At 42.2% G+C, this 121,896-nt stretch overlaps 3 protein-coding genes across 21 annotated transcripts in view; 1 reads left to right on the forward strand and 2 right to left on the reverse strand.

The window, feature by feature from the left end:
• Positions 1 to 23,845, forward strand: part of LOC120720860 (protein TANC1-like) — a 51,242-nt gene extending 27,397 nt beyond the window's left edge. The window contains exons 9-29 of the mRNA XM_040010686.1: positions 146 to 436; positions 1,214 to 1,341; positions 4,856 to 5,087; positions 5,842 to 6,008; positions 8,729 to 9,037; positions 11,971 to 12,171; positions 12,329 to 12,432; positions 13,155 to 13,263; positions 13,595 to 13,717; positions 13,810 to 14,046; positions 14,339 to 14,548; positions 14,758 to 14,839; positions 16,837 to 16,970; positions 17,048 to 17,171; positions 17,266 to 17,441; positions 17,849 to 17,978; positions 20,474 to 20,503; positions 20,604 to 20,695; positions 20,785 to 20,931; positions 21,962 to 22,062; positions 22,192 to 23,845. Coding sequence (XP_039866620.1) covers positions 146 to 436; positions 1,214 to 1,341; positions 4,856 to 5,087; positions 5,842 to 6,008; positions 8,729 to 9,037; positions 11,971 to 12,171; positions 12,329 to 12,432; positions 13,155 to 13,263; positions 13,595 to 13,717; positions 13,810 to 14,046; positions 14,339 to 14,548; positions 14,758 to 14,839; positions 16,837 to 16,970; positions 17,048 to 17,171; positions 17,266 to 17,441; positions 17,849 to 17,978; positions 20,474 to 20,503; positions 20,604 to 20,695; positions 20,785 to 20,931; positions 21,962 to 22,062; positions 22,192 to 23,545 — 4,481 coding nt within the window. The 3' untranslated portion in view covers positions 23,546 to 23,845. The remainder of the gene's footprint in view (positions 1 to 145; positions 437 to 1,213; positions 1,342 to 4,855; positions 5,088 to 5,841; positions 6,009 to 8,728; positions 9,038 to 11,970; positions 12,172 to 12,328; positions 12,433 to 13,154; positions 13,264 to 13,594; positions 13,718 to 13,809; positions 14,047 to 14,338; positions 14,549 to 14,757; positions 14,840 to 16,836; positions 16,971 to 17,047; positions 17,172 to 17,265; positions 17,442 to 17,848; positions 17,979 to 20,473; positions 20,504 to 20,603; positions 20,696 to 20,784; positions 20,932 to 21,961; positions 22,063 to 22,191) is intronic.
• Positions 23,846 to 24,203: 358 nt separating this feature from the next.
• On the reverse strand, positions 24,204 to 40,698 carry wdsub1 (WD repeat, sterile alpha motif and U-box domain containing 1). Of its 4 annotated transcripts, none has more exons than XM_040010724.1 (13): positions 40,586 to 40,698; positions 34,642 to 35,053; positions 33,977 to 34,164; positions 33,441 to 33,527; positions 32,820 to 32,913; positions 32,173 to 32,206; positions 32,011 to 32,051; positions 28,479 to 28,585; positions 28,333 to 28,350; positions 27,858 to 27,884; positions 27,388 to 27,567; positions 25,975 to 26,109; positions 24,204 to 25,888 (listed from the first exon to the last, which is right to left on the reverse strand). In XM_040010724.1, the coding sequence occupies exons 2-13, from the start codon at positions 35,037 to 35,039 to the stop codon at positions 25,737 to 25,739; spliced, it is 1,461 nt and encodes a 486-aa protein (XP_039866658.1). In that variant the 5' UTR covers positions 35,040 to 35,053; positions 40,586 to 40,698; the 3' UTR covers positions 24,204 to 25,736. The 4 variants fall into 4 exon arrangements, with proteins under 4 accessions (XP_039866658.1, XP_039866657.1, XP_039866659.1 ...); XM_040010723.1 differs by lacking the exon at positions 40,586 to 40,698 and adding an exon at positions 35,801 to 35,926; XM_040010725.1 differs by lacking the exon at positions 40,586 to 40,698 and adding an exon at positions 35,530 to 35,770.
• A 3,779-nt stretch (positions 40,699 to 44,477) lies between these two features.
• baz2ba (bromodomain adjacent to zinc finger domain, 2Ba) lies at positions 44,478 to 111,503 on the reverse strand. Of its 16 annotated transcripts, none has more exons than XM_040010678.1 (38): positions 111,261 to 111,503; positions 97,793 to 97,835; positions 73,698 to 73,877; positions 69,848 to 70,039; positions 69,585 to 69,746; positions 68,929 to 69,125; positions 68,614 to 68,826; positions 67,760 to 68,386; positions 64,874 to 65,627; positions 64,152 to 64,421; positions 63,558 to 63,618; positions 63,329 to 63,437; positions 62,369 to 62,470; positions 61,584 to 61,806; positions 60,990 to 61,082; positions 59,229 to 59,290; positions 58,888 to 58,953; positions 58,126 to 58,191; positions 57,864 to 57,908; positions 57,583 to 57,615; positions 55,616 to 55,681; positions 55,145 to 55,285; positions 54,597 to 54,851; positions 53,999 to 54,222; positions 52,529 to 52,603; positions 52,220 to 52,451; positions 52,065 to 52,127; positions 51,521 to 51,665; positions 50,367 to 51,190; positions 50,020 to 50,272; positions 49,724 to 49,879; positions 49,380 to 49,540; positions 49,052 to 49,275; positions 47,497 to 47,629; positions 47,255 to 47,401; positions 46,443 to 46,744; positions 45,579 to 45,722; positions 44,478 to 45,410 (listed from the first exon to the last, which is right to left on the reverse strand). In XM_040010678.1, the coding sequence occupies exons 3-38, from the start codon at positions 73,873 to 73,875 to the stop codon at positions 45,254 to 45,256; spliced, it is 7,155 nt and encodes a 2,384-aa protein (XP_039866612.1). In that variant the 5' UTR covers positions 73,876 to 73,877; positions 97,793 to 97,835; positions 111,261 to 111,503; the 3' UTR covers positions 44,478 to 45,253. The 16 variants fall into 16 exon arrangements, with proteins under 16 accessions (XP_039866612.1, XP_039866610.1, XP_039866603.1 ...); XM_040010676.1 differs by having other exon boundaries at positions 47,497 to 47,632; XM_040010669.1 differs by having other exon boundaries at positions 48,947 to 49,275.
• Between the last annotated feature and the right edge of the window lie 10,393 nt (positions 111,504 to 121,896).

The raw sequence follows: 121,896 nt of genomic DNA on the forward strand, positions 1-121,896 counted from the left end.
CACATTTAAATAAATCAGTGTATATATTTCCTATTTTCCCACTAAAACATAAAGAAATGAGTTGTGGCTCAAGACTTTTGCACAGTACTGTACATGGGGTGATGAGTTCTTACATACTTACTTCGATTGTTTTCTCTCTATCCAGGGCGATTGGTACCATTCAAACAAGCTGACATCATGCTAAAACCGCTTCTATTTGAAGTTCCCGGCATCACCACGGAAACACCTTTCGTTGGCCGGGATTGGCTCTTCACACGTCTGGAGGAGGTCCTTAGAAAAACACGCAGCTGTGAGGGACGCGGTGCTGTCATTGTGGGTAACGCAGGATCTGGCAAGACCGCCGTCATCTGGAGGCTAGTGACACTCAGCTGTCACGGCATGCGTACATCACTGGGAGGTCCCAGCATCCCTCACAGCCCCGGCTCCTCCCCTAAGTGTAAGAGTTTTCCTTTTTTTTAAAAAAAAAAAAATTCAGAGCACTGTAATTTGTTTTTGTATGCATCTGCAAGGACTGGCATAATTCATAGAGTATCCAGTACAGTCTAGTAAAAGTGCATTTTTTTTATTATATATATATATATGTATGAAATTTAAGGAAACATCACTTTTTGAGGAGTTGGTAACTAGGTCAAACACTCTTCTTTCAAGTTCTCCCCTGAGGTTTCTCTGCTGATTGCAGTTGTGTAAGGGGAGTGGGGTTGTTGTTTTCCTCCTTTCATGAGTGGCACGGCTCTTTTATCTGAGGAGAGGAAAAAAGAAAAAGATTTTGCACATAAATCCGCGTTACACACTGTGACATGCACATTGTTTTTGAATAAACTGTGTTACTCTGTGCGATATAAAAATGTCCATATATGCACCTTTTGACTGATTTCAGGCTTTTTCTGTTGTACAATAAGAAGCATTGTTAAAATTACAGGCTGAGAAAACAGCAGTGTAAAAACAAAAAAAAAGCAGTGTAGCATTCATTTTTCAGCACCGTTGCATTATTTATCCATATCTGCATCGTATGTTGTCATTTTAATTTAGCTTTAAGACAGCGTTAGTTAGCATGAGCTCAGAGAAATGCAGGCTTTGCTCAGTGCCAAAGTTTCCCGTCTATCTTATGCGCTAATGAATTGCAGCAGTTTAACTGTGTTTCTTTATAGGCTCGTGACATTTCTTTGCTTACACCTGAGAGTTTGTTGTTGTTGTTGCTCTGCATGGTGTGCAGGTGGGGATAGGCAGGGAAAAGCAGCCTCCAAGCAGCCGGCTGATTCCCATCCCAACCAGGGCAACGTTTCAGGCACAAGCGATAGCACACCGCCGAGGAAGGAGGCTGTCAGATCCCTGGCTGCCAGGGTAACTCAAAACACACACGAATGCACTTCTAGTACTTCTGTACGTGTGAAGATCCTCAGTTACAAATGTTCCCTCATAGTGCATATTCTAACCTGAAAACAATAGCTCCACACTCCAGGAATGTGCATTTTTGCTCTCTGGGGGAGTCGGATGACAAGATCGATGCCACTGTCAAACCATAAAGTCGCTGAAGCATAAAAGAGTGGGGAAAAAGGGGGAAATGCATAGTCCCAAAAACTGCCACCATCTCTCTCTGGTACCTTTGATCCACATGAAAATGTACACGTCACAGTTTGTTTCTTTACCAGATTCATGTGCTATACTGTACAGCCCTATGGCAGACCGCCAACCAGTCCTGGGTGTTGTAGTGCGACTGTGACAGCTTGAACAAGCTCCCGCCTCCCCACAGCGCTGAATAAGACTGGTTATTCATCGCATAATTGTGATTTTTATGTGTTAAAAAAAACACATATATATATATATATATATGTGTGTGTGTGTGTGTGTGTGTGTGTGTGTATAAATTAATTCAGCAAAATGAGCTCAAATGTGTCATATTCAGCAAACAGGTTTGAGACTTGTATCAGTCTTTTCGTCTACCTGCAAGAATACAGGTTCACATTGACACTTGAACCACGAAAACTACTGGCTTATTAACTTAAACCTAATTTTAATGTTGGAGGGACCTATAGTTTACCCAGTTTAAATGTGCACCGTTTTACTCCCCTAGTTCCCCTAATCTCACTGTCTCTATCCAGTAAAGGCAAAAAGCCAAAAAACCGTACATTTAAATAGTCATAAAATGAATTTCAACCCAAATGTTATCCACCAAACAAAACATTCTGATGTTCACTCCTGACAATGATAGGAGATTGCATACACATATAGCTGAAGAACACACTCATTTATAGCTATTTATCCTGTTGCTGAGCAGACTGCTGTGACTCACCTGCAGGAGAAAATTACATTTACATCTCAGGAATGCCTTTAGATATATATTATTTTGTCATGGTGCTTTTGGTAGCCCAGTTCTTTCTTGTTGTTGTTGTTTTGTTGTCACTAGATTTGTAAGTATGGTAATATAATGCAACATCTCAAACAGTCCTACGGAGAGCTATGACTGTAAAACAGCCCTTCATAAAAAAGATCGAAGCGATAAACACAGAAGCAGCATTGTTCCTCTTTTTTTTTTTTTTAAAGAGCTGCACATTTGTGACACAAAATTTTAATGTCAGACTGTTCCTCTCTGTTTTTTTGAACACGCGCAGAACATGCTGCTGACTGCATCACATAGATGACATGGAAGCTTCTAAATTTACTAACTTGGCCTCAATAAGAGTTTCCATGGGAACTAGTCAGACTACTTGTGATGGTGAAGATGTTTGCTCAAAAGTAAAATCATTGGTAGCATTATATGTGAACCACTCATAGCCTAGACTGGCACCTTAACAAGATTGCACATGTTTATGCTTCAGCAAAACAGTTACCATATAGCTGCTGATTTTTTAAGTCACCTTTGTTATTAGTGATAAAATTAATACTTCTTTTTTTTTTTTTTTTACAGTATTTAGTGTGTTTTAGAGAAACTATTTCATAACTCAGCCACCTTTAGGATTTCTGAATACATTTATGTGTGTTTATATTTAATTCTATTGTGTGCTTATAGTGTTTGATGCATTTTTAGCTGTACATACATTTGTTCTGAAATCACAAAGAAAAGACACTTGTTTTAATTTCAGATCATGACTCGTATTCATCACATTTAGTTTTATTTCTTTAGTTTCAAAATATTTAAGATTATTGTTTTCTGCATAGGAATTAACTTTTTATGATTGCAATTAACCAAAATGCAAGAAATGAATAAATAAATGCATAAGTAATAATCTTACTATACAGTAAGTATCTTACTATATCGATCTGGATGAAACTTGCTATATAAACTGCCTAGAGTACCAGGATTGTCAACATCTATATAGCTTTGACGATTTTTTTTTTTTATAACATTCACAATTTTTATAAATTATTTAAATTATGTGTAGCAGATGACATTGTGTGTACGTTGGTCTTTGTAAACACATTTTACGAAAGTATTTTTAGTGCAGTGGCACTGGGGATGTTGTCATGCACATAAGTGCAGTGACACTAATAGTGCCTGTAATTGATTACTTGGTCTCATACAGTGAAAATGTAGCTTGCAAAGAAGAAGAGCAATAAAATGTGTTTTTATTATTTATTTGTTTGTTTATGAACAGCTGTTTTTGCCATTTCACTACATACAATGATTTAATGAAGAGCAACAGAATAACATGATAAATTAACATACATGTCTTTGTTTTCATACATAAGCAAAGCGAACAAGTGTGAACTATACGATAATAACAATGTAGGTTACAGTTATATATAAATATATTTTTAAGTACAGATACAAAATGAATCCCTGCTGGCGTGTTCGTCTTTTCTTCAAAGTTTTCTGTGCATTGGATGTTTCTGGGCTGAGGAGCCTATGAGCCACAGGTGTATAGCCCCCAGCCAATAACAGCATGCAGGGTGTGAGGACATGGTGACCGGGTTAAATTGCTGTTTCCATGTCTTCTCTCTCTTGTTCTATTTATCTGTATGGGGGAAATATGCTCTTGCAAAAAATAACCACTTCTGCTCTCTGTTTCTCATTCAGCCAATTTTGAATACAGTGTATAACCAGTAACCCACAACTAATGCATATTACACAGATAGTGTACAGAAACTGACAAGATGCCTCAGAAGTGACAAAAATGGCCAGGAGAGCTTTTTGGAAAGTTTTTAATAGTGCAAAACTTTTGAGATCTGAAGTTTTTCTTTGGAGTAATGTTTTTGAAAGTTCTGGGAGAAAAGGCTGAGGTTTGCCAAATTACACAAGAACGGGACTGAGTATAGTCATTTTCAGTCATGACATTTTTGGTTCAGTAGAAGCATATCTGGATAAAAACAAACAAACAAAAACAAAAAAACAGTGGGACACAGTCAGTCATGGATTGGCCTTCCCAGAGCTCAGACCATAACACTCTAAAAGCAGTGTGAGATCATCTTGATAATCCAAAAGAGATCTTTGATTTCCCTCAGGAATACTCCAGAACTATTCCTGAAGACTACTTAAAGAAATGGCAAGAGAGAGCCTAAGATTTCCGGCAGTGTTTAAGAATAAAGGTGGTCATGCCAAATATTGACTTTCACGCTATCAGGGAATACTCCAGTTTCCCTGATAGCTGTATTTCCATATCTGCACATTTCAATAAATCAGTGCACCTATTTTTCATTTAGCAAGATATAAGAAAGAAATGAGGGGTGGCTGAAGACTTTTTTTTTTTTTTTACAGTACTTATTTTTTTATTAAAACAAGAACCAGCTTTCATCTACGGTTCCATCTCATGTTTTGGCTCTGTGCACTTCTACTTCAACTGCAGATATTGTTGTTGTGAGATAAACAGATACAGATTGCAGCATTTGTCACTTTTCACCTGCTTCTCCCTCCTTCCAGGTGGTCGCCTACCATTTCTGTCAGGCCGACAACACATACACGTGCCTGGTGCCGGAGTTTGTGCACAGTGTCGCCGCCCTGCTGGCCAGAGCGCCACAGCTCACTCCATACAGGGAGCTGCTAATACAAGAGCCTCACCTACAAAACACACTGAGCTTACGTTCCTGCGTTCAAGACCCCATTGCTGCCTTCCGAAAGGGTGTCCTAGAGCCCATAGCCAGCCTGCGCAAGGGTAATTACACACATACGCACACACTCTAAGATAAATGGGATTTAAACATTAAAAGACGTTTTAAAGATTAAAATAGCTTCCGTTTCAGGGTGGGCTGTTAATGACTCCATGATGGGCTCATTGATGATTTTTCCTAGTTAAGGTCAACGATTTGAAACACTGTAGAGTGTGTAACAGATTCTTGGTCATTTGCATAGGAAAGTAGGAGGATGTTATTTTGTCTTTGTAATTTGTGATTCCAAGGTCACAAAATACTTAGAAGAGCCTTTGAATGTTAGGGTTAGGCTTTCTCGTAATACAATCAATCAGACAGATGGATGTGTTATTATGGCCGGGCCCTCCATGCAGTCTGAGTAGAGAAGTGTTTTTCTTGTTTTCTTTTTTTATCTGCTCCATCTCTATAAACCAGGTTGGAAAAAAATGGAGAGCACTTGTGTGAATGTGATTGTACTAGACCTAAAAGCCTTGCAGATCTTTTTTTTTTTGACAGCTTAGGTGATGCAAAATATGATGGATATGTCCTGTTTCAAGCTAATAAACAACAATGGCCTCTGAACTCCTTTCAGTACAAAATAATCAGTATAGGCAGGTGGTAATTTTCTCAGCATATCCTGTGCTGCAAAACCAGGATGCACCAGTCTTCTTCATACGCAGCATAAATCTTTCTTAGAGTTTGTATGTTGTAGCCTTTGCAAAGTTAATGATATAGACACTGTTTCATTATTTACTCTCTCTTTTTTATGTGTGTAATCAGAACGGAGGCTACCTGAAGAAGACTACATCATTTTGGTTGACAGTCTAAATGAGGCTGAATTTCATAAGCCAGACTACGGGGACACCATAGCCACCTTCATCACCAAAATAATCCCCAAATTCCCCCACTGGCTTAAGTTGGTGGTCACAGTCAGGACAGGCCTCGTGGTGAGTGAGAATATTTATGTCTGAAACACGGCACATGTCACACATTTTCCAACTTATCTCAGGTGGGGTAGCTGTAGCTCAGGAGGTAGAGCAGGTCATCAGGCTGGGGTCTACCACACCAGGCAAAACCCCAGGTGTGCAAAGATGCCCCTGAGACAATCCAGCACATAACAACAGGGTACAAGATGCTAGCAGGCAGGGTATACATGGAATGCCATAACCAAGTCGCCGGCATAGTATACAGGAACATCTGTGGTGAGTATGGCCTGGAAAGTAAAAATGGGTTGCACGTCCTAGAGTGGTCGAGAATGACCGAGCTAAGACCCTGTGGGACTTCCAGATAAAGACGGAAAAACTGGTGATGGTTAACCAACCGGATATAGTAGCCATGGAAAAGCAGAGGAAGACGGTTGTAGTGATTGATGCAGCTATACCGAGTGAAAGCAACATCAGGAAGAAGCAAGATGAGTAGCTTGAGAAGAACCGAGGGCTGAGAGAGGAGCTCGAGAAGTTTGGAGGGTGAAGGCAACAGTGGTCCCAGCGCTCAGGACAGTGACCCCTAAACTGTGCAAGAGGCTCTAGAGATCCCAGGAACGACAGCCGAGATCTCTGTCCAAAAGAACGCAGTCCTAGGAACAACAAAGGTACTACGCAGAACCCTGAAGCTCCCACGCCTGTGGTAGAGGACACAAGCTTGAAGGACAAATAGTGGGGAAAAAGTGGGAAATTCTTTTTTAAACAAGAATATTCTCAGAGGTCTTAAATGTTTAGTGACTCACGACTTACTTCAAAACAATACTCTGGCAGTATTAAATGACCACAAGCCAAGAAAGTTTGGCAGGGCCTGGCTATCAGACATCTGTGTTTCTCTCCTTGGCCCCACCCGCTCAGTGATTAGGATGATATCATGCATATAAAAATAGTTTTTTAAGAGTATCACAGTTGGCTGAGATGAATAGGCAATATATCTATATGTATACATATATATTATATATATGTGTCAATTTTCTTATTCTATTTTTTTATTGCCTCGAGTTTGTGGAATAATATGTGTGTCTTTGGATAAAAGGGTCAAGAGAGACTGCAATTTACACAATTAATCCTGTTTCTAATAAGACTCTGAGATCATAAATAAAGTGAGAAGTACCATAATTTTCCCATAGTTTACTATACAAGTGGACCATTAGAAATAATGCAGCGTGAGGAACATCTGCTTTGGCTTCACTTTTCAAACCTGGAGGCTACATTCATTTTTTAAAAATATCCAATCTATGGTGATACCACTGGAACCAGTTTAATTAATATTTAAATGGGTGTACCTCACTATTCATCGAGCTTTAGCTGAAAAAAGGCTTCATCCTTCTTGATCACTCCGTGAGGACTTCTGATAACATGGATGAAAGTATATTTATAGACATTTACCAGATACTGTATAATTGCTAAATCTTACTGTGAAGTATCACAGCTGCTGTTTCTGAAAAACAGATGTTGCTTTTGAATAATTTAAAACTTATTTTCTAACACTTCAAATACAGTTCCATGTGTCTCGTTTGTAGCATGATGTTTTGTGTGTTTTACTTGTTACTGATCAGGCGAGAACTCTTTAACTTTAACTAGGCAGAAATCTCCTGACCTATGCAAATTGAACTATTTATATATCTGGCACTGTGAGTTATTTTCTGGGTGAACTAACTTTTTAGATTTCACCTTGGCTCACACTACGCAAATGACAGAGGTATTACCAAATCCTGCTTCTTTTGTGTTTGCTCCCTGTACACACTGTGTAGTTTGATGTTGTGCTTTCACTGCGTTTAGTATAGACAGTGTGACGTTTGGCACGGTCGGTCTCTCCCGTCTGATGTATTTTCTCAATCCGGTTGGTAATCCCACCAAACAGCGGACGCATCTGTCCAATGCCAAAGCCAAGCCTCCAAATGCTGCGAGGATTATGCCTTGAATGGATGGTAATACTACTGGGAGTCTGCTGGGAGTCTGGAGCTTGACAGCCAGCCAGTCGGTTGCATAATTGGATTAGTGTTTGGGAATACACAAAACACATTCGGGGTTATTTTCTTCATGATTCACTAAAAGTCAGTGAGCATTAAATATCAAAAGTTAAGGATGAGCAGTACCGCTGTTAATTCCGCTCCTGCGGTGTCCACGATTCCTACGTGGATCATGATTCTCCTCTCTTTTTTACCACTTCAACCATTTCACAGGAAGAGCTCGCTCTTGTATGACGACCTGAATATTTCGCAGTGAAGTGTTGTGAAGGGGTTAAGCGAAGCACTGTCCGCGATCACATGTCCGCTGCTTGTCGTTGAACCAAAATGTCAGTGATGGTTAATGAGGAACTGAGCTGCAATAACATGGATTTTTTTCTTCTTCTTTTTTTTTTTTTTCGATCAGTCATAGCTGGTTTTGGCCGGTGTTGAGCAGCTGAGGATGGCAAGCAAGGAGATGAAATGCGAATCTGAGAGATGCCTGTGAGCAATGTTGGAGCTTGAGTCATTGTCACAGTATTTACTGTACTGTATCCCATGGCTCTGCGTGAGTCAGAGGCAACAGCATCTGAGGAATGGGTCCTGATTTTGGTGCTTTAAATGTGTCCTTTGCTAATACACCTCAGACTGCAGCTCTTTAACTGTTGAATTGTGCCTTTGTGTGGTATCATTTTCTACAGCATATCAGCAGTAATTTAACTGTTTCTTCTCCTGCAGGATATCACCACCCTCCTTCCGTTCTCTGGTATTTCGCTGGACATCCTGCCAGACAGCAGCGATCTGGGAGCCGACCTGAGTGACTACATCCATCACCGGGTCAGCAGCAGCACCCAGATTGCCGCTAATGTCACCACGCCAACAGGTTCCGCCCCTGATCCTCTGCTCCTCAGCAAATTCAGCAGCCATCTGTCAACACGGAGCCACGGCTCCATCCTCTATCTTCAGCTGACCCTGGATCTGTTCCACAAAGGCCATCTGGCACTGAAGGGAGGAAACTACCTGGTCGTGCCTGTCTCCCTGTCAGAGGTCAGACATGCAGAGCATTGATTTGTAAAAATGCTGGTGCTGTAAGACATCTGTAAGACGTTTGAAACGTCTTACTGAAAGGTACCTGAAAGCTCTACTAATGTGAGAGTGCAGAACAGCAAAGCACTGGACAAGCATAAATAAAAGCGTGCGCCGAAGTAGTTCACATTAGCCTAAAGTAATGGATAAATCTCCCTGTAAATCAAATAGGAAATAAACATTAGCTGTTCTAAAAGTTCTGCTTTACAGCTTATCAGTGCATACACAGGGGAAGGGTTTGTGGTGAATACTCTCTTCCACATTATCTTTAGACTAATAGAAACTCTAATTTGATGGTGGCCGTCTTGCCAGTCTGTCGTGAAATCACTCGCTTCTCTCAGGGTGCAAAAAGCATTTCTTGTTGCTGGAAACCTAGCCAGCTAGCTGCCTGCAGGGAGAAATATCTCAGCAAGTCCTGTAGAGTGGAAGTGAAAGTGTCTTAGAGCTGCATACTTCTTAATGGTCTGTAGGGGCCGTCCCTTTTGTCAAAAAGACTTCCATTTGTATAAAAATCTGTCGACAAACAATCCTTGGTTCCTTTGCTCTGGGACTTGGGATGGGTATCATTTAGATTTTAGTGGTACTATTTCGGTACTTCGAATTAATAACAAAATTAAAAGGATATCAGATCAGAGATAATTTTCTCATGTATCATCTGTCCAGGATGCTCAAAAAACGGAAAATTACATTTGATGTATTCCATCCATCCAAAATAAATGAAGTCTATATTAGCGTATCCAGTATGCAAGAATTAAAAACCTCCACCTTGAACAGATGTTCAGCATTTTTTCTGACAACATTTACTGTGCTGTAATATTACTTTGACTGCAGCCTCCAAATCACTGAAGCTGAAATTGGGAATTAAGAGCAACAAATCAGATGATGTTTTGACCATCTCAGACTTAATTCACGCACCCATAGCAGTCAGTTATTTGAAACCCAGTGACCTGCGTTCATATTTTAGATGAGATACCCAGTCATTTAGATATTTATCTGTGTGCGTCAGACTGCTAGCATAACATACCTGAAGCAATGACAGACAAAATTTCTGCAGTACCAACAATAACATGACAGCTCAGTGATTATTCAGTCTTTAATAATTTAGCCCCAGGGCCAGTTTGGCACCTATGCCTATTAGTGACCATAGCAAACACTTTTCCAGGGGCACTGATGGAACAACAGGCAAGGCAGGCAACTGCTTGGGCGTCCTAAGCCGGTCTAACTTTAGTAGAGTAGGTCTTTGCATCTGGAGGGCATAGAACAGCCAAGACACATAATTACCATTGGTACAATAAGACCTCTTACATTTCATTATTATTATTATTTTTTAACTGTTGGTGTCATAAATAAGATAACAGTGATGTTCACTGGTTGGCGGTGTCTCCTGTGAATGTCTGCCTACAGCCCCAACAGACTCTAAAGTAGCCGCTGCACTTTCTTGATAATAGAGGGCTCAGTCTCTAGCATCAAGTCATCGTGAAGTTCATCATGTAAATTATGGTCAGAAATGAAGGTGAACCAGAGTCCACCTCTTTCCCTAACGACTTGTAAATGGCAAGTCATTAGCTAATGAACTAATGACTCAGCTCATTGGCCAATAACACGCATTGTATAGTCTGATTTCAACTGTAAAGGTGGTGATGGAGAAAAGCTCATCTCAAGCCTTTACAGCTACACTTCACTAACCAATGTTTGATGTCATTGCATCTACAGCCATCTTTCATATACAGTCTGTGGTCAGTCCGCTTTGCTAAATCCGCGTCAGGATTATTTGGGATCTTTAGAAAATGTTCTCCCCTTTAAAGGGCTCTAAAAAGTCTGACACTGTAGAATCAGCCAGCATCCGTCACTCCAGCTGGTGTAGTTTGTTAAATTATGCATGACAGAAAAGGTTGTGAACCACAGATGTGGAATAATGTGCGTGTCACTGAGTTATCAGTTCAATAAAGAGGTAATTTGCAATTTTTTAATCTTCCAGAGTTAAAAAGACATATTTTACCTGAAGTGCATTGTTGGAAATGTTCTCCTCCTCCACATTTGGGCGAGTTCACAGTCTAGCACTTAACAGTTATCAGTCATCCTGGTGAGCTGTCTGTCGTGAAATGGCATCTCGCTCCAGGCTGAAGTAATAATCACTCTTCATACAATCTACACACAATTAAGGTACACGGGCAACAACATTCAGGGATGTTTTTCAGGAGGAAGAGGAAACGGTACCCGCACGCTGCTCAAATCAATAAACGTGACAGAAGGCTGAAACTTCATAAAAAGTGCCAAAAATAGCTCTTGGTAAAAATTTTACATGACATTTTATTGTTACATAATCATTGGTGTAAAGTCAGGCAATGGATGACTTAGAAATGCAATTACACAAAGATTGGATGATGCCACAAAAAGGAAGCATAAATGTGAGGTAAGGATGTGTAGGCCAAGGTTGTGGACGGCAACAGTTATACACAGAAACAACTGGAGTGCCCGATGAATCTAATAACAACAACAATAATAATAATCATAAGCTCTTGAAATACACTGTACTTTTAGCTTATTTTACCTTTGACTCACACTTACATGTGTTTTTACCATCATGATGTTGCGTGCAATCCTCCGACCGGCTTATTAATAGGTGCAAGATGGCATCGAATCCAGTACTGCGAAATAGAAGCTGACATGCAGACTAGCTTTGCAGAAGATGTTTACGTTGGTCCTGATAATGTGATTAATATTTACCATAAACCCACCACACAAACATCAAAAGCACATCAAAGCGCTACCTGCCAGCTACATTTTGCCAAACAGTGTTGTTGTATATTTTTAAATTGTTTATTGTTTCATTATTTTAATGTAAAGTAAAGAAAATCCACTGCAAATGATTAACAGCATGTGCTGTCTGTTAGGTGTACCTGCTGATGTGTCGTGTGAGCTTTCCGGATAAAGAGCTCTTTGAGCGGGTGCTTCCGGTGCTAAATGTGGCACTGGCGTCTCTGCACCCACTGGCTGATGAGCAAATGTTCAGAGCACTGAACGCAGGCAGTGTCAAGGGGGAGCTGGAGTGGAAGGACTTCCAGCAGAGATTAGACAGCCTGGCTGGGTTCATGGTAAGATTGTTGATATGGTGGCGTGACGGCGTCCGTAATGAGTCAAACTTTTGTCTGGTTTGAATAATGTGTGAATAAAATCCAGTGACATCTAAGAAGATCTGGTTGGACGCTAAGGGAATCGTTTAAGAAATGTAACTATCACCTGTGTTCGTAGGTGAGACGCAGAGACGGCACACGGATGCTGTGTCATCCCTCCTTCAGAGAGTGGTTGGTTTGGCGAGCTGATGGAGAAAGCAGCGACTTTCTCTGTGACCCCAGGTGAGACTAAAATGGTCGCGCAGCAGAGGACTCTTAAGATTCATGTATAACAAATCAGTTTAAAATTTAAAAAATTCAGCTCATTAAACAAATGTTATTATTAGACAACCTGAGTAAATACAAAATGCTGTTTTTAAATTAGGCTTTTATCCAAACCTACCTGACCATATGTGAAAAAGTAATTTTCCCTGTTGTTAAATCATGGATTAATTACCCACATTTTGTAGAAAACGAAATTACATTTTATTAGCCACACCCAGGCCTGATTACTGGAAGACCTGTTGAATCAAGAAATCACTTAAATAGAACCTGTATGACAAAGCGAAGCAGGCTAAAAGATCTCAAAAAGCAACACGTTCATGTCACAATCTCACAAAACAGCTGAGAAACAAAATCCCTGATGTCTTATCAGTCTGGAAACGGTTTACAAAGTCGTTCTAAGACTTTAGGACTCCAGTGAACCACAGTGAGAGCCATTATCCACAAATGGAGAAAAACTGGAACAGTGCTGAATTTAAAATCATTAAAAAATTGCATTTTGTATTTCCTTGGGTTATTTTTGCCTATAATAAAATTTGTTTGATGATCTGAAACATGTAAGTCAGATAAATACGCAAAAAATAACAAATCAGGAAGCGGCAAATGCTTTCTCACGGCACCGTAGATTTATTTGATTAGAACTTTTGGTAATGTATCCTGTTTCTTATTTGTAAATCGCACAGGAGCGGCCACGCTCTCCTGGCATTCATGTTCTCCAGACAGGAGGGAAAGCTCAACAGGCAGCAGACTATGGAAATGGGGCACCACATCCTCAAGGCTCACATATTCAAGGTAATAGGAAATGTGATACTCTGTATATAACTTGTTAAGTAGGTTTATGAGCGTAGCTGAGGAATCCAAAAGCTTCACATAAATATGGTCCCATACTTTACCGTGTTTAGCTGCATGGAAACACATGAGTAAGAGTGAACCCAGGTTCCTACTGTCACCCACGCATATTAGCACTACTCATAAACATAAACATCAACAGTGAATATTGAACTGTTTTATGTGTGTGAGCTACACTCTGCTGCGTTATCCCGAGGAGCGATTCGAATTCTCCATCAGAAAAATGTTTTTAACCCTCGGCATCTCTCTGCCTGCGCCTCTGTCACACTTACAGGGTCTGAGTAAGAAGACAGGTGTGTCCTCCAGCGTTCTGCAGGCCATGTGGGTAAACTGCAGCACCGACAGTTTGTCTGCTGCACTGGCCTCCCTGCGAAACCTATATACACCTAATATCAAGGTGACACACTGCAGTGCTCTATATTTAAATGTTCTCTTTATATATATATTTTCATACAAACTGATAACTCGGAACTTCTTTTCATTTTGTAGGTGAGTCGTCTGTTAATGCTCGGTGGCGCTAGCGTGACCTGGTGTACGGAGGTGATAGGACATGCTCCCATCCTGGCTGTGCATGCCCACCTGGGTCATGTAGAGATGGTCGCTCTGCTGCTTGAAATGGGCGCTCCTGCAGATGGTACCACCGACAGCGGCATGACGCCCCTGTGTCTGGCTGCCGCCGCAGGACACGCCGACATCGTCAGCCTGCTCTGCAAGAAAGGGAGCAAGGTCAGTGTCACTTCTGTGCCGAGATGAAGACAGACAACTATGGGCTGGGAGGGCGTAACGGGCATAATTACCGTGAATAGATCAGATTTTAATCTGTGACAGAACACTCTGCCTCTCAGTATCTCTACATCACTGATGTCCAGAACCGCTCCAGTTTTACATTCACCACAGCTCCGGGATCTATTCTAGGAGAAGGATGACACACAGTATATTGGGCTGATCTAGGCCAGCGTATTACAGGCACTAGCCAGGGTCAGTGTTTTAAGTCCTTCTGCGTATCCCTCTGCGCCAGGTGAGCCATGCTGATAAGAGCGGCCAGTGCGCGCTGGTCCACGCCGGGCTGAAGGGCCATGTAGAAATCATCAACATCCTGCTGGGCCAGGATTGGGGAGAGGAGATTCCCACTGACCCACAGCAGCACCACAGCGGTGAGACTGTGACTGGAAAAACACAGGCGGCACAGCAGGCAGCTACAGCGGCAGCCGGCGTGGGGCACACACAGGTATGTATCAGATCAAGGTCCCGCTGACAGAAACATTTTTAAAATTGCTGAAATTCGTCTCTATGTGGAACGTGGTGCTTGTCCTTGGCTGATGCAGAGGATTCATTAGATGTGGTTTGTTATTTTCTGTTCAAGGTCTGCGGGTGCTTTGCTCTGTTTTGTGTGCAGCAAGCCAGCAATAGAAGACTGTAAATTGTGTTTTCCTGCAGGTGGTGAAAAGCTTGCTGGACTTGAAAGATGAACAGCTGGCGGTGCAGATGGACGCTCACGACTCACTCTGGGGAGAAACGGGTGCATTTCTGCTACCACTCAGATAAATTTAGCTTTCTCACCTCTTTCTGTCAGTCACTGTGGTTCTAGAGTCATGCTCAAGGGCTTCGGGTTGCATTTCATGCACATTTTAGCTCTGTGCAGGGGACACACAATAAACTTACCTGTATGTCAGGGGGGCTGCGGGAGCTCATCGTAACAATATCCATTAGCTGCTTTTAGTAGTATGATTTATTTTTTTTAAGATGCTCTGGTTGATATCAAAAAGCTGATTTGATTGTAAATCATATTTGTTTTTTGGCATAAATGTCGCATCACATTTATCGTCAGATTATCTTATGTCCAGTCGCATTCGTAAAATCTAAAAGCAGCTGCTATTCAATTGTAATACTTTTACCTCTGTCATGGATGTGATAGTGCAGCTTGCAGAATTCTGTTAAGTCCATTTCCTGAAAGCCTGTTTCTGTGCCTACAGTACCATTATGCTATAATTCTATTACACAGTCCCCTGCAGGACCGAAGCAGCAAAAAAAAGGAAGCACAAAGTACCCTTGTGAACATTCACCTTTGTGTGTGCACTGCTCTTGCTTTGTTTTATGTTTAGTGTTGGGATGATCAGATTAGAGTCCATTAGCAAAGGCAAAGTGGTCATTCGAGGTACATGTTAAAGTCTAATTACTGAACCAAGGATTTCCACTTGTTTGGGGAGTGAGTGATGCATATCACATTTTTCAAATCTTCTTTTTAAAGGGGACCCCCTATTCTACTTTCAAACTTTAACATTTTAGACACTAAAATGTTAAAGTCTAAACTTTATTTATCTTTGATGTGCCACGTGGGTGCAGTGGTCAGCACTGCCACTTTGCAGCAGGAAGGCTGTGGGTTAGAACTGGCCTTGGCGTGTGACAAAACCCCAACAATCATGAGCGAGTACTTTAGCGACCATGGGAAGGATAAACTCCCTTTTAACAGTAAGAAACCTCCGGTAGATCTAGTCTCCTCCAGCTTCCTTCCACAGCCCAAAATATGCTTAATGGACTAATCGGTGGTTCTGAATTAGCCATAGATATGGATGAGTGAGTGTGTGGTTGTCTGTCTCTCTGTGCTAGCACTGTGACCGACCACCAAAACTGCAAGATAGGCTTCAAGCCCCACACAAGAAAATGTATGGATCCAAATAAAGCTGTGTGCCTGAGAGGATCATATTAGGGATATCCCTGCTCCCCCAGTGAAATCATAGATAGCCTAGGTAGGCAAAAACTGAATCCTGAGCTTTCAGCCCATAATTTAAAATCTTTGCCATGTTTAACACAAGCATCCACCATTGTAACAGTGCAGAAAATAAAGCAAATCTTAATAGGTCCCCTTTAAGAAGAATATTTTCACCTGTTCACTTTAGTTTGTATTGAAAACAGCAGTTCCACTGATCCCGCTGCTCCATTGTGCAGCTCCACAAATTCGTCTTAAACAAAGGCAGCTGCACAGCGAGGGGGTTTGTTTTTTTCTTTGACTCATATGGCAATAACTCCTCCTTAAACACAGTGTTATATAATAGATTTGTCCACTGAAGCATGTGGACACATTAAACAGAATGTCATTTATCAAGGGTACTTGGAGAATATACCAGTACAGCATCAATACCGTGCCTCTGTCCCCAGCAGCTCAATTAGCTGAGGGACTCGCATACTGGGGAGGAAAAAATGGTCAGTGCCCACAGTTTGTCAGAATAACACTGGCTGATTAGGGTGGGGTGCAGATTGTTTGGTGTGTAAGTCATCATTAGAAATAACTGTATGCTGCTTGCTTTTTTTTATTACATTGTGTAACAGAAAGTGTGTTTCTCAGATATCTACATTTAAAAGCAGAAAAGTGTTAGAATCATACAGATTATGGAAATAACAGGCCTCTTTTTTTTTGTCTCCTTTCTGTTTCTCACTTCGGCTTCTACTTCTCTCCTAAATGTGTCAATTACATATTCTTCTCTTCGCCTCCTCATCTCTATGCCGACCCTCTGTCAGTGCTCAGTGCAGCAGCAGGGAGAGGGAGGCTCGAGATGTGCGCGTTCCTCCTGGAGCGGGGGGCAGGGCTCGAGGAAGCAAACCGCAGAGGAATGGTCCCTCTGCTTAGTGCTACCAAACATGGACACACACAGGTGAGGAGGTTCTTCTCCTTACCAGTTCTGTCTTCTGTTTTTTCAATTTTTAAAATTATTTATTCTCACTTTCCCAGGTTGCCGAGCTGCTACTGAAGCAAGGTGCAGACATCGACGCCACTGATAAGCAGGGACGCTCTGCGCTGATACTGGCCGCCTCTGAGGGCCACGCAAGCACGGTTGAACTCCTGCTGTCAAAGGGTGAGAGTAAGCACCTTTTACAGTGAGATCCAAGGTTGTTTGAAGTGTATATATATGAACTGGAGAGCAATACTTTTATTGTTTGTGGTCCCAGGTGCTTCTCTGTCCTCTGCTGATCAGGAGGGGCTGACTGCACTTAGCTGGGCCTGCATGAAGGGCCAGAAAGGTGCAGTGCAGGTTCTGATGGAGGCAGGAGCTGACCTGAACCATCCAGACAGACAGGGGCGGACTCCGCTTGACCTAGCTGCGCTTAACGGGGATGCAGATACAGTGGGTTTAATGGTTATTGACAATATTCTGCAAAACATGCAATTAAAAGATGATTAGCAACACGCAACACATAATTGCAATAAATTGTAGATAAATGTTGCAATTACTATAATAACCATAACAATCTTCCTGCGGCGCTCTGCACAAGACCTCAGATTTCCACAACAGTTCATGCAGCCAGCCTTCAATCCAAGCATTTTGGCTTTGATTTGTTCCGCTGATGAGCAGGAGAGTAATCAAAGACTTTGATAATCAACAGTTTTCCAAAGTCAGCAGCAGAGCGCCCGTCTGCTAATTTAGTGAGGCTTACTGCTCATAATCAATGAGACTATTTAAAAATCAGCATTTCATCGCTGAAGTAATTAATTTAAATATAAATATGTTAATATTGTTCAATGAATGTTCAGGTGCATTGCCTGGTGGAAAATGGAGCGGTGCTGGAGAGAGCTGACAACAGTTCCAGAGTTTCGGAGAGAGCGACTGGCTGCCAGAACCCGGCGCTGGTGGCGTCGCTGCTTAAGAAGGGATCCAAAATGGGTATGAACCTTTTTTTTGTTTAAACTTTAGCAGGCCTGCAGTAAAGGCCACATCTTAAAAAAAAAAAAAAAGGTTTTGAAACTTGTAGGTTTATCTGAGTGCAGTGGTTTACAAATTCACTTAAAGAGCAAATGATCCCTGGTTTGATTTCAGGAGGAGACACAAAGAAATGTTTAATAAGTGTGCAAAGTAAATGGTGTGCAAAATATAATTGTCAAGCTCATATGCAGCCCTGTATCATACGCAGATTTATTATATGAAAAGTAAAGCTGCACAAGTATTGCTTAAACTACACAAAGGTGATCATGTGATAGAAATGTGTGGAAAAAAATATTTTAACTTATTATTTAATTAGTTAAAATTCTAGTAGTAAGTAGTTTACTACTTTAGAGATTATATATTCAAATATATTTAAAGAACCTGAATCTAAATTAAATTTGCACATTTGAATTGATGCTTTTCAGAATCATGACTTGATATTATTGTATTATTATTATTGATTTGTTGATGCATATATCTCTTTATTGTTGCAGCTGTTGGTAGTTTAATTACTTATATGTTGCTCACTAGCTTAAACTGTAACAATGCAATTACTTTGTAAAATAATGGTAAATGGTAAATGATCTGTATTTGTATAGCGCTTTACTTGGTCCTAAGGACCCCAAAGCGCTTTACACTATACACAATCATCCACCCATTCACACACACATTCACACACTGGTGATGGCAAGCTACAGTGTAGCCACAGCCGCCCTGGGGCGCACTGACAGAGGCGAGGCTGCCGGACACTGGCGCCACCAGGCCCTCTGACCACCAACAGTAGGCAACGGGTGAAGTGTCTTGCCCATAATAAGCAAGTAAAGCTTAGTATGGAGTAAAAAACATAATGATTGGACTCAAAATGTAGTGGAGTAAAAGCAGTATAGCATAGAAATATTTCAATATAGTATAAGTACATTAAACCTGAGTAAAATCATAAACAATCATATTTCAGCGGGACTGGTGCAATCCCCTGCCCCCCTCTAGAAACGGCTCTGGTCCTGACCCCTTGTAAACAAGGGAGCAGCTGAAAGTAGCTTTATAGAGTAGTTGGAAAAAAGGAAGAAATCTCTTGAATTTAAAACTTGGTAGAACCTCCTTTAGCAGCAACAACCTCCACCAGGGGTTTCCTGCAGGGATTTATGATGAACCAAACCAGGCTATATTTTCCAAGAAGAGCAGACTTAAGCGTTTATAATTAACCACATTTTGCTTGCCTTTATTTTATTTAATCGCAGAGGTTCACTTACCTAGTATAGTCTATACTGTACATTTTTCGCACTGTGTGCAATGAAAACACGAAAAGCACAACTTTATATGTGTTTGCTTTGTTAGGAGCAAGGCAGTGAAGATGCATAGGTACCCGTAGCGTTCCAGACTTTACCCATTCATCGTCGTCTTTCTCTTCTCCTGTCACTGAAGTCTGCCACGCTGATTGATTACAGGCTCCTGATTCAGTTTCACGTCTGCGTCTCAAGCAGTCTTACACCTGTGAAGGGGTTTTGAACCAAAACAGAAAGTGGGGTTATCTGAGTAACGGCTTCAAATGCAAGTTGTTTCTTTTTCCTGTGGGATTAACCTTGCAGTCATGTCTTTAGTCTGTGACCCACACAGGCATGGATGAAACACCCAAACCTCACACCTTAAAGGTCAACACCGACCAGGCCTTCTTGCTGCCATGAAACTAAAGAATAAAATACATTTTTCTGCGTCTTTGAGGCATAAGCAATCAGGCAAAAAAAACCGAAAATACATTTAATAAGCACAAACAAATGTTGTGTTACTGTAATAAGAAGAGCATTTGGAGTAGAGAGAATATTGCACGATCATCAGGATCCCTTAAATCAGTTGTCTGAACCACATTTGTCTCAAGGCAATGTGGCGTGCCCTGACTTATTACTTTTTAGAGAAGAGCTACTTCATTCAAAAGGGAATTATTTATCAGTCCCACACATTATGAAAAAAATGTGAGATTTCCTTCCAAACAGTTATGAATGAAGTATTTGAGAACCAACAAGGCTGTGATAAGACACAAACACCCGACAGGATAGCAGTGGTTCAGAGGAAGAGGTAACTCCTCCTACATGGTCCTAACCTAGTCACCTAGTTGAGTTTTTTTTTTTTTAAAGCAATGTATGAAGACCAGGCCCCAGATCCCGTTGCCATGACAACTTTGCTCCCATCATTGCTCCTCTTCAATACTAATTATTGTACAACAATTTTTCTTCACTAATTGCGGCATGACGTCTAACATAGCATAAAGTTGAATCGACGCGTCTCAAGCTAAGCCCATCACTCAAAGTGCGCTCGTATTCGCCTTAAACCAATCAGTGGCTCTTTACGGCTTGATAGATCTTTGATTACTGCCACACACGAGCAGTTTTACATCCACTTGTCTAACTCCCTTCTCACCTCTCTCTCTCCATCCCTGGTTGCTCCCCGTTATCAAACAAAAGGCTACAGAACGGCTCCGCACGATCGATCAGGTACCCGACATATGTGACATATTTAACATATTTAACATCCAAAGAACAAGAGATAAGGTGAGGCAGGATAATACAAAAAGTTTTTGTACCCCTCCATCAGGTCATGCTACGTGGGCTATGGCTTCCTCCAAACCAGACATTCTCCTCATCCTGCTGCAGAAGCTGATGGAGGAAGGGAACTTACTTTACAAGGTACGGTATAGCAAATGTTACATGTTACATGTGGTGGGAAAACGATTAGTTGTCAGTAACCCCCTTTGAGTTTTTCTCTTCTTTCACAGAAGGGACGTATGAAAGAAGCAGGCCAGCGTTATCAGTATGCCCTAAGGAAACTACCACGTGAGGGGCAAGGAGAGGAGCTGAAAGGCTTGAAAGACCTGCGAGTCTCCCTCTATCTAAACCTTTCACGGTGCCGCAGGAAAACCAACGTAAGACTCACAGCTGTACCAAACCACTTCTGCACTATTTAACATCTGCAGGTTTGTTGGACACCTAGGGAATGTCAGTTAGGGCGGCCGAGGCAAGATACACGGTTTCTCAAGATGTATTATTTATCTGTATCAACATAAAAAGAACATGTCTCCGCTGGTATAGCGCAATGTAAAAATATAGCTGCTTTTCAGATCTAATTTCAGGCCTCCCTGGTAAACAGAATGTACTTGTAAGACCTGGAAGCAGGTGGTGACATAATGAATAACTGTGTGCCGTTAGTGCGGAGATAGATGTGTGTGTGTGTGTGGCCTGCAGCCAGGGCTGGAACCCACCCTGGTGATGACAGACGTCCTAACAGACTGTGTAAAAATGCCATCCTTAGGGTCAGTGTGGCCGATGAATAATGGAGCAGATAATGTGATGTGATAAGGTCACTCTCTCTGGCAGGCTAAGTCCACTCTCTTTCCTTCTCCGTGGCTCTGCAGGGGGTTTATTTACAGTGGCCGCACTAACGCGCTGGCTAAAATCCACATATTACAGCTGAACGCAGGCAGTAGGGGCCAGCAGGGAGACTACATGATACCGTCATTAAACATTCAACAGCGACGCTCACAATCTCACATTCAAGGCTGTCGTTTTGACCTCATTCTGAAGGACAGAATCACAGTGTGTTGGTGTCATTAAATATTCACCTGAGAGTGATGATGGGAGCAGTAAAAACCAGCAGGAAAGGCAAGCCGCTCTCCTTCTGCTCCTGGTCAATAAAAATGATTGCTGCGCGAGTTCTGTTTCATTAAACAGGCTTTGATCCTCAGCTCCATATAATGAAGCTGCAAACAAACAGTATTGTTCTTTTTTTATTACTGGAATGGCCTCAAATTATTTCTGCAGAGCCGGCACTCTCCAGGCTAGGCACTTAGAAACGCAGCTGATCATACAGTGGGGTTTATTTGTTGCTGCACGTCACAGCGTCACATTTAATTTGAAATACAAACAGCGCGTGTCACTAAATGCATTTTTCTGCAGGATTTTGGCATAGCTGAGGAGTTTGCAACAAAAGCCCTGGAACTGAAACCAAGGTCTTATGAAGCCTTTTACGCCAGAGCCCGGGCCAAGAGGAGTAGCAGGTACAACAATATTCAAGTATACTTCGAGCCGAATCCTTTTGCTTACATGGAAATTCTTGCGAGAAAAGGGCCGCGTCCTCTCTGTATTTTTAAAAAGTTCCTTTTGTTCGTTTTCTCGGTTCTCCCCAGGCAGTTTGCTGCAGCGCTGGCAGATCTCCACGAAGCAGCACGACTCTGCCCGTCCAACCGGGAGATCCGACGCCTGCTGGCACGAGTAGAGGAGGAATGTAAGCATCATCAGAAGCTTTCCAGCAACAACTCGGCACAGGGTTACAACAGGGACCCTCACACCCACCATCATCAAGCCACAGAGGAGGAAACGGACGTCTTTTCACAGGGAAGTCTGGAAAGGCACATCCCAGCAGAGCAGGCCAATGCGGAGAAGGAAGAAGAAAAGGAAGATGGCGAGGAGGTGAGCCTGCAGTGTGGGAAAAGTCCTGAATTTTGGCCTCTGAATCCATACGCTCCGAACAGGACTCTCCCCGGAGCTGTGGCCTTTGGATTAGGAGATCAGTCGCCGAGCTTTCATCAAGAGGAATATGTACAGAACCAGCTGTTTGTGGACATGCCCGAGCCAGTTCCTGCTGTTAACAGGCAACTCCAGAGCCAGGGCAGCAGGACTCATCACCAGTGCCACTCCCTCCAGTCAGGGAGCAGAATTGGGGGCAGGCCTCTGTCTCTGTGCGGCCCTTCTAGTCCTTTGCCAGGTAGACACATCTCCACCTCTCTGAGGCCTGCACCTGTTATGGGTATCGACATCGGCCCTGGATCCTGTGAACACTCTGGGCTCAGTCCTACTGAGCACTATCACCCTATGTCCCCCAACAGCTCCTCCCCACCTGGACCTCTGCAGATGTACCAGCCGCGCTCCTCCAGCTTCTCCAGGGGCTCTGACAGGCTCTCTACCCACTCTGTGGCTCTGGATGGCCTGGCGCTCGCTTTAGGTGCTGGTATGGAGGTTAGGCGGGAGGGTGGTGGAGCAGGAACAACAGGCTCAAGGGGCTCCAGCTCCAGTCAGGCCTCCAGTGGGAACCTGTCAGATGGGGGCAGGCAGCAGGCACCAGATGCCCCGTGCCCTATCAAGAGCAGCGGTAGCTTCAAGACAAAACCTGAGTTAAAGCCCCGGCCCTTTATGGGGGTCATGGACAAAGCAGTGCGAGTCAGCCAGCAGGCCTCTGGCCTGAGCCGGCAGGGAGGAGGGGTGGAGAGCTTCAGCATGTCCGTGATGGAGTTCCAAGGGCTGAACAATGAGTTCAAACACGCATCATTCCAGGAGCAGCACTCTGTGAGCCACAGCAACAGCCAGCAGCAGGGCCGTGAGTTTGGAGACCGGCTGCACCAGCGAGAGGGCAGAGGTACCACATCCTCCCAGCTACGCTTCCCCGAGGGGAGGCACAGGCAGGCGAGCCTGACGAGAGACAACCCAGCTCTGCACATGGCTCCCATAAAGCCCAAACGCTCTTTTATAGAATCCAACGTCTGAGCGTAGTTTCTCAAAGCACAGGAGCAGGCTGGTTTTTTTCAACAAGCTATGTCCCACATTAGGTAGCAAGGGAGACGGGCGTGAGAGCGGCTCCCTTCCCTGAGCCTGTTTTGTAGATTTATGCTGCTGCACTGCATTTACAATCTAGAACCAGTGTTCAACTCAGGCTACTACGCTTTTGCTTACATGTATACAGCTAGTGTATTCAAGAAGACCAGACATACCTTAAGTAGGGATTTAAATTTAAAAAAAAAAAAAAAAAAAGAGTAGTCTATTGTCTCAACTTTTAATTCATAATATCAAATATAGAAAACTGAGAAAGCTTTGTGCACGAATATACGAAACCTCACGCTGTTTGTTGCAGGATATGACCATTTCTATTGTGAAGTGTCTTTTAAAAAACATTTATATTTGTACGGTGTACACTATATTTGCAGATTATCTATTTCCCTGTAAGTGGTTATCTGTTAGCATTACAGGCTTCAGAACGGATTACTTCGTGTACCCGAGATCCTTTTTCTTGGTGCATTTGACTAGAAAAACACAAAAAAAATGCACTGTACATGACATTGTTGGACAGCTTCTTGTCATAATCTTACAAGTGACTGCTTCAGTATTCACAGTAAATGTTATTTATTTTTGCATAGCAGAGAAAATATTCATATGAAGTGTTTATTGGTTTATTCAGACTTGAGAAAGAGCTTTTACAGAATGTGGGATAAAGAGAGAAAACAGAAACTTAAGACTTAATATATGTTCATAGTTGTCATATACACTTTTCAGAGTCATACTATGGATTACAGAATATTACCACATTAATATTGTGGTATAATAAAATATTCATGGATGACTACATTTCTACAGCTCATTCTTTCATTTTACTCCATAAAATGTTGCTTAAAGCTTCCGGGTGTGCGGGTGGGAGAAAGGCCTTTCACAGGGCCTTTCACATAACTCGCCTAAATTGACATTAAAACGAGCCTTTGAAGTAAACTTCGTTGTTTAAAACTGTAGATGTTGCGTTTTCATATAAACCAAGAATGAGGGAACATTTTTGCTTCACAAACGGCAGCAACTGATGCTGTTAAAAGAAGAGGGAAGCATGCCTCAACTTTACCTTTTCCAAGCATCCAAGTTTAAAGACATGCTATCATCATATGGTTTTAATGATTTGAAATTGTTCTGAAATGATAAAAAGCATCCTTTTTTGGAAAAGGGTTGTAATAAACATCAATATAAAACACGGACTATCTTTCTCCAGTCTGGACTTGAGCATTTCGGGTCTCACCATCTTGGCTTTTCTGAACCACAATTTCTCGTGTGAGGAGTGGAAATGAGTTAGAAACTGCCAAATGCCACACAAATGAGCATCATCTTGTATTAAGCAAGACTTTAAACTAGTGACTGAGTTTATAAAGTCATCAGGAAGATGTTTACTGAGCCCATAAACGAAGAGAGCAGAAGGATAGATTTCTAACAGGCTTCTTATGAATTTTGCTTCTTTGTGCAACCAGAGCAGTCGCCCCCTGCTGGCTAATAGAAAGAATGCAGGTGAAAGGCACTTCCACATTGGCGTGGCTGTTCCAACACAGCAGCTATGTTCATCTTTCACATACAGCCTAAGGTAAACAACAAGGTTACAGCAATCTAAATAAAATACACTGTAGATTCTTCTGATCTACAGTTAGTGCAAATAGTGTTTTGTGTATATATATATATATATATATATATATATATATGCTAATCTGTTTCACATAATAACAAAATAGTCACCTATTTGTAAAGTGAGGTTAGGGGAATCATTAAAAGCAATACAGGCAAATAGTTTTCCTCATTCTTCACTGATCAAAAATCAAAGCAGGGATTTCACAGGAAGGACCAAATATGAGGAAAGTGAAAACATAATCCAGCCTAAAAGTGACATATTTGCTGTAGCCAAAGCCAGTTGAATTTGAGTGAATAGCTAAGTGCATTCTTGAAAACTCTGGATGCTCATGCTGGTCTTTTCCCCCCCTTTGTGTGATAGCAGGCAGCTGATTGTTGATTCGGGTTGGTCGTTTAAAATCTGGCTAACTATCAGGCACACCTTTTCCTGAAACGGTGCTGTGGGCATTTATCTGAGCACTGCATTCTGCTTCTCTACACTTCAGTGAAAAATCATTAGCACGCCAGCTCAGAGATCCACAGATGTCTAGTGGCTGGTCTTCCAGCGACCAATAGCCATCTTCAGGGTGTGGTTAGGGGTGAGCAGAGTCGTCAGCAAGGGGAGGTTGGTCATGGGGCTGGAGCGGTTTTTGGTATTAATCCAGCTCTCAATGGCCTCTTTTTCATATGAGTAGCCATCTGTTTGGAGTGGAAAAAACTGTGTAAACAACACAAAAAAAAGCACAAAGTAATGATGAAACACACGATCGATGATCTCAGCTCACCGGCAGCAATAACCGGCTCCTTCATCAGTTCTCTGGTGATTGGACACAGGAACTCATCGGGAATGCCTAGACACACTGAATCACTCTTCAGCTCCTCCACCTTCCTCAGGAGTTTACTGCGCAGGCCGACTGACTCTACAGACACACATCAGCCACAGAACAGAGGCACATAAAGACTCGGTGTGCAGTGATTCAAAGAAAGAAAGAAAAAAGGAAAAGGAAAATAGCTGAGCATCAAGTGGAACAAGCTGAACTGACCCAAACACTGACAGTAATATCAATACGATGAAGCCTCTGAGCATTTGTTATTCGTGTCTTTAGCACTGCGCTCTCGGGTGACAAATGTGAGCGTGGGTGAGGGTGGTGGGACCAGACCATGTCTGCTGTCTGTCCAATTCAAAGATAAATGCTCAGCAGCTACCCGGGGGCCAATTTTACTTTGAAAAAAAATAAATCATCACGCAGAAATTATAGTTTACAAATAAACAATCTCATAAACAATGCCTTAACTGCAAATGAACACAAAGGACTTTAAACATTGTGTGCTTTCCTCTCGAAGAGGCATTGATTTCACTCTCAGCTTTGAAAAACGCGTCATGGCGCTCCGTCTCTGTCTCTCTGTCATTGTAGCAGATAAAACAGACTACTACTCTAACACTCTTCTCCAAGTTAGTTCTGGTTACAAGCAAGGTGGGATTCACGCGGCGTTACTAAAAACAGAACAATGTGAACGCGAGCTGCCACGGCGAGGAGTGATTGACAGCGACTGTGGGATGAAAATGACGGCACGGCAATGCAACAAACATTTGCTGACAACTACGTGACGAACACAGGCCTAGCTGGTAGACTGACATCGACAACATAACGCTCCGACTTTGCAGAGCGGTTTCACTTGATGGTGAAAGGGGGGAGGAAAAAAAACAAAAGCGTCTGATCAACTAAAAATAATACATTCAGACAGACTGGGAAATAACCAATAGGGCTTAGGTATAAATCCACTTTATACCGTATGGGGAATTCTGTTTTGATGATTGGGTTATGTAACTGAAGAAGCGCTCCAGATTAAACGTCCGAACCGCTAAGGTCCCTAAAGCTTAGTGGTTTCCCAGTGCAGCCTAATATTACATAATCTTGCTGAGTAAACCCCCCCACCCCCTCCCCATCAGCACCCATTCCTTCACCCTTACTTTGATTTAATATGCCATCTTTTATCCATGTAAATAGGTGCAAAAATCCTAATCCGCACGCGGCCGTGCTCATTCTCACAAGAGACCCGGCGTGTAATGCTCATAAGACTGGGCTTTTATCCTTCTGTTCTGGACAAAAAGGAAAGCATTAGGACTGTGGGAAAAGGAGGGAGTGGGGAAGCGGCGCCGCTCTCGCTGAGCAGCGTGTGATGCTCGTCTTCCTCACCGACGTGCAGCTCTGACGCCAGTGTTTCCTTGGTGAGGCTGAGCAGCTCTGTCCCATCTATGTTATTGGCCTTAAATCTGTCCACCAATCCCTCGAGGCCTTCCTCCAGCAGCCACTCTGACACATCGTCCTCCGACCAATCGCTGACCAGCAGCTTCGATCGGCCTCCCGAGGCTCTCCCTGAGAGGGTGAGTCAAAGCAAGACGGTCAGTCCTAGACAGCTTTTGAAAAATGGACACATATTCTCCATGCAAGGCGCACCTGGAGTCCGGCTGACTGCTTATTGATCGTGAGGCTGTGGCTGTTACAGCGATATAAATAAATGTTTGAAAGATTAATGTGAAACCAAACGTGAATAGTGTGATTAGGACAAAAACAATCGCAGGCTTTCGTGCACACTTTGTCTCAGGACTGGAATATTTTTGTATAGAATATCTGCAACACATAATACAGTAAAGCTGTCTTCTCACCTTTGATTGAAGTCTGAGCAGATTCTTCTGCAAGACAAACAAAAGAAAGAAAAAGAACCGTAAACATGAGAAATGCAATGAAATCTTTGGGCCAACTGCAAACACGTGAGAGTGGCGAGTGATCGAGGAAACGAGGGCGACCGTGAAACCAACATCTGTGCCCTTCTTTAGGAGACGAAGCTGCTTTAACATGTAAAATCTTAACACACACAAAAAAAGAGCCAATGATGCTCTTGAGCTGAAACACTGTTATTAAAGGTTATACTGATTCGTACTCAGCAGAGAATATAAAGGTTATAAGGTCTTTAAAAAATCCTCTGTTTTTCAGAGCTGGCAAAAAAGGAGCAATAAAAGCTGGCCTGTTACTGCTGAGTGTTGCTTGCTGTTGTACTCAGTCTGCTGTTGTTGTTGTTAAAGTGACATAAAAAATGTGTCCAAACAAGAACAAACAAAAAAAGATAGAAAGAAAACCAACCAGGCAACAGCTTCCCGCCTTTCCGTTGGACGGGGAGGTGCAGTAAGGGAGAAAAACAAAAACAGATTACAGGAACATTTTTACAACTCATCAAAACATAGATGTGACTCTTCTAAAGTGATGCGTGTGGGTTTTTCCCTCCCTACCGTTTCCACCGCAACCATCCTCCAGCCTCCAGATGTTTACGGTCTTATCCATAGATCCTGTAGCAATAAGCGGTGAGGTCGGAGAGAAGGCGCACGCCGTCACGTACCTGCAGCAGAGGATAACCACCTGAACGCTGCTTCTATTCACAATACAGGTATAATTTCTCTATATGATAAAAAAATGACAGACTGACAGAGAAAGGTGTCCGAACAGATTTACCAGGCAAACAGCTTATGCATGATTCACCGACAACAATTATGCCAATAACACAATCACATCGATGTCAATGGGCGGGATGACATTTTCAACATCAATGCAATCATTTCCAAGAATCATACACGAACGTAATGATTACCTTGGATTTCAAATTACTCCAGCAGCTTGATAATTGTTTTTATTTTCTACTACTTTTTTAAATTAAATTACACATACACATACTACTATGCATTAATAATTCTGAAGGAAATTCACAAAGTTTTACCTTATTTGAAACTACATGTAAAAAGAAAAAAGAAAAATAAGACGTTGAGTGAACCTTTGTTATACAAGCACACAAACAGTCTATTAAAATCAGTAATTCAGAAGTCAAAGTGGAAAGAACCACATCTCAGTCCTGCTAAGCAGCTCGATGACTTAAAGGGAATGTTTGATGCCAGTTTCCAATTGCATGTTTGCTTGTTTTTAATACCTGGACTTGCCTAGAGTAGCTTTGCATGATTCACAGTTCAGAATAATCCAGATTAATCTTACACTGGGGCTTGGTGCACTGTCTGAAACAAACCGTTTTAGCTCCTTTTCTTTCACTTTAAGGAAACTTTCTTCTGAATGTCTGCTTGGGGGAGGAGCTTGATAAGAGATCTGTCATGAGAGCTGTCATAAGAAACGGTCACAGCAGATGGCTGTCCCTCCCTGAGCCTGTTTCTGCTGGAGAAAGTGACAAAGGTTTCTTCCTGTTAAAATTGAGTTTTTCCTTCCCACTGTCGCCAGCGTGCTTTCTCATAGGGGGTTGTGTACTTGTTGGGGTTTCTTTACTTTACAATATGAAGCACCTTGGTGACTGTTGTTGTGATTTGGCCCTCTAATAAGGAAAATTAACTGAATTGAAGACATGAGCACATTCATGCTCTCTGACCTCATGCAAAAGCAAAGAGTAGGAAAAAGAAACCTCTCTGAAATTGAATGATTAGGCTGAAGCCTAGTTTGAGCTGACAGGGATTACTTGGACACATCCTCGCCTCATTATCTGGAACTTTGACTCTTTAATATGAGCATCGACTATTCTAACAGGAAATAAGACAAAGCATAATAGGTCTGCTTGAAGCTTTAAAACTGCAGTTGCTTCCTGGATGGCCAAAAGTTTTTTTAATTCTGGCTTGATGCTACATATGTCACAGTGATAAAAATGCTCTCCATCAGGACCAATTCAGTGAAGGCTTACCATGCTGAAAGCCGCACTGAGCATCTCAATAAGGATTAAAATCAAATTCTCAGCGGATTCAGTAAAGTCAAGGCAGCGTTAATGAGTCCAATCTCTCTCGAACCTAAGCTGGATTGCTGAGAAATGATGATCCACAAAAGCTAGCTGGCTTCACACAAATATCTCTACGATTAAAAGAGCTGAAAGAGAGGCACGCACTAACCCGACCTAAGAGACTCTCACAATGTTGTATCATCAGTTTGTCTAACTCAAAGCAGTTTCCTGAAGACGTTTTGTCAAGTAATGAAAAAACTTCTTCCCCATTTATCCACTTTTCCTCAACTTGCCGCTTGCTTCCTCTTCAGTTAGTGATTTTCCAAAACGACTTTCATTCGCCCCGCTGAAAGGAGTCTGCTGCCTTTCAGACACAGGTGGCTGGATGGACGTATAAATAGCATGCAAGTGTGATCGTTCAGCTGTGGGTTTTGCGTGGGTGGGAGGGACAGAGTGAGAGTAGTCTTACCTTTTTCTAAAAAAAACACAAGTTTAGGGACAACAATGCAACACAACCCGTTTTAATCATGTAGATCAGCGGTCCCCAACCTTTTTTGCGCCACGGACCGGTTTATGCCCGACAATATTTTCATGGACCGGCCTTTAATAAATACAACAAAATAAAACTAGTACCGGTACCGAAAAAAAGAAGATTTATTCATAACACACGTGAAAAGACCCAGGAAAACAGAGTTAACGATAAAAAACAATAACAAAATAACGCTGAAAACCCAGAAAACCATACATTTCACACCTGAGCCTCAACTCTCGCGGCCCGGTACCAAACGACTCATGGACCGGTACCGGTCCGAGGCCCGGGGGTTGGGGACCGCTGATGTAGATCACATCATGGGCGGAGTTTCAGCTATCGCTTTCCCCACAAACATGGGACTTAATGAGTTTTGAATTTTGTGTATTATTTTATACAGACGCGTTGTCCACCAGCAGGGGCGGAGCAGGGTGGTGGCCACGGGCAGACTTGACACCTGGTTGTGCACCAGTTAGGGGGCAAAAACATACTGCAAGAGATTTAGATCCAGTACCTACTATTTCCAGTAGAATATTCTTGCAGAACCCTAGCTACGCCTAACCCTGTTTTAGTGAAAAAAAAGAAAAGAAGTCAATAGTTTTTGATGTGCGTTATCTACTGATGGCCAACAGTCACATATTCTGAATAGAGATTAGAGTCAGAATACTTGTCAACAATGATGACTTGGAGCCCAAACACCTGTTAAAGATGTAGATTTTGTAATAATTTAAAGGTTACATGAAAATATTATTATGAATCTGGCTGTCTCTACATAACTGACTGCCATGGAGAAACCGTATAGACCTCTTTCATCGCTCAGCCACACAAGATAATAAAAACACCCTTAACTTCTGCCTGACCACTTTTGATCATGAAGCGACTGCACAGGTCGCAGACTGACTCCAAACACTTTCGAATAAGTCCAGTTTAATTCATAAAAACAACCAGATTGCCAACATGTTGCAATCAGGCTAAATTAGTCTGTGCTCATGACCACAACTCATCTGCAACAGGTCTCTCTGTAAAAACAACCACTTGGCTATTCTGGTTTTATTCCTATATAAAAGCAACATGGCTAAGTGCCTATGTCATTTCCATCAGTTACATCAGCGTTATGCAGCAACTACATCACTGTTTATGGAGAAATTTACAAATTGCTGCAAGAAGAAATTAAAAACAAGAGCTCAGGTCTGTATAAAACTACAGCATGTAATATAGACAAAACCAATAGTGCAAAAATTATCACAGTAACTTCAATTATTTTATCATTAGCTTTAACTTTAGCTATTTTAAATATTCAAAATCTTATATTGTGGCCAATTTTGTACGCTGTAATTTCTAGTTTCATCAGATGTATCAATTTAAGAATACAGAAATGCAGAATCAAATCACGAACTAAACAGAAAAGAATTCTGCCTGGCAAGTTGGGAGAAAATTTCAGTATCGTCTTTGTGACACAAAGTCGTGCTTATACTCAGTGTGAAAATCCAGCAAACAAAGCCTCACCACGTCACTGAAAATCAATGTTTACCTTTCGTGCTGTTTCAGCCTGTAAAGCAAAACTGCATTCTCCTGCAGACAATGTGAGCAAAAATCAAAACATGAGCTTTCTGTATTCAATCCAGACAGATATATTTTAAAATACAATTTAAGCTAATGCCGCTTGGTAAATCAGAATAAGAGAAGTGCTTACAGCATCATAAATTGTGACTGTTTTGTCCACAGAGCTGAAAGACATAAAAATATGAGATTAAAAAAAAAGATTACAACCACCTAAAAAACATTTGTATTGCTTAACTGTTAAATGCAGCACAGTAGGCTGGACTCAAATTCGTGTTCACCCAAATATATAGAAATAGAGCAGTCCATGTCTCCCTCTAGTGTTTGCTCCTGAGTACTGCACTGTTATATTTGTGCAGAGGTGGCCTACTTACACATCCAGGAAAACAATCTATATTTCAAAGCAGACTTTTGATCTCAAATAGATCAAGACACGGATGCTGAGGTATTTCAGATCAAGCGAGGGGTGTCAAATATAGATTTAGCTTGAAACTATGAGGGAATCAAGCTGGCTAGAAATCGTGTAAATGTGCTGCATGTTTTGGCCCATCAAATACAATTTGAGTACAGTTTATATGGCAGCTACCCTCACAGTGTACCAGATTTAATTAATCTCATTACTTTGAGAGAGTGGTGCATTAAGCCAACTCCAAAATCATAAAATAAGTCCTAATTTAATATGCAATAATTTCCCACAGTAAAGAAGAGCAAGTATTATTAATTTAATTATTAAACACAATTAGACAGCAGATGCTTTGAAAAGTAAAGTTGAGCTCTCACCCAGATACAAGTAGCTGCCCATCTGAGGAGTACGCACAGGAAAGGACGGGAGCTGATTGGCCAGTTAATGTGTGCAGGAGCTTCATCTTATACGCTGCGGAAGATAAATCACATTTGCACAAAGATCAAAATACACAGCAAGCTGGACTGTTTTCAGTTTAAGGATTAGATGGTAACATCCAGAAATAAAGAGTCTCTTTAAGGTAAAAAGAAAGAAAGGTGGGGGAGTGAAGTACAAACAGTTCATCTGCAGTTAATTTTAATAACAGCATAAAAAAAACTGGTAGCTCGTTTGGACTTGCAGCACCAGTGATTTGAATCGTTGTGCCTCTGGAAAATGCGTACACATCAGACTCTGAACGAGTGCACACTGAGAGGCTACAGTTTCACCACAGTGCAGGCTTCAACGGGTCACATGACAACATGATAGTCAAATTCTGCCTTAAATGGTATTACTGTGACAGCTGTTTAGCATCCGTGGAGTCTGGCATGTAGGAACAGAGGACGTGATGACAAATCCAGGTTTGCAATGTTAGCTGATATGCAAAGAGGTCGTAAAAATTAACAACAGAAAGGGATCAAATGAGAGGAGATATACGGAGAGGGAGCGCCGCACTCTACCTCCAGAGCTCAACTTGTTTATGGCCCATATCTTCAGCAGGCTGTCCTGTCCACAAGACGCCACACGAAACTGCACAACTTGACCGCCTGAAAGACAAAAACAATAAAATGCAAAGAGAGTCTCGGTCTCTCACAAAGAAAATTACTAATAAACAATCAGTCCAAGTCCAAACAGAGCAGCTGTGTACGGATCACACCACCGATGGCATTTTAATCAAACACCACTGCAGTAATTTGACCTTGTGTACTTTCTTGTGACTCTTCTACAAGGGATGATTGGTGTGAGATCACTAAAAAAAAATGTTATCTGCATTTTATTTAGTGATTTATTTATTTATTTGTGATCAATAAAATGGTTGTGTCACATCTATTATCGGTGTCTCTTTACTCACATAAAAAAAAATTTAAATCTGAAGAATCCAGTTTGATTTGAAAAAATACTAAATATCTGCAGGAATTGTATGCATCCAATGTGTAAGGGCCTTTATTCCCAGAGGCTGCTGTAAAACACCCTGATGCACAGCAACAGTTCTCACCGCTGAGGATGCTCGGAGCGAAGGTACAGCAGGAGACGCCCAGGTCGTGGGCGTTCTTCTCTGCGTGGAGCTGGTTCATGCGCAGGTCCCACAAACGCAGGTCTCCGTATGTGGAGCCAGTCATAAACATCTGACTGCAGGGGCTAAAGGAGCAGGCTACCATTGTTGTGTCATTCACTGCCCCGGTCCTTCACAAAAACAACCGACAGCAGCTGCATGAGCAATTTATTTTTCACTTCAGGGCTATTATCATTCCCATTTATTAACACATGGAAACTGATAGTGACAGGAGGCCAGTGCAAACACTGGTGCAGACTCCTGTTTACATTTATGTTCCAGCTCATTTTTGTCATTATAACAAAAACTGCAGACCTGTATAATGTTGAGAAGTCTTAATGTTAAGAACATCTTTAAATTTACCATCAGCCGATAACACAATAGCTTATAATAAACAACAATTATTTTAATTCTCAACTAATCTTCCATGATATCTTGCTATCAAAAGTCAGAAAATTGTGAAAATGCTTGTCACGTTTTTTTTGTGACATTTAGAGTCACACTGCAAGATAGAGGCTTCCTAGCATTTAAGAAACTCCAGACAGGGAAAGTTCCCTGGTTTTCCCTTAAATAATTTAGCTTCAGAGATACTCGGTTAACAATTTTACCTTCGCAGGTGTCTGGAGGGAAAATCCCAAAGAGCCAAAGTGCCATCAGATGCACCAGAAACCAAGTGGAGAGAGTCAGGAGAGAAAGCGCAGATCCTGACAGGGCTACGGCCAGGATGCTCCAGCACAGCCTCGATCTCACCCGAGACCATTGACCAGATCACCGTGGTCGCATCTGTGGAGCACGAAGCGAGGAACTGACCACAGGCGCTGAAGCAGCAGCAGTGGACACTGTAGCCGTGACCTGTCAGCGGCGAAAAAGGCAGCTCGGACAAATCACGGGCGTCGTATATCCTGAGGGTTTTGTCCCCAGAACATGTGGCTAACAGCTTGGCCGAGAAGGCGCACCGGTTGACATCGTCTTGATGGTGTTGTAAAGTGCAGATAAGGGACGTCATCTGGACAGCTGGACCTGAAGATGTCACAGATGGATTAAGAAAATAAAAAGCATAATTTGGAAAAAAAGAAAGAAAAAAGTGTATTTAAATCCAAAACCACGGGATAAACAAACAAATATCAGACCAGTTTTGATCAGTTTCATCTTTAAATTTGACAACCCTTTTCCACCCATCAGTACTTAAACAACTAGAGAATTAACAGATTATTTCACAATTATAAAATGCAACGTTGGCCTTTTTTTTTTTTTTTTAACACTTTTTTACAAATTTAAAACAGCCTACTGAAAAACCCCATTTTACATTTAGTTCCCAATCCGATGGCTTTACACATCCCATTATTATTTTATTTGAAGTTGGGCTCAATTTACTTACATTTTTGTTTCATTAAAATGGACAACAAAAAAACAACAACAGGAAAATGTGTCTACTTCTGCAAAGCCAAGTAACATCCTCTGTCATGTGGACAGCCAAGTTTTTGTTCCTATCTCACCTTTTACAACACAGCTGGATACACACTGAAAGTTGAAACCACCTGAACCCGTTTTCTAGCATCACCTGTAAAGCTAGCAGGATGCTGCTGATGCTGTAGTGGCCGTAAGATCCGAGCTAACTGCGCTTCACAGCCGTAAAAACAGCGTCAAACTTCATGTCAAAAATCAAACATTAGTCAGCCCGTCTGTGGCCAAAACTGCCTAACAAGCAAACCCAGGCTGCAAATGTTAAGAAATCTGGTTGTAATGTAACGTGTAACGTCTCCTCACCTTTCCCCGTCGAGATGTCTACTCTCTTCGGAGTTGTTTACTTCCTCGTCAATCACCTGACCATGACGTAATGCGGCCGCGTCACCCTTTCTGTATCGTAACTTTCTGTTGACAGGACTCTAATAGTTAAAGGCCTAAAGCTTGCTTCACAGTCTTTAACGAACAGCCGTATATCAAATGTTTTATTAAAATAAATAAATAAATAATAATGATAATAATAATAATAAAATATCACAAATATAACAAAAATAGGAAGCAAAGTTTCCAATCTCACACAATGTACTTTAAATGAATCCAGGTTTGAATCTATCTATCTATCTTACAAAATAAAAGCACATATGCAGTACCCAGCGGTGGTGACTTTGATATATGATGTGAGAAGACTCAGAGTGAACTCGTGTTACTTCATTCCATTCAACGATATCTCTTTTCTTTGGCTTGATAAACTCTTGGCGTGCTTTTGCAGTACGCTTTCTGTCATTATCCATTTGCACTGCAACAAGCGCTGTCTGATCAGTTTTGCAGCATTTGGCTGAATCTGAGCAGAGAGTAGAGCCCTGTACACTTCACATTTCATCCTGCTGCTTCTATCGGCAGTCACATCAGCAGTGTACCCATGCCATAACATTGCCTACAGCCTGTTTGACAGATAATGTGGTATGCTTCACATCATGAGTGGTTTCTCACATTCTCCATATCTTTCTCTTCCCAAGTTAATCTTGGCTTCATAGCGCTCTTTTAGAAGTTTCCGGCCTTCAAGAATGAAAACATCCTCTAGGCATTATAGACTTCCACAATGATAATCTTACCTCAGTGTTCTTCACTTGTTTTGATGTTGTAAAGACTTTCTTCTTAACCTGAGGAATTCTGTACCACCCACTGTAGCCATTTCCAATGATCATTCAGGCCTTTTGGTGTTGTTGAGCTGGTCAGCACATTCAGTCTTTTTAAGAATGAAGCAGCTTGTGGGTTTGTTTGTTTTCTACCTCGACTGGTTTATATTTGTTATTCAGCCTAATTATGGTCTGGACAGTAGCGGTTTTAGACACGGGCGGTTGCCCGGGGCGGCATCGTGGTGGGGGGCGGCATCACGGGCATCGGTAAAAAAAAAAAAATAAAAAAATAAAAAAATTGCTCGTACTCATGCTGCCCCGACGTCAGCCAGCGCATATTGGGAATGGCATAGGCACCGATCGGTTTTCTATCGCCCATTTGCTGGGAGTAAGGACGCCCTTCGTTTGCGAGGTGCGCCTGCTGCTTGCGGCGCAGAGAGGAGAGGGCGGGGCGGCGGGGGATTCTCTGGCTGGCTGGAGCAGCATCGAATAACCAACTCGCAAAATAAAACAAAATAAAAACAAACCAACAAACACGAAAACACCAGACATTATAATACAGACTTATAATTTGCACCGATGTTTTTTCGAAATGCTATACACGAAAAGTGAGCACGAGAGTCCTCGGTGCACCTGCTCGCTGCTGAAGTCAAAGTAAATTTTATTGTCATCTCCGCTACAGTCCAGTATATAGAGAGACGAGACGACGAGGCTCAAGTTACAGCAGTGCAAGTAAACAAACAATATATATAAGAAGAGTAAGAAAATAAATATACACTTTAGGACTAGGGATAAAGGGATCAATAACAATTTAAAATTTACAGTTTGATGATTCAAAGTCTCACACACAACCCGTCGAAAGGGGAGGTGGGCGGCTGCTTCCAAATAGAGCGCATTTCATTCATAATGATGTAAATCCAAGCCCATTATGTATCCATGATTTGAATCCTGGGTTGTGTGAAATCTCAGAAATGCACCCTAGACAAAGTGAATCTGTGAACTAAGGTGTAGGTGTGTTAGATCATGTTGTGGTGATCCTTGGGTTGAGGGTTGGGTGTTCATACTGCAGTGCAAAATGAAAACCAATGGAAGATGGACAAGAAAAGTTCAAAGCCATCAGGTGCTCAGTTTAGAAAAAAAGAGAAAAGAAGAGGAGGAGAAACGAGCAAAAGATACAGGTAAGCAGATGTGTCATTGGATAATGGCAGGTCATCCTGAAACAATCACAATCAGAATACTTTATTAATCCCTAAGGAAATTATGTGCATTACAGTTGCTCCAAGAAGAAATGGTAAAAATAGCAACAGTAACTGACTAAACTCCAAACAATACATTATGTTACAGATTTTAATATTAATTAGTCATTGTCATGTTTGCCTACTGGTGGTGGTCAGAGGGCCCGGTGGCGCCAGTGTCCGGCAGCCTCGCCTCTGTCAGTGCGCCCCAGGGCAGCTGTGGCTACAATGTAGCTTGCCATCACCAGTGTGTGAATGTGTGTGTGAATGGGTGAATGACTGAATGTAGTGTGAAGCGCTTTGGGGTCCTTAGGGACTAGAAAAGTGCTATACAAATGCAGGCCATTTACCATTGTCAATTGTTGATTTGTCCTGTTCTCATTGTATGACGAATTATGATGGCTGTTTGGTAGCCGTTTGCATACTATGCATACTCTCTCTCTCTTCATATGTGTGTGTGTGTACAACAGCTTTATGTTAATGTACAATCCTTAATATGTTTTATCTGTGGGGGGGGGGGGGGGCAGAGGGAGTGTTCGCCCAGGGCGCCAAACAGGCTAGGCCCGCCACTGGCTATCCGGTTGTTCAGTGATGACGCGAGGAATCCTACTTCCGGGCCTAAAGTAGTCTGCGTTTGTGTGTTGTTAACATGTTTAATGTTATGTATTTTCTTCTATTTAATCTCAAAAAGCTCCTAAAACAGTCAGTGATCACTGTTGACCTCCCTCGGCTTTTATTACCGCTAATCATTTATTTAAGCTCAGTTTTTAAAACCTTAGGATGTAACTACAGCCCAGCCCATGCAGAATGACTAATATGAATGACTAACCTCATATTATGGATGGATTATCTCAGTTGTTCTCCTGGCTGAAGTTTGGTCCTTTTACAGCATCCTGCCATGCGATTACATTTGTTCCTGACCACCGAGAACACTCACGTTAACTTTTATCGAGTGGAAAAAAAGTTAGCTTGTTTATATTATGCTAACATAGCTGTGTCGCTAGTGGTCACATAGCACATCATTATATACCAGCTAGCCAAACTTCAGTAACCCTACAAACGTCACTGCTGTTTAGTTTTCTGTCTTCATTTATGCTGGAAGTGATAACAGAGCTGTACGTTTTAATTTGTTTCCAAAACCCCGCAGTCAGGACATGCTATATTGTATTTAGATAGAAGCTAGCGAGCTAACTCCCTGCTAACTTTTAACTCCGTTAAATGTCATAAATTCCGTTTTCATGGATGCCTGGATGCTAAACTCAATTGTTACACCTGGTAGAGCAGAACGCTGATCATTTTATTAAAGATGAAAGACTTTAGACAGTTTTTCAACTCTCAGTAATGCCATAGTGATCTTGATATATGGACCTGCAGCGGAGTTTAGGTCCAGACACGGCTAGTGACGTCAGACTGAACAATCGTTTGGCGTTTCCATGGTTTTTGCATCTTCTTTAAGTGCGAGTCATACCATCTCGGAATTCGACAAGACTGGTAACTTGCTCTCCGTCTGATATGATCAGGGTTTTTTGTGTGTTTTCTTGAGGTTTTGCGACGCTGCGTGTTAATGATCGTTGAAAGCCCAGATCGTAATCGAGATTAAAATTCGATTAATTGAGCAGCCCTAACTGAGGGTCCACTAAACCAAGTCAGCGGCATGCCTTTCAGTAATGGGGATCAGAACCCTGTAGGAAACTGGGCGTCCTTCCTGGTGCCGTACAGCCAAGAGTCTTCAGAGGAATCAGACCAAGAGAACTGTGGCACTCTGGATAACGGCAGTTCATCCAAGTCTCATCCTAATGAAAATAAAGACACAGGAAATGTCTTTCGCGGTTTTGGGAGAATTATCAATGGGGAGTCAGGAGTGTACATATTATTAATATTTCTTTTATTTATTTTGGGCACATCAGATCTCTGGCAGTAATCATGGCAGTTTGACGTCTACGGCTCCTGTTGCTAATGGAATAGGCAGAGACCATAGCCAACCAAAGTAAGCCTAACACTGAACTAAAAAAAACTTATTGCTCTGCTGTCCATTTTATGCATTTAAATTTTTAAGTTTAGAGGAGTGATCTTAAAACTGTGCAGACTTTCCTCTCTGCCAGTGTGACAAAGCATTGCTCATATTGCTTTTGTATTTTATTTTTCCAGCAAAGATGCCTCATCCCAGGCTAGTTCTTCTCAGAGCATTCATCCTGCTGCTAATGAAAGCCAGGATTTCTCCACTCCTGTCACAAGGGCTAAAACTCCATCTGAACCCCTGCCTCACTGTACAGAATCCTCCGCCGTTAGCGCTTCACCCTCAGCTACTGCTACAACTACCCCTTCTGTTGCAGCTAAAGAATCTGCTTCCGCTCTTTCTTTTTCTGGGCAAGATGGCAACCCTGCAGCCTTACCCCCTCAGCCGGGCTGCTCTCAAAGCATCAGTGGGGCTTCTGCAGCTCCACAGAAAGTTAGTGTAAGCAAGGATGAAGCCAAGGATCTACCACAAGATAAATGTGCAACAACAGGGACTGAAGGACGTAAGGATACTAAGGAGCAGTATCAGTCCAAGCCTAGTTCTAGTTGCAATGAAAAACGATCTTCCAGAGACAGGCAAAGACTGTACTCTAGCTCGGGCAGAGATAGAGAAAGACACTACAGGGATAGGAGTCACGAACGAGAAAGCGACGACGATCGGCACCGGTACAGACGGGACTACAAGGAAGGAAATTTCTCACCTTCTACAGCACCAGAAACAAACAAGTTCAAGGGCTCCCCGCCACGGGTTCGCCTTTCCTCTCCAGACAAAGAGGATCAAAATCGCAAGAGGACTCTCAGCAAAGACAGGGACGACAGCTCTGAGGCCCGCCACACTAAAAAACACAAAAAGAGTAAGAAAAAGAAGAAATCAAAGGATGAAGACAGACACTGTGAGAGTGGGTGAGTATTGCCATCTTTCTCTCGATCCTTTAATGAAAACAGAAGGAAATGTGTTTGTTTTAAGCTAGATTTTGTTTGAAAATAATATGGGGTTAAAGCTCAATATCAGTATTATTATTTTCTTAAAAACGGAAAGAATTTTCATCATTTTATTGATAATGGGTCACTTTTTCTGTCTTAGGCTGGCCGTAAAGCTTGATCTCGGTTTTGTTAAACAATGTCATTGGTTCTCTTATCATCCCATAGAAGTTCTGACGGAGATTCAGACAGAGCTGCGGAAATGAAGAAGAAAAAGAAGAGACATCGGGACAGCGATCCCGAACTGCACAGCCCAGACGCAGCTCGGAGCCACAGAAACAGAAGCAGCGAGGAAAGGGAGAGCCGCAAGCGACACCACTCTGACAGAGACTTCGAACATGACAATGGCTTTCCACCGGAAAAACGTCGCTGCATAGACTACGCTGACGGCAGCGTAGTTCATGTTAATGGGAATGGATCTCTGAGGGACTGTCCCACAAGCTCCAAGCCCAGCACCAGCGGCAGTGCGGTGGGGAAACCAAACCATGGACTAGCTTCTTCTGCTTCCTCTGCTTCCATCTCCCACTCAGTAAGCAGCGAGGAAAGGGAGAGCCGCAAGCGACACCACTCTGACAGAGACTTCGAACATGACAATGGCTTTCCACCGGAAAAACGTCGCTGCACAGACTACGCTGACGGCAGCGGTGACCATCTACTACATTCCAATCAAACCACACCGGCAAACGGTTCAAGTTACGGCCATCTCAATGGACAACCAGGTATTCATTTATTCTCCAAAATCACAGGAATGCTGAATTAAATGGTGCTGACAAGTTAGTCCAATTTTAAAGCATCAAACCCTGTTTTGTAGGTTACAGCGAAATCAGCGGCAGTGGATTTCCCAGTGACCTGAAACACTGACTCTGTGAGTGGATGTCTTTTTAAATGGTCAGCGTTGATGTAGCTACTAATACTTTCTCTTCACTAAGACCTCATCTTTGTCATTTCAGATCCATCAACCGAATTTTAACAACAGCAGAGGAATGACATCAACTTTTTTGACGTGGTGCTTCTTCATTAGGAATAATATTGTATCTTTACCTTAAGTAAAGTGTTTTAAAATTTAAACTATCCCCCTTTCTTTCTTTTTTTTCTTTTGTTTTCTCAAATGGGCTTATTTATTTGCTGTAATTTCTCCTAGCTATCGGTTAAAGAAACTGTGTTGAACATTTATGATGAAGAATATTAATATATATTTGTATGAACACAAAGCCTGGAGCTTAAACATCTCAACTGCTGCACACTCCACAACTGCTGTCTGTGTGTGTGTGTGTGTGTGTGTGTGTGTGGGGGGGGGGGGGGGGGGGGGGGCAGAGGGAGTGTTCGCCCAGGGCGCCAAACAGGCTAGGACCACCACTGGGTCTGGACCTCAAATTGAGAGTTTCAGTGAACAACCACCAAATGCAAATTTAAAATTTTGAATCAGTTCTAGATCTTTTATCTGCTTAATTTGTCCTCAAAATAAATAAATATTAAAAAAAGAAAGAAAAAAAAAAAGGAGGGAATGGGCTTCACGGTGCTATGAAAACTGGTTACCAGTCAATTGCTCAATTACTTCCAAGCATGTGACAATGAAGGCTTGTGTATAAAAATGGCTGTAATTACGCAGCACTTCATGTAAAGACCTTTGTACAACCTTTTGAATTAAAGCTGAAAGTCACATCTGGAGTTTGGTAATGTACAGAGGTAAAACTACAAAACACGTCATTAACAACATGCTTATGGACCTAACTGTATGCGTCTAAACTGTGTAGTGCCTCAGGCTATACATACTGTAGCGTGCGGCAGGGTTCATGATTAATATTTTCCCTACAAGAATAAAATGTATAGAAACCTTGGGAATAGGCACTTGCTAAACTTGCACTTGCCAGCTGTGTACGGCACACTTAACTTTCCTTTTTATTAACGGTCTTCATTTTATGATCTGTGTGATGGATGCATGCAACCACACAACTGAGATACTTAGGTAATATTCATTTGGTCTTTTGTCTTATGTTTACGTTATGCTCTAAAGCTTCTGTGATCATAAGTTAACTAATTTGATATTTTGAGTTTACCTGTAATGCATGACAGCACTAAGCTATAGCCCAAATGGTGGCATAGACTTTGCATTGTTTGTTATTTTATATAGGTATGTTATATTGATTATATTTCTGCTCTTTCTGAGTTACCTGACCTCCGCTCCAGTCCTTCCTGGTTTGGCTGAAAGAGGAGGCTGAGGGTGGAGCTGGTTTAAATGCAGAAGCCAATAAAGTGGACTGGACCATCTATTGTGATCATGCAGGGGGAATGGGGTTCTTCTTGAATGATGGTTAGCTGTTATCTCTTTAGTTTTCACCTTTGGTGTATATAATGGTTTATTCATTTGCTATATAACTGGAGCTGTTTCTCATTTGGGCAGGTCAGTTTGTTGAGTTATGTTTTTGTTAAAAAGTGACTTTTGAGTAGCGTTCTGTTAAGTTAACCTCTTTTATGGGCCCACTTGATTCTTAAAAACTTTATTTTTTGTTATTTTGAATTTTTGTAATCATCTTGTCCTTTTTGGGGGTATAATAAAACCCATTTTTTTGAAGATTACATTTGTGCCTGTGTGTTCCTGGCTGCTTGGATCATGACAATCTGCCACTCGATGAGACAAATAAGGATCTGCTCTTTCTGGATTTTTATTGTTAATTTACAGATGTTAAGTTGAATTCATTTTTGAGACACCGTTTCTGAGATCCTTGAAAAATGTATGTTTCAGAGCAGCTTCTCAGGATCCTGAAAACATTTTACAGTCTGGTCATGAAAGAGGCATTTAACACGATGTAAAGTACAATTGCAGATATTTAGCTAAAAGCACAAACAAAATAAATTTCTCTTTAATCCGGTCACACGTGCAACTTTACATATGACTCGCACTTTGACAGAATAAAGAGTTAAACCGCACTTCTACAGCTGCAGGTCGGACTTGAAATGAAACCAGTTTGAGTCACTTACGTTGAAAAACATCCTTTTAATAGGTCCGTGCCACACACTAGTGAAAAATAAAGCTCCTACAAAAGAATGATACTTTTATTCCACAATATCTTAAATAAAGTAACTTCAAGTACTTTTGACTTGGGTACAAAAAAATCTAGCTGCCTCCATCAGGCCACAACACACAGCAAGGTTCAACACAGTGGTTAAAAATGGCCTTAGGTCCTTGTATTGTGGCAGATTGTGAGGAAATGTATCATGGAAGCATAACTGAATGCTTGTTGTTCCTTTTTTTCTCTTTTTAGTTATTATTATTTATGGGGAGGAATGATTTCTGTGTCACTGTCCAACTTTGGAGGCCTTGTTGGATTGAAATCATATAAAAAAATAATTATCATAAAGAATGAAAACTAAAAACGATAACATCCCCTACATGCCCCTGTTGGAAGGGTAGGCACTACCAAGATTAAGGATACCACAGTGTTTGCAGAGGATATGTATATACTGTACAAACAATATTTATGATAATGTTTTCATCACGTTCACTAAAATAGAATGCTACAATCATTCTAAGGCATAAACAATATCTTAATATTCTTAAACAATTTTTACACATTGTTCCAAACAAGACATAATATAGACATTAATAAACAGTATATACACATGAATCACCATAGCCTAACTGTTCCTCTGCAGTTACTGTAAATAAATGCAGTTTTACAGATCGAACAATTGAATACAGTCCTCCGATGCCCCAAAGCACTGAACAGTGTAAACAGCTCTTTTTTTTCTTTTTTCCTTTTCTTTTTTTTTTGTCTTGGCTTTGTTTGATATTTGGGAGAGAGAGAGAGAAAAAAAATTATAACACAATAACACATTCCTTTTCAGAAGTCAAAGCAGTTCGGCTGATTCCTCCTTTTTCATAGAAAATGAAGTGGACCTTGATTCATAAATAATTATTACAAAATTAAATACATTCACTATAATACGATTAAATAACAAACGAACAAAAAAACCCAAATAAACAAAAACAAACTATTTACAAGTAGTGGAAAGTATTCTAGCGCAGACACATCAGTGACATTTTTGAGGATTCATTCAGTGCAGTGTTCTGAGACAGGGAATGGTATTGCACTATTACACCCCATTTCTCTGGGACTCTTTGGGGCTTTCATCCCTGTTGTAATAAATCCAGCGCACCTAAACAACTTTTTATTTTTCAAGGTGACACCTCTCCTAAGCACACCACAGGTTCCTTATTAAGGAGCTGGCTTCTTCTTCTACCATCCTGCAAAGCCACGTTCTCCATCACAAAATAAAAAGTAACACCTGGTGCTCCGGTACGAAAAGTTGAATGGGTGTATTGGGGAAGAGTCTGAACAGACTTTTTTTTTTTTTTTTTTTAATCTTAAGTGTTTTTTTTGTTTGTTTTAGTTTGTTTGTTTCAGAAGCTCAGTCCAGCGCTTCTCAAAGAACTTCCTCATGTTATGACCAGCTCGACCAATGTCTGAATTGTCTTCATTGAATTTTTCACAGTTATCAAAGACCAAGTTGACATCGATGATGAACGTCTCCAGGTTTTGATACCTGAAATTAAAAAAATAAAAAAAAGAAATATTCAGGTTAGAGAGAACAGCAGACACATCACATAATTTCCTGAAAAAACTAAACAAAACTGAAAACACTGGTCTTGCTTTAACTTCTGTGCGAGGCTTTTAGCAGAAAAAAGAACCAAGAGAAGCGATGGGAACTCACTGGCTGCTCACAAGCTTCTCACGTATGGTGGAGAAGTCCATCGGTTTCTTGATGACCTTCCTGTAGCCAGGCACCGATTTCAGGTTGACAGGTGTGAGAAAAGGCCATGCATCCTGATGCCGCTCCAACTCAGCAAGGAGTACTCTGTAGGACACACAAACACACAGTTAAACTCTGGCCATGACTTTGTGTAAATATAAGCTTTGTGTGTAACACAGAAAAGCTTTCTTTCATAATTTCCTCTTACGTTTAAGCAGCTATAACCAATATTTCTGGATTGACAAGGGATCGGTTACATGTGGGTGAAGTGTGTGAATGAGGCTCCCATTGTGCCTGAATACTGGAAGTTTCTTTTAAATCATTGTTTTGGGTTTATGGTACACAAAGCTAGGACTAGCTGGTGAACAGTGGAGCACTAACAGCTGGAGAATCAGATATTTCCCCAGAAAGCTGAGTAGACTGAAAGCTGAGGTAAAAGAAAGCTAAGATAGTGCTGCTTTGCCCTAAGTGGTTGTGTAAACAGCATTTTCTAACCAGTTACAGTTTGTTTCTGCTGCTGGTCAAAAATATGTCCATGGAGGTTTAAAGTTTGCATTTAACTCATAATCTTTAGGGTTTTATGAGCTAATAAAACCGCTAAAAAACAAAAAAGAAGCTGACTTTGTGCTGAAAAATTCCAGGAATGAAATACTGCAAGTAAACGTTGATTTGAGTTTTTGTGGCTTTAAACACAACAGAAAATGTAAAACACATCAGCTTCCTCCAACCTTTCCATACAGCTTTGTAGCAGGTGGAAATTACTGTGCAACTACTGAGAAGAAAATGACACAGAAAGACAAGTGCAAACATGCCATGGAGACATACCTGCATAATCCCAGGTCCCTGTTGTTGTCTCGAGCCGTCTTGGCTCGCTTCACACACCCAGTGGTCTCCTGATTGGATGTCGTTAGAGCAGGTGAACTCTCCTCCGTTTTCCTCTTCCTGCTGGTGTCTTTTGCTCCTTTTTTGGGCGTACTGCTGGCACTTGCTGAGTCATCCTCCGACACTTCCCCATTACCGGCCTGCTTTCCATTCTTCTTTGCCTCTCCGCCCTTCTTGCTACTCCCCCCACTAGATGCTACTGGTTTGGCTGGAGGCTTTTTGCTTTTGGGGGATGGACCACTTGCCTGCAAAAGTACCCAAAATTGCAGCATTTCCTTAGTTCGGGTGCTATTCAAACTGGAACCATTTAGTTTCATCCTCCTAATATTGTCCTTTCCTAAAATTTCATATCAATTTGCCATATCTTAGACAAGCAATAATATTTAGTCCCTTTGCTGACCACATCTGCATCAACACAAATTCTTTAAAGCCTGCGTTAAAAATCGTTACTCAGCTTGTATCAGTATGAGTATGACTTATGAGTTTTACTGTCACTTAATGGGATAAATCCATGCTGCAGACAATAAAAGTGAAGAGCAAGCAATAAAGCTCTAGGGGAGGAGCAGCTGATGAGATTTCTTTGAGCAAGCAAGTGTCCTTGCGGTTTAGATGCACAAGATAAACCCTACAATGTGTCCTTTTTCTTCTTGCCTTTCTACCATCAACTTTACAAAACAGGAGTAAAATAAGTCCTGAGATGAGTCTAAAAAAATGCACATTAAAAAAAAATCCTAAGTAATAAAAGGTTCAGATACCTTGGATATGCAGGCCGGGCAGTACCAGTCTCCTTCTGGGATGCTGGTGATCTTGGGTTTGTGACAGTAAGTGTGGCAGCCTTTGTCACAGCCATCACACAGCAGGAGGAGGTCCTCATTATCCCCCTTCTTGCAAATCTGACAGTACTACAAAATAAGTGCGTCCATTAAAAACAAGTGCAAACTTTCCAAATAGTTTTCAATTAACATTGTGGACACAGGCTGTTGTTTTATTCTCTTACCACTTTCATTATCGACCTCTCCCAGGCAATGGACTTCTGCAGTTGCTGGATACACATGGCCAGCTGGGCGGCGCTGCGCACTTCGCTCAGGGCCTTCCTCCACACTTTCATACCGTGGGCCACCTCCTCCTCGCTGCTGAGGGAATTTAAGGGAAGGTTATGAGAATCAAAATAGATACACATATGGGAACGTGTGGGGTTATTTACACACAAACTACAACCCGTAACCAATAAAACTAAGGCTGCTGTGTAAAATGTGAATAAAAACAAAATGCAGTGACTTGCAAATAATTTTAAACTCGTGTTTATAACGTTCAGGGGCATGATCACAGCATTTTACTCTTTATTTTAAGCTCTATGGTCATTTTGAATTTGATGCCAGCAACATGTTTTAAAAAAAGTTGAGACAGGACAAAGACTGTGTGTGAGACGCTGTAAAGCGTTGTTAGGTTCAGTAGTGAAAAGAGCGCTGATGTGAGGCTGAGTCTCTAAGAAGTCATTCAAGATGGACTGAGGCAAAGTACAAAACTGGTCTCTGGTGTGACAAATCTTCATTTGAAAGTCAGAAATCACTGACTGCAGGCTAAAGAGGGTAAGACCTACCCAACGTCTTATGGTATGGGCACCATTAATGCTAAGGAAAATGCACACAATTTAGAGCAACAAATGCTGGCAGTGTGTCATTCTCAGGGAACGGTTTGCTTATTTCACAGCTCAGAATCAATCTGTAGTAAGATCCCGGCTACTACAATCCACACCTGTCACCCGCTGAAAACATTTGGTGGGCCTGAAACAAAGCTAAACTTTATGTCAAGCAAAAACGGAAAGGTGTAGAAAAAAAATAAAGAAAACAGACAAGTTTCTGAAATGTGAATTTATCAGTTTCTCGACATTTAACATGTTCCTGTTTTTAACTAAAAAATGAGTTTCAAAACACGGCATTTTGTTTTTATTTAAAGTCCACACAACTTTTTATGAAAATGGGTTTGTAGTAAACTGTGTCAGTTGAACCAGATGCTGTAAAAAGCTCCATCTGGGCAGAGACAGGCATGACGTTTTTGGGAGTATAGAGTGCTGGGGAGAGGTACACACGTTTTTTTTTATCATGTTAAGGGGGACGCTCATGCAGGAAGGGTAAGTGTATGCTGAATAGCAGGAGCTGTAAGTAAGCCTATAACTGAGGTTGCTGATGCACAACACCATGCAGATGACTTTAGGGGGAAAAAATGGCAGTGAGTGGAGCCCCTCCCACACAAAAAGCTGCACAAGACAAAAAGGAAAAAAAAAATAAAATAAAATAAAAAAAAAGCAACAGGCAACCACAAAAATCTGCTGTGAAATCAGCAAAGACCCTCACCCTTTGAGTAATATGGGAAACAAAAAAAGCACACATAGAGAGAGGAAAGGGTCTTAGTGGGAGAGTGGGGAGCTGGTTGGAGAAATGACCTACCCTTCCCTGTCAGCACTAGTAGATGGGGCGGGGGCAGGGACAGTGACCGTACCCACATTATCCAGCCTGATCTGAATGGTGGTACCTAAGGGGCTCCTCAGGTACCTTCTCTCGATGTTGCGCTCCAGATCAGCCAGACGTGTCACTGCAATGTCCAGCGGGTTGTCCGGGTGACGCATCACCCCGCCCTTCTCTCCCCGCTCCTCCAGATGCTCCTTGGATTCCTTGTCTCCCGTGTTTGTCGCCGAGGCCGTGGATTTGGTCAGGGGCTTGTGCTCGTAGTACACCAGGTCCTCACGCTCAGACTGAGGGTCCGGGTACGTCCAGCCCTGTGAGAGGAAATGAGCTGTTGAGTTTATTGGCCTCTAAAAAAAACATAAATTTCACAAACAAAATATGTAGAAATATTTGTGCTAGTGTGTTACTATTTCACCTTAACCTGCAGGCTGGCTGCGGTGACCTTCCTCTCCAGTTCCTCAACCTGCTGCAGTACAGCGATGTCCATTTCCATTGCTTGCTCCTCAACACACCAGCCCCGCACCGACTCCACACTGACCTGGCTCTCCTCCAACTCATGGAGCTCAATCATGGCCACTAGATAAATTACACAGCAGACACATGGGTTAGGCAGTGAAAGACAGTTGTTCATATAAACTTCAATAAACCTCACTGATACAGTATTAGCAATTTATTGTGGGATTATAAGGAAACGCTTCTAAGCATGAATGAATCTGAGGCACATCATTATGTGCTCAGAGGAGCTGTTTCCAGACTTACCGTCTCTGTGTTTGGTGCAGACCTGGGGGATGATCTCCATGTATTTCTGCATTTGTCTCTGGAGGGCCTTCTCTCTGATTCCTCGGCTGTGGAGAGCATTGACAAGAGCCCTGAGCTCTTCGATGTCAGACACCCGCCACCAACCTGTCAGCATCTCTGAGCACACGGGTGTGAAAGCAAGAAGATGTTTTGTTCAGTTAAGACATGTTACAGTCAAATCAAACTGGGCTTAAGTAAGGATATCATTGGCTGATCTCATTATATATATACAAAATAATACATCCAGTGTTGCTCACCTTCTGGGATGGGTCGTGGCGTGGCGTGGTCGAGGGATTTGGGCATCTCCAAGGCGGGAGAGGGCATAGAGCAAGTTTTCTCAATGCGAGGTAAAGGCGATTCACTTTTACTGGAGACACTTGCTGCTGTGTTGCCCTCTACAGAGTGACTTGGCATGGGGCTAGGGCTGCTGCACAAAGGCAGGCCGGGACTTATCATTCCACTGGGCCAGCTTGCGAAAGAAACTCCTAGCAAAGAGACACCTGACTTAACCTGTGGAGAAAAGAGGGACAATAGAGGGGTGAGGAAGGTGGTAGTGCACAAAAGGAAATATAATAGCAACATGTTTACCAGCCAGGATTCTCACCTGCAGGGTGGATAGTGGGTAGCTGAGGATGCCAGTTGGGTGGTGTGGGCTGGCAGAGGCTGAGGCAGCAGAAGGGGTGAGAGGGAGAGCAGGGGATGGAGGTGGGGATTTGGGTCTGGCTGGGGTGGAGGATGCCTGAGGAGACACACGGGGCGCCCCTGGTGGTGTTGTGGTGAGGGAGGAGAGGTCACAAGGGTTGCGAGGGAGCAGACTGAACCAGTGCCCGCTCCTTTCTGTTAGCACTCTGAGCAGCTGGTCGTTTGCTTGGAATGAAAGGTGTGGCGATGGAGCCGGGGATGAGGTTAGAGGAGTGTTCCCTGGGCTTTCACGTGCAGCTGGCAGGCACGGGGCAGATAAAGAGGAAGAAGCCAGGTGAGGGATGTTTGTTGTGTCGTTAGCAGTCACCATGGAGGGAGCTGTTGCTGCCGCTGTTGCAGGCTCGAGGGTATTGTGAGTGGGGGAGGACGCTGACATAGTGGTTGTAACAGGAGTGCCTAGGGGACTGCCATTCTGTCTCACATGGGGACTCTCCTTGTCTTCTGCCTTCACAGATTCTTTACCAATGTCCTTGCTGACTTCTCTGAGAGCGCACAGCTTGGTTACACAGCCTGGTTGCTGGTAGAAGAGGGTCGGGGAGTTATTCTTCCCCTCGTGTTTCTTCTCCTCCTCTTTCTGTTGCTCCAAGTCCTGTGTTCGAGTGCTCTGCCCATCGAGGTTGGTGGGTTTCTCCTTCTGCAACTCAATCTCTTGAGGTTCTTCTTTGACCTTGACCTCCTCTGCTGCTCTCCTCCTCCTCTGTCGCTCCTCCTCCAGTTCCTCTGGAGCTGCAGAAAAAAGGAGAAAAACGTACTCCAGTTAGAAAGTGAACTACTGTAACACTGAAACTGGATCCTGATTATTGGACATTACACTAATTCGCTTGCTTTCGGAAGACAGGCAGAGCTGTGTTATTAGTGTTGACAGATGCTATCTGCGTATTTCACTCGGCAACAAAACAGCTGAACATGCAGCTACACGAATTATAAAAGGTCTTTCTTTGTCTTCTTGCCGAGCATGTTACCATTACACATTCATTTTCCAAATATCCTCTCAGATAAGCAAAGTGAAGCGTATACGTATTTAGAAAAAAAAAGTGGGTGGTGTACTGCAACAACCTTCTCCACTCTCCATGGCTTCAATGAAGACCCCTCCACAGTGGGGCAGTACCCAGTATCGGCGGCGGTACCGATCCTGTCCATACATCATAGAGCGTAGGGAATGGGATATCTCATACAGCTTTCTTCTGGTCTGATGATGTTGCTGCAATTGTACAAAACATACATGGAAATTACAGACCTTCAAAAACCAGAAGAAATCTGCCCTACCGGTTTTTGTTTTTTTCTGTGCGACATATGAAGCATCACATAAGATGCTAATGAGGTCATTTATCAAACTAATTAGTGCCTTCATTAGTAAACAGACCTATGGCAACACAAATATTCACACAACGTACAAATCACATTGTAGTTTTCGACACATTTTGCAGCTTGAATTCCAAAGTCTAGCATTGCAGGTGTCTGAGGCATTACTTCTATTGCAGCAGGAGATTTTTCTTTAATCTCACTTTGTATATTCGAGTATATCCCACATTAACTGGATCAATCAAACACTGATGTTCATGCATTTTAAAGCATTTAAACGTGTTCAAGAAAGACATACCTTGGCCATTTTTTCTATTTGCTTCTCCAGTTCCTCGACACTAGTAGCATGGTCAACTTCATCCTGATAGAAGGAACAAACAAATACAGGAAATGTCTGTGAGCAACTGCACAAACATTTAGCTTCTTATAATGAAGCTGGCTCTATCACCTTACCTCATCATATGTCTCCACTTTTCTAACCTTCTTTAGTTCTTCCTCCTCCTCTTCCTCCTCTTCCTCCGGTTGGTCGTCACTGTCATCGTCGTCGTCGTCGTCATCTTCGCTGTCTCCACCCAGTTTCCTCTTGCGTTTGGTGGCTGAGGATGGAGTGCCAACAGACTGGTTCTCTTCCACACCCATGCTGGCTTCCCTCTTTCCAGTTCGTTTGGCATAAATGGTTCTCAACCTGTATAAGGACACAGGAGTTTAGTCTGACCTAGTATGGAGAACAAAAACATTATTTTTAGGGTTAAGAAATCTTACTTCTTCAGTTTTCCCTCCATAATGATCTTGTCTTTCCTCATATTTGCCATCTGATCCAGGTTCTTGTCAATCTCACTGCACGAGGAAACACAATTCTGTTAATTATAGCTGTGGCAGTGTACATCCATTGTTTTAGGTAATCTCGGAAACTAATAAATATAATGAGTAAAAGTTCATGGGGGCTGGCTACCATTTACAGCTAAAAAAAAAGCTTAATATAACAGCTGGTATCCCAGAGCACAAATTAATACTTTTATTATTTCCCTACAATAAAAAGGACTGCAAATTACTGCTCCCTGCTGCAGCTTTATTAATTGTTCTCCACCGTATCAATAAAAAAATAACATCACTGGCTCAGATATAATTTCAGCGTTAAACAAAATAAAACCACATATACTGCATTAACTAATTTTTTCCAGTGTGTGGTTGGTGAAAAGGACTGTTAGATTTTTAATTTTGTCTCAGAGGAAGAGACACATCCTACACTGACATATGGTAATGTGCAAAAGTCTTCTTTCTTTTGTTCTATTGAAACATGTGCAAACATACATAGAAAAACAGTGTATGAGGCAACAACAATTCTAATGAATGACCACGTTTATTCATTCTTTAACACAGCGTGAACTCTCTTTGGCAGATTTCTTGTCATTTCTTTAAGTCGTCTTTAGGAATAGTTCTCCAGGCTTCTTGTAACACATTCAAAGTTAATCCTTGGATGTTGGTTGTCTTTTGTTCTGTTCTCTGTTCAATAATGACTAATGTTGAGATCCAGGCTCTGTGGAGGCCAATCCATGACTGTGTGTTTTTCTAAGTATGCTTTTACTGCATTGCTGGTGTATTTGGTGTCACTGTCATCAAAGATTATGCTGTTGCCCATCACATCCTTTCCTGATGATACTGCATGATGGATGAAAATCTTAATAATTCCACCAATTTTGGGAAGGGCCCCACCAACACCATCACTTCATCAAACCTGTTGACACTGATTTTCAGTCTAGTCCTCGTGTAATTTGGCAGACCTTAGCATTTTATCCCGATTCCTCTTTCTTAAAAATGGCTTCTTGACAGCCACTCTTCCACTGAGACCTTTTTTGATGAGGCTTCAGTGAACAATAGATGGATCAACTGAAAGGCCAGATACACCCCTCAGGTCCTATTCCTTGAGGATATGACTTTCAGATACTGTTCATTTTCTTTAGATAGTTTGTCTGGGGATCACCTTGTTGATGCAAAAAATACTATTTTATGTCATTAAAGGCATGTTACCTTTGTCATTTAACTAAAAATAAGCTGCTAGTCTTTTAGAAACCCTGGAGAATTATTGCTCAAGACTACTCAAATAAATAAATAAATAAATAAATAAATAAAAGAAAGCTTGGCTCCTTGGAAGTGAAATATGGAGTATTTCCACAGTATTGTGCAAGACTTTTGCACAGTACTGTGGAGTACTCAAAGTGGTCAGTTACCTACCTGATGACAGCTTTGCTGCAGGCCAGCTCATTAGCCAAGAACCCCAAAATTGAGGCCTTCTGAGCAGGCGTGTGAGCCTGAAAGGCCTTTGTCTTCAAACTGAGAGCCAAAGGAGCCAGATCTGTATTTCCACAATGGGCTCCCATGTACATCTGCAGCACCTCGGAGACATTATCTCTGTTGATGCCAACGTTAGTCAGGTGGTCCCCCAGCATGGTTTTTGTCTAAGGATAGGGAAGTTGATGATAGCAAATAAATTATATATATATATGTATATATATATTTTTTTTTTTTTAAATAGATGAAAATGTACCAAAGCCTTTAACCTAAAAACAAAAATATCACATTGCTAGTAAAGGCATGGAGGCATCAGCATTAAAATAATGTCAAGTCAAGTGTAAAAACACTGATTTTGAAGTCATTCTAAATGACTTTGTGCAAGATCTTTATAATCCTAAAGTTAGTCCTAAATGTATATGATAAAGCTACATATGGTGGCATTGTTAATGTTTTGTATCTTATGGATCATATTTACTAACTTGATTATGTCTCAGCTACAGTCCTAAAGCAGAATCAGTCAGTTCAAAACGCAGCTCACCTTTTGTCCAGGTGGCAAACCAGGATCACAGACTGCCAGAGAAAGCAGTTTGACCAGAAGGTCTTGAACTTGGCCCATGCTGTCCCCCACATTAAGCAAGCCCTCCTGTAGCATTCCCAGCGTGGGCACATCCGTGTTCACATCGAGTCCCAAAACCTTTCCAAAGCCTCGCAAGAACTGCATAAGCATCAGGCAGTCCGACACGGCACGTCCTGGTAGGATGAGTCCGGGAATCCTGGAGAACTCAGGGAGAGCCTGGATGCAGCAATATCGGTAAAATTATGACTCTTTTTGCTCATATTAGGATCGATTAGTGAAGCTTAGAAAAACATGTGTGTCACATGTTATGTGTATGTGCTCAAAATAATATTGACAGCTTAGTTTGTGTATTTTGCAGTATGTTATTTTAACCACTTGAGGGCGCACATTTCCACATAAAAATATTCAGTAACGTGGTCTCAGGAAAAACAGTCCACTCAATAATAATAATAATAATAATAATAATAATAATAATAATAATAATAATAATAATAATAATAATAAGATACCTTATGATCAGACAGACACATATCTTCATTTGGTTTCTTCAGTTCCCTCGCTATCTCTAGCTCCAGCCTCCGTTGCTCCAGTTTACGCTCTTTGTTCAGACGCTTCTCATCCCTTTTCTCCTGCCGCAAGCGTTCACGCTCCTAGAGAGTCCAAAATTCAAGGGAGCATTAGGAAAGAAAAATGTGTGTGTGTGTGTGTGTGTGAGAAAACAGACAAGAAGGTTTACTTGACTTTGCTGAGCTGTGTTAGAATTCAGCCTAATGCTGCTGTGCATTCAAAGGAAAAGTGCTTGAGGGCCAGAATCTTTTGACTTGGTAAGTGTGCAGAAAAAAAAATGAATGAAGGGAAAGAGCGCACATAAAGGAGAGGAAGCAGGAATCCATCGAGGGAATAATGACTTAGGCTCTTTTTATGGAGTGGACTGTGCGCCCATGTGTGTTTCTGCATTTATTTGCGTGCATATGGGCTACCTCTGCTTTCTTGCGAGCCTCAACAGCCTTCATCAGCATTACATGTTGCCTCCTCCTTTCCCTCTCCTAAAGGGGCAAAAAAAAAAAACAAAAACAGGCAAACATTAACAAGCACACGTTGTACATACAGTAGTCAAGGCCAGCCTTAGTATAATTGTGTATTAATGTAAAACTGTGATGCACTAAATTCAGTAGAGGCACCATACTTGAACAAACACAGAACAATGCTTCACATGTATACACTTTCACATGTATGGTGGAAGCATAAGTGAAGAGTACAGTAGTACAATGACAACCAAAAAGCAACACATAGATGCGGTACAAAATAGATGTGATGACAGGCTCAAAAAGAGAAGCAGCTGGAATCGGTGACGGCGCCTCTAAACTAGAGCTGACACAACAAAAGCAACAAAACACTAGTTGCCGGAAGTCATCTGACATGCCACATGTCATTAGAGTTATGATAAAAACAATCAATTCTGCTACATGATATCGCCTTTTTTGGGGGGGGACACATCACACCTGTAATATTTAGTAGGGGGTTATAAAGAGGAATGGATTGTGAGGTGTAACTACAAACTGAGCAGTTTCACTTCAGTGGTTTTGGCAGCTTAAGTGTTAGCACAGTATGTGACTGCTGAGGATGAGACGTCTGTGTTGTTCTTTGGTGCATGATACACAGTCTACTGCCAAAGGGCACAGGAATCACTGGTGACTGACTATCATTTTATTTGATCTCTTAAGGTTTCCCGCTCCTCCATATCAGGCTGTCATTCCCTCTGTGATCCACCAGAAAGACACAATTGCCACTATTAGGGCTTGCCAAGGACATTTCCAGTTCTCGCTGACTAAAATGGGCTGTTTTGTGAGGACTGTTTTGTCATTGTGATAAACAAAACAGGCTAGATGCCAAGCACTCTGCCGCAATATTTCTTTGTGCTTATTTGTTTGATTTATCTACAAATGGAAAACTTGAAAAACGACAGAAAGCCTGTGGCATTCAGCTTCTTCCAATTCATCAAAAACAACGAAGACGTTAAAGGCTTTTATGATAATAAACTGCAATAAATCAAGTGCGATACGGCCACACGAGACAACTTTAAACACACGGGATTAAACGCGCTTCCTAATTTCAAACACTGTAGCGCACGTGAGGTTGATGCAGTAATCGGCCTGGTCCACGACAGGAAGGCGAACCTTTAGATTCAGCTGCGACTGTGTGTGTGAGTGTGTATGAGTAAGAAGGGCTACAAGCAGGAGAGCCAGGCTAAAATAAAAAGCTACATAGAACCATACAGTCCCCATGGTGAAGATGATTGTATTCTTGTTCTGTTTTTTCCCCCCCAAAGGTCTTTTTTTTTTTTTTATTCCAAGGTGCCCGCACCAAACTGGTGGGAAATCTGCCTGTAAGTGTCTCCACCATGAAGACGAAATGACTCTCAGTAGCTGTTTTCATTCATTGTGCAGAGTATAGGAACAGTGAATGACAGAGAGGCCGGGATGGGGCAGGTTAAAGTCCAGCACTCTGTGGACTGCAGAACAGATGCACGGACGAACAGACACAAGCTCAACGTCTGAGCCGAAATCGTCAAGCACTCACGGGTAACACAGGCTACTCCAATACAACAGTTAGACAATGTATGTGATGGATGGAAACTCCTCGAGCGCACTTTGAGACAGTGAGTGTGGATTGGCTAGCAGTCTTTGCAATGCATTCTGAGTAGAAGGGGAGGATGGGGGGAGGGGGAAAGAAGCTGCCTGGCCACCGTGACAGGGTCAGTTGTCCCTCAGGACGAGCAGATGGAGGCAGCATACTGACTCTTTCTCTCTTTTGTTGGTTTTGCTGGAAAGCCATGCAGAAGAATGTAGTATGACAGCAGCCAGTGCTACACTTAATGCATTGCTATGACAACCATAACACAACCAGTTACACGATGCAGGTGTTAGATGTACAAAAATAAACATACCCATACCATATCTAGTCTATGCCTCTCCAACTCCTGGCAGAGAGAGTTGGCAAAATATTATGGAACAGAAGTAATATCCAATACCAATAAGCAAGGCGTTTTAAACAGAGAAATACTCACGTACACACACTCACGCATGCCTATATTTAAAAACACAAAGTATAAACACATCCACACACGCACACGCACCTTCAAATTTTTATTCAAGTCTGAGGTAAATGGTTTTATTCAGCAGTAACTATGAGGTTCAAGAGGCTCAGTAAGTTGTTTAGAGTGCCTACCTGTTGTTTGAGCATCTCCGCTTGCTGTCTCCTCAACTCTTTCTCCTTGAAGGCGAGAATGAGAAGATGAGAGAAAAATCAATATGCTTCCATTGTATTAATATCGTGAAAAGTACAAATACAGGCAGATGGAAAAGCCCCACAACACGGTAAATGAATTATACAATTCAATGAATAGGATTTTTGAAGACAAATGAATAAATAAATAAAGGTATATCACAGTTTTCCATATTTTTTCCAAGAGTTTCATTTGTAAGCATACCTTTATACGCTTTTCAGCCTCCAGTATTTTGGCGTTGGCGGCTTCTTCCTTCTTTTTCCGTTTGGCCTTTGAATAAAGATTAAAGTCAAGAATCACGGAGATGTATATCATTCAGGCACATCAAGTCCAATCAGACTTGAGCTCTGCAGCACTTTAACTGATTGTTTGCAGTTTTCTGGTTTGAGCAAAGATTTCATGCTCCCGAATGCCAGTCAAATTTGTAAAACACAGCAAATGAATAATGTATCTCTTTAACACGTAATTGTGAAAATGTTGAAGCCTCCTGTTAAGAGTGGCTTGCCAACCGTGTCAACTCAAAATTGATTTAGTCCTGCTAAAACACTTTGAAGCTCCTACAGTATAATTGTGTGGCCCTGCATATGTGTGTGTTTGTGTGAACGTGTCTGCATCCTTGGATGTGTGTTTGTGTGTAGAAAACGGCACCTTTTTTTTTTCCCCTCGACCCACTTATGCTAAACTGTTACTGTTGTCTGATGAAAAAAAAAAAAAAGACTTTTCTGTCCAATTTAAATAAGGTCTGAAGAGGCAGCAACAGCCATTTTAATATTCAACAGCCGTCAACCAAGACCAATTTAGCATTAGTTCCATGTGGAATTATGCCTAAGAAGACGCAACTCCCTCCAATGCATGCTGCTGTTCAGTAATGAGCTTTAGGAAGATTAAAACACTATAGACTGAGGGGCTGTAGCTATCCAGGAATGTTCTGCTTAATCAGAGGTGCTGCTGGATCAGATTCTGTACCTCCAAAATTTGCTGCGCTCTGAGTTCCTTCTCCATCCGAATTTGCTGAATACGCTTGATCTTTTCCTGTAAAAAAAACAAAAACATAATCTCTTAATATTTTAGACATCCCCAGATAAAATCACTTTCCAACCACTCTATTCCAATTGGGCCGGGCAGAAAGTCACAACAACAAGTTTAGCACTACAAGTAATAATGGTAATTGAAAAGTAAGCTTTAAAGGATCAAAAAATAACAATTCAACATTTCCCGCAGTGCTCACAGGGAGTGTGTGTGTCAGGACACTTAGATAAGGAAAAGACGAGAAAAATGCAGTCAGCACACCCACAAAGAAGACCCACCTGCTGCTTGAGAATCTTGATCTGCTCTTTCTGCTTCCTTCTCTCCTCCGCTGCCATGATAGCTACAAGAGTCAAATCAGTGTTACATCAGTGTCTAGAAAAGTGACCTATAAAAACACGGGCTTCCAACCGTATTCATATCTGAGAGACTCGGAGTTGTTCCGCTTTATTTATTTAAGAGGTCTCGCTGAAATCACAATGTATTTTTTTTTAACAAGGCACGGAGAAATTCAGGGGACTAAATTAAAACAGAGTACTGTAAAAATAAGGCCGTGACTCGAAAACAATCGACATGCATAGACGACCTCGCTAAAATGACACATTTTATTTAGAATCTAAACAACACTTTACATCTACGGCTTTAGGGTACAGCAGGTCTCTCACTATCATGTCTCAATCCTAATTTTCAGGACGCTGACATTTGTGCTTATTTTTGGTTAATTTGTGAACATTTATGCTTCGCTTATGCAGGAAATCTCAGCGACCTCATGATCACTTTTGTAGGTCAGGTCTGATAATTACAGATGATAGCTCAATTCATCATGAATCGCTTAACTCAAAACAACTCATACAGACACATGGCCACACCGACTGGAAGAGTCACAAAAAAACCTCTCAGAGCTCCTGGAAGGAGCTACAGCTACAGCCCATTCCAGTTTGAAAAGTTATTTTACGCTTTCATTTATTTGCTTGCTGTCTGTAAACATTAAAACTTGGCCCTGGCTCCTTGTACGAGCCTTCTTCGGTCTGTTGTTGTGGTTATTAGCACTGAAGGGAACTAAGGGTGTTAAATATCCCAGCAGCCGATGCTCTCTTCACGCCAGTAATGACCATCCAACTTTTTCATCAAGCTCACAGCAGTAAGGTGGATGAAAATGCTGTCTTGTTTAACAAACTGAATGGCACTGTGATTGGCTTTGTTTAATGCTTTTAAGGAGATCTCCACAATCCAATATAGACAGTTTGGGGGATTGATTGTTTATTACTGTTGTCAAGAGACAAACTGGAGCCCAGCTAGTGCCCAGATCGCCCAAGACATTCTGATCCATGAGAGATCAGCAATCATCGCCCCAACCTAGCTAATCAGTATTCAGAATTACCTTTGAACTTGCAGACAGATACATACACATGAAGGAAAACAAGCTGCCTCAGCGGATTTCTAAGCATTTACAATACTGGACTGCATCTGTCAGATATTATGACATTATGTACAAGGTAAATATCAGTGGGCCTAACATGGATCCTTGAGGGACAAATTCATTAACAACTGGCCCCACACAGATACACAGCAGCTACAGGGTACATCCACAGTTAAGTCACAAGTGGCTGGTATTCATGTTTGGGTCACTCGTGTCAGCACATTTACTCGATGGATTTGAGCTGTCTAGTTGGAAAACTTAAATTAAAAAAAATCAAAGTGATCTTCGGGATTGGGATCAAAATTGTTTTCCACTGTTTAAATGTCCTGGTGCATTATACATTTCTGAATGTATAACATGTCTAGCTACATCTCTGAATTTAAGCGAGAGCTAAGCAAACAGTCTTGAGATTGGATGCAATAAAGATTAGAGGAGAAAGAAGATTAAAGCTTAAAAAATGATGAAAACAGTTTTGAACCTACATGCAAACAAAGGCTATACAAGCAATATGAGTTCTTGCCAGGCTTTATACTCTGTTGATTTAGATCAAAGTAGTCTGAAGTGACCGACTGACCAATTAAATAACCTCCGCCAGCATGTTTACAGCCCTGTACTCGCTTACCTTGCTGTTTCCGAGCTTCTTTGGCTGCACGTGCCAGCGCCTGCTTTTCCAGTTTTCTCATCAGTTTCATCTGTGCCGCCTGACGGGCTATTTCTGCAAAGTGGAAACAAAAGCGGTGCCGGTGAGAAACCTCTGTAGTTGTACTGGACATATAAATAACTGGGATCGTTCCTAAGGTTTCATTTATAAAGTTTAGCAATTACAACAATAAACTTAGAGTGATATATTTATCCGTTAGCATTTTTAAAATACTGCAATACATGTCAAATATTTTTTACATAGGTAGGGCTGAAAAATCAGGTTTGCAGGGCTTTGCTAAGCAACACAAAGGCACAAAAACAAGACATGTTAACAATGGTGATTCATCTTGACAAGTAATTGTTGTTAGTATTATTCAGATAAAGTAGGTGGCTCAAACAAAAAAGCCTGACAAAAAAAACAGAAGACAGAAAAAACTTGTCCTTGTGCTAAAAAAAAAAAAATATTTGAAACTGTGACCCCTCCGCTGTCGTTAGCTACCCGAATAATAGCTGGTTGATGAATGGCACACACACTTATGACAAACATATTTCAGGGCTCATTTCCTCTGCTAACCTTGAGCCTCTAGTTTGCGCAGAAGTTTGACCTGACTGGGACTAGGGCCCTCAGGCGCCAGTGGATCGCCTACATTAGGGGGTCGTCCCTTCCTTCGTCGGTTACCTTTGGCACCTTCGCCTGCTAACTGGCGCTCCGAATTTGGGGGACGACCCCTTCGGCCTTCCATTGCCAAAATACGAGGTATGACCTCCTCCTCCTTCAACAGGCTCCACTGTAAACCCTGGAAAAGGGGACAGAAAAAAAAGTAGAGAAAGAGAGATTGGGAGGGATGTGGAGAGATGCAACAGTGAATGACTTGCCAGCATGAATCATTTCATGTGACTAAAGGACAATTAAATCATTAGTTGCTAGGCTCTGCATTCAGCAGAGACTGAAAATGATATATCATTACATTTTAAGTGATTCACAATAAAACACAGGCTAAATAGCAGATTAAATAAGAATTCTGTTTCTCTTGCCCCTCAGCACTGCTGTATTTCTATATTAGCACTTCCTCTATTCTGCTTCCAATTAGAAACACACATCCATTTTCTAGTTTATCTCTTTGTGTCACACACAGACATTACATGGAGTATATCAGTGGTCACCTGTGGAAGTAATGTCAGCTGATTATTACATTTCTCCATGCACAGTGCGAGGTCTATGAACTAGGACTACTGAGGGCTTTGGCTGATTCCTACTCATGCCCTGACAGTGACTGCTGCATGAAGCTTTGCCTGCCGCTAGATGAAAAGATGAAGAGGGATCAGGGAAAGAGAGAGAGAGAGATGAAAGGCAGTCACCTGGGGTCCTTCTCTGGCTTCATAGAAGTCACCAACCCTTATCTTTGCACTGAAGCTAAAATTATCACGCGTGATGCCACTTATTCCATTTCTGGATAGATACTACAGAAGAGAAAATAATAATGGCGTTGGTTTAGGCAGAAAAAAAAGGAAAAATGTGAAAATTAGCGACATTGAAAAGCAACTGGGAGGCACTAGATGGAAGGGAGTCTACGGTTACAGTGCATCGGTGCAGTGCTGCTAATCTTTATAAAAGCCAGGGGACAAAAAAAAAAAAAAAAAAAAAAAGAGCAACAGCTCTCAGGAGGGAAAAATGGTTCTGACCTTGGGGTGCACAATTCAGGCCCTTTCTTATTTATCTGTGGCATCGCCAGGCTTTTACTGCCTACTGCCTGACTAGCAGCGAGTGGATGTTACTGCATGGAGTTTTTTTCTTTTTTTGTGTGTGTGTGCGCGTGTGTTTGCACGACAACACTCAAAAGGCAGTTCAGACAATCTGTGTGTTTGTGCTTTTGATGAAACAAACAAAGAAGGCCGCAGGTCATATTAAATTGTACAAATGGGGCCAAAGTCGTGCATCCCAACACTAACCATTAATCATTCGGCGGGGAGGGAGAAGGAGAGGTGAAAAAAGTGGCACAAGAAGTGAATCTAAGAATATCATCTGTCACTATTATGGTCACAGAAAGCAGGGAGGGTGGAGGCATGGGGTGGGGGTTTGGAGGGACAGCTGGAGCAGTAGCATAGATAATATAGAACAAATCCTGATACATAAGCATTTCTTTGAGCAATGTGGATGAGCGGTTTTGCTGTTATTAGAGGGGGGAAAAAATCCTTCCGTGATAAATCATAAACCATCCCGCAGTAGTCGCTGTTACAAACAAAACTGCTCATCTTTTTGCCCAAAAGAATCTGTATCACGGATTCAAAGCGTGCTGTGAGGCCATGAGGCCCAGGTACCTTCATCACATCTGGGTACTGCCTCAGTTTCTTGCCACAAGGGGCATAGTAGGCCACCTCGCCCTGCGGCCGTCCAGCCACCGATTTGATTCTAGTTTCCCTCCGCCACCTAGGTTTGGGAGACGGAATAAATAACACTATGTTAACAAAAACAAAAAAATGAGTACATCTGTGGCTGAAGCAAAATGTAACCCGAGTGTGTTTGTTGAAATCCGTCACTTATACGTACCCTAACTCCAGAGGTATCATCAACTCCTTCTCATCCATCACCCTCTTCCGCTTTCCTAAACCTGTGGAGAGATGGTTTAAGTTCAGATTTCCTTAACTTGAGAAATTTACTAACACCATGTCTATGGTATATATATTTACACACATTCATAAGTGTGAGCACAAAACACACATAAGAGAAAATGTCACTTAGAGTAGATGACTGGAAATGTCTGCTTGAAATATTTCTGGCAAGCTGCACTTATATCCTATTTTCTCTGATCTGGGTAATCTCTTTGCATTGAAAGAGGCAGAAATCAACCTTGTTGCTGTGCCAAACAAGTTGTCGAGGCTCTCGAGCATGGCCCTGCAGGACCTCAGAGCTCTGGGTAAGCTAAGACAACCAACTGCTTTCTTCCTGCCTTCCTAAATGTAACAATCACTTCATATGAGGCTGATGGGAATATACTCCCTCTGGGAAAAATAATTTACTCCAGCAGCATACTACAGTGTTGTTTGTGAGACTGAAAAGATCCAGCAAGAGAGAGCCTACTAAAACTCATCCTTCACCTCTTGCATTAATACTTTTCCCAATGCAGCATTTTGAATACATTACCTAACGGAGAGGCTAGGCTGCAGGAGGAAGAGCCTGGAGAGCTGTGATAGGCCAAGGCACTGGAGCTGGTGGCAATGGTGGGAGTCTTGATGACCTGGAGGTTGAGTGGTGAGCAGCTGGTGGCGGTGTGATTCGTTGAGGTGTTCAGTAGTTCTGGGCCTTTGGTTAGCCTGTGGGGAGTCATCTCCTTCTTAGATGATCCAGATGGCAGCAGCTTTAACTCCTTCACCTTCTTCCCAGAGATGTCACTGTCCGAGTTGGTGTCAGACTCTGAAATTGGACACAAGTGTGCAAAGAGAGGTGAGGAGTTAAAAAACAGAGAGGCATCAATTCACCAAAGTGGATTAGCATTTAATATCTTTTTTTAATGACTGGGGTTTTTTATTTTCTTAACTGCACAGACATAACCAATTATTTGATTAGTTCATCTGCCAAAACGAATTAAACAAGTTGTTTTTTTTGTTCAAGCAAAAATGCACACTATTTAAGAATCACAGCTTCTGAGCTGTGAGATTTTAACGCTTTTCTTTGTCCTATATGATAGTAACTTCAGCTTGACCTGGGTTTCCTCTCCAGCACTGGTATTAAACTGACTGACTAATCTAAATAATTAGAAGAGTAATCCGTAATTAATATAGTGGTTAGCTGTCAGCCCTGATTTTTATCTTTAGCTCCTCTTTTTAATTGTGAAAGTTACATTCACTGCCGTAGAAGGTACCAACCTGACAGACTATCATCTGAGTCCTCTTCATCCTCTTCCTCCTCAAGATCATCATCCTCCTCATCATCATCATCTCCTGAGTCATCAGATTCCTTGTTGGCTGGGAGCCCAGCTGTGGGGTTACATGTCCCAGGGATCCCCACTCCAGGAATTCCAACTCCAGGGATACTAACTCCAGGAATCCCAATCCCGGACTCTCCTCCTCGAAACAGATCTACTAGAGACTGCACCAGATGGTTCTGAGAGAAGCCCTTCCAGGCAGCTAAAGGGTCTGCTTGTCCCTGTCCCTGTCCTAGCCCTGGTGTCTGTCCCTTCCCCTTGGCGGTCTTGTTCTTTCTGGATCCATGGCCTGTTGTAGCATGGGGTGAGGTAGTGGAGGGCTGTGACCGAGGCCCAGCCTGGCCGGCTGCCTGGGTCCTGTTTGCCCCTGTGCTCAGATTGACAGGCATCGACCCAGCATCAGCGTCACGCTGAGGGGACTTGCTTTGAGAGGCAGAGTCTTTGCGAGGTTTGGAGATGAGGGCCAAAGGTGCGTCCTGAGTGGTGCTTTGGATGACTCCATTTGGGTGATGGGGTTCAGGGAGCCCCAGCAGGGCACTTGAGAGGAAGAGGTTGGAGTGATTGTTCTGGGGTGGAGGAGGCGGGACGAGTGGCAATGGCGATGAAGACAGAGATGTCCTCTTGGGAGATTTGTTTGGCCCCTGCTGCTGCTTCTTTAGCTCAGCTGGGAACGTCTGCCCTTGGGACATGAGAGTCTGGGAACAGAGGAGGAGGAGAGAGGCAGAGAACAAGGAGAGGTATGGAGTCAGAGGGAGGGACAGAGAGGGAAACAGAATGGGAACAACAAAGAAAGGTTAGGGAAAAAAACAGAAAAGAAATGGGACAAAGTAGAGTTGCTTTAGCTGTCAGTTCACATCACTGCTGATTGTTTGAGCAGGTGACAAAACTACAATGCTGAACACTGGTACAGTTAACTGTGTCTAAGCTTCTTTTAGGGAAACAAAAAGAACATAAATGCAATAACCAAAGGCATTGTTCTCGGCCAAGTTTACAGAAAAGAGACACTGTGTATCTCTCTAAAATTGTAATTACTTGTCTGCACATTTGAAAAGCTCCATCATCATTATCACCATACAGCTAGACATGTTTGCCTTTTGTTTTGGCTTGTTTTTTTTATTTTTTTATTTTTTTCACAGCGAGGACCAGCTTGGCTCAATCGGTGTTTAAGCAAAGGCAGGTTAGACTTTAATGTTGCACTTTCAACTGGATGTGATATGAAGTGAAACAAATCAATTTCACAGACCATGAAATACAGTAACAGTGCTGAAAACCACAGGGGGAATTCGGCTTGCTGTAAACTTCTCTATACTGGTAAAAACAAAAAAGGGAAATGAATACGCTGATCCCAATAAGTTTAGCTTATTGATCACGGTGCTGTCGTTCATATTTCATCTGGAGAAATCGAATTTGTGAAGTGAAAAGCAAATACAAATGTCAATTTTTACAGCATTTCATCTGAAATTGGGAAACCCATAAATAATACAGTGGAATCCGTGCACAAGCAATGGTTGCCTCAGGAAAGTAACAAGACTAAAGGCATTATCTGTGTCATGTCTACAGGAGTATGCTAAACGTACCCAATGCAAATTAGTCAGAAAATTCTGAAAAATCTGATTTAAAAATTTTAAAGTTTAAAATTTTAAAAAGTCAATGTTCATAAAAGAGGAGATTTTAACTTAATAAAGCATTAAAGTTTAATGCAAGCATTTTTTCCTCTCGCCACATCATAAGAGAAACTCGTGACATTCGCACAAAAGATAAAAAAGAAACTTCTGGGTAATAACATGAAATAATTGGAAAAACTAGCATAAAGCTACCATAAAGCAAACACTTTGTGCTAGAGTCTACTTAAAAGAAACTCACATATATTCCAAAAGATATTCCACTATTTGGTGTTTTGCACATGTCAGCCCCAAAATCCTTAGAGTCATTCATTTCGATTGAGATCTAGTGACTGTCAAGATCACAGCATATAATTTCACATCATTTTCATACTCTTCAAACCATTCGGTGATGCCTTCTGTCCCATCGAGTGAGAATTGCCATCCTATTCAATTTGTTTTAATGACAGGATAAAGATAACCACTCAGAGCAACTTTGTATTGATTCACAGTGACCTTGACGTGCCCTCTAGAAGGACAAGTGGACCACAGTGCCAGCAAAAACCTTCATACCATAAGAGGCTGAACAGATTCCCTTACCGCACAGAATCAATCCCCGTTTTTTTGTTTTCCTTTAATTTGTCACATTTGTATCCAGATAGCTTAGATGTTTAGTTGTTGTTCTATGACAATCGCAGTGCAAAAGTAAAAAGAGAAAAAGAAAAAAAGTAATGCATCTACTATACAAAACAAAGATGCTGACTGATGTCCATTTGCAGCTGTGAGATTCAGCTCCAGGCCATGTTAATTTTGATGAGACTGTTTGGCACTTGTTTCCCTTTGATATAAAATCCCAGACTGGTATGTAAGAGAAGCTGTAACAGTTATGATTTTCTTTTTAATTGACTGCGCAGCTACACTAACAGATCTGTAGCCGTCTGGAAGCTGTTTGGATTCTGTCTTAAAAAAAAAATTGAAAACAGCCACCAGCTTTTTTTTTTAAAAAAGAGAGAGAGAGGCTGGTTATGGTATGGTAATGATGAGGGAAAAGAGATAAACAGAGCTGCAGATCTGACTGTGTACTCAGCTCCACTGAATAATGTCATTATTGTCAATTTGTTATTAGTAACTTTGATCAGTAAAGCGGAGTGTGAAGCAATATTTTTCTCACAGGATACTGTGTGCGTAAATGACATTATTTAACTGATGTTATCAGGCAGGCTTACCTGTCGCAGCCTGAACTCATTGATCTGCGCTAGTGAAGCTTCCAAAAGTTTCCTTTTGTTGGATTTGGCGGTGCCAGAGACAGAGTGCTTTGGTGGCTTCAGTGAGGACTTCTGGGAGCTTGTTAAAGATGAGGTCAAACCAAAAGGTTTTGGGGAGGTAGGCATCGGGAGAGTCGAGCGGGGTGGAGAGGGAACTGAGAGAGGCTTAGGGGAGGAGCAGAGGGAGAGGGGAAGGTGCGGAGGGGAGTTGGAGGGCAGCAGTTTGGGAGGTTTGGGCGAAGCGGTGCTGGACGGTGCCTTTGGAGATGTGGTGAGAGCTATGGGGGAGGAAGACGGTGACGACTCCCTGCGGGGTTGAGTGAGGAGTGCCAGGGGCTTTGAGTTGGCAGCCAGGCCAGTGGACTGGATCACACTAAAGTGTTGCTGTGGTCCCTCTGTCCGGGACCTGGAGCTGTGAAGAGCCAGCGGTGAGGTTTGGGACAAGGCGGGAGGAGAGACAGAGCAGGGTAAGGGCACAAGGGTCGGGGGATTGGAGGGGACCTTTTGGGCCTGGGTGCCTTTCTTTCTGTTGGCATCCCCAGAGAGTGGTCTGTCATTCTTTGCAGTTCCAGTGCTGGGTATCAAAACCTGGTGCGGGCATGAAATAAAGAACTGTTTGAACAAAGGCTTTCTCTGTGGTATGTGATAATTTATTTTAATTCATTCAACATTGTGGGCACTATTTTAGTGAATGAAAGCGCTGCGCACCAAGTGCAGTCAAGTGCACCATGTGGAGCAGCTGAGGGCGCAGTGGCCTCCTTCTTTTCACCTTCACTTTCCTAATGTTTTTACTCATTTTAACTTTTCCTCTTTACCTTTGTTTTCTTCTTTGTCCGCTTCTCTGTGTCAGACAGTTCGCTGTGTTTGTCCTCCTCTTCGTCGTCCTCGTCATCGTCATCATCGTCTTCATCATCCTCTGCTAGGTCTTCCAGATCACTGCTGAGCGACCCGTCACTTGAGCTGTCTGATGATGTGCCTGATTCACTATTGCTCACCACAGAAGTGTCAGCTGTCTTCTTCCTTGGTTTCTGAATTGAGAAAAAAAACAAAACATTGTAAAAATCAGCTTCACTATGCAACACAAACTGGCTTATTTCAAATTAAGGAGTAATTTTGATCTCAGCACTGACCTTCTCTTTAGGTTTCTGAGTCGTCTTTTCCACCATCTCTGTGGGATTGTTCTGAGGGCTGCGACGCTGGCTATTAGCAGGATCTGAATTTTTGGTTGGCTTGGTTGGTGCCTGAACAGGAGCCGGACTCGCAGAAAAGCTCCCTGATTGTGTGACAGGAGGGCAGGCCCCGCTTCCATTCACTGCACCATTCACCCCTAGAAACACAAATTCTGCTGTATTACTAATCAGCTTCATCTCTCCTAAGAACTTTCCAACAAGCGATAATGGAATATGTGGAACTAACAGCAGATTGAAATAAGGCTAATAAAAATATTGATTTATACATGTATCTCATCTAACATGCGAGCTGTGCGAGGCACAAGCCCAACACGAGTGGTTTACATAATAAAAGATAAATTAAAAGATACTGTGAAATTAAAAGAGTGCCAGAAACAGAGATTACGAGAGGGAACATGAGGGAAAGAGCGGGGAGATAGAGGTTAACAGAATCACTAAGTGAGGACTGAAAGTCATTAAATCTGGCTCGAAAAAGAGAAATCTCATCATAGGGCAAAGTGGATTTAGGTTGTGGAGGAAGATGCACAGATAGTGATTATGGGAGGGTTAGGGGGAAGACTGAGCAATGAAAATAAGCTCCCAGGACAGCGCTGTACCTTTAGGTGCAGCATGGCTATTCTTGCCGGGCATCCTGATCGGAACAGGACTGGCGCTGTGATTGGACTGAATGTGAGGGGCGAAGAATGGGGGAAAGCCGATGAAAGAGGGGAGAAAGGCAGCAGCTCCCCGTCCATGGGCTTCGGCAGCTCGCCACCACTCTGTCGGGTCAGAAAGTAGAGGAGAGGAGACGAGAAGAGAAGATTAAAGGTATAGTCCCCTTAACCAACTGCTACCCACAATTCAAATGTCATCCTCTTACCAGAGAGGGCTCCTAGTTGGGGATGGGCAGCCAGAGCAGCTGACATGCCTAGAGAGCCCAGGCCTCCAAACTCCGGCCTGCCTGCTCCGGCAGTGTAGAGGGCTCCAAATGCTGGGTGGTTGACCAGAGGGAAGGCACTTGACAATGTGGAGCCAATGAAGGGCTGCTCTCCTGCTGCTCCAAACAGACGGCCTAAGATAGATCCGAACCAAGAAGGACATGTCCAAATGTTTTAAAGTACACTCCACACTAAAAGGGTGTGGATAAGAGCTCAGTGGCACAGTGAAACAAAGCAACAGGTGCAGAAATGTTTTCACCATTTGATCTAATTTTAAGTTAAAGATTGACATGTTCCCTTTACCAGAAACTGTCCTGTAAAAGGAGAAATGATGCACTTCCGCCAGATCTTCAGATGTTAAAATAAAACAAAGTAAGTAAACAGCTGTTAAGAGGACAAGTTGCTAATTCGTTACGGGTATTATTCTGTTCCTGATAGCTGATAGTATTAAACAGCTTTTTAAAGTAGTTGTTTCAGTTTGAGATAGTGACAAACAACTCCTATACGACAGGATTAAAAGATGAATTCCACGCAGAAGAATAAATTTTGCTTTGAAGTGACAAAAATGCTTAGGACTAAATTTTACTACTTGTACATATTTAATACTTTGTGTTACGTAAAGTTCAATTTTGACATTACTGCACAGCTGGTTTGACAGTTATTTATTACACCTTACTGCCCTACTGTTAGCTCTGTGTATGTTTATTTGCACAGACTGAGAAGACTATTCTCAATTACATCTCTGAGCTCTTGATGTAGGAATCGACAGAGTGTAAAAACTAGATTTAAACAGCTTTTGAAGATGTCGCTTCTTATCCACCTGACTATAGAGGAATTAAATACAGAACAACTGCCTTCTGAGTGTGTGGAAGAATTAACTTCAAGTTTTGCTTTCACAGAGTGCTCGTTGCACCTAAATTTAAACGGCAGCTGTACTGTTTCTGAGCCTGACACACCAGCACTTCAATGTGACTCTCACGCATATACCGTGAAACATGCACATTTAGATTACAGACCATGCTGTCATAATCCTATTCTGGCATAGAGCCACTTGTTTATAGCAATTTTTTTTTTTGGTTTAAAATGACTGTCAGAATATGTCACACGGTAACAAAGACTGGATAGTACCGGTGAGAGAAAGAGGAGCATGCATACGGTGTAAAAAGCTAACCTCCTTCTATCCTTTTGGCATTCAATTTCAGCAGAGAAGAATACTTCATCAACATCATCATCGTCTAGCGTTTTCCTGAGCACAATCATTTCTGGCAGGGGCGACTGCCACGTATTACCTCCTCCCAGAGTCAGATGCAATTTGGTGTGAGCATATTTCATGCAAATTCAATTTCTATTCCAGAAAAGGAGAGCAAGTCTGCTTGATGCCTCTGCATAAGCCAGGTAATACACATGCAAAAAAAAAGAAAGAAAGAAAAAAAGGAAGAAAAAGTGATGACTGAAGAAAAGGAAAGTGTTGTGCACAGTGCGGATGAAAATGTCAAACTACTATACACATGCACACAGAAATGTAAAGCAGAGTAACACGGAAGAGGAGTGTTTTCAGAGCTAATGCAGTACATGGTCTATTAGTATGGCCAGTTACATGTGCTTTATAGCACAAAAAAAACAAAACAAAACACTGGAGAAGACTATGAAATGAGTGTGAATCAAATTGTTTGCGCGTATGTGGCCATACCAGGAAAGCTGGCAGGATGAGAGTATAGCCCTTTGTGTTGGTGCCAAGGCCCTTCTCTGCCACAAGACAGCAAAATCTGCCTTTTGAATGGCATTAGAATATGCTGAATATGTAGAGCCCGCCTTGCCAGTGTCAGCTAGTGGATACGAAGATAAACGACTGCAATGCAACCCCCAGAAAGGCCAGCCACAGCATTCGCTTATGCCTGGGGTGCCCACCTCTCTCCCCCCCCCCGCACACCCCCTTCTTTTCTAGGCAACACAAAGTGACATCTGCAAATGCCTTTTCAATATTAATGCGGGCTTCCAGAAGGCGAATAATTAAATCTAAAAATTTGAATCGAGAAAGAGGCACGGGAAAGACATACCTTGGATTACCTACTCGCTCTTCCTCACCCCCCCTTTCTCCCCCCCCCCCCCCCCCCGCTCCCTCGCCCTCTTTCTCATTCTGTTTCAATCCTTCCTCCACTCTGACAAACTGCACCGCCTGCTTTTTTCATGTTTGGATGCTGCCGAAGGGGGATTAATTTGTTGTTTGTTGCAGTCAATCAAATTTCCACAGACAGATTTAAGTTAATTGCATCCGTGAGTTGATCCCAGAAGGAGAGAGTGCTACAAGCGCAGATCAGCTTTTATTCTCCAAGTGATATCCTCATCAATGACACATGCACACACACATAAACAGGAGTCCATGTATTTCTTTTTTTTTTTTCTTTAACTTTTTCATGCGTTCCTAAGATTCTTTTTCTTAAGTGTTTTTGGCACACAGGCAAAGGACGATGAATCGATGCCCGCACAGTCTGTGATGATTCTATATCGGTATTAACATATATTTATACCGATGGTATCTGCTCACAATATACACTTGACATGTTCTTGCTGTTCTGCATGAGAATGTTTTTGCTTTTAATTGTGATTCAAGTTGCTTTACTCCACTACAAGTTTGAGCTAAAGCACGCACACACTGAACAAGGCGCTGTGTGTGAAATGAAGACGAACTGCTTGCTTGATTTCCCACAAAGCACAGCAAAAGTTCAGAGCTAACAGTCTGCCTCTCAGCATTTCATTTGATGCTCAGTCCAAAATCGCTTATCTAGAAAATCTGAGCACGCGTAATGGCACACAGGGATAAGAGGGATTTATAATGCATAAGAAGGAGACACTCCTAATGGCTTCTTCTTTGGGGCAACATTGAGGATATGGAGGACAAAACAACAGGCTTCATTTTCTATCCTCTCTACTTGTTCCTTTTCTCGTAACAGAGAGAAAACACGACAATCATGGAGAAAGCTAGATATCCTATTCCCTACTCAGTGCGATGGTGGTTTTGTTTGTGCGTGTGTTTGTGTGTGTGTGTACATAACAGGCCTATGAAAAAAACAGCAAAAACAGCAAGACATTAAGAGATGAGGAAAACGAAAGTATGAGCAAATGATTCACTCTCACACAAGGGATATTTGAAAAACACACTGAGATACAACAGATACACACACTCACACCATATATACACACTCCTCTTTGCCTAATGGCTTTGACCAATACATAGAAAGGCGGCTGGATGCTGGACAGGGATGACTAGACACTGAGTGGCTAACAAATGTTAAATCATGCAGGCAGAGGCTCTTTCTCTCTCTCTTTCTCACACACAGACACACACATACACACATGCATCCATGCACAGTGGCGTGCTGAGCCTGACTCCGAGGCAGCTGGAGCCAGAGAGCTGAAGGTTGTCAGGAGACATGGCGAAGCATGTGTGTGTTTCTCACACAAAAGAGCCCCCTAATTGTTTGGGATTCATTAATGCAGCAGCTTTTCAATTGCAACCCAAGCTGTCAGGAAAAAAAAAGAGAAATCCATGTAACTGGAAGAGAGGTGTATTCACACCGGCTGCAAAATAACTGTGTAATTAACACTGGAAAAAACTCATTTTTCATGGTAAAGAAATGAGGAAGATTCTGAATGCTATCGAGACATGAAGGCGGCCATATTTCGTGGCATCTTGTTATGGTTATGTGAAAACTGTTTGCACCGTGTGTTGGTATTTTTCCTCCTCTGTACGCACGGTTTCAGAGACAGAAGATTGACACAACTGTTTCTTACCAGAGGCGCTGAGGGTGGATCCCAGTGCTGAGGGGCTCGGGGCCAGGCTGCTCTTAGAGTGCGGAGCAGGTGATGACGAAGAGGAAGAAGAAGAGGATGAGGAAGAGGCCGCAGGGGAGGAGGTGCGAGCAGCAGACAGGGTGGGCGCAGGGGAGACCAGCCGCTCTCCAGACTCCATATCTGTCAAACACAATCCAATCAGCAGGGTTACAATAGGAAAGAACACCCACCCGTACACTGACAAACACACACTTAAATGCGTACACACAACTGCATACTGTGCCCCCCTCCAACACACACATTCGAGCACGCCCATGCACAAGCAACCACACACACACACCTCCTGACACTTTTCCTTTCACATCTCACTTCCCCTGAACAATATTTCCATTTAGCCATGCTCACTGGCTCCCAGCCTCTATTGATTCAATATGGGGTAGGACGGAGGATGACATGTTTAAGGACTCTGATAAGGGACAACAAAGCAGGTTTCACATTTTGATGCAGGAACATGCCCCTGCTGAGAATCTGTTCCACAGTGGGACGGCCACTTTTTACAAGAAACTTGCTCTGGTGAGTTTGAAGTGGGACAGTTGAAATGACAAAGGTTAGGCAAAATGTCAAACACAACATAGAGAAATAACATGTTTGTCACTTTTCCTGTCACTCGCGGGGACTCAGAAGCGTGTGCAAACTCACACATGTCTGTACCTGCGTTTTACAAACAGGATCCCTTTACACATCCCTGATAAAAAAAATTAAAAAAAAGTCATTCAAATTAAAAGAGCTCTTTGAGGCCTTTAAAGACAGCATTACTCTCTGCCTCCTTTCACTTGGAACCAGAACTAAATGGATAGGCTTTTAGATTATTGGTGCATTAACCAACACGGTAGCTTTTTTCCATTATCGGTTTCACAGAGTTACCATGCCAGCCATTATCAACCAACCAACAACACAAACCCTCACAAGAAACATTTGGCCATTCTGCAGCCAAATATTTTACTTACATTATTCAGCTCTAATCCCCTTTTGCTTACAACTGAGAACACAATGTGGCTATGCCCACACAACCGCTGACTTGTGGAGGCAAACAAATATAAAACACACACATTGACACACACACACACACACACACACACACACACACACACACACACACGTTCACACATTACAGCCCCCACTGCAGACAGACACACACATACACAAAAATCACCTCCCCTGTCTATCACATCAACCTGACTCTTTTTCTCTCTTCTCCTTTTCCATATCCCTCTGCCTGACACTAATCCAGGACTGAAAATCCCCTTCAAAAGCACAGTTTGCAGATTGTGTTTTACAGGCAGGCTTTGTTATTGTGTCATTACACATAAACAGTCTCTGCCTCCATCTCTCTTTCCCTCTCTCTTTCGCCTTCTCTCTCGCTCCTGCCACCCCTCCGCCACCCTCCCTCCCTCCCTCTCTCCTCTGCAGTGGGAGCAGAGCCACTGATTAAATCTCTGAGACAAAAGCTGCTATCCTCTGAATATCAAGTATCAGCCTTTCGCCAGGAGCAACACTGACAAGAGAGAGAGAGAGAGAGAGACGCGGATGACAAGAAAACCTGCTGCAGTCCACGGGGAGGAGGCTGGTGTGCCATCGGACTTGGGCAGCCATCCCCGCCACTGCTGCAGTGAAAAAGAGGTTGGCTGTGCAAATAAGAGCAAGGTCAAAGGTCCTTCGAATTGTATCTCACGCGAGGTGACAGGATGTGGGTTAAAGAGACAAATTATCAACCTAAACGGGCAGTGAATGAATGTTACATGTTAGTTACAAGAATACATTTCCAGCTGAGTGAAGATGGGGAGTTTATCCTAATTTCAAACCCACCCCACCCGCACCAAAAGAAACTGTTACCTCTGTGCCACACTTTGTTGCATGAATGGCTGTCACACTCTATGCTCCTTCACTCTGGCTGTCACCTTTTAAATGTCAGGTCAGGGTGTAAAGAAAAAAAATGGAAAAAGGATTCTTTCACAAGATTTAAAGAAAAAGTGACTTTTCTGTATTTGCGTCTGGCCAAAAAAAAAAAAAAAAGCAAGTATCATCAAAAGTGTTGTGAAAATGGAGAGGAGCTGTGGCCCTTCATAATTATCATAATGCACATGAAAACAAAAGGCTTGTGTCTCGGAGGACGATCAGGCTTACGTGGTGTCAGCTGGTAAGTGAAGCGGATCATTTCCCTACCTTTTCACAGGAAGGGAGAAACATAGACAGAGGGAGGGAAAGAGAGTTTGAGAGATTGAGAAGGAAAAAGGAATAAGCAAGACAATATACTCTGATTTTGTTGTGGGGTGTAGAGGGGGTATGGGGGGAGGTGGGAAAGGCAGAAGAAAGGGAAAGAGTGGAGAAGATGAAGGACAGCCTGTAAACCATTTCTGTCGTTTCTCAATATCTGCACTTAATGCCTCGCCTTGTCAAAACGTGATGATGTGAACAGAATTGATTTCCCCCCTAACAAACAACAAAAAAGCAATCCCTTCTTTGCAGAGGTGTAAAGCAGAGCTACCCTCCCCCTCATCTCCTCTCATCTCTCACAATCTCTCAAAGGGCCTCTTCCTGGGATGAGAGACGGAAAGAGAGAGAGAGAAAGGACAGCGGGGGGAAAGAAACGACTGCGGGGCGAGTCCATCTTCCTCTGACAACTACAAACTGATCACTTAGAGCAATTAAATCTAATAACAATAATAAGATTGGGCTCAGCAATGTACCACCAAATGCACAGCAACAACAATGATTGCAACAATAATGGAGCGCCAAGGTATTTAAGGATCCAATCCTGACTTAATTATGAGAAATTAAAATGGATTTAGCATCAGAATTAGCTTGATTTTATAGGTAATTAACGGCACACCACAGTGGCGGTATAAGGCAAGCGTTATAATCTCCGTGAACGGCTAAATCAATTTGACTTGAACAACACCAACCAATCAACAGAGAACGCCGCAACCAGAAACAGCAGGTCTCGCAGATGCAAGGAGAGGGAGAATTTATGCTAATAGCTGAACTATGATTTATAAGATGTGTTCCAGCACCGGATTCACAGTCACGTCCACAAATACAACACAGCACCCAGCTGTCAACGCATGCGGCTAATAGTGGTTAGACGCAGCGGCCCTTCAGGAGATAGTGTAGCTATAAACAGCTCTGCAGTTTTATGATTGCACTTGGCCTTCATATAGGAGCCTTCACACGTCAGTGTGATCTGAAAGGAGGGCGGAATAGCATAAAGGAGAGATAGCGTGAGTGCATTTGGTGGCCCGTGCTGCTCGGTATCGCGGCCTTACATCATGCATTTGTTTTGTGGTGTTGTGTGTCTGTGCTGCGTGTATGTAGCGGTGCTCTGTTACACATGCGGCGGTTTAACAAAAGACTCCCAATGCATGTGCCTATGGAAGTGTTTGTGGGCACGTATGTGTGTGAGTGTGTGTGTGTCGCATCTTCAAACTATTCAACCTCCTGTGTATGTGTGTCTCCTGCCCCTTTTCTCCTCACCCCTTCAATGCACACACAAAACACACACATACGCATACACACAGTAACAGATGGCTGATACTAACTGAGATAATCCGCCAACAGAGTCATCAGCATGGATCAGTGGTAATCAGAGTGTGGACACAATGTCTCTTCTCCAGCCGTAATGGAAGGAGCGCCTGGCGCAAGAGAAGGGAAATGCATTATTCCCCATGATGCCCTGACCTCATTCAAAGACACACACAGCGGCTCCCAGCTCCCTTTCTTTTTTCTCCTCACCATAGACAACAAAGAGTATATCATCGCTGCTTCTACAACATTCACTCTCCCCTCCAGATCTCTCGCTCCCTACCTTTTATTGTGATGTGCAACTGTGTCTAAAGCAGACCTCTGTGTTCAGTCAGCCAAAAAAAAGAAAGAAAAAATGTCAACATAGCAAGTGTGTCATGATGAAGGTTGTTGGTAACAAAAAGGATTGGAGTGAGTAATCATCAGTTTTACAGTGTTATTTTTTCCCATTATTGCTCAAAACAACCATACTGACTTATCGCATAGCCAGTCAAAGTCTTTCTGAGAATTAATAATGCTTGTTATAAGTCTAATATCCAGACACGTTGGTTATCAGGTAGGGGGAAAACGGCCAGTAAGTAAGTGGTGAATCACTCACTCCAAAAGGCATAGAACACACAAAGCAGTACTTTCTGTTGCGCTAGTGTTCGCCAAAGTGAGATCATTGACACTGTCTGAATCAGCAACAAGATCTCTTATTTCTGATCTTGTGAAGCTGCTGTTCAGCCTCACTGCTTGAACTTCCCATCTGTCCGTGTGTTCCTATAGGTTCGTGTGGGTGTATGTTTTTGTAGGCACGACATGTTCGTATGGATGTGGATGCCTGCGCTTTGCATGCTTGTTGGCAATGAATGCTGACCGAATGCACGCACAAGCTTGCTTGACCCCATTTCTCCTCCCTTTGCTCTCCCCCACCACCACCCCTCCCCTTCCTTCTCCGCATACATACCATCAGCCAGGAAATGACATAATCAGGGATCTTGGCAAAAAAAAAAAAAAAGTGACAACCTTTGTCCCATGTCAAACATCAACTCAGAGAACATTTAAAGAGACAGTGTGTACTCTGTTACATCATGGTTTAGCACTGATTGTGTGGCTTTATTAATCAGCTAATTGTTATAGCTCTATTTTACTTGGAGTGTTTTATCACTGAGACACTCCATTACACACACTTTTTTTCTTTTTTAATTAATGAAGTACAAAAAGTAAAGAACACTGAATAACTGAATAATCATATTAAACTGGATTTGCACAAAACCTGCATAACTGCATGGTGAACTCACGGAGCATTGTGCCAATGCCTGAAAGGGAGTACAAAGAGACAGCATGCCCCAGTGTGGCCTGTCTAGGTGACAACAACTAGAGTGACTCAGACCCCTCCCTCGGCACCACTCCTGCCCAGTGACAGATGGCAGAGCGGGGCATGTAGGGGATGGGCACCATCTCTCACCCTTCCTCAGCTAGCCTTGGCAGTGGTGCTGGCCACAGGTCTTATTACAGCCACACCACTGCCTGCCTGCTTTCATGTAACACTGAAGCTTACCACGCTAGAGCTGCTTACTGCCTGCCAGGTAAAAAAGGTAATGATATGGTCCTGTGTGTAACAAATGGTAGAGTGTGGCGTGTGACAGAAGAGTTTCCAGACTTAGTATTTACCGGGCCCTGGTGTAACCTCTACACATACGCGCATCCATGCAGTGGTAAGAGGCTTTAGATAAAATATAAAACCAAATGGCGTGCCACACGCATTCTGTATATTTTTGAAATGACAAGAAATCAGCTCTTGCCAAATGGCTTTATTTGCCTTTTCAAGCATAGTGTAGATGCCAAAGGCTGGAATCAACACCCCTACTCACCATCCGTCTCTGCTGGGTTCCCAGTGACAATAATGTGATTTTGGGACATGGTGATGACTCGGTGGAGAGGAATAGGATAGGCTTGTCACTTGTGTTTGATGTCAAACCTATGTGTGACAGAATAGTGTTACTCAGCTCAACCAGACATAGCACTACTCCCATTTCCTGGCCATAAATAGAAGAGAAAGAGATGATAGTGAGTGTGTCTATGTGCAAGTGTTGCAAAAAAAGAGGATAATCTGTGTGTATCTGTGTGCACACAAGCACACCCTTATGCACCATTCTAAGTATCATAAAGTAAGCTCAATAAGAAAATTCCCATCTCTTATGCTCATTCGCATCTGCATCCACCCAAAGCTAATTATTCTCCCCATGGTAACCTAGCAGGGTCTTCACATCAAAAAACCAGAAGTGTGTATCAGGCAATCATCCCTGATGAATCTGCCCTTCTCCCTCTGCTAGCCACTCACACTCATCTGCCAGTCTCAATGCTCATTACTGTTTTTCTGTAGACTGAACCAGATCTGCTCGCCACTGGCTGCATGTGTCTACAAGAATCTATAATGACTTCAGAGGACTTTGGAAGCACAGAATAACAAAAAAATTGCAACGCACATGCACAAACAGACACCCAACAGATGAAGCAGAGGCAAAGTGAGTAGTGAGCCAATGCCTTTTAAGGTTAATTATGATTTAAAACACTTTTTTAAATTACATTTGTGCTAGTTCACCTTTCACTACAGAGCTTTGTATGTAACTCAGTGCACAGCCAAACTGATGATGTGCAAAAAAATGTACCTCGAGGCCTAAAACATTGAGCTCAGATACTAGAATAACAATTCACTTCACAAAATACATCCTGCATATCAAATCCAACAGATGCAATTCTCCGGTATTTAAAGAGACCTTTGCAGACGTTTGCACAATTCTGAAGTCGCAAATCATCTCAAAATCTAATAATCATATCTAATTTTTCTCACGAAATTTCCAAAGAGAGCAGTGCAAAAATACTATAATTGCTGTAAATATTAACTTTGATTGTAGTTAATGCCGTTAAATCCTGTGTTTTGAATGCAGAGAAAAAAAACTACAGCAAAACTGATCCAAAACAGAAGAGCCACAGCAAACCGACGCTGAGTAGCAAAGTATTTAAGCAGAGATTCACCATTTATTGGGCCAGTAAGTGGAATTAGCTCAACTGTATTGCATTCTCCGATGATCTGATTGGTCAACATCCTGAAAAGATGTTTCTACCACAAAACGAAATGGTATGTATACATAATGGACTTTAATTTTATCTGACCTACTTCGTAATGCTAATGCTGCAGCCGATAATCTGTCAGTGAAGCGATTGGTGGGTTCCCTGTTTTTACACTTATAAAAATTCATGTATGAACAGGTCAGGTTTGCAGGAGGATCTCTTCTTCAAACTTAGCATGATCACAGCTCAATCCACACTTTTCAAGGTACAAGAAACAGCTGAACACAGTCTCACAGTGACCCACCCCCCTTAGTTTTTTGGGGGTTTTTTTGTTTTCCAGATTCATTTACAAACCTAAAGACACTTTACATGATAGAAGTGGGAGATATTGCAGTTCATTTTCACCTGGACTGAGACGTCTAGCCTCCATTCAATGCTTTAATATTAATTATTATGAACAGAAAGGTCACAAAAATGACTGCAAATGCTGTCAATTAAAACTTCTAGAACGAAAATCGGAATCAACCCAGGAAATTGCAAAGGCTGTAAAATCTAACGTCCAGTCATTTTTCTTTAATCTTAACAGACACTGTGTCAATAGTGCAATGTGTAATCTCCCTCAGACTAAGTTGATCAGTGCAAGCTTTGATTCTCTGTTTTGTAATGATGGCATTCCTCAATAACATGTGATGTAATGGCTTAACTGAATACAAGATGTAATAGATGAGATTGCACGTATTTTAAAAGTGTACTATTTCACTGATTTGTTGCATGTTGTTGAGCTCATGTTATGTATGACACCAGTGATGTGAAATGACACACAATCTATGCCATAAAACAAGGTTTACCCACACTGACTACTATTTAACTGACAAAATCTTAATAAGACAAATGTACATATTTAAATGAATCCAGGAAATAATTTTAACTACCAGGAAATAACATCAGTTATTAGGGAATAGCAAGCAAAAAAGGAGCGCGTGAGAGAGAAGATGGGGGGAGGAGAGAAAATGAGCGCAGTACTCCAGATATGCATAATGCAAATGACATGCATGTCAAATAGCAAAATAAACTGACAGTGACAGAACAATGGAATAGCCAGAGAGCGGCCAGTCGTGCTAGAGCAATTGTTTGAGGCCCTCCTGTCCATTTCCATGGGAAGAAAAACATTTAGAGTTCTGTTCGGCTGAAACTTTACTTGCAAGAGATAACTGATATCACTGTGCAAATGTGACAGAATTCGGATAAGTGGTGCGATGGCTGGAATAGCTTATCCAAGACTACCAGTCACTTTTTTTTTTGTTTAATGCTGCTACTGCAGCACATAATGTGTTATTTGACAGAAATGAAAAGACATGTATAGTCACAAACCCTAATTTTTCACTCTTCCTCTCAACCACACAAAGCTGCTGCAGTCTTCAGATTCCTTCCTTTGCTGATTGCAGGGCTCAGAAAATAAGTGTCCATGAAAAGAATAAATTAATTTGGTTTAAATGACCGTTATGGCCAGTAAAAACTAAAAAACTCTTATGGGTGAACCATGCAGCCAGTGGCATCCCAGATCATAGATTTGCTATATAGTTAGCAGCTCACTTAGCAATTACTGCTTAATGAAATGACTGCTCACATCTCTGGCTTATCTCTTCTCCAACCCCCCACCTTAACACCTTTCTCCTGCCCAGTCCTTCTCCCCTTGTGCTCCACTGTTCACACTTCCTCTTATTTCTTGCTTTTATTAAAAACATTACCAACACCTGACAAATTGACTTCATTAACTGCTTTCTTCTCAACACAAACAGACAAATGCTAAAGTGCAAATGAGGTTCGAGGTGCTCTTAACAGAAGGGAGCAGAAAAGAAAGCATGTTTACAGGTATTTAGAGTGGCGAGCAATCCATGGTGTTGCATGTGTGTTTGAACACTGCAATCAGGTGAAGGTCTAAAAAGCCACTGAGTAGTCTTCAGAGCAACAATCTGGCAACCTACAGTAAGCTGTGATGGGAGAAAATCCACCAGCATTAAACTCAATATGTCAATCAGCTGTATTCCTCTGTTCGAATGTGTGCTTTACTTAATGTTAAACATGTGAAAATGACTGGCTGGAGGAGAATGGTGTTGTATTGACAGAGAGGGAGGCAAAGCAGCAGGCAGTCAGCCACTCTGTTCTGCTTCACTGCAACATGGGAGGGAGGCCAGCGTGGACACATACACACACGCACGCACGCGCACGCACGCGCACGCACGCACACACGCACAGATGTAAAAACACACATACAGGCATGTACACAGGAGCAAGCACACGCTCGCACAAATGAACACACGCTTACACTCTTCCTCTCTCGCTCAGTCTCTCTCTCGCTCTCTAACAAACACATGCACACACTCGCACACAGTGCAGCAGGTGAGGTGCCAGCACATCACAGCGCTGCCATTTTTCAGTGTCTTGCTCAGGGAGAAGCGCTCTGACATTTTATGAAGCACTCTGCAGAAATCAGCAGCTTGTAATGGCGGCTGGACTGTCACTCCTTTCCACTCTTCACACTCCCTCTATCTCCTTTCCTCACACTGCTTTTAAGATATTATCTCCACTGATTAGCATAATCTAATCAATTTTGCAAAATTGGCTTTTAATTACAAAGAAAAATCTTTCTTCTCACAGTTACTGGTTAAGCCTTTGTTTTTGCAAAAAAAAAAAAAGAAAGAAAAAAACTCAAACTGAGGCAAGAAGTAAAACCTCAGCGAAAGGTTAGAAAATGCTACCTATCACACTTGAGTGGGAGAAACAGACTAAGACTGATGTGTTAAGGGTATAAGTGGCAAAAATATCACCGGCTCATCTTCAATATGCTAGACAGCATGACAATATGAAATTAATACATTATGATTCAACAACCTAGTAAATGTCCCTGGTTGTACATGTAATGGTAAACAATTCTTTTAGATATGTGCATTTTAAAGCAGCTGTTTACTCGCTTCTTGTTTTTCTCTCTCTTTTTGACCCTTGGAATCATGGCTGCTAATATGACTGTACGTGCTTACTGGAAAGGCCAAGTGATTAGAAACTCAGCTGTTAAATATGTCCTCTGCATAAAAGGAGGGATCTATAACTATGATTAACTCTCTGGCATGTTGTTGTGCCTGACAAGCTCTCTGTTGAGCAATGATTAACAGCTTGTGACTCTACAAACCGCCGCTTGCACATTACCACAATGTTTACATTAGCCAGACCCTCATTGAAGCCATTACTGCTGTTGCTAAGCTAGCACTCATCATTGGAAGCTGAGCAGCGGGCAGCCTGTGGCCCAACAATTTACAATGATGACAAAGGTTGGCAAGCGTGGCCTAAAGTTTACCTCTGAAGTTTCACTCAGGGCCAGTTTAACTCAGAACTGTATGCCCACAGGAAAAAAAATGTGATTCAACTTGAAATATGTGGGAAGTGTCAAGGCCAAATCTCTCAGTGTAGGCTACGCTATAAACCTTAAACTAAGCCGATTTCATTAATGTGACATTAGCATTTGTAATGAGAAAAGGGGGGAAAAAAACCCTTGGGACATCTTTGTGCTGTTACCACACACACATGAATGTGCATGCCCACGTACAGGCACACACACACACACACACACACGTGCAAACACAAACACACGCAAACACATAAGCTGCGATATCAGCCACTAATTTACATCCATATTACACAAGAATCACAAAATGCAGCCAAAGCACAGAGGGGAGAAAATGTTTGTATGTGCGTAGGTTTTCTAATGAACACCACAGATTAGTTGCTGTAAACTAACTGTGACAGTTAGTTCAACCTTTCCTGATGAGCTGGGCAAATAGTTCCAGACAAATAGAGCCTGGCATTCATTCCCGCTTTATCCTGCTCCAGACGGAAAGGAAGGAAGGAAGACTGTATCAAGAGCAAATCTTCAACAATCCCATCACTTTATTTATAACTTGCCAACGCACAACTCGGAGCTCATGTGATGCGTGACAACACTCCTTGTTTTTTTCTTTGACAAACCAAGCAATACATTAAGCTGACTTGTTTTCTATGTCCCTTTTAAGACTTCACAGATGTCCTGGCAAGCTTGTGCGTGTTGATTTGCTGGGCGAGTGACTGTAAGGTTTTTGTTTATTCAATATTGAGCTACATGTTTTCAGCGTAACTTTAGGGACCAACGGCCCTGTGCAATTAATGACTGGGTGAGCTGGTTAAAAATCATTTTAAAAAAGCTTGTCGAATCACAATGACATGACACACAATAATATTATTAATAGAAGAATATGCAACTTTGTATTTGTAGAAGTCTTGAGCCACCCCTCGTTTCTTTACATTTTGTTAGAAAAAATAGAAAGTAGGTGCAGTGATTTATAAGCATGTGCAAACATAAATATAATTACAGCACAAAGGAAAAAAACAAAAAAGGTGTCGTACAACTGTAACAACCTTGAAAGTCAATATCTAGTTTAACACAGCCTGAACTCTCATAGAAAAGTCCTCTGTCCTCTAGTTTCTTTAAGTAGTCTTCAGGAATAGTTCCCCAGGCTTCTCGAAGGATATTCAAAGCTCTTATTTGTATGTTGGCTGAGTTTGTTCTGTTCTTTGTCAAGATGATCCCCCACTCTTTCAATAATGGTGAGGTCTGGACTCTGGGAAGGTCGATCCATGACTGAAAGTGTTCCCTTGTGTGTGTGTTTCTATCCAGGTATGCTTTTCTGCATCAGCAGTGTGTTTAAGATCACTGGCAAGATGTTGCCAATCAGATGCTTTCCAGATGGTAGTGAATGCTTGATCAAAATCTGACAGCACTTTTCTGTGTTCATAATTCCATCAACTTTGTCAAGATCTCCAACATCACTGGCTGTAATGCAGCCCCAAACCATGACAGAGCGTCCGCCTGTTTTACACATGGCCACAGACATTCACTGGGGTACCTTTCTCCAGACCTTCTTTGTGGAAACTGAAACAATTTCAAACAGAAGTTTAAAATTCGGATTCCCTCCATGAGACCTGTTGTCAGTGATTTTCAGTCCAGTTCTTGTCTAATTTGGCACAGCTCAGTCTTTTCTCATGTGCTGTAGATAGTCTTTAGGCCTGTCAGCCCGTCTTTTGTCCTCCACTTGTTTCGTTTTTTTAAAAGACGCACTGCACATCATGCTGAAGTATGACATGTTTTCAGTTGTTTAAGAATCACCTTTTTGGTGCACTAGTAGTTTATGGCTCTCAAACTATTCTTTGGCATTTTTCACAGATTCAACTAAAGAAATGGGAACAAATTATGAGGGCTGCTAATAAGAAAGTGCCTAAATCTCAATTTAAAAATTGGATCTTTGGTAAACACTTGGTTACCCCTTGTGTGATTCCATTTTTATGCTTGAATGATCCATAGGTCAGTGTTACGTGGCTCAATAAACAAACAAACAAACACATTTTTTAATCTACTTATTCCTTATCTTTTCACTGTTTATATGAGTGATGGATCAAACATTGTGATGCGAGACAACGCTGAAATGGTTTGGCTCTGATGTGCTGTAAAATATAAACATATGGATAAGTACAAAGATATGAATATCTTGCTAAATTTCTGTTTTAGAAGAAACAAGAATGTAATTTTCACCTTCAAAAAAGTGAAAATTACAAATTATACAACATGGGATATCTGTGGAGATAAAAAAAAAAACCTTGGTGGTGCTAACACATTATTATACGAGTGTTAACGATGATATGAAAAGATGTTATAAGAGAACAAAAAAAACCCACTACTATACTGTAACAACAACACGCTATGTGATTAGGCGAGGTCATGATAACATAAACAGCGATCTAAATATATTTTAATGAGGACCAGGCAGCAAATAGTCACTATGCTTACTGCTGGCTGTACCCATATGGAAAAGAAATAGTAAAAAGTTATATGTGATTACTCATGAAAGTGGCCACTTTCTCATTACTTTCATACATTGTTTTAGTAAGTATCCAAAACATACAAGTTTCATTATATAATTTTTCAAGGGATCTTATATGTGTTTTCACTCTTATATGCTTTTCATACAAGTTTCACACAAGACAGATACAAACTTTATAAGATTTATATATATCTTTTCCATATGGGTACTGTCATAAAGACTTGTAATGTTGTCTGCTGTCCCCAATAATGAGAGCGGTTTGTAAAGACAAGAGGTTTTTTTTTAGACTATAACGCCCAAACATATTGGAGGGGGGTTAGATGGAACAAAGGACCCGAGCCAGGATTAAATCAGAGAAGTTGTGCACACTTGGAACGCATCTTGGCCATAAACGGGCATCAAGACTAACCAAATGTTGTTTATTTTCACACGTGCCTGTAATTGCAACAATAAGACATGTTGCTGAAAAAAGTATGTGTTTTCTGTTTTTATGACTGTTGAGAAAAATAATTCAAGTTGCTATGTAACTTGCCAAAATGCACGCAGCTGGCAAGCATGTGACCAACGAAAAACAATTTTCACTTGTTCCAAATTCAAAATAAAAGATATCGTCCTTTTTCTTTTCTTTCTTTTAACCACATCAAAAAAAAACAAAGAAACTTAGTCTGACCTTCAAGAAACTGTAAAAGGTACATGTTCAACAAAAGATAGCAAGAAACTGACACGAAAACAAGACCATACTATTATAAGACCTCTTTGTTTCTGCATCTGAGCTGGCTTAAAATGAGACAACTCAAGGAAATTCACAGTTCAGTGAGCTGAGATTAAGACCAGAACTGTACAACACTGTGGTCACCACAGTTTGCCTCGAGGCATGCATAATGTTACTCTGACATGGTTTGTTCTGTCTTTCTGTGCTGTTATTGTGACATCTGATGCCATGCAGTTTGGAATAAATGGTCATGGCAAAAAAGAAAAAAGAATCAAGGCATGACATTTGACAAGTGCTATCATCCAATCCTTGTGTTCTTGTAAATGTGACCCTGCCTATACCCTTCCAGTGTTATCAAATGGCAAAATTGGGACATCATGTGCCAAAAACCTCTATTTTTTTCTACACCCAAGCAAAATTTGTACTAAATTTCATTAAACATTTCACATGAATTAGGGGAAAAAAGCACTTTCCTTTCAGTGCAGTTCAAAGTGTGATAAAACATGACACTTATATAACAAAAGCAGTATCATAATGGGAAACGGCTTCATTTTTCCAGTATCACCTTTCTGTGGCTCTATCCAGGACATTTTCCTCCCTCCTGGGGGCAAATGTTGAAGACCCTTTTAAAAGTCCAGCTGTGCCTTAAAAGAGTTAGTCACACCAGCAATGGGGTGCTTTGAAATGGTGTGCAGAATATCCACCAAGTAGTGCTCCTTTTTTTTCCCCCTTGACATGGCCCTATTTCCTGTATCACCACACTTCCCCTGTGTGATTTCATATAAAAAGCCAAAATATTTGAGTCTCCATTGTCGACTGTGTCAAACCCAGCTTTGACATTACTGCGCTGCAATTGCACTCCCCCAGGTGGATCTACACATGACATACGCACACACACTCATATGCACTTGCACACACTCACACTGACACTCGCAGTTACCTGTGTTCAACTGTCTTTTCATGTGAAACTAGACCCATAACTCCACCCTCTGGATCCTAACACTTCCTTTTAGTTGAGCCAATCGCAAAGCTTGCCATCAGCCCCCGTCTTGTTACCTGATATTATTTCAGGAGGAGTTAAGGAGAGCAAAGAATAGTGTTGGCTCTACATGAATGTCTGCTTGTTTTTTTTGTGCGCGTGTGTGTGTGTATCTGTGCTTGTGTCATGACGAGTAGATTCCTTGTGTAGCGAGGCTGAAACCGAAGCTGCCTGGGCCTGTTGTTGATAGCTGTGTCTCACCCACTCAGTGCCCCAGAGGGAGTCAGGACCAAGACCACTGCTCAGGGTCTGTCTGTTCACACACATGAAACACGGGCTTAGATTACACAGAGCTCAAATATGACTCATCCCAAGGAGGGGGTGGAGGAAGGCCTTCTCTGTTGTTTTGCACAAAAAGCGTGCGCACACGCAGACACACACTGCCCGCAATGATAGCTACATCACAGGCTCAGGAAGAAAGGACCTTGTGGTTCCACACACCTGCCAAAGACAGATGTTAAGAATAAATCAGAGAGAAGCTCAGAGTGAAGAGAAACTCCACACAGCCGTAACTCCACTAACTCACTGCACACTACACTAACTGGAGAGCAAACAGCTGCACATGACAACACACACCAGTGATGAAAGTAACAATAGCATGCATGCACCTGACATGCATACAGAGAGAGGCTACAACACGGGTGGGAGAAAGAGTGTATTCAAAGTTTCTGTCTCACGGGCTCCGCTGGTGTTTTGGTGTTTTTTAGAGCTACTTTGCCGCTGTGTAACCAGCTCCCGTCCTCTCTGGAACTGAGGGTGTTTAAGTGCAATTGTTCTGGAAGAAGTCAAAATCCTCCAACGACAGACAAACAAGTCACAACAAGGCTGAAAGCGGTGTGGGTGGTTTTGGAGAGGAAGCTCGTTTTTCCGCTGCTGACTAAGTGAATTTCATGATTTCTTCATGTAAATATAGCTCCACTGGGTTATGAAGAATCAACACTTACAAAGCCTGCCCTTTAACTTGTTGCAACGCAGAATAATATGCTCAAAATCTATTTTAAGGGCACTGTGACCTCTAAAAGCACAATTTAAACACCTACACAATATCATCCTACATCCTGTCAGTCATTGTGGCATACTTCCTGGTTCCAGAAATGATGTGTCATAAAAATAAAACTTAGATGCATTCACAGACAAGACTGCGGCTTTTGTCTGTGCTGGCACCTATGTCTAGGAGCATCCGCGTTACTCTTTTTTTTTTTTTTTTATTATCAATTGACTAGCAAAGGCAGAGTGGCGTATGTAAGTGATGCATACATGGCATGCATGGGTGTCATAAACAGACACCCTTCATGCTCTGTGGCCCAGAAATAGTGAGTTAACCAACGACAATTTGACTTTATCTCTCTGCGTGCTATCCTGAAATTCCAGCCTACTGGTAAACGCCAACTATGTGGCATCCTGTCACACTACAAAATGCATCTACGTGTACACGTGCGGTTGTTCGGACATGCGCCAACTCAGGAAAGAAGAAGCGAGTGTGCGTGCTTTGCTTTCTCAAGGGGGACTTTTAAATTACGTTTGTGCAGAACTGAAAAACCGATGCAAGGAGAGTTAAAATTCATTCACAAAGAGTATCACTGGAGGTATTTAAATATCCAGTTAAAAAAAAAAAGTTTACTCCTGTCCACCATGCTTACAATTATTTGGCAGGATAAATCCCAACTCTGTCCCCTGCGATGCCGATGAGTCTAACATCCATGACTCAAGAGGTCAGGCGACCCATGCAGGCTGAGAATTACGGGGTTAAGGGGATGAAACCAAGTGTGTAATGTGAGAAGACATGCCAACATGGCTTCTCAGGCAACAAACAGAAAGGCGACAAACATATCTCGGTGATTACGGGGAACGTGAGGTATGTTGGGAAGAAAGGCTGTCACGTCATCCATGAGGGCAAGCTGGAAGAAGAATTGCAGTGGCTTTTTGAACTGGCTGAGTTTAGACATGTTAATCAGTAACAGCCTGTTGTACTTCAGACGGGAGGAGAGTGAGCACTGGGGTGTGTTTGCGTGTGTGTTTGTGTGTGTCTGGCACGTCCAACACCACTTGGATTTGAGCTGGGTTGAAGAAAGCGAAAGCTCCAGACCAAGAGATGATCCATCTGGACTGTTTCCTTACAAAACATATGGAAAAATGCAGAAGCTTTTTTTTTTCCCTTTTTCCGCCCACAATAGCTATTAATATCAAGCACAGAGCATTTGCTCATGCCCCACTAAGGATTGGAATCCCTTCTGAAACACAGTCATCTTGGAGGATTAGAAAAAAGTGGCCAGGCATTTTCACACACTCACCACATGTATTCTCTGTGTGCAAATATTATAATATAGTCCCATAAACGCTTACAGTAAACTAATTGATAGAACTAAACATATTATTCTCCCAGACACACACACATACATACACATACACGAAACACACACACACACACAAACACAGACAGGATTTAGGTAAACTGAAATGACGTAATCTGAACCCACAGACATGACATGACTTATTTTGCTCAAGTCATCTGAACAAAGATAGCTTTTCTTTTCCGCTTTGGAAATAATTCTCGCGTGCATCAGCAAGGACCCCTAAATAATCACACCAACTACCTGACAGCAATTGTCCACAGCAGCGCTGAAACCTGTGTTACACTGACAGCTCTGTAAATTGTTTTAATTATAGCCAACACAGATAACAGCCTGTGGAAACATCACCCTTTTCTTCAAGTCTTATTCTGCAAGATGCAAACATACAGTATTCCCTGAAAATCGCACTTGTTGTGTGTGTATGTGAGTGCGCGTATATGCGTGTGTGTGTGTGTGTGCGCGCGCGCATGTGAATACAATATTCATTTTGCTGCAGGAGGACAATCTATGCATAACAATGAGAAGCGCTAATGAAATCAGCCATCAACCTGCGATACATACATATTAAAGCAGGACCTCAGAGTGTCATTCGCTTAGTGCATCATTTGTTCCCAGTCGGTTTTTTCTCTCTGCCACCTGACCTTTAGAGTATGTACCCCCCCCACACCCCCTTCACTTCTCCACGCTAAAAATAGGAAGTGTACCTGCAGTACTGTGGCATTAAGCATACACATGTGTGTGTGCATGTCATTGCAGCACTGCACGAACATCATGACAATTCATTTAGAAATGTATACAGCACTGATTTTGGCACAAATGTTCGTTTTTAGGATTCATACACAGACAACTAGTGACTGTCTCCTCCAAGTTGAGAGATCTGACAATCACCTCTTAACGGATGATGTCAGCATTACAAATGTTAACCACTGTCAGAGCTGTACCTTTAGTATAATGTCATATCATCCCAACTGCCAGGCGATCATGCTCCTCCCTTCCCTCTAAGCGTGCTTCGTGGCTATGGTCCCTCTGTCTCTCCCTCTCTCTCCCTAACCCCCACCCCCACGCTGGCAGGGAAATGGATCCCTCCACCTGACAGTGGCCATTTTGAGGCTTCTCTCCTCTCCTCTCTACCCCTGCTTCCTGGTAAACAATGGGAGAGGGATAATTGATCAAACAGCCAGGGAACCCTCCGAGCAGGGGAAGGTCACCGCCCGCCAGCCTAGCTCACTGTGAAGGAGGAGGGGTGTGTGTGCGTGTGTGAGTGTGTGTGTGTGTGTGTTTGGGGGGGGGGGGGGGTGTCAGTATGTGTATGAACATTTGTCTGTGTGTATATGTTTTGTGTGTATGATTGTATTGCATCTATGAATGTTTTGTTGTGTATGGCCAACTGTGCAAAAAGGACAGAGTATTTAGTGTCTATGTACAGTGTGTGTGTGTGTGCGTGTGTGTGGGGTGGGGGGGTGAAGGGGGTCTTTCTGACGCTCTTGAGCTGCCATTTTTCTTCCCTGACAAAGACTCCATCTGCCACAGAGCCATTTGCTGCCTCCCGAGTCGGCAGAGCATTCTGCACGCCGCGTTCACCTTGATGTCACCTCTACACAGCTCACGCCTTGCTGACGCTGTAGACACACACACGCACGTACACACACTTGAACACACAACAACACACATTACCTTTTCTCTCATCTAACCAAAGATGTATATGCTTATTGTCTCTCACTCACAAACACACACTTTCAGTTTTTGTCATGCACATATTATCTTGGCACTCTCTCTTTACACACACACACACACACACACACACACACACACACACACACACACACACACACACACGTATTGAATGTGTATGTGTCAAGACAGCGGCCCTCCCTTTTCCTCTGCATGGCTGATATCACTGTGCAACCATCAGCGCTGTGCATTGTGGGAGTGTCTGTTGGGGCAGAGAGACGCGACAGGGGCTGAGGGATTCACACGCCTCTGAAAGACAGCCAGAGGGAGGGAGAGAGAGAGAGAGAGAGAGAGAGAGAGAGAGAGAGAGAGAGAGAGGGAGGGAGACAGGAGGGGAGGGAGGCAGAGAAAAGAGAGAGAGATACGAAGGGGGCCGGTAACTGGAAATGAGAGATGGCATTTTAAAGAGGAAGCTGAATTTCACCTGCAATTACCGTAGCTCCGGGGCACATGGCTCGGTTAAGAGACATTTCATTCCAAAGCCACTGCATATAGCTGCCGCACTGAGCCCTGAGAGGCGCATAAAGAAGCAGGGAGAGAGAAAATAGAGCGGTGGAAAACTCTCCTCTGCCCTAGATGGCCCTCAGCAGATGCAGTGATGAAAGAGTGGAGGCAGTCAGGGATGTTAACTGGTAAATGAAACCTAGCAGAAAGAGGTAGCATAGAAAGGAAAACAAAACAGAACTAAAGGAGAGGACACATAAAGTAAGGAAAAACAGACAGATAAAGAGACAGAGAAAAGAAAATGGGTATCACATTCAGCAGGCCTCAACTCAACCATCTGCACACCAGACCAGACGGTTGAACTGGGACTCAGAGCGCACACGCACACGCACGCACAAACACATGTACACCCACTGAACAAAGAGAAAATCAAATCCAATAATCATAGACACTCACTCTCTCACAGTTAACTACAGGGAAAGCTGGCTATGTTTAATGATTAATATCATTCTTAGTATTCATTCTACTCTTTCGATGAAACCTAAACCCTGTCCCTCTATCTCTTCCTCTTTCTTTCTCTCAGAACTCCAAATCAAGCCATAATGGTTTCCCTGAGGCTCAGTGTCCTGGCTAGTTTCACCAGGCACACTGCTGTGTTTCATAGGAGAAGTGTGACTGCACAGAAACCGTAATGAGCTCTCACTGGGAGCTGGGGGCCTCCTGGCACAGCTAATGGCTTCTCCTGACTACAGCTGTATCCAGGTTACAACCTGGCCTGGCACAACAGGCCCTGGGATGCACAGGCCCAGTAGGGACAAACTATTCCCAGCCACAGGCACACAACGTAGGCAGAAAACGCATCCATAGCAGTGGACTGTGTTTAGTGTGTGGGTGTTTGAAGTAGAGAAGGAGGAAAGAAGACCTGGGGAAGAGAGTAAGGGGGCAGGAAGTGGGAGAGGATGTTGAGAGACAAGGGGTTGAGCAGAAACACAGACCAAGGAATACAGACAGTTGAAGACATGTGGTTTGGCCATAAATGCGACAGATAGACCCAATAAACCTGAAAGCTTTCATAAGGGAAACAGCTGGTGTGTGTGTGTGTGTGTGTGTGTGTGTGTGTTTGTGTGTGTGTGTGTGTGTGTGTGTCTAAGACTGGCATGATATCAGATTTTCAACAAAATTATCATGTCCTATCTATCTATAAAGGTTAATATATGCCTGCATAATATAAACATTAGGTCACCATGTCATTTTTGAGTACAGATCTCACCAACACTCCTTTACAACCACAATGTGCAGACATGTCTTCCTTATTGGGGACAGAAAGGCAAGTCCTCATAATGTAAATCATTAAATTTTAAAGTGATGACATGCTGTCCAGTTAAGGTTAGGTTAAAGTACCGGGGAGTAAGGCAAAGCTAAGCTTGGAATTACTCTCCAGGAAAAGAATGGAAGTCAATGCAAGGCACTGTGGATGTTTATGTGTGTATGCAAGAGAAAGAGATGAGGAAACTCTGTGTGTGTGTGTGTGTGTGTGTGTGTGTGTGGGGGGGGGGGGGGGGGGGGGTCTGGTTAATTATCTCCATACGACAGTAACCCTGCATTTTCTAACAGCGCATGCATGCACAGACTAAGTACAGACAATAATGATGGCTTTTTATAATAACAACTCTACTAATGATAACCAATTACTAATAGTCATATTAACCCATTTGGCTAAGCTTCCAAAATTAAAGCAAAACAAAACACAAAATCAGAACAATCAAGGACAAACAAACATCAAATTTAGAACATAATTGGCTTTAAATCTGGTGAACCATGTGACCCACAGAAAAAAAAGACAACATCTGGGTTAGGCTGATGAAAGGGGCAAATGCTCTAAGATGACGTCGACAACTTTGCAAAAATGTCTTAGATACCATTTTCTACTCAGGGTGAGGGTAATGTGATTGGTAGGTTGGTAAGTAAGTGCAAGAGATGGCAAAGGATGGATCATCACTTGTTTTCAAACCTAACAGTGAAACAGGCATTAGAGCTGCGTCCAAGGAGCTCAAATTGCAATCCCGTTTGTATGCGGCTAAAAGGTTTGTGATGCATGGGGTTTAAAGGTCTACTCCTAATGTTTCATAAATTACTGGTATACAATTATGTTGCATTATGACACCCAGAACTCAGCATTGTATAGCCAACATCAAGCCCGTACTACAACAAATACAACACAGAGACATACACACACACTCCTGTTGTTGCCCTCTCTGGGAAAGCTCACAGCTTGGGTTCTTTAGCTCCTGTTTTGTCTGGCCTCCATTCAAAATGGCCCCCTCATGACCACGCACATTATGGTCCGGGCAGGCAGCCCCTGAGTGGACTGAGGCTCCCTGGGTGCAAGCAGTGATTCATGGCACAAGTGTCTGTAAAAGAGCAGCCTCACCCCACGCTGCAGCCCTTCATGGGGACAAGAAGAGCAGAGGCTGTTTGGCAGTGGGGGTGAATCAAAAGTCTGGCTACAGGACTGAGCCCTGTCGAGATCATGCGGGCCAAGAGAGGCAGAAGGGGAACAGCCAGTGTGTTTCCTCATGTGCGTGTGTGTATGTGTATGTGTGTGTAGAAAGCATGAGTTTGAGTGAAAGCGACACAAAGACATGGATGGCTAAGCCCAAAGTAATGCTGGAGTGTGTCTGCTGAATCTACTCTGCTCCCTATCCCGAGGACAATCACACAGTAGCTTTTTAACAATCTTAGCTTCGAGGCAAGTACAAAGTACTAAATGTTTAGGAGTTATCTCTAACACTTCCCCAATCTAACAGAGCACCAGTTTAAAGGGCACTGGGAAAAAAGACACTGTGAGAAACAAAGAGGGCTCATGAATAAGAGCTGAAAAATGATAGTAGTTGCTAGGATTGATGAAACCCCATTCAGGTTTTGTGACAGGCAACGAGACACACAAATTCTTTCCCCTCAGGCTAGAAGGTGTAATTTCCCCTTCCACTGCCACAAGAGTCATGTAAAAAATTATCTATAGCTCAGTGACTGACTGCTTCGAAGTAATTCCAAGCAGTAATTTGTCCTTCTATCTATCTATCTATCTATCTATCTATCTATCTATCTATCTATCTATCCTTTCAGATCTATTCAGAGACACTCAGAATAGAAACACTGGCATGCTACTCTGTTGTAACACACGGTGGGATGCGGATGGAAATGCTGGCCCCACAGGACACACACACACACACACACACACACATAAAGAACGGACTGCTGTGGGGCTGACGCAAGACTATCTCTGTCTCACGTGTCTCTCCCCTACGGCCGCCCGCTGCTCCTGACCTTCGAGATGTTTTTCTCTCTCCTTCTCCCTCTCCCTTTATTCCTCTCTATTTCACACTCACATAACACACACACTAACTGACTCGCACACACACACACACACACACGCCTCCTTTTTCTGCACAGCTCCCAGCCACTCAGTATTTTGTCATTAAAAAGCATTGCATTTCAAGCTTGGATCAAGCAGATGGGGCTGCGTAAGCATTGCTGCTCCTTCGCACAGCACCTTGGCTTAAGTACAGATAGTTTACATGCAGTACGGCGCTCTTGCTTAAACACGCGCACACAAACAGACATGCGAGCGCACACATGCACACGCACAACCTTCCTGGAACCGGAGAATCAGCCCGTTTGTGGATGGCTGCTTCACTCGGGTACTGTGCATCTCACTTGTGTGATGCCTAGCTGATGTGGCTGAATACTTTAAGACATGCTCTAAAAAATAACAGCGCTACACAGCAGACGAGGGTATCGTCTCTTAGCAGAAAAAGCCTCATTCTTATCCTAACATATTTTGTAGTTCTTTCCGTAGACCAGTGGTTCGTGCCTTGCAGTGGCAAAACACTGACATAAATACTCACATAAAGTTCAATGGGTTCATAACACACACAATTACACACCCACATGCGTACGTGAATGTAATATAATTATATCTCTGTGCCATTAGACACATTTCTCTGTCTTTCTTTCATTTTCTCTCACCCTCAACATTTGCATATTCCTTTGGGTGTTTGAGTTGAGCAGCTCTTCCCTTTTTCCTTCTCTTGTCTTCCAAGCAACAAATGTCAGCTAATTACACCATAGCTGTTTGGATGAGCTCCATCTTTCCCCTGTGCTCTGCTGTGCTTGTTCTCTATGGGGCTGCAGGAAGAGTCAGGCAGCCAAGACACCAGTTAGGAGCAGCCAGCTGTGGGGGTTGAGCTAGAAGGCTACCCCCCCCCCCCCACACACACACACCCCACCACCACTACCCACCCCTAGAAATTGATTCCCCAAGAGAGGACTCATCAATACTTATCACAAATGATACAAGCAGCCCGCACCAACCTGCAGGGGATATAATGTATCATTCACAGCCAGAGATGAAGCAGTAATGGTTAGACCTGATAGAATCGGGTCTGCTAACGCACAAGGCTAAAAAGACAGTCACGGGCGAAACAAGTATTTCACTGAGCTCTGCATTCAGCAAAAACCTTCTTTTAAAAGATCCAATTTGATCTGGTGACACACTCACAGGCACAAGGCCATCAAGTCAGGCAGGAGAGAAAGTGCAAGTCATTGTCTGTGTGTGTGGAACAATAAACTGGCACACCACTTGGTGTGTGTGAAGTGAAGCCTTGAGGACGCAGCCGCGCCCCTGAGTACAGCCTGCTCTCACACACAGACACAGCGAGAAAACAGAGAGGGAAGAAAGAAAGGGTCTCAAAAAGGAGAAGATTAATGCTACACGCAGAAAGACACACAAACAACTAAACCCAATCCAAGATCCTAACCCAGAAGCACTGTCGGGCACAGTTAACACCCATTTACATTCAGTGTTGGGTCTGAAGAGATAGCAAACTCAAAGGATGTTTATTAGGCGCGTACGTTTCACACAAATATTCTGATTAGAATGGGAGAAATCTAATTAATTGCTTGATTCACTGAATGAACCCCGAATTTGTAATGTAATCATAACAACTGCTTTTCAAGGGGCTCTTGTTAAATTTAATTGGGGGAGAAGAAAAAAAACATCCTCTTTCACTGAATGAATGAAAATCAAATTAGGCCTGAAACTGGAGGAGTCTGCAAGTTTGTTCTGTTGCGCCATAAAAAAAAAAGAAATAATTTTTTAAAAACCACTGTAAAAGCAGAAGTGTGTGACAATGTATATTTTCAAAAGTCACGCATCAACTATTTTGTAACATGCATTTTGGGCACAGTGTGAGAGATTTTAGAGATGCACTTACTGTTACAGGTGTCTTCAGCTCTTTGACATCACTGCTGTAACACCTGGGGAAAAGCAGAAACAAGAGATCACTGTGGTTCGGGCTGAATACAACAATCTGACTCATAAGAAGAGCAGCATTCTCAAAACGGGCAATTTTGATATAGTACTATGAAGCTTTTTTTTCTTCTTCTTTCATTTCACGACCTGAAAGCTGGCGGAGGCCCTAAAAACTACTTGCACTTCAAAGTTACAGTTACACAGCTTAGTATTTGTGGTTTTCCAGACACATCAAAGGAAAAAAATACAGTGACGTCTGAAACACAGCTGTGGCTACACACACACACACACACACACACAAACAGAAAGATATTCACACCCACAAAAAGTCTCTTTCTCCCTGAGCCCGTTCTTGCAAAACCTGTTTGTTAGAACTGAATCTAGACATTGGAGCTTCAAGTGTGAGGATATTTTCCCTAAACACAAGACAGTTCTTGCAGAGAACCAAGCCTTACCAGCGTTCTCACGCCCATCTCTCATGCATTGTCTCTAAGGCCCTCCTGTGCACTTACAGCCCGGGCTTAATCTGAGCAGCTCACCATAACAGACAACACCCTGCTTTGTATATCACACTACAGTGCAGTTTTTACAACTTTCATTTACGCTGATATAACCTCGTGTTGAGTAAAAAGAACAGCTGAAGGACAGCTTTCGATTATGAGTTATAACTGGTGTCAGCAAGGTTAGGTGGGATCAGAATGCAGTACCTACAAATGTCACGGCTCCCTGTACACATGCACACAGACTCAGGGAAGCAGACATTTCCAGACACGGCAACACACAAGCAGTGTTACAGCATGTGTGGGTAGCTATCTAACAAGGTTTTGTTGTCAGTAAACACATCCATCTGGTCAACAGCAACTGAATCAAGTCTGGTGGATGCCTCAGCGGCACGGATGTGGTCAGATATTACAATAATAGTTAAAGCTATCCTTTTTCCTACAAAGTTCCCGTCTTTTCTGTTAACGTCACTTGCTCAAATGGTAAAAAGAAAGGGAGTATGTTACAAGTAAGTAAGTCATTTTGTCTGTCCAGATGCCTTCAAGTGTTTCCAAAGTCTGAGGTACACAATGCAACGCATATCTGTCATTACAACTCAATGTATCACTGAACAGAAATCACCTAGACTGACTGTGTTGGTAATAACCGAACTGATCGAACTGTAATGGTTCCCCTCATTATCTGTGCTCTTACACAAACACACACACACACACGCACACACCATCACAAACTACAGGCACACACAAATACTTTGATAACTCATCGCAGTGATAATGATAACAGAGAGCCAGGTAGGCTGAATTCATCTTCAGCTTTTTTCATAAAGGCCTATTAGTGGATGATTAAAGGATCTCTGCTCACAGGACTTCACCACAGAAAATGATTTGCCAGCCACGAGGCAGGTGAATTACACTGGATAAGAAAGCCAGTGCTGTCTGCCATCATTTGCCTCACTGAGAATCAGGCTGTTAGTCTATTAACCTCATTTTATGGTAGGATCTTACCAGTTTTACATCAAACATTACAAAACACTCTTTTCCTGTGACTGCAGCCTTGTTCCGCTGCTATGTCCTCATAAATTATGTCAGGGCATTGTATTAAGTCTGCAGCAAACAATTAATTAATTATGGATTCATCTTTTTCAATTAGCTAATAGTTAATTTGGCATATAAAATATTGAAAGGGTGTAATAAATATACATTAAAATCTTCATAAAGTCCAATATGACATAAATAAAACTGCTTGCCCAAGCCCTTTAGATGGATTTTACTACAACAGAAAGACAAAAAGAAAGAAGGCAGAAAAAGTACAAAACAGTTGAAGCCAAAATCAATGCCAAGCAAAACATTAATCAACTACAAGTTTGAGTGAAACATGATGTGAAAACTTCAAAGCGCTATTTACAGTTGAACAAATACAAATCATCACGAATGCAAAAAGGTTCACCTCAGCATTAATTTAGTGTGACAGAATTCACATAGCCGTGCTTTCTGAGTAACACCGAGATATTTGAATGTCTATATACAAGTGATCCAACAAAATCGGTGCCCTAAGTTATGCCGGTGAATTTATTACTTTTTGAGTAACAATCCGAATGTCAATTTAATAATAGCCATGATTGCTTAGTCATTTCCATCTAATTAATGTGAAGGCAAATAAAACCAAACACACATACACACACAAAGAACTATCTCCAAAGTAATAATTACCAGCATTTAAACTCCAGGCATGCTTGCACATGGACAGCGTACAACCTAACTGCTATGATGTCTCCCTGAATTGTCTTGTTTGGTTACTCTAATCTACCCCTGTTGCCTCAGCCAAACAGATGTTGACTTTACTTTAAGATTCATACAACCGCTCTCAGGCATCCACACAGGGTTAAATAGAGGGGTCAAAAGAAAGAAAGAAAGAAAGAAAGAAAGAAAGAAAGAAAGAAAGAAAGAAAGTCACGTGAGCCTTCATTTATGAACAAGCTCTGCTGGTATTTGAGCACGGAAAACAAGTGTACTCTGAAAATATACATATTGAGATTGGCCTAAAATCCCCTGCTTTTTAATATTTGATGCATTGTTAGACGAGCGACACTGGTGAGGTGTTTGTCTCTGTTGTCTCTGCTGATCTCTGGCACACCGGGCCCTGTGGGAGTGAGTTAGTGAGACTTGGCCGCAGACATTTTCCTGAAGCCCCCAGAACAAAACAGGCAAGTCTTGACAGTCTGTCCGCCACCGAGTCGTCACACAATCAGTTGCAGGAAACCAATCCCTAAATAGCAGTGATTCATCTCTTCATCACACACAATGCCAGTACACAGTGCACAAAGAAGCTCTCTCTTCCTCTCTCCCTCTCTCTCTCTCTGTCTTACCCTATCTGCCCCCCCTCCCTCCCTCAGTATGGTCTCTCATGCTGCTTAAAAATAAGTGCTTCTCCCAGCTTTCTTTGCCCTGTGATTTACTGGCAGTGTTTAACTGCAGGGCAGCATCTTTTATCGTTACATGATCTGGGGCTGAAAGCTGACAAAATGGAATCTCTGCGCAAGTACTTTTGTATGTGAGCAAGTGTACGTTCAGGGGAAAGATGGGAACGAGACGAGGAATAAAGAACTTATGTGAGAAACGTTTGCCTAAGTGCAATTCAAATCCCTCCAGCCTCCCAGTGCTGCGTGTATGTGTGAATATACGTGTGTGTTTATCATTCCCCTAAATGGTTTCTTCCTTGACTTGATGGAGCAAGTGCCATCTCGAGGGAACGGGTTACACCACACACTGGAGTAAAGCCCTTTGAGACCAATGAAAAGCTCTGAACATTAGTGCAATCCATTTGTGTGAGCTAGAATATATATATATATATATGTGTGTGTGTGTGTGCGTGTGTAATTCCAGTCTTGATTGTATGCTTCGCCCTTTTAGTGCTATGTATGCGCGCATGTTTTTGTGTTGCCATGATAACTTTTCTCTTCGCTGCATTAAGCAATGCACCTCCATTTCCTGCTTTTCTTTGCAGGATAAGTCTGTCATTACTGAGTACTGACTTCAGTTGCACTTTGATACCAAAAATGCAAGCAGCTGAATGCTGGTGCATGCTCATGGTAGCGCAGGCCTACACAACAGGTTTAGCGTATCGCCACAGCCTTGATGATCCATCAGGATGACGTGTGAAGGTCAGAGTAGCCGTGACCAACACAGCTGTCACATCTCCTCCCAGCACCCTCTTGGCTAACTGGCCTTCCAAAACACTCAGCACAAAACATGGCCAACTGGGGGAGTACAGGGGCCAGGGCCAACAGAACATGCCTACAACCCAGACTGAGCTTGCGTTCGCACTCCATGCTGTAACACAAAATGCTGCAAAGAGGCAAATCAGAGCTGTTTTTCTGCAACGGCAATGCAACTATGACAAGAGTAACCGGCAATGGAAAAACATTATGACGTCTATTAGTAGTGGCTTTTAAAATTTAATTCAACAGCCGATAAAGCCGCAGTTTTAAATGACTACCAGAGGAAGATACAGTGGAGCTGTGTGGAGAGCAGATGTGAATCCACTTTGATTTCCGTGCCTGTGTGTGTGTGCGTGCGCTCGTGTGTGTGTGTGTAGCTTCTATTAAATGGATCTGCTGTCTCCTTGATCAAGGGAGTCAATAAAGGGCCAGTGCTGTCAAACCCTCAGGGGTAAGTGTGTATGCACATGTGTGTTCATGTTTGTCCATGCATGCATGTGTGGCTGTGTGTGGTTGTGTGTACTTGTGTGTTACGGACAGATTTTGAAGTACTCTGACAGGTGAGTGATTGAGTGCTTTCATTTCCCTCCAGCGACAACAAGACACTCGCACACAAACACCTGCGCAGCACACACACACACACACACACACACACACACACACACACACACACACACACACACACACACACACACACACACACACACACACACACAGTGGTGGATGAAGAGAGAAAGAGAGAGAGCTGTTGTTTCCTAAAGGATGCTGCTCCTGCCTGCATGCTTAAATTAGCTCTAAATGTTTGGATTACACACGGGAGCTCTCACAGAGGATTTAGCAGCCATAGCCTAGAGTCCAGGGGATGTGTGGATGTTTCCATCTACGCACACGCACACACGTGCACACACACACACAAACACACGCACAAAACGAGTCCACACACAGATCACAAACATAAGTCACTCAAATATTACTCCATACATTCTGTAAACACTTGACAACACAATTTAAGTTTCATCCAGTGTGGACTAAAGATGGAGGGATGCTAGCAATTTAAAAAGCAACACACAGCTTTAAATGGTGTAAACAGGAACAACACACATCATTTCATTCATCAGGTTTTTTTTTTTTTTGCTATGGGCAGAAAATGTTTTCTCATTACGCTTTTTTTTTTTGAGTGCAGTCTCGGCTTCTGTTGGTGGGGGGAGGATGGAGTATGCCAGCAGACGCAGAGACGGGGAGAGAAAAGGAGGAGAGAAAAAGAAGGGGAATGAGGGAGGTCAGCGCCCCCAGTCTCAGATAAAGGCCCTCTCCCTCCCTTCTGCCTCAGCTTTTCGAAGCCCCTGCCAGGATCGAGAGGCGTCTCACGTTACAGCTGTCTCTCAGTGTCATCGTTCAGAAAGAGAGCGCACAAGCAAAGAGCGGGAGAGAGACAGAGAGAGGGAAGGACAGACAGAGACACAGAGAAAAAGAAAGCGGGACAATGCCACAGACTGAGCAGAGCTGGGCTTTCGGAGCTGGACAAGAAAGAAAAAAAACAAACCAAAAAAACAGCAGCAGCAGGTTAAACCGGATGAGGAAACCTTTGTGATTTGTAATGTTAATGCAACATAGATTTTCAGTACAATGTAAGAGCATTTCGAAATCACTGATATGTGCTTTGACCTTTTCAAGACAAATTATTTCAAAATGTAGTGTGAACGCAGCTAGTCAGATCATTTCCTCTATGCCACCTGGGACTAACTGAACACTCACAATTTCCTAAGAAGAAGAAAAGGGGGAAATTATTGCCTTTAATACCTGGTGTCGTGTGCAGTGAGACGAGAGAAAGAGAAACACGCTGTCCTTAAGAAAAGAACAGGGCTATAAGAATGCATGCTAAAGGGCTTTTGCAGATTAGCCATTGGTGAGTTGCCTCTCTGCTCACGAGTATCCCTTTTTAACCTTAAAATGCTAAAAACAGCCGCTTGTTCCAGGTCCAGTAATGACTAATCCAATGACTGCCAGCATTTTCAGATTGCACTATAAACACTGTAAGGCCTTGCAGTTCAGTTCTGAGTTAAGTTACATTTAGAGTCGATGATCATTTCTTCTCCACAATTTTGTTTTCTGAAGAAAAACACAAGATAGCCCCCTCAATTCATAAAAACTTTATGAAGGAAAAGGTGCTGTATGCGCACATTTTTACTCCAAACTATAGCGCTTACGCAGCCGACTCAGTGCGAGGTGATCCTATCAGCGTGTTTTACATAAAACACGGTTCTCAACAAATGCACATATAGCTACTGCACAGCTCCAAACTGCTTTCCTATTTGTTTTTCCTCTCTCCTTGTCATTTCTCATGGCGTTTGTGTAGGAGTTAAATATTTTAAATTCTGGCTTAGCTTCAAGCACGCTTTGCCAGCGCAGCTAAAATAAAAAGCCTTTGTGGCAGCAGTGACCAGATTTTAAATGCTGAAGAAGATCAATAAATGGGGGGCTGTCGAGGCGCAATCTCATGCATTTGTGTGTACACGTTAGTGTATGTGTGTGCTGTCCCTATACATAAATGCCTGTGTTGTGACAGCAAGTGTGTGTGCGTGTGCCTGTGTACGTGCGCCTTAACACCCACCGAAGCTCACAGCTCCCCTGCCTGCAACAAGCTATTCTATAGTATCATCAAAAACCCCACTGACCCAGGAGGCACACCAATAGAGAAACCAATATCATTCCCATTCCGACATCCGAAACATTCTTCCCATTTCTTTTCCCATTCCCAGTATCCTTCCCCATCCAAGCACAGCCAGCATGGGAGAATGCAAGAGAAATGTGTAAGTATAGGCCCCCTGCTGCAGATGTCAAGGTGTGGAAAACATCAGACTAAATAGCAGGTTTTCCAGACCTCAATGCCAATTCCATAATCAAGTCCCTGCGCAAGAAAATGTTGGTAAGCGAGACAGGGAGGACAAGGTGGGAGAAAAATGACAGAAAAATCCAATCCAGCCTCCTTCAGCTAATGTTAAGAGACTCTGAATGTATCTATTTCACAAAGCCAAGAAACACTGATGTGATTTCTTTTCAAGAAAATAAATGCTTTCATTATGCTGCCATCTTTCTTGCCACTCTTGCTTTTTATAAAGGCCACCTTAAATGGATGCTTTCAGCTCACATAAAGTGATAACCTTCTTTGCTACGTCTTTAGCACATGCAGCACAGACACACAATTATGAGGACTTGCATGCTCGCCACTGTGTGGCACGGAGATACACACAAAGTACATCTGTATTTTTCGCGTCCTCACTAATGTATAAAACAAAAACAGCCATGAAGTGGAAAAATCATCAGGACCTTTAGAGACTTCATTAAAAGAAACTAGCCTGGACTTCCCAAACAAGGCATCTCTTTGGAGGGGGAAAATCAACCTTTTCACCTTGCTGGTGGAAAAACAGGCATCCCAACGAGACAGAGCATGCACAAACAACCTTGACTTTCATCAAGGAAATTCTCACATTGAATGATAAATAGAGGCCCAGGGGACGAACGGCAAAGAAGCAGCTTATCGCCTTTCCCTCCCAAATTTGGCCGCTCTGTCTTCTGTCTCCTGAAAGTCAACGCCGGGTGACCCACTTGCACTTTACACTGCTTATTGTTCGGTAATTAATCCACCATATGTAATCCACACAGAAATGTAGAAAAAATAAAATGGGTGTTGATTTGTTTAGTCTTAATTAAGAGTCGAGATTGTTTACTTGCTTCTACAACAGAAAGGCATATGCCCAATCTCATTAGTCTGTTTTTTTTTAACGTAGCTGCATTTCTCACTGTACAGATGGATGCAGATAACTCAGCAAAAGGACAGGCACAATATTAGAAGAGGCTCACTTTAAAAGCTGCTGTCACCAAGCATGCACTTTAGACAATTATTTGTGGATCCTGATGACTATCAGGACGTTCAGAGAACAGGCAGTGTTACCAAAATAGCAAGGTAACATAAGGTTAGGTAGATCAACTGAGAGCTCACCAACTTCCCAGCTGAGAGGACATTAACCTGCGAGGCCATGTGGACACGTATCAATAAGTGATCTGCCTGCATGGGCCTCTAACACACGGCTCACAGCACTAGACCGAGACGAGGACAGAGAAGCTTCAATTTGATCTGTAACAATATGACGCATTGTTAATCTAATGCATGGAAGCTTTTAAGGCTTTTGCTAAAATGCTGCTTCTTCTCAAAGGACCATTAGTCTTTCCAGGATTAATGTCTACTTCAAAAACATCTGTTAAAGTCCTCAGTTTCTTGGTGCATTATTTCATTTGTCATTATTTTATTTTTTTGCTTGTGCATGCACATTCACGAGTAAAAGACTGACCGACGACTGGGAGTGTGTCTTGCATTAGTTCTTGAAGGATCTGGTTAACACAGAGCAGATCTCTACTTCCTCTTTAAATTTCACAGCTCTGTGTCAGCGCTAACATGCAGAGATTTGACAGGGCTCCCAGATGGCCATTATTATCGATAGATTGTTTGCAGATCTTATTAATCTCTGACTAAATATAACTTACTGACATCAATGCATTGAAACATTTAGGCTGACTGAAGCACTTCAGACAGAGCTTAGTAAATATTTCACTAATGTACATGTGTATGGTAATGTGAAAGTTTATTTTTGTCTTTTATTATCAGTTCAGCCTCCTGCTGTTGTGGTTAAAGAATGCATAAATCAGCCACTTTGTCATATCTTGTCACACAGAAACTACAAAGCATGGTCTAGTAGCCCAGAGTAAAATCATGTAATCAGTGAGGGGAAACGCAGTAACCGAATGCACAATATTGAAATAGTCGCTAGAATTTCAAATAACCCTTTTTTTCTTTTTTCTTTTATCGTCAGGATCTGCATTACCCCTAAAAAACACTGCTTGATTCATTTTAAGTCTTGATTTGAAGCATAACGCCACTTTTCTAAAGGGCTGTACAAACAGGAAGAGACTGGCAGAGATGTGGCAACATGAAATGTCAATGAAATTCAGAGACCGTTAGCGATGCAAAGTGGGCGGGCCCTGAGTTAAGCTTATCTCAAGTTTGAGGCGAGCATTACAAGTGACTACAAGTGAAACAGCTGACTGACATATAAATTCTGTGTTAGACCTGCAACAGACCGCCGACCTGTCCAAGGTGTACCCTGCCTTTCATTCTATGACATCTGGGAAAGGCTCCAGCCCCCAGCCATCACCTACAACCAACCATCATTTACAACGTGCAAAGAGCAAAATACTTCATATGTGAACGAGGCTCTGGGATGGCACAATCAGCCAAGGGGACAGGGACACTTTTCATATTTTGCATTAAAGGATTTACTTTGTTAATCACCAATGATAGTGACATCAAGGAAAAAGAATTTGAGGTTAAAATCAAAATCTGCCACTAAAACCCTATTCACGCCTGGCATTACTAGATGTTGTAGTGATCCAATACAAAGTGCACTGCTCTAAGTAAAGGTCTGAGCCGCACAGGAAAAGAGCACCTTGGGTCACACTGAAGGACCAGCTATTTAACTGATGTCCTCGGTGTAAGCAGAAGCAGGTATTCATTTGGGCGCCAATTAAAATGTGCAACAGCAGGCGCCAACAATATCAGGCAAAATAGATTCTCTTAGATTGAAAACGCTTTGATTTCCAATTGGGCCAAAGAGTCAATCAGCCAGTCGGAAAGCGGAAGATTAGAGACATCATCGAGCTAGACTGTATAGCATTTCTTATTCTATTAATTCCAGCACATTATTCAAGGGAAGTACATTAGAGACGGCAACACATTTCAGTCCCTGTACGTGTTCAGTGTTAAAGTGAGACCTGATCACAAGTGGTCGCATGGGACGAATGTGGAGGCATATTCAAATATACAAGGTGTGAACCTAAGCTGACATAAGCTGCATGATACACTCCTGATATACACACTAAGAAACTGTACATGCTGTAAGTTATAACATCACCCATGTTGTAGGACTTTCATTTTATACACTTGTACATTCTGCACATAATACTATGTTTTTGCACATCGGGTTGAATTATCACTGCATTTCATTCGCTTTGTCCCAGTGCTTCCCACCATGGTGATAAAGTTAATTCTACTCTAATCACACAAAATGCATGTTAAACAACAAGATCTAAGCTCTACTCACTCATCACAGAAGTTTTTAGGAACACAAACAAAATAGTGTGTTAGCTTTTCTCATTCAAAACAGGTTAGTGCTCAGCATATTTAGGAGGAAAGCTGTTAAACTAAAATCTAAAAGCATACATGATATGAATAATAACCCATTTATATTATTGCCCGTTGTAATAATGCACCATTTAAATTATCAACATATGTCATAGTCGTGTTTGATTTTTGTTCCTTTGCCTTTACTGTATTCACACCAGTCAGACTTAAATGACAGTCTGTAACCGAGGAAAACCCTGGTTTATGCATGCGCGTTTGTTGTTATTTTGTTTTTATTTCTCCCTCTTGCTGAACTGTTTGTCCAATTAACCAGCATGACACTGATGTGACCCAACAGATAAAGACCAGCCACTGCCATTGGTAAATGTCATCTCATTTGCTGATAGGCTCATATCTGTCAACGAGGCTGTGATTGGCTCAGTGTTCAGCCGATATATGGAAGCATCCCTAATAGAGTGGACGTATTTTTCATCTCATATTAAAGTTTTAAGCAAGAGCTGCCTCATACCAATGACTTGATCATTCCTATCATGCACACCTAATAAATCGCACTTCATTTCATCTGTAAAAGAACACAAGGATGGGTTTCCTTCAAAAAAGAGAAAAAAAATAGATAGCCCCCATATTCAATAGCAAGGGATTATAGAGAATTCAGCCTTGTGTGCACATGGGATTGTCTTCTCAAAAGCTGTCCAAGTTCTGTCAGATTCAGCACCCCCAGACATAGAGCTCGTGAACCTAATTTCACCTAATCAGCTTAGTCAATAGCAACCGTTTGCTGTGACTTTGGTAGACATGCAAATAGGGCTTAACTATGTCTATCCTTAATTCCTGAATGTTCAAGTCAAGCAGAAGTCCTCCTTTATCTCTTCAAAAACAACAGTTCCAATTTGAGAGGGAGAAGCAGAGAAAGAATAAAACTCCAGCCGCGAGTTGACTTTTTTTTCTTCCCCTTGGCCTGGCAAGGAGAGACATCTCTGATTTGAGTGTGCTTGAGGTAGCACAGTGTGCTTTCATTTCAAACCAACATGGCAAACAAACTCTGACAGATTTGTTCCCCTTTTTTCACTTTTGCTCTTGCTCAGTCTCTCTCAAATTATGAGAAAACACGCTGCACAAATATATTACCACTTCTTGTCGGTTTGTATGTTCAGCTGCAGAATTTGCACACACACACACACACACACACACACACGCGCGCGCGCGTATGTACACGGGAGCACAAACACTCACACATATATTCAAACAAATCCGCACCAAAAAAAAAGATGCCAACAATAGAGAGTTGTGATAGAAAACTGGGAGACACTGTTCCGTTTCAATTCACTGATACCACTAATGGCTTCTTAGCAGCTCCATGAAATCAAGCAGCTGTCATGTCGATGCATCAGCAGTGAGAGGAGGGAGAGCCATCCCCATAAGGACAGAGGCACCGCGCCTTCATGTTTGGCTAAACATCTGCTCCTCTGCACTCCAGCTTTTGCAGCAATAAACGGGCAAACAAAAGAGGTGGGAGGTGAAATGATCTGATTTTCCATTTCAAAGCATTTGTTCAGTTTGTTTTCTTTGTCCCCCTCCTTCCACTACACCCTCCAACCCTAAACACCCTCCTTTTTCTCAAACTGCTTTACAGGACATGGGGAAGAAAAGTGAGATCAAGTTGTAACTGTAAGGGGCAGGGACACATTTTTTGTGTGAGATGGATGACAGAAAATAAATAAGGTCACCATTTTCCAGTCTGCTAAAAGTCTTCAGTCTAAACTGTTGCAAGCAAGTATCATGGCTCAGCTAAGAGATAATCCAAAGGAAGGCTAGAGGTGCATGTGTGCCAGTGTGCACGTCTTAAACCTGTCAATCTAGCAAACTTATCGCTCACAGATCTATTCAGCTAAACCACAACAGCTGAAGGAAGAAGGAAGGACCTGTTTTTTTTTAAACATAATACTATTTATATAACTTTTGTGAGTCTAATCATACCTAATCACTTTTTTATACTGAAATCCAATTAAAATCCAATGAAAATTATATTTTTTAAAAATAATCTTCCCTTAATATCATTCCAAGTAATTTGCCCTTATATCATTCCTTCCTTCCTTTCTTTCTTCCTTCCCCCCTCCTTCCTTCATTCATTCATTCATGTTTAGCTGCAAAGACAAACATTGGGCAGCACCGAGTAAACGCCGATCTCACATTTATCAACAGTATTATCTTAAAACATCACAAATGCGCCTGTTTATCGACGCCTGTCTCAAAACACCAGCCTCTCCACTTACGTCTCAAAACAAGAGAATCCTGACATGTAACCACACGTCACTTTGTATTTGCTTTTTTAAAGCACCAAACATCGAAGTAAAACTGCCTTAAAATGATCGTCTGCGACTCTATCAACCACCTTAATTTCCTTTCAAAAAGGAAAATAAAAGAACACACACGGGACGCGATCCCCCGTCTCGTTTTTTCCCCCTCTACCAAGTCTAAAACTTTGGTAAAACTTGAGGAAAAAAACGTCCATTTCCTTTTAAAGTAGCCTGGATGTTTGTATGTGTGTGTGTGTGAGAGAGAGAGGGGGGGTGGGGGTGCTTTGGTGTGGGGGGGGCGGTGGACGAATTTAAAATAACCAAGATGGCGAGAGGCTTGTTGTTTTGGAAGGGGCAGAAAAAATGGAGGATATTGTAATATACACAAAGGGATAAATTTCAACAACTCGGCCAAGCGGCTGCTAGCTTGCCTGCACGCCTCTCGGTTTGAGGAAGCGACCGCGATAACAGCTCCCCAGCAGGCTGGCCAGCAATACGACTAGCGACACGACAGGGGGAAAAAAGCTCAAACTCTGAACCGCTGTACAAAGATAAATTAATATTATACGTACAAGTTAATCCAAACTGAAGGGGGATATTTATGTATATGTCGCCTAATTGTTTTATTTTCGCGTCGGGGGACTGTTAAACTGGATGGCTTTTTAACGGACGGACTAGCGAGGACCAACGGCAGTCCAGTGCCTCGTAGTTGCCCCCCCCCTTTAGGTTACAACATCCACTACACTGAATAGGCAGCCAAAACAGCCAACAACTGTACATTTTCACGGTTGATAAATTAAAAGAAAAAAAGAACAACACAAACAAAACCACGAAGCTTTCGAAAAAGTTTAATTTCGCTATCAAATTGCGACCGCCGGAGTGAACGGTGCGAGAGAGAAAAGGGAAAAGAGGGACACAAAAGACGATTTCCACTATCAGGTCAACACTCCGAAGAAGGAGAGGAGGAAAAAAAACACTTCGTTTTTTTCATAAAAAGGAGAAAAAACTTTAACCAAACGTACCGCTAACGACTACGGGACACACGGACTGAATGAATTACACCGCAACGAGAAAACAGGAAAGTATGTATAAAGCAGTTTACACGAGCTGAAAAAAGCCAAGAAACTAGAAACGAAGCCAAGCGAGCTCTCTCCGTACGCAGCTCATCGCCTGTTCTGTGACGGGGCGAAAACAGCGTCAGTGAAAATAAAACACTTACCTTTTTTTAGTTTCGACACTTTACTTATTTCCAGCGTGGTTTTTTAGTTCAACTAACACTTCGGCTCGGTCTTCTTCTCGCCTCTTTTTTTCCTTGGTCGGTTTTGGTTATGAAAGAGGTCGGGGACGAATGATAAAGAAGGGAATTGGGCAGTAATTGAGTCTCGGTGTGTGAGTGTGTGTGTTAGTTACTAACAGCAGATTGAAGGAGACTCTTCTCAAGGTTTATTCAGCTCCACTTCAAGGAACCGACCTGACGTCAGCTCACTACTGCCACACAAAGAAAACTTATTATTTGTGCAGCGGCCGTAGTAAAGGAAGGATACAGTAATTGACCGTTATTACTTTAAATGCGACATTGTCATTAGGTCCACGGCACTGACAGGGATGTAGCGGGAACTTTATTTATGATGTTGTTAGCGCCTTATCCGCTGATAGTGTAAGAAATAAACAAACCTTTAAAAAAAATTAAAATAAAATAACTTTTATACATTCTTAACCATTTTAATTAATTACTATAACTTGGATTATAGCTTAAATTTTATGATTTTTTTTATAAAGAAAAGTTGCCTAAATCCTCTCATTTTGTCTTATTTGTGGATTTATTTTGAAAGGTGAAAGATGATTAAAGTTGTAGGCACTTTTAGAATATCGCCAAACCTAATGATAAAGGGTGTTTTTTCTTGATTAGGCAGTATTCAACATAGTTACAGATGATCTATCTGTTTGTCTCTCTTTAAGCCCCCACAAGATGTTACATGATCAAGCAAATACAAGCCAGTTACATAAAGGCTCCAACTTAGGGGAGGCATTTGTGAAACAAAACCAGAAAACGGGGCAGCCCTTCATCGGGTTTGGATCAATACATTGCCTGGCAAAGACAGCCATCTGTGCCTAATTGTATGCTTTACATCCTCTTCTAAACACACAATAAGCAACAGGCTGAACGTAGGCCCTCTGACCCAGACTGGGTTTCCAGACGGGGGAAGATTATTTCATTCAACTGGAAAACAACAAGGGGGTGGGGTGGAGAGGTGGTGGTGGGGAGTTTTTTTTTTTTTTTTTTGCAGATGGAGTGGGCAACTGTTCTTATGTGCCCCACCCTGATGAGGATGAGGATGGGTCACAGCAGAGCTGACTGGTGTGTGTATGTGTGTGCGCGGGTCTGTCTCTCTTGCTGCGTGTCACATCACCACTGGTTGTATCCATTTTAACAGGTATTATAGTGGATTAACAAACTGTTCACTGTTAGTTTATAGACACCTCATAAATCACACACAAACAATGAACTCATTGTTAGCAGAGTGATGGAGTATTGGTTTACGGGCACATTCATATTAATGCTTCATAAACATTATAAATGACCATAAATGTATCCTGATTCCTCTCTCGCTCTCTCTCTCTTTCTCTCTCCCTTTCTTCCTCTCTCCCCCACCCCCTCCGTCTCTCTCCTCTCTGTTCTTATGTCACAGCGTCTAAAAGTGTCACCCCAGTGTTTTTGATGCTATTGCAAGAATTGCAAAGATGTTACTCAGAAGTCAGTCATTTTTAGGTGTAATATTAAAAGAAAAAAAAGAAAGGTGAGGTGGTGTTTAGGTGGAAGATCCGATACGGCATTCACTCGAGCTTTTGGAGGATGGACACAGAACCCCTTATTCAGCTTGTGGTGTGCAGTTAAAGCCATTTCATAAGCGTGCTCTCCATGTTCTTTGGTCATTGATTTTTTTTTTCTCTCTGCCCCTTTCCATTACCTGTTGAGATTGGGGGGGGGCTCTTCTTCAAACACACACAAACACACTCTCAAAATCCTCTCTATCTGTCTCTCTAGCCACTGGCACCCTGGTGTATTTCTCCATCTCCTCCGCCTCCTGTAGCAGGAATGACAGGCCATGAGGAATGACAGTGGCTGTGTTTGTCATACAGTAGCAGCAAGAAGCAAGGATTTTTAATTGCATTGGAGAATCTTCATTAAAGAGAGCACATGGGGGCGGGAATGGTGGGGTGGGGGGTGGGGTGGCGTGTGTGCTGGTGGTGGGTGGGTGAGTGGGGGGGCACTCTGAGCATCGTCATTAGGAGAAGGCGCTAGTAGCATAGAAGGGTGGGCCCTCTTTGCATGCACACTGAGAATGCCTGCCGTACCTCGGTCATTTGTAACATAATAAGTGCCAGCACAATGACTGCAATGCGAGAAAGCACACCACAGGGAAGAGAAGGGGGAAGGGAGACAGCATGTCTGTCTAAAAGAGGGACTTTTTTTTTTTTTTGTCTTGATTAGAAAGTATAATGAGCCACTAAAGAAACAGGAAAAAAAAAGGATCTCTCCTGAGACTGATGGAAAACAAATTAATCTGGTGATTTAAATTTAATTATTATTTTTCTATTAGTCCAGCATGCAAAGACAGGGACAGCCATCACAAGCGAGGAGCTGTGCTTGCATTTATTGATTTTCGCCCAGACACATTCAGGGAATACAGATTGCTCTCTTCCCCACACAATCCGCTATGTGGGATTCCATTAACACGAGAAGCTTCCAGCAACTCTGAGATGTTTAATTTGAACACCATAAATGGAGCTTAAAATAGTGTTCACACACAAGAAAAGTGGCCTAAGGATGTCTTTTTATGCAATTGAATTAGTCCTCACTTATTGTTGTGTCCTACATAATAAGTATTAAATAAACACCCAATAAATTAAATTAAGACAATGTTCTGCTGTATGAAGTGAATCGAGCGCTATTGTTCCTCCCTGCCTCCGATTATCTTGCACTGCTATAACAGTTGAGTTTAATTTAATCTTTTGTTTTGGATTAATGTAAGAACCCTGCAACCGGACAGTAATTACTCTTCCCATCCGTGCAGGATCCTCTCTTTGTAGCATCCTTTCAATACATCAGTGGTCTTGAGCACAATGCTGTGTGAGATGTAATGATTTGAAAAGTCAATGATTTGAACCGCCTGTGCGATTAAAGCACAAGGGACCAATTTTTGGCTGCTATATGTAGAATATCTGTGTGTGCACCTCAAGTAACACTCATATTCCCTGGCTGGCATAAAAATTCAGCAGTTACGCCACGTGAGCGCTGTTATTGATTGCTATCTCTTACCAATAAAGGTTTATCAGAGATATTCTGAAAGCCTCACTATAGAGCTTACGGTATATGGGAATCCACATCCATCAATGCATGACCTTCAGTGTCAGAGACACCTACAGAAAAGGATGTTACAGGTGTTCTCATCCATCCCGGTGTCAGCTTAAGGAAATCCTGTGCTTTTACTTGTACACAAAACTTACCCCAAAAGTGATTTGGAAGATCAAATAAATGTTTTCCATGCAAGGTTGACTGAAATCCCCACACAGTCTAAATGAGTGCACTCAGAGAGTGTTTATTGTGGCGAATGTAACTGAGCAGAACCCTCTGTTGCATGATGTAATACACAGAAGGGAGAAATCATCATAATAGCAGAGTAGTAGAGTGACTCATTCGTTGATGAGGTACATTCACACTGTCATTCACTGAGGAGATGCAGTCTGTGTGCACATGTTGTCAGTGTGTGACCGATAGAGAGAGAAAGAGAGGAGAGAGAGATAGCATGTTCCTTTTCTGGGAATGAGGAGTCATTTGTGCCAGGAAAAGTGGAGAAACAACTCTCAGCTCCACGGTGATGCATCTCTCCGTGAAGAATGAGATCACAAGCAAATGTCACCCCAACCTGAGCAAAGCCAAATGACCTTGAATCAAATAAAAACATCTTCACCCGCGTCACTGTGTACACACGCCACACAAAATGTCAGCAGATTTTCCATTTGCTAAATCTGCGCCTAAGTGCAGGGGTTTAGCTACGGTAATCAACCCAGTACTTTCCTTCAAGTCCATATGAATATCGCCCTGGAGAAACCCTGCTGTTAAATACAGCTAACTGCAGTCGACCTCCTAGTTTTTATAATTTCATCAACGTGAGAACAGCATTTCCCCCTCCAATCATAAGGCCACTAATGACACTAAGACAGAAAAGAAGGGAAAACAGATGTGCACACTAAAAACAGGCGTTACTTGTGTCCTGCGACTGTAAGATTTCTCTTGTTTTCTGCATTTTGTGACAGATGAAGCGGAGGGGGATTTTTCAAGGGAAATGACTTTCACAGTTGAAGGAATTTCAAGCTTCAGTGCCTTGCTTTATCATAGTTTACATATAACTAGCTTTGATTTCTGTCCACGGCAGACATATCTTTGACAGTGGAGCATACGCTGATAGATAACTGACTGGTGCACTTGCCGTTGTTCTGTTATTATTATAAGTCAGGATTCAGTGTTTTTCCTCTTTTCTCTGACCTACATAGAAAGCCCAATATTAGTTATAGTTTTGGTACACGTCACACAGTTTGTCTTGTGTCTAATTTTCTTACTACAAAGTTTACACAGCCTTACACATAAATGCACAAACCTTACTTTAATAATGTACGATTAAAAAAATAAAATAAACCAGGAACATTATTGTAATTCCACAGAGACTTTTTTTTTTAAAATCACCTGCTAGTGATTTGTAACTGAAAGCTAAAGCTTCCTTTCATGAGATTCCACTCAAGTGCTAATTCCTGTGAAGCTCTCGGTTCATATTGACAGACGTCACTGTCATCAGATTCAACAGTGTTCAGCTTCTGCATGCAAAGCGCTTTGTTTTGTTTCTCTTTAGGCGGTGACTTTGACAAGTTTGATTTGGCAGATTCACCTGAAAATTTTAGATCAAAGCAAGGAAAAGAAATACTTTTTTTTTTTTTTTTACACTCCACTGTATTTAAGCTGGAACTCATAATTAATGTGAAAGGAGCTAAGCTTTGTGCTATGTGATTTAATCTATTTAGTGCAAACACTTACTTTTGGGACAAAGCAAAAAGTCACAAGAAATCAGCACCTTTTTTAAATGGAGATTATGCAACATTGTGCAATGCACTTCTGGCATTAAAAAAAATATGAAGACATAATCATTGCAGTTTTGGCAATGTAGCGTCTCTCACACTATCCAGAAAATTACACAGTGGAAAGAGTCAAGCTGAAACTGCCAACTGTCAAAGTTTTTTTTTATTTTTTAATTGTGAAACTGGCTGGTTCCTTTTATTCTGGAAAAAAAAAAATCCAGAGAGAAACTTCTCAAATCTTTGAGTTTATCTCGCAGATGTAATTTGATCGGTGTAAGCGTTTGTGCGATATGGATTACTGTTTTGTCAACAGGCTGAGTTTGGTTGGCACACATCGCAGCAAGAAAACAATATGTCAAACGTGGCTCATTCGCCCCTTTCATTTGCTCCACATTCAGAACAAAACAAGATAACGATAGACACTTTTGTAAATATCTATAAATATATAAGATGTCTCATACATATTTGGTGTGACTGCAGTTATGTCTCATGCCTAAATCATGGAATGAGCTGCCTGACACACAAGTGCTTTCAGGACCTACACGTGACCACATGTGAAGCATGCCTGTGAAGGACAAAATACCTCTGTGTATCTTGGTGTGGAAAACTTTAAGAGACCATATTTGTGGCTTCAGGCTTCAGTCTGTCCTCCGTGTTGGTCTCCTTTACCTTTTCTTGTCGCCTCTCTGGCATAGAAATAAAAGCACAAAAACAAATCCGGTGTGCTAAAATGCTACCTTCAGGCTATTTTAAGACCCCAACATCTCATTTAAATACAGCAATAACGTCCACGCATATCACATGAGCTATTTTCAGATGGTATGTGTCAAGGCCTTCAGAAATCCTGACACCGAATGAGCTTTCATTTTCATTCCAGGGGTGTGTTTGAACTACATAAACCCTTAAGAGCTGTTATAAAATGTGTGAGAAAAAAAGAAAAAGATAGATCCCCTTCCAGGCATAATGTCCACATAACCATGGCTGGCCGGCAACAGTGCTCTTTTTAATCAGCAAATGGATAAACAAAGACAAAATGTTTTGGAGAGCGGGCTGTGGTTTTAGTGTTTGGAGGAGTTCCTGTTGCTTGTGATGTCACACGTTTGCTGTTGTTTGTCTTAAACATCAGAGAAATGTGTGGCTTTACAATTTTGATGTCGCAACATGCGACACGTGAGAGTTGCTAATTGAGCCATTTTTCCCATAACAACATCCATTAAACTTATTGAAGAAATTTCCTACTTTAGGACTTTATTTTCACATTATTTCAAAGAAAATCAACAATAAACCATGCAAAAGACAAAACAAGTTAACAGCCATCACTTGAGTGATAGATATAGTGATAGATAACGCACAGACATACATAGAGAGAAGAGCTTTTTGAATTGGTCACATACTTCGAGCACATTTTACACCGCAGTTGATATATTTTTGGCGATTTCTCCGTAAAAACATCTTTAATGCCTCAGAGAAACAAAATCTTGGTTTGTGTGCGTCATGCACTGATATCTGCCTTTGAGCCTGATTGCTCAGTGTTTTAGAGGACTTCATCCAAAACACTGAGACACTGGGTGTAAAAATACACCTCTAATTGTGCCCAACAGCTTACTCCAATTCCCAACTTTTCCTCAGCTCACAGAGCCTTTTTTATTGTTTGTTTTTTAAATTCAAAATCTAAATAGAAAGCTTCAAGACTACATCTGTAGTTCAAGAATTTCTGCGTGCTAATAATTAGTGAGCAAATGAAATGACCTTTAGGAGGGGAAAAAAAATCCCCAATTTTCTTTATAAAAAGCCAGATGCTAGAAAAGAACTTCAACGATCCAGTGCAAGTTATGAAGTGTAAGTCGGTTATAAAATGCAAGTAAGATGTGGAATGCTAAAGTCAAAAGGTGATAACATCTGTCGGTTCATCACACCTGCATGTTTGAAAGTTTTGCTATGAGCACAAAAGGTCAGTGAACCCTTAAAGCATGGTGGCGTCACTATGATGTAAAAATAAAACCTGCATTTTGACTCCGCATTGATCTGCTTTACTATACCGATACAAATACGCATCAAATACCTTCCAGGATCACAGTTAGTTTAGCTTTAACACTGAACACACACTCAGACTACTATTCTGTTAATCCTACCTTGCATGTTTGTATTATTTTATCAGAGTCTCGCTTACGTTCCTCAACAGGCTAAATGAATTATGCAGCTCACGTGTTTATACTTAGGTGGAGTCTACCACAGATGGGCAGGAGTAGTCATTAGTTACTCAATAGCCATAAATGCCGAATTCAAGCTTGACGTTATTGAAAGCAAACAGGCAGGAAGCACATGCACAAGTAGTGAGGATATGTCCACAGAAGAGTAGGCTGAATAAATAATTCACTCGCAAGGCCTAGACAAGGAAAGGAAGCCAAACGGTGCCCAAAACAAAGGACCGCGAGGTAAAAAAAAACACATGCGCAAACCTTCGTCGGCGAGCTCAAATTATGCATGTGTTGATGAGCATGTGCACTTAGACTTAGGTGGGCCTGTGGGGGTGGTCTTAAGACGGATGCAAACAGGCCCTGTGTTAATTAACACTGGCAGGCCGCTGTTCCTCCTGGCAGTGTGCAGGCAGACATTCTGGCCTGCCCTCAGTGACGCCTGGTCAAAAATAGGGCACCACACAGCACAGTAATGATCACAATGGTGACATCATCGTTGCCTTCAATGTGCTCTCCCCTCAGTGCTCTTTTGAACAAAGAGCAGCAGGCATGCAGAGAGCGAGGCAGATGTCACTTTGTGTCTGGGGAACATTAAGAACAACAAATGTTCTTGGAGTTCTCGGTGAAACCTCTGCGTGTTTTTTGTGTTCGTGTGGGGTTAAATTTGTATTGTTGTTATTTGTCTGGGTTTTTTTTTTGTTGTTGTTTTTTTAAGATTTTGGTAAAAGTCACAAACTAAATCAATGACGTGTAAGGTTTTTTTTGTTGTTGTTTTGTTTGGCATTGGCGTTATTTTAGCATATGATGTTGTGAATGCGTGCGAATTAAAATAAAAGGCCTGTTCTCGCTAATTGGTGAAGAGCATGCTGAGAGAAGAGTGTCCACAAATAGCATACAAGTATTTTTGATGGTGCCCCCACAAAACATGTGACCTAAAGTGCTAACACATGTGGCCTTGCTTTCCCCCCCTATTGTTACTGATCTGTTCAGACGTCTGGCTGTGTGTGTGTGTGTGTGTGTGTGAACTAGGCTTTTAAAGCACCTTAAATGCAGCCTACCATCACCTAAAACCAGGCAAACTCTGATGAACTAAATGCTGTTTGGCTGTTTTCCAAATTGTCATTAAATTTGTCACAATTCTTTATGGGGTTTTTGTGTGTGTGTGTGGGGGGGGGGCATTCTAAATAATTTCCCAGTTTTAGAAAATAACTTCTTAAAAACTTTCTGATTCCCCCTCTAGACAGCAAGATAAGGGTGTGTGCTTATCAGTTTGTTTGTGTCTGTGAATCCAGCTTTTCATTCAGGCTACAGGGGAAAAAAATAAAATAAACAACAACAACTCAGAAACTTTGGCCTGCATGTTTCCTCCAAGAGGTTTCTCAGAAGGCAAGGACTCTTGCTCTTTGTGCTCTTGACGACACTGGGCTTGCATTGTGCAGTCCTCCTATAAACCAGCCTTTGTGGTGTCCACAAACAGAGGCACAGAACAAGAGAGAGGGAGGAAGTGAGAGAGCACGAGGGAGAGAGAGAGAGAGCGAGAGAGAGACAGGAAACAGATTCTCAAGACCTGGACGAGCCGTGGGAAAAGAGGGGTCTTGTAGAGGAAAAGCAGAAATGTCTCAGGACATTCCTTTGCGATTACACAGTGCTGGACAAATCCAGACATTCTTGCAGTTATTCTGTGCCTTACTTCTCCAGTTAAAGTCAGTCTCATGAGGGGAGTGTAAACATCTGCATCTCCATATTCCAGCAGATGTTGTTAGACACTGTTAACGTCTTTGAGCACTCTGAATTCGACAAACACAGTCCGGAAGAAACCTGAGGCGGAGACCCACCGTCAATTTGTAATAATAATTTGCATTTCCCTTCTACACCATGAAACTTTGATGTTGCACCAGCCTGTAGCGCTGGGTAAAGAACGAAGAAAAAGAGCAGCTCACAGAGACAGGTAAGTATCCATCTCATATCCACTGCACACACATAAGAGGATTCAAGAAAGAGGAGGGCAAATCTCAGGTTACATGCATGGGATCTGAAAGAGTTAGCTGCCCCCAGTGGATAGAAAGCATGTTCCTCCCTTGTCACAGCCACCATGAATGAGAAACAGCTCCAAGGAATGCTCCATTATCATCCTATCAGCAGCACTGGGGGGGATGAAGAGCTTCAAGTCTCCCTTCACTTAGCAGTGTGCAGAATCACGTGTGCGAAGGAGCAAAGTGGGGAGAAGGTAGGGGGGACACTGGCCTACAGACCTTCGACCGGGATTGCGAGGCCTCCTCCCCAACTCACCAGACCTTGCACTTTCTCATTTGTCTAGGTCAGGCGTCCTTTTTGTCAGCAATTAATCTGCAGCTCCACCCTCCTATATTTATCCCTTTCCCTATATTTATCACTGGTTCTCCTTCACCTCTTGTTCAGTTGGCCTTGGGCAGATTTACACTTGGTTTGATCACTGTTCACCGTTGTACACATGCAAGTAATAATGGATTGCTGGGCCCTTTAAGCGCTACATTTTACCGGGCACGACGAGCATCTTGTTGACCTTCACATTATTATGCATCTGCTGTGCAACAATGCTCCCACTCTGCTCCACGCTGACCTTCCTGGACCCCCCACACACTTAACACGAGTCCTGCGCTCGTGATTTTAAATGAATCTTACGCAAATGCAAATGCAAAAAAAAAAGCAAAAAAAAAAAAAAGCAAAAGAAATAAATACAATTACCTCATGGTACAAAACAAAACGAATAAAAAAGGTTTGTGTTAAGGCTTATCTCTCATCAGTGCTTCCTGAGGTCTACTAAATTAGACGTGAGTTAAAAGTATGTAAATCATTTGAATGCTCCTAATCCTGGATTTACTGTGATGGTGGGATCCACAATGCCTTTCAAAGCAATTATTCAAATCAATCTAATTAAACCGGTTGAAATTGGCTTTAATTGCCTCCCTGACTAAACAAACACCAAGTTATGGCATACAAACAACAGCGCAGTTCAAAGAGGCCATGGAAGAAAGTGTGAGCTACAGCGCCCCTTAGTGGTTATTAGCTGCCTGTGTGGCTTTCATAATGACGTCAGCCCCCTCTCTCGCTCTCTGTCCGTGCATCATGCGTGTGTATCTCCAAGAAATGATCAACTCTGAAGTGATGGAAACACGACTGTAACTGTATATTTGGGTGTTTATATAAATGTGTGTGTGTGTGTGTGTGTGTGTTACCTCAGCTGTAAAGTAAAGCTTTCAGACATTGACACTTTTAGTTGAGCTCTGGCTCCCATCCGTCTGTGATCCTTGAGCTTCCTCCAACACTGATTTGAAGCCTACTGATGGAAGGAACGACTCTGAAATTTTGGGAGTAAGTGATGTTTAAAATAACGATTTGTCCAGTACCTTATTAAAATGTACTGTTCTTTATAATTACCCACTTCCTTCTGTGCTCCAGGTAAACAAGAAAATCAAGCTCAAATTCCATCATACAAATGCATGTAAGTGGATCTCAAAGATAAGGAACCCACACATACATGTAAAA

The sequence above is a fragment of the Simochromis diagramma genome, unplaced genomic scaffold (assembly GCF_900408965.1).
Source record: "Simochromis diagramma unplaced genomic scaffold, fSimDia1.1 OVJJ01000603.1, whole genome shotgun sequence".
NCBI lineage: Eukaryota > Metazoa > Chordata > Actinopteri > Cichliformes > Cichlidae > Simochromis > Simochromis diagramma.

Excerpts from the sequence above, each read along its gene's own strand:
- baz2ba (XM_040010668.1), bottom strand. The coding sequence starts at position 73,875 with ATGGAGTCTGGAGAGCGGCTGGTCTCCCCTGCGCCCACCCTGTCTGCT. Across the intron at positions 69,126-69,584 it reads TAGCCATGCTGCACCTAAAG|GGGTGAATGGTGCAGTGAAT; the intron begins GTACAGCGCTGT and ends TTGTGTTTCTAG. Across the intron at positions 51,666-52,064 it reads AAATAGAAAAAATGGCCAAG|CAACATCATCAGACCAGAAG; the intron begins GTATGTCTTTCT and ends GTACAATTGCAG.
- wdsub1 (XM_040010724.1), bottom strand. The coding sequence starts at position 35,039 with ATGACGTCCCTTATCTGCACTTTACAACACCATCAAGACGATGTCAAC. Across the intron at positions 32,914-33,440 it reads AAACAAGTTGAGCTCTGGAG|CGTATAAGATGAAGCTCCTG; the intron begins GTAGAGTGCGGC and ends TATCTTCCGCAG. Across the intron at positions 25,889-25,974 it reads GGAGCCGGTTATTGCTGCCG|ATGGCTACTCATATGAAAAA; the intron begins GTGAGCTGAGAT and ends CACTCCAAACAG.